Source organism: Oryzias latipes, chromosome 20 (genome assembly GCF_002234675.1).
Source record: "Oryzias latipes chromosome 20, ASM223467v1".
Taxonomy (NCBI): Eukaryota; Metazoa; Chordata; class Actinopteri; order Beloniformes; family Adrianichthyidae; genus Oryzias; species Oryzias latipes.
In genome coordinates, this window is record NC_019878.2 from 15,120,540 (window position 1) to 15,262,108 (window position 141,569).

The 141,569-nt window shown below is 40.1% G+C and overlaps 8 protein-coding genes and 1 non-coding gene across 11 annotated transcripts in view; 4 read left to right on the forward strand and 5 right to left on the reverse strand.

Annotated features, from left to right (window-relative positions):
- Positions 1-334: 334 nt before the first annotated feature.
- pola1 (DNA polymerase alpha 1, catalytic subunit) lies at positions 335-62,703 on the reverse strand. Its single transcript, XM_004081237.4, has 37 exons — positions 62,531-62,703; positions 62,170-62,297; positions 60,978-61,074; positions 60,827-60,901; positions 60,612-60,727; positions 60,377-60,439; positions 60,189-60,290; positions 59,989-60,121; positions 59,774-59,918; positions 59,137-59,309; positions 58,908-59,020; positions 57,956-58,069; positions 57,785-57,859; positions 57,558-57,696; positions 57,236-57,390; positions 56,974-57,058; positions 56,772-56,833; positions 56,416-56,505; positions 56,184-56,300; positions 55,936-56,111; positions 55,720-55,849; positions 55,155-55,274; positions 54,977-55,067; positions 54,773-54,897; positions 53,832-53,981; positions 53,602-53,724; positions 40,116-40,148; positions 38,886-38,978; positions 38,599-38,804; positions 38,387-38,519; positions 38,189-38,320; positions 37,426-37,600; positions 36,956-37,137; positions 25,750-25,881; positions 18,885-19,001; positions 9,548-9,644; positions 335-1,207 (listed from the first exon to the last, which is right to left on the reverse strand). Exons 1-37 carry the CDS (start codon positions 62,577-62,579, stop codon positions 1,071-1,073), a joined length of 4,383 nt encoding a protein of 1,460 aa, XP_004081285.1. The 5' UTR covers positions 62,580-62,703; the 3' UTR covers positions 335-1,070.
- Positions 62,704-64,108: 1,405 nt separating this feature from the next.
- Positions 64,109-74,451, forward strand: pcyt1b (phosphate cytidylyltransferase 1, choline, beta). The gene is made up of 8 exons (XM_004081238.4): positions 64,109-64,344; positions 66,413-66,512; positions 67,645-67,761; positions 67,866-68,017; positions 69,114-69,192; positions 69,269-69,411; positions 70,515-70,703; positions 73,140-74,451. The coding sequence occupies exons 1-8, from the start codon at positions 64,306-64,308 to the stop codon at positions 73,362-73,364; spliced, it is 1,044 nt and encodes a 347-aa protein (XP_004081286.1). The 5' UTR covers positions 64,109-64,305; the 3' UTR covers positions 73,365-74,451.
- Positions 74,452-74,601: 150 nt separating this feature from the next.
- Positions 74,602-84,924, reverse strand: pdk3 (pyruvate dehydrogenase kinase 3). 2 transcript variants are annotated; one of them, XM_004081012.3, is made up of 11 exons: positions 84,547-84,924; positions 82,127-82,268; positions 81,951-82,022; positions 80,697-80,881; positions 80,525-80,614; positions 79,467-79,544; positions 79,299-79,375; positions 78,871-78,972; positions 78,677-78,784; positions 78,454-78,567; positions 74,602-76,859 (listed from the first exon to the last, which is right to left on the reverse strand). In XM_004081012.3, exons 1-11 carry the CDS (start codon positions 84,647-84,649, stop codon positions 76,710-76,712), a joined length of 1,221 nt encoding a protein of 406 aa, XP_004081060.1. In that variant the 5' UTR covers positions 84,650-84,924; the 3' UTR covers positions 74,602-76,709. The 2 variants fall into 2 exon arrangements, with proteins under 2 accessions (XP_004081060.1, XP_011487160.1); XM_011488858.2 differs by lacking the exon at positions 78,677-78,784 and having other exon boundaries at positions 78,454-78,513.
- A 3,838-nt stretch (positions 84,925-88,762) lies between these two features.
- Positions 88,763-97,105, reverse strand: LOC101166261 (organic solute transporter subunit alpha). Its single transcript, XM_004081239.4, has 8 exons — positions 96,906-97,105; positions 94,860-95,011; positions 94,698-94,771; positions 94,358-94,516; positions 92,713-92,824; positions 90,535-90,681; positions 90,312-90,417; positions 88,763-90,156 (listed from the first exon to the last, which is right to left on the reverse strand). Exons 1-8 carry the CDS (start codon positions 96,979-96,981, stop codon positions 90,008-90,010), a joined length of 975 nt encoding a protein of 324 aa, XP_004081287.1. The 5' UTR covers positions 96,982-97,105; the 3' UTR covers positions 88,763-90,007.
- A 3,604-nt stretch (positions 97,106-100,709) lies between these two features.
- LOC101166509 (probable palmitoyltransferase ZDHHC20) lies at positions 100,710-108,393 on the reverse strand. 2 transcript variants are annotated; one of them, XM_011488860.3, is made up of 13 exons: positions 108,210-108,393; positions 106,862-106,888; positions 106,509-106,603; positions 106,289-106,409; positions 106,141-106,210; positions 106,014-106,046; positions 105,259-105,379; positions 104,951-104,986; positions 104,665-104,797; positions 104,450-104,576; positions 104,271-104,360; positions 103,458-103,639; positions 100,710-103,380 (listed from the first exon to the last, which is right to left on the reverse strand). In XM_011488860.3, the coding sequence occupies exons 1-12, from the start codon at positions 108,325-108,327 to the stop codon at positions 103,462-103,464; spliced, it is 1,149 nt and encodes a 382-aa protein (XP_011487162.1). In that variant the 5' UTR covers positions 108,328-108,393; the 3' UTR covers positions 100,710-103,380; positions 103,458-103,461. The 2 variants fall into 2 exon arrangements, with proteins under 2 accessions (XP_011487162.1, XP_011487163.1); XM_011488861.3 differs by lacking the exon at positions 104,951-104,986 and having other exon boundaries at positions 108,210-108,390.
- A 2,019-nt stretch (positions 108,394-110,412) lies between these two features.
- Positions 110,413-112,657, forward strand: LOC101166756 (arylamine N-acetyltransferase, pineal gland isozyme NAT-10-like). Its single transcript, XM_023949948.1, has 2 exons — positions 110,413-110,696; positions 111,686-112,657. The coding sequence occupies exons 1-2, from the start codon at positions 110,437-110,439 to the stop codon at positions 112,275-112,277; spliced, it is 852 nt and encodes a 283-aa protein (XP_023805716.1). The 5' UTR covers positions 110,413-110,436; the 3' UTR covers positions 112,278-112,657.
- A 9,478-nt stretch (positions 112,658-122,135) lies between these two features.
- On the reverse strand, positions 122,136-133,751 carry march6 (membrane associated ring-CH-type finger 6). The gene is made up of 25 exons (XM_004081242.4): positions 133,380-133,751; positions 132,058-132,157; positions 131,546-131,619; positions 131,234-131,377; positions 130,155-130,227; positions 129,906-130,074; positions 129,617-129,791; positions 129,368-129,429; positions 129,254-129,286; positions 129,118-129,169; positions 128,906-128,964; positions 128,736-128,816; positions 128,118-128,186; positions 127,237-127,311; positions 126,366-126,500; positions 126,007-126,227; positions 125,721-125,858; positions 124,967-125,183; positions 124,626-124,695; positions 124,302-124,483; positions 124,010-124,144; positions 123,826-123,915; positions 123,580-123,712; positions 122,691-122,826; positions 122,136-122,612 (listed from the first exon to the last, which is right to left on the reverse strand). The coding sequence occupies exons 1-25, from the start codon at positions 133,396-133,398 to the stop codon at positions 122,525-122,527; spliced, it is 2,730 nt and encodes a 909-aa protein (XP_004081290.1). The 5' UTR covers positions 133,399-133,751; the 3' UTR covers positions 122,136-122,524.
- Positions 133,752-134,650: 899 nt separating this feature from the next.
- trnat-agu lies at positions 134,651-134,724 on the forward strand. The gene has a single exon. It is a non-coding gene; the product is annotated as a tRNA-Thr (tRNA).
- Positions 134,725-137,563: 2,839 nt separating this feature from the next.
- The window catches only part of cmbl (carboxymethylenebutenolidase homolog), a 4,184-nt gene continuing 178 nt past the window's right edge, over positions 137,564-141,569 (forward strand). The window contains exons 1-6 of the mRNA XM_023950415.1: positions 137,564-137,691; positions 139,927-140,141; positions 140,214-140,321; positions 140,420-140,562; positions 141,268-141,359; positions 141,435-141,569. The exon at positions 141,435-141,569 is cut by the window's right edge and continues 178 nt beyond it. Of these exons, the coding sequence (XP_023806183.1) occupies positions 139,927-140,141; positions 140,214-140,321; positions 140,420-140,562; positions 141,268-141,359; positions 141,435-141,569 (693 nt within the window). The 5' untranslated portion in view covers positions 137,564-137,691. The remainder of the gene's footprint in view (positions 137,692-139,926; positions 140,142-140,213; positions 140,322-140,419; positions 140,563-141,267; positions 141,360-141,434) is intronic.

Here is a 141,569-nt window from a genome sequence, read left to right on the forward strand (position 1 = left end):
TTGAGAAAACCTTGCTACCTTCAATCGTGAGATTTCTTTTGCATACAGGAAGTAAATGTAGAAGAAGATTGAGATTGGATGGGTGGGACCTGGATGGGACCAACAACTACAAGTTTAAGTTCTGTCCTTTAAACTGTGAAGGATTTCAATATTTTTAGAGAGAAAGCGACACTACTGGCAAAGAAAGTGTTAAGGTTCAAACTTTTTTCTAACTTTTTTTTAAGTGAATCTAAAGGAGTTTGGATCAGGAGATTCCACACATTTTTTTACGTTTTCAAATAAATTCCTCTTGTTTGATTGCAGCTGGATTAAAGAAACGATACCTCCAAACATAGACATCAAATCTAAATCTTTATTCAAATTTCTGTAACAAAATTATTAGCATCAACATGAAAACACATGAAATACGATCATTTTTATGACAAAAGACACTTTAAAACACAGTTTGTCTGGAAGGATGAGGGGAAAAGAGAGACGGTTAAACAGAGGCAGTGGAGGGGAAGCGGATCAGCTGTTCGATACCGGGACAAAAGAGCAAAGCGGCAGCGCGTGTGGCCTTCCTCACCCCGCCACTCCCTGCGCCCTCCTCGCTCTTTCCCTTCCTCTGCTGATCTGACACACACTCGTCACACTCGCGCGCGGGATGAATGGTGGTAATCAGAACAAGTGTCCGACCGCTGCAGGCATCCAGCGGTCTCAGTGGCCGGGGTCACTATCATTGGCTAATTAGCTGCTTTTGGAGTACGCGGCCGCTCTGAGGACAAGTCATTTTTACACCCTCTCCCTCACACACACACATATATATATCTGGGCACAGCTAGCCTCTGCACATACAATAGACTGTCATTTAGGTATGATTGCCTCTCCCCTTACCATACAGAGTAAGGGTGATGGGGTCAAGCTATGAGTGTGTGTGCCGGCGTATGTGAGGAAACTGGACTCAGGGAGGGAGTGATGGGCATTTTTATAGCCAATAACAAGCCCAATGAGGACAAAGCCTCCAAGCAATTGAGCTGTTCATGTATATATAAACTAAAGACATATGCAGCAGACTGTGTGGGGACTAGTTTTTACTTGAGGGAGGAGAATGCTTGGAAAAGTTTGGCCAGGTTGACCTCTGAGTACCCGCTGGCCGCCAAGGCCTTTTCTGGCACCTCCTTCAGCTTCCGATACACCTCCTTCTGCATTTTCATCTGGTTCACCAGCACTGGAAAAAAAAATATATAAAAAAACACAAAGAAAATCAGAAAAACATCAAGATCTGGTACTTTGGTCTCATCTCCAACACCAGCATAGTGATGAAACCCTCACTGGAAGAGGAACAGTGCTCCCAGCTTTGTTTTAGCCCTAATAAACCACTGAAGTGCAACCATAACAGATCCAATGCTGTCAAGTCAGTAATGATATCACTCCGAGGGGCTGAGAGGACGATCACATAAACCTGAACTGATGGGTCGATGGTACGCTCACCCTTACAGAATCACAAGATCGATACAAAAGCCCAATGAGAGCATGAAGTCAATACTTTGTCCCCGTTATCTCTTCAGGGGAGCTGTAATAAGGCCGGGGAGAAGACTGGATGGCAACCGCAAGCAAATACCTTCAATATTCTCCCCAGCATCAAGTGTAGATTAAGCACCATGAAACCAAGTAAGAGTCCGCTTTCACACAGAAGAGCGCAGAAAGCTCCAGCAGCCAGGCCTGTTTCTGACCAACCCCTTCTATTACATAGAAGGTCATGTTTTCCAGCTAAAATCTTTCACACAATTGTACACTCCTGCTGCCTTTGAATGAATTTCTTTACATTCAGAGAGACAAATATGAGTTAAATGAGCTCTAAAGTGGTTAGAAATGTTCACTAAATTACTTGTTAGTGCACAAAGTGACTGCATGTGCTAAAAGATTTCTGTCCATGAGAACATTTTTCACTTTAGGAAGGAACTTTCTATCAGACTAAACAAAAACAAAAAAAAAGGAAAATATGTGCTCAGAAGAAAAAAAAAGACCTTAAAAAGCATGTTTGGTTTTGGGCACTTTTTTGAAAATAAAACACACACACGAACACTTTTCTTGTTGCATTTGCACTTGAAACAGACGGACAGACCACAGATTTTTCATCATTTTTCATCATTAACTGAAGACTTAAATCCCAAATGGGGATAGAGATTTGTTAGATGAGATCCAAGACAGGCTTAAGGTAAAATGATCCAACTGTATAGTACACCCCGGGTTTCTTTTTGTGCCACTCTAGAAATATTTTAAGACCCAAACTGATGACTTTCTGGAGTTTCAGTAAAAGTCACATTTATACATGTTCGGCGATAACCTTCAGTGGGATTGGAGTTAAATCTGCCCAAATTAACACGGTTTCTTCCTTTGAACTGGGTTCTGCAACCCTTAGTTTCTCTCTGACCAAACCCCAGTGAGAGCCACCAAGGTTAGAAGATCCACTTATGTGTTTGTGGTCATTAAGTTACTCATTTATAAAAATGTAGCTTTTTAAATATTTAGAATAATTGAATAATTACAAAGTCCCATTTTTCTATGTAAAAACAACTTATATTACTCTTGACAGCAGCACATAGAAGTACCTTTTCAAAATAAAATACACCCCGTGTCACATAAAATCCTCTTGCTGCAGCAAATTTACTGTAATTAAAGGTTGAATACGACAGTTTTCAATGAATATGACTGGTGCGCCTTCATCATTTTCTTAGAATTTTAAAAATATAGTAAAACAAAAATGATCAACTACTTTGAAAGTAAACTAAGCCTTTAACCATCAGTAATCTGACATGTAAACGGACTAAAAACAAATTAATCAAAACTACAGACGTGATTTATTTTATTTAGATGGTTAGATGTTTCCTCAACGCCAAAGAGCCACAATAAAAGAGCCAGATGAGGCTTGTTTTATTGGGGTTCTTTGGCGCCTCAGGTTGCAGACCCCTGAACTAGACTATACATGTGTTTACTCATGCGTTTACTTTTGGGCTGAAATCTCTTTTTTTTTTAATGGGAGTCAAAGAGAATCAGCTTCCTTCTGCAACTTGGTTTGGTGAAGGTCTACGTTGGGGTGGATCACATGGAAGCGCTCAGAGTCGTCCGTAAGCTGCTCTCTGTTGCTCATCCACCTGTCAGTAGCTGCTGGATAAATACCACCCCACTGGGTGCTCAAGGGAATAAAAGTTAAATACTCAAGTAGGCCACAGTAGTGTGACCACCACCCCTACCAACTACCCTAAAGGCAGTTATACACTTAAAAATGGGCAGTGAGACACATTCACAGGGCAAACAGACGAATGCGCTCACAAAGAATCACGCAGACGATGGAGTGGTTGACTTTCACGTCAGCAGCAGCTATTACCAGATAATCCTCATTTCTGCAGGGACAGGAACGGAGGGAGAAAGAGGGAGAGACTATTTATCCGGGGGAATAGAAAGAGGGAGATGATGAATGATCAAGCGAAAGCAATCATGTCATCATTTCTGAAAGGGAGAAGAAAATAATTCTCCCCTTCTTTGCTTCTCCTCTTCCCCTTCTTCACTCTCTCTTTTTTTTTCTTTTCCAGCTCAATCACCGTGTGGCGAAGAGATAAAAGAATGATTTAAGAGTCACAGAGATGAACAAAAAAAAAAAAAGAAAAAAAGACGGACAGACAGATCTTGCTGCAAGTCGGAGCGCAGTGGGGAGTGTAGTTCAAATAAATAGCCTCCCCCTAAAGAGCGAGTCAGAGAGCATCAGAGAGGGGAGGCCGGAGTGAAAGGGAGCGACTCCGCTGAAAGATGGACAATGACAAGTTGATAGAAGGCGGGCCGTGTGATTGGATCTTTGTCTGGAGTTTGCCGTCTTTCGTTCCGTCACACACACGGCCAGGTCTGACAAACACACACACTTTCACCGCCAGTGTATCAGAGGTTATCTGTTCACTAACTAAGTGTTGTCACACACTCGCACACACGCTGGTGGTGCTGGGCACGAGTAGATCAGGGCTCTGCACGCTCTAACTAGGTGTAAATACAATAACAAGCCTGTAATTAAGTGAGCATGATGAAGTTAATGGAGATCGGCCATTCCGTCGGCCGCCTCCATGAATATTCTATTAGGCTGGTGGCGATGGGCAGCTGGAATAGCAGTTAATTTAATCACTACTCGGAGCACGGGGAAACTTCTTTGTGTGAGTGTAATTGCACAGAATGAATAATTGATTTGACAATCGCACCCGCGGATTTTGCCACCCCGCTTTGTATCGCCGGAGAAAAGGAAGGGAGTGCGGAAGAAGGGAGAGAGGGAGAAGGAAAGGAGAAAAGCAGGAGAGGGAAGAGGAGTGGGAGGGCAGGAGAGGACAGAAATGCGCAGGGAGGAGAGGCGGCGGGGAAGCTGATGGCAAATGGATCATTAGGAAAGCGTGGCTCGAGGACAATTTGTATTTTATCAATGCTGAGAAATTACATTATTGCTCACACGCGCAATCATACTGCCCACACTCAAAACTGAGACCTGGAGGCGAGGCGAGGGGGAAGGAGGGGAGCACGGGAGACAAGAAGAGAAGGCGACATAAAATAATTTGAAAGTCATTGATATGGGATGTTCCCAGCTAAGAAAAGGACAGCATGTTTTCTTGGAAACTTTCTCACCGAGTGTGGCTCTGCGGCTGTGTGTGCAATCTATTAGAGATCTCCCGCCGAGGATGAAATAACCTCCATGTTTTACTCAGTCGTAGCAATCAGGCGCATAAACGCAATGTACATGTAGATAAGACGAGCGCACGCTCGCAAATGCGCATATACATAAACATACCAGAGCTCCCCCGAGTGCAAACATCTAAATTATAATCTGCATTGAGTCAGAGCTCCTATGTATCCTTACATATGCTGTGTGCAATTTTCCCTTAATGTCATTTATTATGTTTGCTCAGTGCCTCATCAAATACACACTCAGACCGTATAGACTGCAGAACGAAAAATATCCCCATGCAGAAGAAAGAAAGATGTGGCCGCCATGTGATTCGCTTCAATCGGGTTTGGCCGTGGCGCCAGCTCACCAATATTTTTTGTACAATGCAGCTGCATACAATATGAAGTTATGTTGATGCACAAACAGCTCTGGCACATCAGTATGCAGCCAGAGGGATGAGCCCCCATGCCCAGACAGAGCAGGGCTGCGCCGAATCGTGCGAATCCTCCCTGTAATCTGAGCCATGCGGCCCCCGGGTGTGTAATGCAGTAATACGGGATATTACTTCCCCCAGGACTGGGGAATAACACCCCTAAGCAGTGTTTTACAGCAGCATGACTACATGCATGCATGCTTCTTTTGGCGCTCGGTTAGATTCTTCATCGGAATTTGCTTTTACTTTGCATTCTCAGACCGGAGGATACAGATGTTTCTTTACATTTAACCGTACTTTGGGAGCATCGGTCAGATTGTTGCAACTACATGTAGATGCAGCATCATGCTAACATGTTAGCAACCACATACTAACAACATTTAACTCTCGTAAGAGTCTCAATTCTTGTAACAATCACAGAGCTGGAAGTTGTGAGTACTAAGAATGCCCACTTTTGTTCACTTCAACAACTCACTTTAAAACACATAGGCTATGTCCCAATTTTTTACCCTAACCACTAGATAGCGCATTCGCCATTCAGTAGTGCTGTCCGAATCTACTATTCCAAAATTGAGTGCCCTGAAAATTTTCCAGAAGCCTCTGCGAAAAACCAGCGTCCATCGGTGCTCACTAGATCGGCAAATATAGACCACAATGCATTGCGTCTGAAGAATTTTTGCCAAGAAAATGTATTTAAATGTATTTTTTAAAAAAATCATCAACATTTTTATCTTCAGAAGACAGTGGACTCATAAATAATCGTTGCAAAACGCTCATATGAATTAGATTTTAACTCGATGGCGTCATATTCGCAGGTAAATAAAAATAGCAGTGAGCATGGTGTCCGAATTACTTTTAAAATCCAGGGCACCAGATATTGCTGCACTAAATAGTTTTTTAGTAGTTAGGGGTTAGGGTGGGAATTTGGACACAACCGTACAGTAAGTCAGTAGTGTGCAGCAAAAAAATGGGCCCGAGGGAAACAAAACTAAATGTCAGTTCCACCATTGTTTTTTTTCTCGCCTCTGCACACCAGCAGGCTCACAGAACACAAAGCAAAGGTTTCTAATATTGTGTTGAACGTTTGTTGTCAATAGACTCGACTTGTTGCAGCTCTAAATTGATGCAACAATGTTTGCATGGACCACATGCAACTTTTAAAATCTGCATTACAGACCAACAGGCATGCAACCATCCAAGTACATAGTCCAATCAAAGCATGCGTTTTCTGATGCATGTTTTATGGTGGTGTCAGCATGCTGAAATACCTTATACATCTTATCTAACTCTATCTTATCAACAGCTTTTTTTAAAGGCTAATGTCTCACAGCAATATCAGATTATCTGGGTAAAGATCTGAATAGTTCTGTGAATGTAAACACAGCGGAGCACTAATAAATCACTTGCATTTTTCTATTTTAGGTCTCAGGTTTTTTATTTTTGGTTGCACTACAATTTCTCCACATTTGTAATGAGGAACATGTTTGTATGTATTGTTGAGTTACTGACCAAATGGTTGATTTGAAACAAGAAATGAGGGAATATATATACATGTGGAGAGGGAATGGAGATGCCACTCTTTGGGCTCATTTACAGGCAGTTCCACAGCTAAGCGGTCATTGCCACCTTGGCCAGATAAAGTCACTAAAATGAGAAAAATGGTGGGACACGCTCAGTATGGATGTTCTAGAGCAGAGAACTCTGCAGTCACCTTTTTTGTCACCAGGCCACGTCACAGGTTTAGAGCAATCCAGATCTTAACTTCTAAATAATTAGATTAATAAAACCTCCTGCCATCTTTCGGGTGGTGCAGTGTCCCTGCCCCAGGTGGAGGAGTTTAAATATCTGGGGATATTGTTCACGAGTGAGGGAAGACCGGAACGTGAGATTGACAGGCAGATCGGAGCGGCGTCCGTAGTTATGCGGTCGCTGTATCGGTCCGTTGTGGTGAAGAGAGCAAAGCAAAGCTCTCAATTTTCCGGTCGATCTTCGTTCCAATACTCACCTATGGTCACGAGCTCTGGGTCATGACCGAAAGAACGAGGTCCCGAATACAAGCGGCTGAAATGAACTTCCTCCGTAGGGTGGCTGGGCGCTCCCTTAGAGATAGAGGGAGAAACTCGGAGAGCTACGAGTAGAACCGCTTCTCCTCCACACAAGGAGCCAGTTGACAGTTGAGGTGGCTCGGGCATCTAGTCCGGATGCCTCCTGGACGCCTCCCTGGAGAGGTGTTCCGGGTATGTCCCACTGGGCGGAGGCCCCGGGGAAGACCCAGGACACGCTGGAGAGACTACGTCTCTCGGCTGGCCTCGGAACGCCTCGGGGTCCCCCCAGAGGAGCTGGAGGAAGTGGCTGGGGCGAGGGAAGTCTGGGCATCTCTGCTTAGACTGCTGCCCCCGCGACCAGGTCCCGGATAAGCGGAGGAAGATGGATGGATGGATAAAACGTCTTCGGATGAAAGACGGATGTAAACTGTTCAATTCTGCCAATTAGTTACTTATTTAGCCTGTTATTAATTAAAGTTAAGAACATTTGGCAGGCTGTACTGTATAGTGGTGTAGTGGTTAGCGCCCTCGCCTCATAGCGAGAAGGTCAACTCCCGGCTTGGATCTTTCTGTGTGGAGTTCGCGTGTTCTCCCTCTACACGCGTGGGTTTTCTCCAAGCTCTCCGGTTTCCTCCCACAGTCCCAAAACATGCTTCATTGGTTTTCTGGAGATTCTAAATTAGTCCTTGGTGTGAATGTGTGATTGTGTGGCCCTGTGTCAGACGGGCGACTTGTGTGCTCTGCCTTCGCCCAACAGTGATTGAGACAGGCTCCTGCAACCCTGTGACTCCAAAAGTGGGTTCTGAAGATGGATGCACAGAAAATTGAACCTTATCAAAACAATCAGGACTAAATTGGACAGTGATTAACCATAGTTTTTGGGGGGATGAATTGGATTAAAGCATTTGAAGTTAACCTTCCTTGTTTTGTTGGTGTTTCTGGAGCAAACTGAGGCAACCTCAGCTGGGATTTGGCCCTCTACAAACAAACAGATTACATTTAATCATCTTCAAAATCATGCTTTGAGAATTGCACTATAAATGTGCGGGCTAGAACCAAGAATCTTCTTTTCGTTCCATTTATTTTGCTGTTAAGCTGTTAAGTTGCCCTACAACAGTGTCGGTTCTGCAGGTACGGCAACACGCGTGCACACTCTCCTATAACTTTCTCAAAAGACACATATGTGGCTGTATTGTTCTGCGAGACACAAAACAAGGCTCGAAGAAAAAGAAAGCGCCCACGCACAAAACAACAGCGGTGCACAACGCAAACGATCAGAAAGAAAGGAGGAGAGTCAAGAATTGATTGGCGATGATTTCTTGCATCTGGGCTAAGACAGAAATAAAAGAAAGCAAAAATGGAGGCTATAATCATGTTAGTCCCTCCCCCCCTCCCCCTCCTCTAAAATGGCCCAATCCCTCTATTTCAACTTCCTCCATTTTCTGAGTGGTCATCTGTTGATTACATGTTATATTTAAGTCAGCTGTCTCACCCTTTCGCCGCCTGACTCGGCTTGGAGCTCACGCACTGGCAAAACTCAGGCATACATGCATAAATAACATCCATACATAAATATTTAATCAAATAAATAAATCACTCGGCCCAGCGGCCCTTTCTAATCAAGTGACATCAATCAGGGAGGACTGTGGGTAAAGAGGCCTTTGCGCCTGACGCCTACTGAGTGCACCCAGATCGCTTGAGTAGCGTCTATTTGAGTCCAAGGGGGGAAATATACGCTCCATGTCCCATTACAGGAGAAGGGCTATCCTTTCGTCAGCGCGCCCATTACTCCCCCTATCATTTCCCCAAATCTAAAACCTGTTTTCAATCAACACAACCAAACGAGTGCCTGTCCAGGAGAGGGGGAGCGAGGGAGAAAGAGAGAGGGAGCGCGTGAGGGAGAGCGCTAGAGATGGACAGTGAGGGTAGAGGGAGAGCGATGGAGGGCTCTCTCCTCCTTTCTTCCAGTGATTGGAGCGTTTTGCATTCTTTATGTGTGTGTGATTGAATCCGTCTCCTAAATTAGGGCTGTCGACTCGAGGAGGTGAATGTCCTTAACTCCCCTCCCCACAACCAATGCCCATGTACCAGCACTTGTGTGTATGTGTGTGTGAGTGTGAGTGTGTGTGTGTCACATCAGTGGTGAATATTTTAAGTGCAGCCTGGGTAAATGGTTTATGTTCAGGCGTTGATTGCTAATGCTGTGTTGCACGTATCTTTGTTAGAAAATTAAAACTTCACAATTCCTGATCGGCTCGGTTAAACTTGATTTCAGTTCAAAAAGCAACAGAGCTGAATATTTACTAAAGTCAGTGAAAACTGAGTTTGTTTCCTAACAGCTAACAAAAGAAAGTAGTGGCTTTAGTTTTGTGTAAGAAAATTTAGGCTTACGTCTCTCCTCCTGAGTCAGCACTTTGGAAAAGGCGTGCTCCCAGTCAAAGATGAATCTGTAGAAGCAGAGCTGGTTGTACAGGGCCTTCTCGGAGTACTGCAAATACACAACACAAACACGTTAGCAAAAACACTCACAGCAACCAGGATCATGACAAAAATTCCTGTGAAGAAGAAGAAAACTCAGTCCAAAGAAACATGTTGACTTTTCTAATAACAAATCCGATGTTTTCATGACCTTGAACCTCAAAAAAAAACAAGAACCAGTTTATTTGTTTTAAAACAATGAACCATAAATGGTGTAAATGCCATAGACTTATATGTCGCTTTCGATTGCCTCTGATGATTTGTGTAAAGTTCTTTAAAATAAATAAACCTGATCTCTCAACATCATCTGTCTTCCGTTATTAATACGATACACAGACGATGCTCCTATGTAGCGATGGGGCTAAAAACCTTTAGCAGTAGCTCCTCCCACACGTGTCTAGATTATGAACACGTTTCTGGGCAAGCATCGAGCAGCAAATCTGATGCACGTCAAAAGAGAGGTACCAGACACAAATTTGATGCGTGAATCATGTTCCGTGTAAACGATTACACTGGCGCCGACCTCAACCAACAGGAGAATGTCAGGTTTGGTGTCCTGCCCAAGGACATTTTGACACATGTAACCTCTGATCCTTCATCCGGAGGTCAACCGCTCTGCCTCTGCACCGTGGCTGAGCCGTAAATGGTAAACAGTAAAAACATGATGCACAAAGCAGATCAACTGTTGGTTAGCATCCCCAACAAGTATCAATGCTCGCTTCCTGTCTGGAAAGACACTGGACGCTTTTAACAAGTCCAGATGCCAGGACTTGACCTTAAAGCAACTTTACCAGGATGGATAAAAACCTTCATCAACAATGAAATAATTTTTGATAAATAATTAAATAATGAAATAATTTATCACAGAAACCTAAACATAGCAGTTTTAAGGGATTCCTTTACCTTATTGAATAACTTCATCACCCATGAGTGTCTCTGACTGAATCGCTGGTTACTTTCACTGAAACCTCAGTGTGTTTGTATACTAAGGCTTGGTGTTCAGAGAAAATAATATAAACTTCTATTTGCCTTTATAAAGGGAACAAGAATAATTTAAATGGTATTTTAAAACTTTTCTGCATATTTGATAGATTCAACATAGAAATGACTAAAAACTGAAATACTGACTTTAAATTAGAGCCAGAAAAATAGATGGTCTTTCTGAAGAATTATAGTTATCTAAAGCTGTCGCATAGCTGAATGTGTGACATTTTTTCTCCACATTTGACCCATCCACCTGGGGAAGCAGTGAGCTGGGGACACAACCGCACTCGGGTACTTGGGGGTTTAATCCTCCAATCCAACCCATTAATGCTTAGTGTCAAGCAGGGAGGCCATTTTTACAGTCTTTGGTATGACTCGACTGTGGACTTGAACTTACAACCTTACAGTTTGTCTCAGGACAGACACTCTACCACAAGGCCACTGAGTTGACTTTAAATCCAGCAGTTTTCAGCCTTTTACTGTGGAACAATTCCAATGCTGAAGTGTACCATCGTGTGCAGCTGCATCTATCAATAAATCAATATGTATTTATCCCAACAACAAAGTATGTTCGTCCATTTCCTGTTCCAAATATAGAGGATCAGAGATTATTTCTTTCTTTTACCAATAAAAATTGGAGCACGATGAGTCAAAATCTCCTTTCATGAATTGACTCATCTTGACTGAAGATTTTAAGAGTCATTAACAAGCATTTCTCCAGATTTCGATTTACAAATGATGATTGCTGGGACACAGTGAGGAGTGCCGGTTGTGTTTGTGTGTGCACATCACTTTGGAGAAACCAGTGAAACCCAAACGGACGAGGCAGCTTTATATTTGAGGTAATGTGTCGTTCGACCTTCAAATGTTTGAGTATTTACCTGCAGCAGGAAGTGCAAACATTTTACAACTTCAAAAGTCCCTAAATTGAAAAAGCTTTTGTTCATTATTCATTTTGTTCATATTCAAACCGTTTGTTGATATTCTTTTATGCCTTAGTCACAACTGTCCTTTTTGGGTGGATACAGGCTGTCGGCAAGTGAAAAATGGGCAAACTTGTACGGTGGTCTGCATGTCATTTTAAGATCGTAGACCACTCTGTGAGCCTGTAGGGCCAAAATGTTCATACACATTTTTCTTACGGTCATGCTCCGAGTAACAGGACGTATCCAACACTTCAACCAAACGTGAGGGTAAGTAAGGGTGAAGTAGGTGAGACACAGGCATTCAGATTTTCCATTTCGTCAACCCCCCAGAACCCTGCGCACTGTGCAGGGGGCTCATTAGTGCTGTTGTTGGGCGCTCGCTACGACTGTAAGAAATTAGGAAATCTGGCAATCAGCGCAGTTTGTGTGGGCAAACGCGATTCGTGCATCAAATTCACATCCGCCGCGTCTTCTCTGACACGTTAAATTCACCGCTGGTCACTTGTCCAAAAATGTACAAACTACACGCTCCAGACGGATGTGGGAGGAGCTAACCCCTAAGATTTTTGCCTTATTGCTACATGGAAGAATTGCCTGTATACCTCATGGAACACATGGATAATGTTGAGAGATCAGATTGATTTATTTTGAAGAGTTCTACAGAAGCATCGGTAAACGCAGAGGCTTTACCCCTGCTGCAGGATCGTGCTATGCCTCTGAATGACGATCACTTTCAGCGGTACTTTCATCCAGTTTGACAACCTGCTGTCCCGGCATTAGCCCAAGAAGGGGAAAAATAAAAACAAGAATAAAATTAGCCTCCCGATGGAAAAGAGAGAAATATTATGAAGCTGAGGAGTAGGAAGATCCGATTCTCTTCCATGTTGGTTTTGGACTCCACCTGCCAATCATCATCAACACATCCTGGGCCAAAGCTGAGTCTTTGTTTGGTTGAAACAGCCTAACTTTTGATTTTTAAACTCTCGATGCTCTACAATGCCCCAAAAGGTACCGTGTCTGTACATTGACTTAACATTGAAACCGGCTCCCAAACGTGGCCTGGGCGTGGCGGCACAAGCCTGAAGAGAACTGCGAGACAAACCTGTGCTCCCTTTAAGATAAGGCTGCTCCTGTCGACAACGAACACTCCATGGGTCCTGACAACCCAAAAACCTGCAGCACCCATACAGAGGCATGGAACTAAGGCCTTACATGTTCACCTTCTAGAACAAGAAAAGGCTTTTTTCTTCCACGTATAACATATGTCCTTATGGATCTTGTGAATGAACTATAATTGTTCTGTAAAATCTCTCGACATCGACGATCCTCTGTTTCATTCCCTGATTAATTAAGATTATTGCAGCCTGTTGAAACCAGAGCGTGACAGGGCAAAACACCACCAAAAACAGAATACCAGACCCAGCGCCGGCGTGCGAGGGCACACCTCCCCGATAACATCTCCTTTCCTCTGTGTGACAAAGAAAAGCAAGAAAACAAATTTGCTTGCTTTGTTAATCTCCGCTGCAATTAAGTGGAGCAACATGAGAGCCTGACAGCGAGGGAGAGGGCAAAGAGATAGAGCAGATGAGCGGTGGGAGGAAGAGAGAAAAAGACGAGGAAAGAGTAAGAGACAGTGAGGAGGAAGGAGAGAGAGGGGGGGGGGGGGGGGGGATCAGACCTGATATTCCCTCCCTCATAATAGTTTGTTGTGATAAGCCATTGTGAGAGAGGCATGCGAACAGCCGAGGCTGTCAATTTGATTAGCCATTATACTGCATGTTTAATTGCAGTTATTGGCTCGTCATTTCCCTGCTACACTGCAGAGGGCACGCTAAGCCGCGACCCCACACTGCCATCAGGTGTGCGCTGAGTGCTTTATTATTACCACCAGGAAGAATTCCCTGACAATTCCTGCGCATGAAGCGAGCCCGTGTGTGCCTATTATACCTGCCAATCGGCAAAGCTCGTAATTGTAATTTCAGTTTTTACTGCTGTGGCATAATCAAGTGGTGAGAGTATCTAATGCTGCTAAATGTAAACCACGGGATGTGTGTGTGTGTGTGTGTGAGAGAGGGAGTGTGTGCGCTCTTAATGGCTTTCTATGGCTGCCCCCATGGCACGCACAGCTGTTGACCGATGATGCACTGCCTAGTCAACAACCAAACCATGCACATCCCATAATGGAGCCTCGGTTACGGTTGCCAAGGTTGAGCGAGCTCAGTCGGTGCAAAAGAGCTTGCCAGTCCCCTGGAAAACTAAAAAAAACACGCTGAGCGCACACGCATTAACATCTAAACAATATACCTCTGATTGTGGGCGGGACTTTCGCGGCACGCCGACTGACTGACAGGTGTCAGAAAGGTGTGGCTGTATTGTAACAAGATTGTTATTGAATTTAGAGCCCCCCCCCCTCCCCTTACACATACACTCACACACCTTCCTCGTCATTCAGCTCGGCGCTTTGTTCCTCCACTGACACCATTTCAATTTGCTGCACAAATCTGCAGCATTTTCAGCCTGACTGCCTAAGGAGCAAACCAGCTGTGAAATTGCCTCTCTCCTGGGAGTGTCGGACCCCCCCGGCCCCCCCGCCCCGTACCCCTTGCTCCTTTGCCTCCCCTCATCCAAGACTTCAAACTATCCCCCCCCCCCCTCTGACACACATATACATATTCTGGCCTCTCGTACACAAGTGAAGCACGGAGACGAATGTATTCAGGAGAGTGAAGAATAGATGTATGGAATAATGGAGGAAGGCAATAAAAATATGAAAAGGAGGATAAATCATACAAATTGATCTGAATCACAGAGGCAGTAAAAAAAAAGCTCACACAATAAAAAAAACACTTAAGTCTTTTTCAGAGTCCTATAAAAAAAAAAAAAACACCTGTCGTCACCTTTCAGGCAAGAAAAAGAACAGACACGTGACAGCCCCCCACCCCCCCACCCCACCCCAGGGACTCCCGCGCCCCGAACTTTAGCATCGAGGCTGCAGATCGGGTGAACGCACAATATTTAGGACGAAAAACTAAGACTATCCTCTCAAACTAGACCTTATTCAGCCGAAAAAACGCGCTTTTTGCAAAAAAGCCTCCAGTCTGCGAGCACGAATGCAGCTGCACAGAAGAGTGGAGGGGGGATTTTAAACGGGGAGGGAGGCCCGCAAAAACAAACATACATTTTTTCCCCTCAGCTGCGAGGCCACCAGGCTCCGAAACTCTTGAGCTTTTTTGGTTGCGATGAGCGTTATTGCCGGTTGTGGTAGTCACGCCGATCAGCTTCACAAGACACCATAATGAGTCAATATATGTAAATCTTTACTAGGCAAACACGGCGGGAAACAAAGGCATTTAACTGGTGCTCTCGCCCGCAAGCCTCCAATGATTCAGCACCGGTAATTTCTCCCCATTGAAAGGCATAATTGCCTGCTATTTGAAGATATTCATGCTCAATTTTTGAAATTAATTTCAATTGGGGGGAAATGTAGAAATGTCAGCTCCAGTGAAAGGGATTTGATTTCAATTATCCTCGCTCAAAGGACTGTGATTTCCAAATACACTTAAGCAAAATTATGACAAGAATTTTTGTTCAGCAAAATTCAGTGTTTAAAGAGCGATTAGGCGATAATGGGGCAGCTTTGAGCCGGCAGTGAATGCAGCAGTCTCCCTCTGAAAGGCACTCAATTATCTCTGATTGCTCCCGCTATAATGTATCAAATAGAGATACCTGCTATTGCCGTAATTTGTGTGAAAATTAACATGCTGCAATTTCCACTAGAGGGAAAAAGGGAGCTCTAATGGGCGCCTGAGCGTACATCAATAAAACGAGGGGAGAAAAAGAGAGGGACGGAGAGGGAGGGAGAGGGGAGGAGAGAAGGAGCCAGCCAAGAGAAGACAGAATGAGAGCAGGAGCTAAAGAGGGAGGGAAAGTAAATGAAAAGAAAAGAAAGTGGGGGAATAAAAAGTGGAAAGGGAAGCAAAGTCAGGACACATTGGAGACAGGGGCGAGAGAAAAAAATAGCCCATTTGATTTAAGCACTGGGGAGGGAGGGGGGAGATGAAGAGCGAGGAAGAGAAAGAAATTTAATTTACTGAAAATATTACAAATTGCACCTGTGCATAACTCCCCCAAATTACCAACCAATCAAGGCAGAGTGCCTATTACTCTCCCATTACATGGAGATCAGATCACGCTCTGAATCTGTGTCCAGGGAGAGAGAAAAAGAGGCAGGGAGGGAGGGGAGGATGAGGCAGATGAGGGAGAGGGATGGAGGAAGAAGAGGAGACAGACTCCAGAGTCATGGAAAAAGCACAAGCAGAGAGACGGGAACGTGGGTTCACAAATGTGATGCTCAGAGCAGCTGCAGCCAGACTGAGGAGCTTCTGATGCAGAGACCAGTACAGGAGGAGGAGGAGGAGGAGGAGGGGGAGGAGGGGGGGGGGATATAAGGCCGGAGACAAACACAACAATCCAAAATCCTTTTTAAAAATGTTTTAAAAGAAAAATGTTTCAAACTGATCAACAAATTAAACACATTTTACAGTTGAATCCGGCCATTTTGCCTAAAAAATGAAGATGCTAAATTCAATAAATGAACCCTTTAATGGTACATTTTGGGATAATTTACCAGATTTCTACGTAAGCACTTTTTTCAGTCAAAACCATGGAAACACCAGGAAAAGTCTTTTTCTCTAAAGCACAAATAAAAAAAACAAAAAACTGTGGAGGAAGGTCGTTTAGTTAAAGCTCACTGGAAGAAAAAGGCTATTCCCCATCTCTGCATTTAAACAACTCAAACTCTGATTATAAATCAGTTTTCATTTTAAATTCTAAATATTTTAAACCTCTGCAGCTTCCGTAGACACAATGGGAAAGTATTTGCAGAAAACCAACAAAAGTGGATTTCTAAAGGTTTTTTTTCAAAGGAATAAGGAAGAAAATGTAGATTTTTCCAAAGTGTTACAAGATTAAAATAAAAAAACTCAGAGATGAAATGGAATAAGAGACCAGTATTTCCACAAAAGGTAAAGGCTTTTTACTTGTGCCACAAATGAACCAAAAAAATTCATGCTGAGAAATTTCTAAAACTTCATTTTTTATTAAAAAGTTAAGTCTTCTACTAGAAATGGAAAAAATGAGCAGCAAAGTAAACTTTCTAACTTCTAACTAAAAGTATAAGACCCTAGAAATAAAATAAAAGCACCGTCATAGTCTAAACAGAATAATTCCTTCGTTAGTCCTCGACTAGGAATTTTTTGCGGGATTTTTGTCATTTTGAGCAATTTATTTGAAATTTGTATTGCAAAAAATAATAATATTAAATTATAATACTCTAAGAAGGGGAGCCGGTTTAGCTCGTGCTGGCTTGCGGCGCCTTCCGTCCGTGAGACCAGGGTTCGACTCCGGGCTGCTCCCTGTTCCCTTCTCTACCTCTGTGCCGGTCCCAAGCCCGGTTTGAGAAGGTTGCGTCAGGAAGGGCATCCGGCGTAAAACATTGCCAAGTTTACCATGCGACTTGTTCGCTGTGGCGACCCCTGATGGGAGAAGCCGAAAGAGGAAGAAGATAATACTCTAAGACATTTTATTTTTGACTTGTAGAATAATAAAAGAAAAAGATTTATGTTTTTTTTATTGAGTTGGTTGAACTTTCAGTGTAACAAAGCTCCAATTTTGTTTTAATAAAGACTCATTTTACACACAGTTGGGTCATTTATTTCCATGTAAGAAAGCGGATCAAACGTGTTTAATTATACTTTATGGAAAACCAAAAACCAATATGAGAAAGAAAAAGGTACTACTTGAATTAACGTTTAATATTTTCAAGAGGAACCGCTCTTTTCAAATTAATAAACAGTATTTTCCGTGGTAAGCTAAAAAACACTGAAGGTCCTCAACTAATGAGCTGTAAGAAAGGCAAATTATTCTTAGATTTTGAAAAAAAAGTTTCAATTTTGGACCAAAAATCAACAAATGAAAAACTGCAGCCTGAGAGGTTCCCAAAGAAAGAGAAAAAGCAGAAATCCTTTTCTGCTTAACCTCTCAGAATCCATTCAGACACTTGTTTGATAAAAGCAGATGTTGACTGGAAGTAAATATTAAGAATTGATTTAATTCTACATGTTCTGCTAAACTTTCCACAGACTCCTGTAGTTCTGGTGTTTGCCATCGCTCTGTGTTTTTGTACCATTCTCACATTTTCATGTTTTTTTAAGTTAATTCATTTAACCAATATTGTTGGGAAAATACAACATACATTTGAGTCAGAGTTTTAATAAGGCTGGAAAGATGATGGAAAATAAAAAACCAATTCTTTCTGTGTCTTTTATTATTTTGTTCTCCATATGTTTAGTAGTTTATCGTGAGTTGGCTGAAGTCTCCATGTTGCACTAATCTGTATGTTAAAGAACGAGACAAAAGGATCAAACGATCCAAACGTAAATGTTCACTTTCTGATGGCTTTTTCAGATGAAAATTCCACCTTAAGACGCTGATTATTACAGTTTTTGTGAGCTACAGTAGGTAGAAACATGATAAGTTCTCAGTTAATACAGAAAGGTACAAAGAACACGTTATGAACATGTTAAGAAACTTTCTAAACTTTCTGTTTTTGACGAGTTTAGGAACTTTTTGTAAGCCTTGTAAATTCCTTTTTTTAAGGAGGCAGTGCACAGACTAAAAGCACACAGATTCGTTGTCGCCCCTTCAAGGAAGTACATCAAAAGTTTATAGAGTAAAATGTGTGGTAAAATAAAGATGGGGGGCAGGTTTTTTTGGATAGAAAAAGGGGGCATAGGCGAGTGCAGAAAACAAAATGTTGTCCTCAGCTTGCAGCTTAAAGTGCCACAGCCTCAGGCACAGCAATGCCCTCCTAAGTGGCTACAGTGACAGCAGAAATTGGCCTTCTGGTTTACAACCTGTCTCCACAGAGCTAGACGGAGCAAAGCAGCCGGAGAGGCGGGGTGTAAAGTGTGAGATTTAAAAAACTGCAAAGAGAAGCAACGCAGAGCAAAGAAGGAGTGGATAAAAAGTTGATTTAATGAACTTGACTTTAACAAACTGAAAAAAAAAGGGTTCCTCAGTGCTTTGGTTGACAAACCAAAAAAAAAAAAAGGAAGCTTTCGACTCTGAGCTTTCCAAAAACACCTGAAAGATTATTAGATTGGACATATGAGGCACATGTGACTCTGATGAGGGGAGACGGGCAGAATAAAAAAAGGATGACTGTAGCTCCATAGCACCATCAACTGGAAAAGACCCAAAGATGCTTAGGTTGACCTTTTTATTTTATTTTTTTATGATGCCTCAGTTAAAGCCTGTGCAGAGAGGTGGGCGTGGATTACCTCAGGCCTGAGTGTTGCTCTGGAGCAGGCGGGGCAGATGGGGCCGTGGCGGGAAAAGGCGATGGGCAAACGCCTGGTCCTGTTCTGGCAGGCTTGGTCCTCACACACCAACCAGCCCTGTACATCAGACACAGCATAAGGACTTACAAAAACAGTCAAACACTTTTTAAAAAAAAAAAATCCTGTACAAAATATATATATATATATATATATATATATATATATATATATATATATATATATATTTTAATTTATAAATTAATAATGTAATTTTTATCAAAACAAAGTAGAACAATGTTTAAATGTACTAAAGAAATATTTCCCACGTATGAATGTGTATGGCAGTTTATAAAGGAATTTTAATGACTTTAATTTGTGACTTTTTGGGGGGTCTGTAAAGTAAGTCCCTAAATAAGGAAGACAGAAACAGGTGGCATCACAAAAATAATTTTTACAGCAGCCTTACAACTCCCTTGTGATTACTTATTTAGAAAAACTTCTTCGTGCTGTCATTTATGTCGTCGATAAAGACGTTTTTTTAAAAGTCGGCCTAAGTGAGAAAACTTGAACGAGTGTTTGTGGTAATGAGGAAACTTGGGGAAAATGGTTTGCTTTTTATTATGTTGCTCCAATTTTTTTCCCCAATCTTAGGAGAAAAACCTCTCAGAGATGGAAAAAAAAAAGTTTGTCAAACATAAAAGCAGCGGTTTCCATCCTGTCCGTCTGCCTCTTCGGCTGCTGCGTGTCAAGGTGCTGCTCCGTCACACGGGCAGAGCAGCGGACAGCCAAAACCGCAGCAGTAAGGACCTCCCGGGGTGAGGCGCTGACCCTGGGCAGGTGCTGTGTTCGAACCCTCCCTATCTCCTCTTTCAGACGGACTCCCCCCTCTGCTTCTTATGCCCTGTCATTACTGATGGGGTGGGGGGGGGGTTTAAAGGGGAGGGGGTTAATGCCCAACTAATGACAGAGCATAAGACCCGCAGCCTTTAACGCCTTTGCTTCTCTGCTGCATCCATCTTTGCTTCCTTCCTTCCATTCACTCAAAATAAACCCCCTCTAAACCACTGCACCTGTCTTTCCACCACCACACACACACACACACACACACACACACACACACACATGCAGGCATGTGGCGTTTCTCCGATTGATTTTAGGTCTGCTTTTGTCTACTTTCTTGATCAGTTGTGAGTAGCAGGATCCAGAAATGAAATGTTGTCGTCTTCTCTGCCGTTTGTGCAGATGAAACTCGTCTTTTCTGCTGTGATCTGTTCCAAGCATCAGAATCAGCCAAAACAAAGAAAGCTGAAAACACAGAATTAGCACCAGAAGAAAGATGGGAGGAAAACTTTAGCAGGATGTTTGAGCTTGGAGCAGCTGTACAGCGACAACGACGGAGCAGAAGTCAACAAAACCAAAGTCCATTTTGGTCCATTTTTGGTTCCATAAATGGATCACAGTTTATGGAACATTTTCCACCAATCTGAGTTTTGGGTTTACTTAGTGCTGGGCTTAAAAATAAATAAATATATGAACAAACGTTGGTTTGTACTTTAAAGTAAATTGTTGCTTCTTTTAAAATACAATAAATAATTTCAGTTTTTTGTGTAACACTTCGTAATTGTATCAAAAAAGAAGTTTCAACCCTTCATTTTATTTTACGTGAGCGGAGCTTTATCAACATGTGAACTAATCAATCAAGTACACGTGTTTTGGAAGATGCACCCAAACCTCCTCTCATTTGTTTCCTCTGCCGTCGCTCCTCTAACAACAAATCTTCCTCTGCTTCGTACATCTTGTGCTCTTCCTCCTCATTCCAATCCATAAACTCTACTTCTGCACTAATTTTGTACTCTTGTTATGATGATTATCAATTATGATGTGCACAGCAGTGGGAGGGGCTTCTTGTAGAATATAAAATGTTCAGGCATGAAAGAAGAAAAAAATTGAATTATTGCCGAGAATAACCCAGAATAACCCCCCCCCCCTAAATTACCCTTATTTACATTGTAGGTTTAAAATCATCCAAAAGCGGTTTGGCCGCCGCAGGACTGGCTAAGAGGCCGTCCTAACTCGCACAAACACATGGAATCTGAGCCAATCTCTTTTAAATGAAAACCAAACAGACTCACATGTCCCAAATCAATTAAAACGGCCCAGGCTTCACAGCGTTTACCCACAAATCCCAGCTCGGGGGACAACTACCTTCACTGGCTTTTGCTTGTGTAAATCTGAGCATCATGGGACATTGCTCTATGATACAGGCACAGATGAGAACATGACACGGTTTTCATTTCGGGGGCGTACGGCATGTTTTTCAAAATCCTCAGCGCAGGATCTCAGGCATAAAGCTAATCTGTCGAAATATTCTGCAAATTAGAAATTCTTTTTAGGGGATACTTGAGGATATTTACAAAACCCGAGCTTTTATTTTGAAGGTTTGACCTCGGCCTTTCTCACATAGTATGACATGGTTTGAATCACTGTCATTGATTTAAATAAAATTCACATAAAACTTGATGTATTGTTCAACAAGTCATTTTTCTAAATTCCTTCCAAATCCAATTTTGCAGAGGTCACTAATTGGAGCAAGTTACATAAATATTGCTCTTATCTGAGCCAAGATGGACTAAAGAAATTAATCATGAATTATGACTAAAAACATACAAACAAGAAGGTTTTCTCACAGCAGAGACACGGAAAATTGTGATAAACAAAACTAAAAGAAGATTTAATGAATCCATACTAAATCTTGTGCATGAAGATCAATTCAAAAAAGAACATTTTGAACATTTAAACCCTGTTTTAATGGCTGATATTTGCATCTCTCCAAAGTGGAACGGCAAAAGCAATTGTAAATTAAAAAAAAAGGTCAAACTAAGTTATTATGATCACTGTTTACAGACTGGGGGTGTGCGATGCAACAAAAAGTACCCACAAATCCATTCTCTTCAACTTTGCTGACCCTTAAACCCATTGGCACAATAAAAAACATTAAAAACCAAGTTCAGATTAAATGCATTAGCCCCGTGAGGTACACAAAAGATTAAAAACAAGACGCACATCAGGAGTGATGCCGGGTGACGGGGGAAAAAAAAAGACATTTAATTGAGGCATTTTGCCGGAGTGACGGAGGGAGGAGGTGGGGGTGTACAATCGGACGTGGGAGAATAAAGGATCATAATTGCATAATTATAGCAGCGGATACCTGACACACTAAATGCAGACGTCAAAGGAGTTCTACATAATTTAACCAAACAGAGGCGAGACCAGGCCACGACTAGGCCCACCAAGAAACAGACCCTCCCTCTCCTTCTCTTTGTCTGCTCACTTTCTCCACCAGTTGCCTACAATTCTCTCCCTCTGATACATTGTTTGGTTTGTGATTTGGACAAATAAATAAGAAAATCATGGTGTTTTTTTCCTTCCTTCCATTTCAATCAAAAACCTCGTTTAAAAACTTCTAAAATTAAACTAAATGAATTCTAGACTTCAGAATATATTTCAAAAAAGTAAAGCCAGCAACACTGATGTCAATGGCAGTTCCTAGCGTCACTTCTATGACTATCTCCAGGAAATATTGTAGATAAACAGGCTGTTATGATGTGACGGGTGATGAGGAGAAACCTTCTCAAACTCAGGTTTAACAAGTTTAGCAAAAAAAAGATTATTTGATGGGCGATGGCGGCCCATTTGTGGACTTTCTTGACTTAATTCAACTGCAGAAGCCTTGTAGATTCTCAAAGTGTTCAGATCTTTATTTGGGAAATCCAGTTGAATGATTTGGATTATTCATGGGCATTCACACTGAAGAAATGTCCAAAATAATTGACTGCTTTAGTCTGAAACCTCTTAAGACCAGAGTTCTTGTTTGTTTTGCGTTTTATACATCGTAGTCACAGGGCCCCATCTTAGCAGAATTAACTACTGTGATAATATTACCCAAAATGTGACGTGTAAACATGTGGACAGCTCTCGTGGTCCGAGAGCGGTTCCTGTGTTCAGACCAGATATTAGTTATGGATAATTTAGGGGAAAAAATGTGGATCCCTTCAAGTGAACCAAATGTGTCCAGTCTGAACACTACCTCTTAATCTTCGATCGTGAGCAGATCTTTGTTTTCATTCTAGCACTGGCCTTTTTTTTTTTTTGAAGAAAGTTTGAATTTTGAGAATTTAAACAGGAGAGAAAAGTGTGAAAATGTTAACTTCTGTCTGAGAAAAGCCTATAAAGAGTGTAGTGGGGGGTTTTTCACTCCTAAAATCTATAACTGTAACAGATAAAGTTGACTAATATGTAGATTTCACCAATAGTGGGTTTATTTTGGAACATAATTCCGCGATAAATGAGGGAACACTGTAGATGCATTTGTTACATTTTCTTCGCTAAACCAAAATATTTAAATTTTTTAAAGCTTTCTTTATTCTTGCTACAAATTTGAAGCAGGTTGAAAAAGTTAAAACATGAACGCGTCCAAATGATAGATTTGTGCCAACGCTGGCCCATCGACTCCCATGTGGCTCCAGAGGAATCCACCATCAAACCTGCACACCCTCAACCGACAGGCCTGATTTTTTTTCCTGCTTTATCAGTCAACACTTCCAGCCGGGAGAAGAACGGACCAACAAATGGGTTTGCTTCACAAACAGACCGGCTCTCACACAGACACAAACGCATTGAAAAGAGCTCAAATGGCTCCACTTTGTACCTCCTCTGCTTAATCAAAGCTTCACCATTCAACAATTTGACCTTTTGTTCAAAATAGGATTATCACCTTCTCTGCTCTTCATTCACCCTCTCCCTCTCTCCCTCCCTCCCCTTTTCTTGTCTTGCCCCTCAGCCCGTTTCCAGGGGCGACCCGCCTGACGAGGGTAATTGCAATAATTTGTTAAATGCCATGGCAACGGTCGTTAGATGGAAAGGGTTAAAAAAAAAAGAAGGGGGAAAGCAAAGGTAGAATTTGGTGGTTCAGGAAACAAGAGTATTTCCAATTTTAGCAAAAATGAAAGTAGAAGGACGTGTGTGTGTGTGTGTGCGCGCACGTGTGTGTGTGTGTGTGATTTGAGGTTAAGCTGTGAACAAGTGTTTGCCATTTCTCAGGGTGCTGGTTTATTGATAATGGTGGGGATGAGAACGAGGAGGGGGGGAAGAAGGTAATTTCACTAATGATTAATGTCTCTGCGGTCTCAACTCAAGACGCCAGCACACAAACACACACACACACACACACTTACAATCACACACTGAGCTTTCAGTCTATCTGCCCAGACAAACAGCTCTATTTGAACTCTCCCTCGGTCTGAAAGGAATCTTTAATTACACAATATTACCCCTCTTCATTGCCCCGCTGTGTGTGCTGTATCCACTGCTGCTCAGCCCGCAGTGGTGTGTGTGTGTCTGTGTGCGAGTGTGTTGTTGCTGTGTGACGTGTAAGTATTCAGTGGTAGCAGCTGTTTCACACATCGCGACAAAGAGGCTGAGGGGGTCTCGCTCCCCTCACATTCAGCGCACTAATTGATTTCTGTTCAGCACTGTGGGATAGTTAGCACCACACACACACACACACACATTTGTACACCCACCACATTCCACTCGCTCAAGAACGAGATAATGGAAGTTAAGCGGAGATTTTATTGCACGTTCACATTAAAATATTTTAAAAATCTGCAGCCAAGATACAAAAAAAAAAAAAAAAAAAGCTCTTCTTTTCAAGGATGCTTAGACTTCTCTCCTAAACAACCGTTCTGCTTTTGATGTGAATCAAAAGAGATTATTAGACGACAATCACGGATGGTAGAACCGGCACTCTTTCTGGAGTTTTCCCCTTACGTGCACAGTGGGCCGTGTGGCTGAAAATGTCAGAGCACAGGCCTGCTGAGGTGTTCTTCATCTTTAATCCCTCCGACAGTCTCAAACACGTTAGCTGCAGACTAACTCTTCACGCAGAGTTTGGACCCTTCCACTTAGAATGGACTTTTTGTCACGTAAAACATAATTATGATTCATTTTATTTATGAGTTCATGAATTCTTTGTGCAACAGACAAACATTTTAGCTTTAAAACTCTCCCTCGTGTACCAAAGTGAGGCAAAGGTTTTGACAAGAAAGTCCCTCTGCCCCCTTAAAGCTCATCTAGGATTCAAGAAATTGAAAATTTTAGCTTTAGAAATTAAAAATAATGGTCTATTGTTACTCTTTTGCTAAGCTTTGAAGTGACCTGCTTTATTTTGAAGTAAATTGTTCTTTGCTGCTTGACTTTTGAAGTATATATCCTACTTTTTACTAAAAAATTAGAAAAACATGATGTATTTGCATTTATTAAACTTTCTTTTTAACGTGTGATTTTGAACATAATACACATTTTTCTGTTCATATTGCAGTTCTTTGGGCAAGATGGTCCCACACGACGGCTCAATAATTTGACTTAACATATAAGGAACCTAATGTCAGGGTTTTTCCATTATTTTTTCATGTCGGCTGTATGTTAGCTGTAATATTTTAACCTCCACAAAACTTAATACTGGCCCTGAGATTTTGACCATGTAGCAAATGTGGTAAATGTGAGGATGTGATAACAGGACTGAATGGCTGGCTGATTGTTAGCCAACAGCAAATAACTATACAACTTTAAAAAAAGTGTGATATCTTTTCACTTAACTAAGCTGCTCAGATTTTGGGTTTCCTGTAAAAATGTCCCACTGTGAGGGACGGTGTAAGCTTTACCAAACTAACTCAAAACATTTTCCATAGAAGAAACTATAAAGAGTATTTGTCCTCAAAAAGTTTCAGCTTCACACAACAAAAACAAAAAATATAAGATTTAATTTACAGCTAAAAGTTAGGCCTTAGCATGCAGAAGTACTCACTGAGTAGTATTTCTTAATGTGGCGCCGGATGTCCAGTAGGAGTTTGTTGCTGATGTGAACCGGGTGGTCGATGGGGCGACTCTGACAGGGAATATGACAGCACCGCATCAAACCGGGCTCCACCTTATTACCCTGGAAAAGAGAAAAGGAAATATGCAACACGGCCAAAAACAAGGGCGAGAGAGGTGCAACACCAAATGTAAAGAAAATGAGAGACAGCAGGAAAAGATGCAACATCTGGAACCATTTCACTTTTTATGGATAATACAAAGCAAGAATTTAAGAATTTCATCTAGAACCGGCTCCACAACCAACCTGAGACCCCAGAGATCCTTCTCCAAAACAGGATCTATACCGACTGAAGAAGCCAGATCAGCTTCACAAAGCTGAGGAACTTGGTATTTTTAAAGCATTACTATGATTAATTAAAATCTTTTTGTCTTGTACATTTTTTTCTTTTTTGTGTTGTTTTCTGTGTTTTGTGTTTTTTCACTTTAAATTTGTTTCAAAGGAAAAGAAGAAAATGTATAAAGTAAGAAGTTGAATTGTAATATTACCAAAAGTATTGGCTCACCCATCCAAATGCTGACTGTTTTAGTTTCAGATATGAATCTTACTACATATATAAAGGTGTAAAGGTTTTTTTCCACATCTCACAATGTGCAGCGGTGTAGACCACATGCGTTGTAACTTATTTTTGTGTCATTTTTTCATTTAGTTGTCTGATTTCTTATAAAGCCGGGTTATGTCTTGAACCAGGTCGATACTTTGCTTTAAAAATAAAGTTCAATGAATGAGGAGAGGATCTGGTTTGTGCGGTTTTCCCTTGAGAATGTGTCTACGAGTGGAAAAATAGTAAAATAACAAGCAGTGAATTACTTCTTCAAATAGGTCAAGACTAAAGTAATTTAATTCCAATTTCATCCATTAACTAAAGTAATCTAATACTTTTTTAAAGTAGTTTACACAACACTGCCCATGGAGTCAAATGGAAGCCCCATCATAATGATTTAACCTTAAAAAGGTTTTAAACCACTTTAAACACTTTAAAGCGCCAACATCAAACCTCCATGGATTCTCCTACATACTCAATGGTCATGTGATGCATGTTCAAGAACGCGTTAAATGGGCATTCTTGAACACACTTTACGGTGTTCACGCTGAACTGTCGCTACCCGATACTAGCACACGGACTCACAGTTGAAAGAAGCTTAGTGGGAAATGTCAAAGCGGTGCAAAATCTCGACCAAGGCTTTGTCTTTCACAGCTCTATTCCGATATATGAAAGACTTGGCGTCATAAAATTACAGCGGAGCACAAACCGCAGTTATTATTTCTCCTTCATGATCAATTTTTCCAAACGGCTGCCACTTCTGTCTTTTGAAAAAGACGCAATTTATACTTCACTGCCAAATCCAAGTTCAGCTGGTTTACCTTTGAATGGTTTCCTGTTTTGTACGTGAGGCCCAAAAATAGACTTAAAACCTGCGTAGCAACGCGTGAACACAAGAATTTTAAACACAGAAGCCCAAAAAGACTTTTTATTAGAAGTGGCTACTTGAATGTGTATTTCACAGCCAGAAGGTTTATCCGTGTATTTTGTTTAAATAAAATTTTCCAGTTTTGTCACATGCTGGTCCACATTGCACACGTCCCTCAGTGCAAAAGCAATGCACCCCCATGAGCCCCTGCCATTGCTCTCTTCTTGGGTCCTAATCTTGGCAAAACAGACTAATTTCTCTCCTTTCTTGTTAGCCAATACTCAAGCCGAGCTATTTTAATGCATACATCAAAGGGCTTTTATTTTTGGAAAAACAACAGCAGAGAGGGGTCAACACCTTTGTCATAATTGTCTACTGCTAATAAATATACAGTATGCATACGGAAAATCATGGCAGTCAATTTTTAACCCTGTAATCAGGAGAGCAGTCAAGTCCAATAACGGAGAAACTTGGCCATTAACTCTAAACCACCACAAAGAGCATGTCAGACGCGAAAGGTGTTAGAGCTGAAAGCACCCCGGGGCCCAGCGAAATTTAACATTAGTGTAGCCTAAAGAAAACAGGTCAGGGTGACCCCCTGAACTGTCCACTTGAAAGCAAGGCTTATGGCTAATGCAATGAAAAAGGCAGCCGCACTACATAACAATTACAATAAATGTGACGGCTTTAAACACTTGCCCCTTGCAACCTGAACTCCATTTACCTGTCGCGCTGACAGCAGCTAAAAAAGGTTTTTGCAGAGAAGTCAGCAACATGAAAGTATGCACGTGACACCCCCCCCCTCCCACCACCCAGACGCACGCGGTGGGGGGAATTGTTTGCTTGCATCATTCCCTTTTTGGAGAGAAAATCACCAGAGATTTTTCTTGACAGTTTGAGTCTTTCAGCTCATTCGGCTGCACACATTCACTCTGCCCATTTCGGTCCACTCTGTTTATTTTTCCTCCTCTGGTTTTCTTAGTCTGCAGTGGATGAAAGCATCTTCCAACTCCAGACACCCTTTAGCTCTTTACCTCACTTGTTTCAGCTCAGGCTTCATTTTGCTATGAAAACACCTCCCCACCAAACAGGCGAAATTAGATTAAAGTTCCACTTTCCATTTTTTCACAACAAAATACATTAAAAAAAAGAAAAGAAAAATCTAACGGCTTGGTCACATGCACCCGTTTAGGGGTTGAGCCGTATGGGTGCTGGAGGTTGTCCGGGGCCGTAAAGGGTTATCATGGAGGGGAGCAGCCATGTCTTAAAGGGCGCACAGGTGTGTCTTGCAGTCACATCGAGGGACGTCATTAAAATAGAACGTACAGCTGCTGTAGAAAAAATGTGCATGAACATTTTCGCTCTGCAGGCTCACCGAGTGGTCTACGATGTTGATATTTTGTGTGGGCCTCTTACAGGTTTGCCCATTTTTCACCCGCGGGCAGCCAGTGTCCACACATAAGGGCAGTTGTGACGAAGCCCCAAGTATTTTCTATATTTTGAGAATAGAAGAAAGCAGAATTGTCTTAAAAACAAATTTTTGGGGGGCGCTAGCGAGCAGGCAATGGAGTAGGTCGCATGTTTAGCGTGCTCTGCATAAATTAGCAAAAAAAGCCATAATACTCTAAAAAGTGCCAAGAAAACTCGTGCGGCTTAGCAACCTATCTTCTTTCCTCATCGCCTGGATTTTATTCTACAAGCTGAAATGGCAAGTAGTCTCCGCAAATATAAATATACGGGCAAAGCTGCTGCCTCTGCTAGCAAAGCGTGCTCAGACTCAGCTAGCTCCACACCTAGCACACCACCTGAAGAGCTAGGAGCACCAATGGAGCCGTGTGAACTGTCTGAGACGGGACTTCTAGATCTGAAGAGCGACATACTGGCCTCGATCAAATCAGAAATCACCCAGCTCTTCCAGACGGAGCTCGCAAAGGTGATAGCGAAGGAGTTCGGGGAGGTGAAAATGGAGATGCAAGCGGTCCGAACAGAGTTGGCCAACAACACCGCCACAGTGCGGTCAGAGTTGAAAGCAATTCAATCTACTGTGTCAGAGATGGAGCGAGGACTTTCAGGGTGTTCAGATGACATAACAACTTTACAAAAATCTGTCCAGCAGCTGGAAAAACACATGTCGATCCTCCAAGGAAAGTGTGTGGATATGGAAGGACGCATGCGGAGATCAAACATTCGCATATTGAATGTACCCGAGGAAGTTCCGACCACACCCGATTCAATCTCCAAACTACTCAAAGAGGTGTTGAAAATCAATAAAGAAGTGCTGATTGACAGATGCCACCGCGCTCTACAGACGAGACAAGCAGATGGGAAAGCCAGAGCGATCATCGCCAAGATGCACTACGATCAGGATTACACTGAGATCTTCCGCCGTGCCCGAGCTGCAGGTCCTCTCCTCTACAAAGGTGCCACCATCCTCATTTTTCCCGATTATCCACCGAGTGTAGCCAGCGCCAGGGCGGCCTTCAATGAGGTAAAAAAGCTTCTGCGTGGACGGGAGAACGTGCGTTATGGGCTGCTTCACCCGGCACAGCTGCGGATTACACACAATGGAATTGAAAAACGATTTAAGGATGCAGCACAAGCCATGACGTATGTGAAGGGAAATATTCTTTGAGGAGTGATTATTTTTTTACTATTTTCTCTTCTTTTTTTTCCTCAATTTTTTCCTCATCTACGTTATTCCTGTGGGGTTTTTTGTCACACCGGGAGACTGACGGAAATGCTCATCTGTCACACACAAATCATACCTCCACTCTATATGACTACTAAAAGGATGGTAATCTGAATAAATAGGTAAACTATGATCGGAATGAACCATACCTTTTCCTCCCTTTTTTTTATTATTAAACTTTTTTTAATTCAATATATATGTATATATATATATTTTTTTTTTTGTGTGTGACCTCTTCACCTGCACCATTTTTGGACATTTAATCTGAATGTCAGATGTTAAAAGGCTTTTTGGTATTTCTACTCTTAAATATTTTTGCAGAGCAAACTGGACGCTAGAGTTCTAACAAGCACATAATGTGTGGATTTTGTTGTAAGAGGGTTGTTTATGATCACCATGTTCTTGTTGGTGATGGGTGGGGTGGGTTACCTGTTGCACCTAAAGTTAGTTTATTTTCATCTGTTGCATCTATTTCTGTTAAAGTGATGAGATCTCATGTCTTACAGGTTGTATTTACTTGCCCAGATTAATACCTTAAAAATACTGTTTTTCATAGCCAATGGCTAGTCAGTTATTCAATAATCAGTATGGCTGTTGCCCAGTTAATTTTGTTAGCTGGAATGTCAAATCACTAAATCATCCATTAAAACGTAGGAAGGTGCTCTCACATTTGGAGCAGCTGAATACTGACATTGCCTTCCTCCAAGAAACTCATCTAAACACCTTTGATCACTCCAAACTTAGAGGGGGATGGGTGGGACATATTTTTCATTCTACCTTTCATTCTAAATCCAGAGGTACAGCCATTCTCATTAAAAAAATCAATTTCTTTTAACATGACAAAAGTAGAAGCTGACCCGTCTGGAAGATATATAATAGTAGTGGGAAGATTGAATAATACTCCTGTTATACTGGCAAACATATATGCTCCTAATTGGGACAATGGTGTTTTTTTTACTGAAATTTTTTCCCGAATACCAAACATAGATTCGCACCATCTCATCCTCGGAGGTGATATAAATTGTGTACTAACTCCTTCCCTTGACCGTAGTTCGCCTAAATCCACACAACCATCACAGGCATCACAAGTGATCAACCAGCTTCTTAAAACATATGGAATGTTTGATGTCTGGAGATTCCGGAATCCCAATAGCAGAAGTTACTCTTTCTACTCACCAGTACACAAAACTTTCTCACGAATTGATTATTTTTTCCTTGATAGCAACCTACTTTCTCTAGTCAATAAGTGTGAATATCAAGCAATAGTTATATCTGACCATGCACCATTGTTAATGACATTGAAAATGCCAAGTCCAGGTAATAAATATCGACCATGGCGATTTAATACTCTACTGCTTTCAGATAGAGAGTTTGTTAAATTTATTTCAAAGGAAATAAAGGAATATATCACACGTAATAGCACCCCTGGAATGTCCTCTAGCTTAATTTGGGAATCATTAAAAGCATACCTTAGAGGCCAAATTATATCTTATAGTGCTAGAACGAAAAGACTTCTAACTGAAAAGATTAAGAGGATTGAAAATGATATTCTCCAATTAGATGATATGCTAGCTAACTCCCCTTCATCTGACCTGTTCAAAAAGCGCCTAGCTCTTCAGACCGAATATAATCTGTCGACTACACGGCAGATTGAAAATCTTTTAAATAAATGTCGATATAAATCATATGAACATGGGGAAAAGATAGGTAAAACACTCGCCCATCAGCTTCGTCATCAGCAAGTGGCTCAGGCTATTATAGCCATCAACACTGAACAGAATGTGAAGTTAACTGACCCTTTAGAGATTAATCAAAGGTTTCATACATATTATACACAGTTATACACCTCAGAATCTAAAAAGGATCAAGTACTTTTTGACAAGTTTTTTAGCAAGCTTAATCTGCCTAGAGTAGATGAGGAAGTATCTCAAAATCTGGAGAGACCTTTTAAAACAGAAGATATTCAGAAGGCCATAAATTCTATGCAAAGTGGGAAATCACCAGGACCAGATGGCTTCCCAAGTGAATTTTTCAAAACCTTTGCAAAAGATTTGTCCCCTATATTACTCTCAGTCTATGATGACTCCTCCCTCTCAGGTTCTCTCCCAGAGACTATGAGACAGGCTGTTATCTCTTTGATACATAAAAAAGGTAAAAGTCACTTAGAGTGCAGTTCTTACCGGCCTATCTCGTTATTAAATGTAGATAGTAAAATCTTTGCTAAGATACTAGCACATCGCTTGGAAACTGTTTTGCCCTCTATCGTATCTGATGATCAAACAGGGTTTATCAAAGATCGTCATTCTTTTCATAATGTTCGAAGACTCTTAAATATTCTTCATCATCCCTCTCCACCAGATACATCTGAAATAGTTCTCTCGCTTGATGCTGAGAAAGCGTTCGACCGTGTGGAGTGGGACTACCTTTTTTATACACTTAAAAAATTTGGCTTTGGCCCAAGGTTTATCTCATGGATACGTATTCTCTACTCTTCCCCAGTCGCAGCAATTCGTACCAATAATAATCTTTCACCTTTTTTTAAGCTGGGACGTGGAACAAGGCAAGGATGTCCCTTATCACCTTTATTATTCGCTTTGGTCATTGAACCTCTAGCAATTACTCTTCGAGGTGATGATTCTATTAAAGGTATTCAGAGAGGGGATTCTGAACACAAAGTATCTCTGTACGCGGATGACACATTACTATATATATCTGATCCCCTATACAGCCTTCCTCATTTATTCACACTTTTGCGTGAGTTTGGAAAAATATCAGGTTATAAAATAAATATGCACAAAAGTGAACTGATGCCCATAAATCCTGTTGCACTAAAAGATGTGTCAAATTCCATACCATTTAAATTAAGCCAGCATAAATTCAAGTATCTAGGGATTTGGATCACAAGCAATTATAAACATATGTACAAAACAAACTTTATTCCATTGTTAGATAGTGTAAAACAAGATCTGCAACGCTGGCAATCCTTACCAATTTATTTAGGAGGCAGAATTAATGTTGTTAAAATGAACATCCTACCTAAGTTTCTATATCTTTTTCAGTCTATACCTTTATTTTTAACAAAAACATTCTTTTCTAACCTAGACAAACTGATTTCATCATTTATATGGAATGGGAAGACTGCCCGCATTCGCAAAAATATTTTACAATACCACAAAGATTATGGGGGAATGTCACTTCCCAATTTCCAATACTATTACTGGGCAGCAAATATCCGTACATTACTTTATTGGCTAGAGACATCAAGTCATAAGGATCTTAAATGGTTAAATTTTGAACGAATGTCATGTCAATCTGCCTCTTTACACTCTCTACTTTGTTCAACAATACCACTGTCACAATCCCTCGACAAAATTTCACAGAACCCAGTAGTTAAACATGCACTTAAAATCTGGGCACAATTTAGGAGAAGCCTGCACCTTAAAAATATGTCAATCTATGCCCCAGTTGTGAAAAATATTATGTTTCTCCCTTCCATAACTGATAACTCTTTTACATATTGGTCCACAAATGGTCTGAGAACCCTGAAGGATCTGTTCATCGAAGGTCAATTTGTTTCATTTCAGAGACTAAAAAGTGAATTTAAAATTCCTGATGTTCACTTCTTCAGATACCTTCAACTTCGAAGTTTTCTATCTACCACATTCACCCATTTCCCTTCGCGACCACCAGACTCACTTCTTGAAAACATCTTGACCTTTAATCCACAGTCAAAAGGACTCATCAGCAAAATATACACTGCAATCAACTCATCAAACACAGATCCACTGACTCATACCAAAAGAAAGTGGGAAGAAGATTTGGCTACGGACCTATCAGAGGATGTATGGCAGACTGCTCTTCAGAATATTTATTCATCCTCTATATGCTTAAGACAAAGGGTTATACAATTCAAGGTGGTTCACAGACTGCATTGGTCCAAAGTAAAGTTAGCTAAAATCAAACCAGACCTTAATGCTAATTGTGATCGTTGTGATAGGGTACCAGGTACACTTTCGCATATGTTTTGGTTTTGTCCGACACTAAGGGCCTTCTGGCACAACATCTTTCAACTTCTCTCTGACGCATTGGGGACACACATGGCTCCTGAGGCCTCAATTGCAATTTTTGGTGTATCAGAGTTCTCTCTGCGGCTTCCAAGTAAATCCAAAAGTGTGATCGCTTTCACTACACTTCTGGCCAGGAGGCTAATCCTCCTACACTGGAAAAACAAACAACCCCCTACTTTTAGGAAATATCTTGTGGATCTTATGTGCCATCTTACCGTAGAAAAAATCAGATATTCAATGAAGGGTTGTACTGCAGGGTTTTTTAATGTCTGGCAGCCAGTTCTGAGCAAGATCAAAGATATTGATCCATCGCTTCTTTCTGAGGGGTAACACTGTTACTCCATTCAGCAAAATCTTTTTTTATTGTATTTAATTATTTTTCTTTAGGGTGCAACAGGGGGGGTTTGTTTGTTTGTTTGGGGTATTAAGGGAAAAAAAAAAAAAAAGTTTGAATGTCTTTTACACTGTATATGTTGCTGAATACTCAAATAAAAAGAAACTTGAAGGAAAAACAAATTTTTGAAACGGTTTACAGTGTCTAACAAACCGGATTTAATCCTTGTGCTGCTTTGACAATCTGCATCTTTCACAGCAATTAGTTGTAACTGCCCGTTCGGGATACTTACCCCTCCCCTCCCCAAACTTGTGAGTTGACTCCACCAAACAACTCGACTCCCCTGCCTGTCCTCCGTCATCTATCAGCGCCTCCTCCTACGATCTGCAGCTCCGTGTCAATGGCAGAGTCAAGGCCCATCTGTCCTCCCCTTCGCTCTGAGCTGTTAGACCATGTTGGCCACCTTAATTAACTTACCGTCTTATCAGTTTCCGCGTGTGAGCGCTGCATACCAGCTTCAAGAACAGAGCGTTTCTTTTTTTCTAAACACTTTTTTTTTCTGCGCTCCAACTCTTCACATTACAAAAAAAAAAAAAACACATCATCCTTTATGATGTGTAATACTCCTAATTTTATTTAATGCACCCCTCTACCGCTTGTGGAGGACAGAGGTTTGTCAGTTTTATTAGTGTCTACCAGACGAGAAAAAGCTGCATGCCCTGCTCCTCATTAGAGGCTGATAATACTCCAGTACACGACCTTGGCCTGAAAAATGGAAGGAGCGAGGTGATTGTGTGTGTGTGTGTGTGGGTGTGTGTGTGTGGAGCGGCCGGGTTAAGGAAAGGCTTTTCAAGCTGTGGTGTCCAAACTATGCCAATGAAAACAGAGTCCACTTTGGAACCAGGCAGCTGTCTAAAAATACAGACAGAGACACAATATGGAGGATGAGAGAAGCATGGATCCCTCACTGGAAGTTTTACTGCAATGCCCATGGAAACTATATTCGCCCATTCTCACACTCTCTGCTGACTGAACTGCAAATAAAAACGCAACCGATTAAAAAAAAAAAAAAATCATCCCAACTTTTTTCTGTATCCCTCAATTTGAGGGAGAGGAACGCGGTTTTATTGCCATCGAGCCCAACAGATTAGATATCGCCTGTCAAAGGGATGAGGTCACTGGAAACCATGGCGTTCGCTTCGAAAACTGCAGAAACTCTTTGATGCAGACAGGTGGCAAAGTAAACCGCAATGCTCGACCTTTGACCTCTTCCGAGGAAGGATCCAGTGACTGTGGGATGCTGTGAGAAAACACTTGTTTAAAGTTGCTGTTTGGTTCAGACCAAAGTTGGATTTCTTAGACTTTTATTTTGAAAGGTGGGGAAATGAATCCAAATGTTGGTGCGACCCAAACTGGCAAACTCTGGTTTTGACTGAAATGCGGGTCGACATTACTAAGTATTACTAAATAAACATTACTAAATAAACTAAGGGCAGGAAAGGAAGTGATGCTTGATTTGGAAACTACAATTAAGGAAAAAGAGAAAAGAAACAGAAACCTAGAAAACTTTTAGAGAAAAATCTAATAAGGCACAGAGAAAGAACAAATGCTTAGCTTTACTTTCTGAAGCGACACAAAATACTAGCTTGGATCCTGTTTAGGATTCTCTTTTTACTGATTCATTAATGGGAAATACTGATTCAAATGAGCAGCTTTTGAACCTACAAAAACCTGCTCTGTGGTTTGGTCAAAAGTGTAGAGTGAAAGCAAACCAAACTGCCAAACTTCATTGTGAGCGCGCTCAAAGAGGGTGTGTGAAAAAGGTTCAAAAAGTTCCGTTTATCTTTTCAAACAGAGAAATATTTGCAGCAAAGCAGTAGAAACTGCAGTCCCCCATCATACTGTCAGATTCCTCACTACATCAAGCTACGCTACAGGTGCGCTCACACCGCCCTCGACAACCTTTGTTCAAGCAGCCACTTTCAATGGAAAGTCTATGTAAAGGTGTGTTAACATGCATTTCAGGCGCCTGCATTTAAAATGCTCACATTCACATGTAGCTAAACAAGTTTCAACGACAGTTTCCGGCTCTACTTACAAAACGTGCAGCCATCGGACACGTGTGACAAGTTAAACCAGGTCACACTTTGACCAATCAGGGACTCTGATTCGGTAGTGACGTGTGGATGACGTCCCTTCTAATTCACACAACTGTTTGAGAAGCGATCATGGAGGAAAAATTCATATTTGGGGTTTGTGCACGGCCGGAAATATATGACACCAAGTCTTTCATATCTCAAAAGAAAGAAAGAAAAAACCTGGAGCAAGATTCATGAGATTTCAGCGCTTCAACATTTCGCTCCAAGCATCTTCCAAACGTAGGTGGCAGACAAGTAAACAAAGAAAAAAAAAGAACAATCCCCTCCCTGCTTGTGCAGTGTGAACACAATGGATAAAGGGTGTGTTAAAAAGCTGCGTTTAGCGCTTTCTTGCACACGTGTCACAAGCCTGGTGTGTATGTAGCTTAACAGGGCTAAAAAGTGTTAAGAAAACTTCCAAAGATATAAACAAGTCAAGTTGAAGTAGGAATATTGGACCCATGACGCTCCACATGTGGGCGTGTCTGTGTACTTACAGCTCCCTCGAAGACGTTGTCATAGATGTTGTCGGTGCCACATGAAGGGCAGGTGAAGGTAAACCTCTCACAGTCTCTGTAGCGCTCCTCGTCTGTCAGCTGGACGGGAGCTCCCAGCATGCCGTCCGCCTCCTCCTCCCTCTGATGCTGCTGGTGGGATCGGAAATGACTCGGGTCCAGACCTGCAGCAGACGCTGGAAATTTACTGCTGATCGTTTCACGAGAGTTGGACTAACTCACTCCCAGTTGACTTCAGAAGAATAAAATAATTCGTCTTTCTTTCCATGATAGCTTACAGGTATTTAAGATGACTTTCCATGATTTCACTCTAACCTGGAGGAAAGTTAATAAAGCTTTAAAAATGTTATATTTTATCAAATCAATAAAGAAATCTGATAATGATACACAGAGTAGCCAAAAAGACTCCTGTAACGAAGTGTGCAAACTAAAGGACTGATAGGCGATCTTACCCAGCCACGTTGCTATGAGCACGCCGTCGATGCCCTCAATGGGCTCACAGATGCGGGACACCACCGGGTGGATCTGCTGGGCCAGGTAGTACTGCGTGTCCACACTGAGACCCTCTTGTTTCTGCAGCTGCTCCAGAGCATAAGCCCTCTGACTGGCTGCTAGCGTGGAACCATCCTACAGAGGAAAAACCAGTTGGGTTTTAGCTGCAGGGAGTGAGCAACAGGGATGCATTTCCTTAAAAAAATGCGTAAGGGAAAGGGTTTCAAAAAAATGAAGAGACAAAAATATTAGATAATATTTCAGAATTAATGGCAGTGAGCTAAAATAAAGTAAGCTAACCAACTTCCAAAACTGTAACATTTTAAATTATGTCCAATTTTCCTTGAAAATAACCTAAAAACACTCTTAAGAAGCAATCTGTAAAGGGTTATAGTGGAAAATCCTGAAAAAGGGTCAAAATGTTCATAAAACATAAACCTGTGAGAGTCTGAGTTTTATTTTTTTATATGAGTACCAGTACATATTAAATAGTTTAATGTTCTTGTTTTTTGAGTGCAAAGCTGACTTTTAAAAACAAATCAAAAGATTTTACATTCATTTGAAATGAAAACATTTGTATAAACCATTCAATATTTGAAACAGTGTAAACGTTACAAATTTAAAACGAAAAATATAAAATAAAAACGAAAAAAGACTTTCTGCCAAAAAACACACAGAGGTAAAAAGTTGAGAGAATTTCTCTATAAAGTTTAGTGTGCAAACCTTGCAGATGAGGTAAGAGATCGTATCTCCGGCTTTGACTCTTCGTCCGCCCTGAGAGTTGATCCATAGAGCAACGTGGACATGAGGAAGGCTTTTCTTGTCTGGGTAGTCTTGAGGATCCTTTGTCAAGGCCTGAAGAAAAGCAGCGATGAGCAGGAGAGCACCAACAACTCTCCAACAGTACAGCAGCAAACTCACCTTGTGTATTTCATACAGGTTCAGGGGTATGTCTCCATTGGCGACCCGCTCTCCCACTTCCACCAGGTGCTTCTGGATGTTCTCCACAATAATGTCACGACTCTGGTCGGACAAGATCTGACCAATCACATAACTAGATCATGGAAAAAAAAGGACAATTATGAATCCTGGCATTAATGATCATTTGTGTGGACTACAATCTTCTAACGTACTTGCCACATTCCTTGGCCAGGTCGCACCAATCTCTGCGGACAATGTCCAAGCCTTTGAGTTCTTGCTTCACGCTGTACCGTCCATCGCCATGGTGCTCCACCACCAGTGCTGCATATTTCTTCTTCTTGAGCAGCAGAAGTGACTTAAACACCCCGTCGATGTCGATCTCCAAGAGTTTGTACAGCTTGTTCACTTCTGCCTTCACCTGGAAACAAAAGAGCAGAGTGGTTTGTTGAAAAACCCAAAGAAACCAGAGCTTTTCCTGCTGCAGCGTGTCAACACAAACCTTATTTCCAAGTTTGAAAACTTCTTCTAGCGACTTGCTGTTGGTGTTGATCATGATGGAGTCAGTATCTCCATAAATGACTTCCAGGTTCATCTGAGTCATAGCACAAAAAAAATAAAGTTAAACTACATCAGATCGTAGATTTATAATGGGTAGTTAAAAATCTTTTACATAATTCTGCTTTGACTCTCTTTGTCTTTTTTGTGGCCCTCTTAATAACTCTAAGAAGTTTGCTGCATAAAGAAAACAAAGCAAGTGAGCGCTTGGGCGTTTTAAGGAGATGAATGACTCGTTTTATAAAATCAATGGAATTTTTTACAGATATTTCCCTAAAATTGTCAAAACTTTATTGCAAACATTGTACATTTGTTTATTAAATCATCTTTTTCCCTAAATAAAGGCATACAGTTCTTAAAAAAGCTAAATGAAATGACATTGATGTCAGCAGATAACAAAAGGTTGGGGTTCTTTTGGATAAAATATCAGAATTCTCCTCAACTGAAGGTAAACATTTATAATTGATCGGAATTTAACTATCTCAAAATGTTTGAAAGAACACGTCCTAACACTGAATGCTTGAGGATTTATTGCCAAACATGCTGTTCACTAACAAGGGGATAAATCACAAAAAATTGTCTGAACCATGACTTGACCTAAAATGTTTTGGTGGAAATGACATCAACAGACAAAAAGGGCAACTTGTTGACACCATGAAAAACGGCTTTTAAGCTGCAGCTGATTTGTTGTAGATTTGATTTAACCAAATGTATGTGTTTTTCTTTTAGCAAATATTTCATGTCTTTATAGAGTACAAAAAAATAATTAGTTTATGGGCTCTTGTTCTGAAGTCATTTTATTTTGAAAGTGCTCCATAGGGTTTCATAGGTGGGACTCCTGGAAACCACTTTGAGCTACAAACTTTGTATTAAAAAGAAGTGCCACAAAAATAAAGATGTAGGAGAGAAAGTATCCCTGCTTACTTTTAGAAAAGGCTTTGGCTTAAAGATTTAAAATCACTGTTGCATGAAGTTTCTCAAATAATCTGCAGTTTCTCCAAAAGGTCAAAAATGGTTTGGATCTGAATTCATTTCTTCATCCAAGTTGCAGAGATTGGACAGAAAGGTTTCATCTTTTTTTTCTTCTTTCTTTTAGGAAAACAGTCCCTTAACCAGCGATGTTAAGGGACATGTCTTTGTTCAATCTGTGCAAAGGACTCTGGTAAGAACTCACCTTCTGAACCATGTCTTTGGTGTGCATCAGGATCTGAAGAAAAGAGACCGTTGTCAATGATGTGAGCAACTAAAAGCTCGGAAGAATGAAGAACAACCACAAGTCGAATAAACAAAGAAATCACATTTAGTCCGGATCAAGTCCTGAACCTTGTGTTTCGTCTGTCCCGACTACAGCTTGTAAACAAAACCATGTGACTAAAGATCTCTTCCCTGATCAGGAATTACGAGGGTGGGGCAAAGCAACTAGAGGCAGAAATTATGGAAGTTCTGCGCTTTTAGTTCATTCAAACTTTATATTTCGCTCACAGGTTTTGAAGGACTGTGTGAAGGTCAGGCTCAACCCTTTGTACTCGCTTTTTTGGTCCGGTGGACAGCTATGAAGGTACCGTACGCTACCAAGTGCTTATGACATTTAGATTGTCGAGAAAACACCGAGAAGCAATGTGTATCACGTAAAAAATTGTTTTGATATGTCTGAATTCATCCGACCACAAATCAATGAGTTATGTCTCATCGTTGCAGTGGTATGGCGTTGTTTTTAAGAGAATTCATAAGGAACTAAAAGGTAGCTTTTAGGATGACATGTATGAAGAGTTTTCAGTGGTATTAAAATAAACGTTTTAACAAGTAAACAGCTGGACTCTTTTTTTAGTTTGTTTGTTTGTTTGACAACACGAAAATCGTAGCTTCATATTTATCCGTGGCTTGTTTGTTGCTACATTCCTCCTCTTTTTACTTTGGCTACCGTGGTCGCTTCGGATGAGTTGCTCCGCTCCGGGAACAGATTGTATTCAGACTGAGGAATCAAAGCTCAGTCTGATTGGAAACGAAGCGAGACCACCTCCACAGATGGGTCCGAGAGCGTTTCCTGGTCCTGAACCAGGGTTCGCTTGGGTGTATTCAGACTGAGAATTTGTTCTGGATTACCAGGGGAAACAACCTCTGGTTCACTTTAAGTGAACCGAACGTGTCCAGTCTGAATCCAGCCTTAGATACAAACAGTTTGTAAACATACAGCTTCAGCTGTATGTTATTAAGTGAGTGTGCATGTGTGAGGGAGCAGGTGACTTGCTTTTAAGTGGAGGATTATTAGCTAAGAGGGCAATTATGAGAGCGTGCTGTGACCGTCGTCTTTTCAACCCACACACACTCTGGGCCAGGCAACACACCCTTTAATGAGTCGTAATGGCCTTTATCACCAGCTGAGAGAGAGAGAGAGAGAGAGAGAGAGAGGGGAGGTCATTGAATGCAGTTTGTCCGCTCAGCGAGAGAAATTCAGGGGGCAGCAGAGGGATCCTAACAGGTGAGGGTCCGGAGAAAAGGGAGGGGGGAGGGGGGCTCTGGCTAACTAATCTAGGGGGGGTCAGGGAGACTGAATGTGGTGTGACCTGTCACCAGCAATCTGCTCCTCAATCAAGCACGGCTGCATATATACACACCCCGACTTGCACTGCGCCTTGTCTGCGGACAAGGACGTGGCTATTTCAGAGTGTGAGGAAGAGGCGGGGCTTCCACTCCCAGCTGCATACCACTGTGTGTGTGTGTGTGTGTTGGGGGGGGGGGGGGGGGGGGGGGTCCTAGGCCGTACATGGAACAGCTTCTTGCATTTGAGGCTGCTGTCAAGGTCACGCTGTGTATGACTCCCAAATCTTGGCCCGACACACTTGGGTGGTTGGTGGAGAATCGTGCTGCTTGGCTTTGATGCAGAAGAAATGTTTGAGGGGGGAGAAAGTCAAAAACGCTGACGGAATATAACAATCTGTTCAGTGATGGAACAGTTAAAAAATAAAACAAGGTCATGTTGGGTTTTTCATTTAATGTACAAGGAGAACCTAAAGGAAAGCTTTGTAAAAACTGGTTAAGAGGGGCTAAAAGCATCATACATGGATCGACAGACCTGAGGAAATACAACCTTACAGAGACATAATCACACATTTTGCCAATTCAAAAGGAAGGGGGTGGTAAACTTATAATAATTTAAAATAAAAAAAAACACAACTTCATCCCAATCTGATCCAAACCATTCCCACTCTATGATGTTTGGGGATATCTTATCTGATTCCTAGAAACCTTTACATCGGCAGGTAAAATCTTTGTTGGAACCAGCCTTTTCTGCTTCTCATTGGGTAACTTGCTCTGAGGTGGAACTCCAACAATCGCTTCAATGCACAGAAACACAGAAAATGGTAGAGGCGAGGGGTTTTTAATGCATCAGAACCACTAAACTATGAATTACTCTGAATCAGATTTTTGGGTAAAACTACTCCAACCCTGCAACCGTTTGCCCAGTTAAATCGTTCATTTATTTACTTCATAAAAATGATTAGGGAACACGCAATTTGAACTACTTCATCGTGACAATCTGTGAGAAAAAAGGGGGAGCAGCCAAAGAAAATTAAAGAAGGAAAAGCTAAAAACAAAGCACAACTGATTACCATGTGGACTTTTGCCAACGCTATAATGAAGACGGACTCATCACATGCAAACTCGGTTGTTCAGCAGACCTTTTGGCAGTCAGGGTTAAAAGCTTTAGTAAGCAGCTCTGTGCCAATTTCAGCTACATTCTTTGTGAAGTAAAACAAACACACCCCCATAGTTATGTTTCTGTCTGGAAAAAAACAAAGTGCATCCACTGCCGCCTGATGTAAATATAGCAACCCTTGTAATAAAAAAAATATATATGTATATTGTCTGCATATTTAGAAATTCAAAAAGTATCTGTAGCACTTTGAGACAACAACAAACACATACATTTTAAAATTGGTAAATACTAATGCAATAATGACCAATCACCTTCCACATCAAACTTTCCTACCTATTAGGCCAGCCATAACCAACCATGTATCACCTAAAACCAATAACACAATAGTACCGGAAAAGATTCAAACAAAAACAATAGCTTTATTTTCTTTAAAATGTCCATATTTTAACCTTCAAAACAAAGAAATGGCAGCAACTACACTAAATACCAGAATAGATAACAGAATCGTTTGGTTTAATATGCTGTTAAATAATTTATTATAATTTCTAAATCTACATAAATGAATCCAGCGAACCAGGAGGAAAAGTATGGAGATCCAACAGCAAATAACCAATAAAAAGAAGGGTAGGTGCAAGAAATGAAGGGATGAAGGACCGGCAAATGGAGAAAGCAAAACAAGGCGACAGGGGGAGGCAACGCGAGGTGAGAATGCGTTGATGTAATTGATGAGTGGACATCTTTAGAAAGGTTTTCCATATGCTGTCAGTTCCAGCTGGACGAACAGCTTTAAAGAATGAAATGTGTGAAAGACAAGTCGTTTGACCATGACACAGGAATGGCCATGTGTGTGTGGGCTCATGTTTAAACACATACCGACATACGCTCACTATACCGACCAATGCAAACATATTTTCTCTGGGGGGGTTACAAAAGTGTCCGTGTGTAAGTCTTCTCCCTGATGATTGCACAAGTCACCACCGAGCATTCCACTCATACTGGTCCAAACAACTGAAAAAGCATCACAGACACTCGGATCTCCTGACACCAGAACCCTTTGGTTTTCTTGTTATTGTGTTATTAAATACATTATTGTAAGAATTATTTTTATCAATGTGTCCTACAAAACTCCCTTTCACCCAACCTATTATTCATTTAATCTATAACTATTAGTTTAGATCTGTACGTATTAGAATCTCTCTGCTTTATTTTACTGGTTTCCTTCTCCTGTCAGTTTTGGCGTTTCTGAATATTAGAACAGACAGTAGATGAGCGGTTCCATGAAAAGCGCCAACATCAACGTGAGAAATGAAAAATGAGTGAAAAAAGTGAGAAATGTGAGCAGAGGAGAGAACCTCTTGTTTTGAAAATTGGATTCCTCATTTCATTTCATTTCATCTTTTATTTTGAAGTGACTTAACACATTAAGACTAAGATCAAAGTTTTTAGTCAGGAAATCTGAATTTTTCCACACATGTTTAGCCCAAATCATTACTTTTATTTCTTTAAATCTTTTCCAAATGATAAAGAAAAAGAAAAACAAGCAAAATGGCCTTCATGTTTATGTGAGCAGACTGCCTCTATTGATGTTCTTTGATTTACAAGTTTTTGGATAAGACCATTTCTACTATTTCATTCATTCATTACTTCATTTTAACTTACAGCTGACACGTCCTCAGTTGTGCAATCGGTTTAAAATTATAAATGATTCAATTAAAAAATGGTTTTAAATAGGTACAGACTGACAGATCAACAAGTCAATGAGAAATAAATTGACGAGAGCTGCTGTATAAAAAGAGAAATAAAGCAGATTAAGTTGGAAAAGTGAAACCAATTTAAGGGTTTGATGCTTTAACAAAACCCCTTTTAACGCAACACCCTCCAGTTTCCTAAAAGTCATTTGACTATTTCACTGTAAGCACTGAACTTTCCTGCAGGCTGCCTTCACAGCTTGAGCTTCAAATTGGATTTTTCACTTGTGAAAACTGTCTCATGTCTTTGCATGTCCTCCCGTGCGCCTGTACATAAGCTCTATCCATTAGCGCCCATTTATTCTAGCCTGTCATATTCAGTCAGGCGGCTCAGTGGTGTCACTTTTCCCACCAATTGCTTAGGCTTTTGTCAGCATTAAACCCAACTGTTTGACCAAATCTACACCCAATTGTTCAATGTGTTTTGCCCAACTACCATGGTTTAAACAGAGATGTTAACTGACTATTTTAATAGCTGTGCCCTAGATTTAATGGAAAATCTAGAAACATGATAATCTGGCATGATTACTCTCAGGACGTCCTCTCTGTCCCTTACACTCCTGGCAAAGAACCCCTTAAAACAGTTTCTGACAATTGTTTTGTAAGACATTGAACTGAAAAGCATTTTTGCGATGACAGTCAGCTGTCTGAAACAGTACCTGTGGAGAAACATAGCGCTATCTGAGGTGGGAGGGGCCAGTGGTCCCACACTCCAAGTGCTAAGATAAAGATATTAACAATCCCAAATTAAAACAAGTAAAATTATCTGTTCAGTAGGAATTCAAAATATTCTTGGATTCTAATGACCGACTTACCAAACCCCTGCCATAGTTTTGTTATTATGTCTACTGTTTTCAAGGATTTGGCAGTAAATTTATTTCTTAAAACCAGGAGAGATTGCAATTCTATTCATTTGGAAATAATGTCACAAAGTCACTCATTCTCCGTTTATTTGCTTTTTAAAATTGCGGAGCTTCAAAGCTTGAAGTAATAAATAAAACTCAAATTTGACATCTTGATGTTGTATTGAGTTTTACCATTTTTATATTTGCTCAATTCATTTTAAATGGCACATTTGTTTTCACTTTATCTAGATTTGGTAAAGAAGACAAACAGTGATAAATATTCAAATATCGCCCAAAAAAAAGCAACAAATCTGTTAACTATTACGTAGACAAGCTTTCTTTTATTTTTTAAAGCATATGCTTGGCGCCTTTGGCCAGAGTTTTACGATACGGTAGTCTCAATTAGATTTTTAGCCACGGTTCTTGGACACGAGCTGCATGGTGGGGCAGTGGTCAGCGCTCTTGCCTCACAGCTAGAAGGCCCTGGTTTGAATCCCAGCTGGGACCGCTCTGTGTGGAGTTTGCATGTTCTCCCTGTGCACTGGTTTTTTCCAGGAACTCCAGGTTCCTCCCGCAGTCCAAAAACATGCTTTATAAACGGTCACGACCATTTAAGGCAGCGGTATCAAACTCATTTTCACTGAGGGCCTCATCAGCATCAGATTTAACTTATACATGTAACTAAATGTAATGAAAAATAAAAGTAACTACTCCTTAATGTTAAATAACTCATTTATTTATTTATTTATTATAACTTTTTACTCAAATTTGATTCTGTCAGGTTAGGTTATATGGACAGTGTTTAAGTCCTACTGTATAGTTGCCCAATCCAATATTTCAAGTCCAATCCCCCCCAAGATATATACTATATTTGTTTTAAGATAAAAAACTTTTATGCTCTCGCGGGCCACCTAAAATGACATGGCGGGCCATGTGGTTTAAGGTCATACAGGTGCCATTTCTAAAGAAGGCAAATGTTTTTGGCTGTTATTTATTGAGTCACTAAAACTCTCAAAAAGATTGACAAACGCTTTTCTAACAGCTATGGAAGAGATGGTAGTATTGTGAGGATCCTGGTACCTGGGAGAAGGTTTTTTTTAGCTGGAGATCGTTCCTTCCTTAATCTGACAAGCAGGCAAACCACTCACACTGATGTATGACACAAGTCCAGCCAGCAATTCATTCATAAAATCCCTTTTTTATACACTTTTTGCTAGGACTTTTCCCATAAAATTGCTTTGTGAGGCTTGAAGAGCAGCTAAGCTAAATATACATTGCATAGTGTTCTCTGTCCAACTGGGTTTAAACCATTTACAAATTATCCTCTCATTAACAACTCTGTCAATGATTCCTACATGGACACCAGATGTCAGATCAATCTGTTATTAATTGTAATCCCTGCCATTAGCTTGGTCTCACATGGCCTCATTAGTAGGTGTTACTAGTGTTCCCGTTTAGATCCTGAACCCGTTCTGTACCGCCGTCAAGCGAATGCGGCTAAAATAGCAGCGCCACTCCCATGTGACTATTTGTTAAGTCCCGTCCTTTCAGGAGTAAAGCCAGCTATTTAGGAGAACTACACAACCAGGCTTCCTGACGCACACAAACGCACACCTTAGAGTAAACAAGTTTATATTCCTACTTCTAATTCAGGGAAACATAAAAATTACTCCTATTATCAGTACTCGTGGGTTTGATTCTAGGAAATGGTTTATCATTTCTCTGGCACAACAGACGACATGGAAATAGGGTCGCCGGGAGGGCAACAATGTTTTCTTAGACTTCATTACACCTAATGCACATACATGATTTTCACCGAAACCAAACTGTGACCCCTCTGCAGCTCGGCGTTTATCCCACATGCAAGCGTCAATCCTTCTTCCTCCTTCTCTTTGGATGCCAACTCCTCTGTCGGGCTGTTTTTAAACACAAGGACAGAGACTCAATTACATTAGAATGGCTTTCAGGAGTCATCCTTCATCCTGAGTCGCACACATACACCTGCTAATGGTCGTCAGATTTGCTGGCGTTGGGAACAAAGGTCAAACCGATCTGCAGTCCGCAACAATCAGCAGCTCCCCCCCTCCGCCTGTGTTCTTAGCATCGCTTGTTTAAGGGGACATAAACACACTGGCACAGAGCTTTGAAGAGCTGAGCTAAAAGTCACTGCTAAAGCACAAAACAAGAAGTAAATTAGGCAAAGTCAAGGGAACGGATTCCTGACCTTAACCCTGAACAACAGCAAGTTTTTAGAGCAATTAATCTTAGTTAACTGTCAGAGAAAACGATCCGGTGGTCACATAAATCTATCAGCCAGCAGCCGGCGGACAATAGACGTCTGCCGGTTGAATCAAACGCATTAATCAGCCCATCAAAAAACACATTTCACGCATGTGCTCCTTCATCCAACTGTTCGGTGGCGACTGTACAAAAGGACCCAAAATAACCGAGGGGCTGAGCGGGACATCAATCTGTGGCGAACGCTCGGCTGTGAAATCCTAAACCCTCACCTTCCTCTTAATACCCATCATCCCCCTCTTAATACCCACACATACCAGGACAGAGTAGGGCCACAACAAATGGTCCCCCCGACAAAGGGCAGAGTTCGGCCCGCGGCACCCGTAGGGGAGAGCGTGCACGTTGCTAGTGCCAGCGGACCAGAACTGGGAACCAGGATGGGCAATGAATAAGGGGCCTTCCATCCTCTAAAGTTAGCAAATCGAATCAGAGCTGCAGCCAAAAGTCTGTCAAGAAACCACTGTACCCCCCCCACCCCCAAACTCAAAATCTGACCTGCACTGTCCCATGAGACTTAGTCCTCTATTTAAACCGAGAGTGACAGAAAGATGAGAGCAAGGCCGATCAATAAATACAGAGAACACATGCACATTCACAGCAGACACCCCCCATCCCAACAGATGAAGGGGGTGGGGGGCGGATTTACACTGCGGACAGAGCGGTGATCAGTATACATGTTACAATTACAAAAATAAAAAGCCTCCTAAATTATGAGATGAAAGTAGAGTGCAAATGTGATGATTAAAATGGGGGCAGGGGTGCAAATGGCAATAGCCACAAATACACTGGAAACGCAGCTATAAATGCCAGCTGGCCTTTCTGGCCCTCTGCCGATGGAAACTACTGAGAACTACTTAGCTTCTAATAACTTTAGAGCTTGATGCACAACTTCTCTGTTGTGTTACTGCTAACGCTGACCAGCGAGCGAGCTCACCGTCAGAGAAGGGGACGCCGTTTTTAGGGTTTAACTTTATCCGTTTTCTTGACGAGGTGAAAAATGACACGTTTTACTGAGTTTTTGCCGTCTTCTTGTTGCGTTCCAATAAAAGCTTCCCGGACTCGTCTTCCTCCCTGAAAACGACCTGCAGTATAAATAGAGTCGTGTCCTTCATCGCAGATGCAAAGAAAACAAACCGCAAAGATTACCGGAAGGTGGTGGCTGATTATTTAGCCAACGACGGCTTCCAATGTGACCGATGACCTTTCGCATGCATGCGTCTGCAACATAATCAAGTTTGCTGAGCCCTCGACACACACACACCAATTTGGTGATATCACTCCACGTCTCGGGAAACAATAAACGTTAATGCAGTCAGGTGAAAGCCAATGGAGCGACGTCAGCAAAACGCTGACAGTCTTCACCAGTGAAAACCTTTTGAGGGTTTTTTTTAATGTTTGGCTGAGAAATATTGGGCTAGGGTTCATAAAGATTCATTGCAATAAACACAAAGATCCTTAAAGGATCATCTGCCACATTTTGAGTTTAAATATTACTTTGTTTGGGCTAATGAAAAAACAAAAACCACAGCAGAACCATCATGTGGCGTTTGTCCACTAGACGACCATTAACAATAGTACGACTTCCTAAGGAATCTGGTTGCTCACAGAGTGCTGTGTCCAAAAAGGTCAAGCTCAAAGTAATTTTTTGAAAATGTTTATACATTTTATTTTAGTGATCGATATCAGGTCGCACAGAAAGCAAACATAACATATAGGGCTGCAAGATATGAGGAAAACTCGCGAAATTGGTGATCAATATTACGATGACGATGTAACTTGCGATAAATGAACAAATGGAAAAAAAAAACAGAAACACTTCCATTTCACTGCAAAATTTTACTTTAAATAAGAGTCAAAATGCCTTAAATTATTCTCCAAATGACCCTCGTCTAATTAGGAGGGCAACATCTAACATAAAAGCTCCATCCGATTGGTCAAATACGTACAGGGATTTATTAAATAGTTCAAGTTGCCATAAGATTTTTTAGCACATTTAAGGTTTACCATTTATTGCAATTTTTGCCAACTTCTGCGATATGATTATTGCGAAACTTGAAATCGCGATAACGATAAATTTGCGATTAATTGTGCAGGCCAAATAACATACAATATTTTTAGATTTATTCATCATCTGATTCTGAAAGGAGTTTTATTTTGAAAAATTACCGGACATCTGTCTGTAGCTCACTACATACGTTATCATTGTAGCTCATTTCAAACCCCCCAGGATGGCAAAGTAAACAAAAGCCTCTTTGAGCTCAACTGAAGAAGAGTCTGCAGCCTCAAAGTAAAAGGAAGATGCATTTGATAGACAATTAAAAGAATTTTGCTTGAAATAAGTTATTTTTCTACATAAAGACGATTTTTCTTCCCTTTACCTGAAAATATGGATTCATTACAAGAGGTTTTTTCCAACCTGCTCTGCATGATATGCCAGCTCTCTAATGTAACAGGGATGCTAAGAAAAGTTCCACTTGGCTAGATTTTATTTTAAAAATACCAATTATGATGTTTGTTTGTTTATCTTGTTGTATTTATTCACTGCATTTGAAAGGTTGGTCCTTGAAAAGAGACATTAAACGAATCTGGGATGCAAATTAAGTTTGAAATCTAAGCTAAAAGAGCCATTTCAGAAAAGACTGTCAACACAGAAAAGGTTGGACAGCAAAAGCCTCTGCGCACGTCTGACACTCTGGCCTTGCAGAACGTGTTGCAGCAATGCGTCGTGACATGAAGGCGATCCGTCTGTGGCACAGCAGAGGTGTCCCGGAGGCTCGGGTTGCTCTGATTGCAGCCTTCAGCTCTTCTGCTTTGTTGGGTCTGGTGTCTTTTCCTTTTCACAATCCCCACAGAGTGTTTCCGTCAGCCCAGTTTGGTTGGCCAATCACGAACACATAATGCAGGAGTTTGCAGTTTCGGTGGTGAAATCACCACAGCAGAAGGAAGCGTGGAGAGATGCAGAACTTACTGGAAACAATCGACCAACAACAACAGCAGCAGCAGAAGGCCTCCAGCAGCTTCAAATCTGGATTTCAAAATGCTAAATGTATGTAGATCTAAAAAGAGGACAGTTCTTTCTTATCTTTAACTGCTGGATTCAAGGGTGACGTGACCCCAGGATTGTGTCTCTACAAACTCCAGCTGAAGAAACCAGCTTCAAGCATCTCGACTAAGCCGTCTTTTGAAAACTTTAACATCAAAAGCAGTTTTCATTTCTGCAGGTTGGCAGGAGGAAACACTTGATGCATCGCCATGACGATTTCGGATGATTTTTTTCCTCCTAAATCTCAAACCTTAAGATATAACTGAATATAAAAGGAGGACTCAAGAAAGATCCAAGCATTTGTTTTGTAAAAAATGTGGTAAACAATAAACAGATGAGTTTATTTTCCTTGTGTGACAATAATGCGGTGAATAATCGCATAATTGAACCTCAAGTGTTTGAGAAACCTGGACATTACTTTGTGTGGGTAAATGCAGTCAAAACAAGCTCATCCGTAACCTTTTGATGAGAAACGTCTCTTTTTCAGATAATTACAGAGCATCTTCCTTCAGAGCGCTTATTGAATTACAGCGAACAGGGGTTTAAAAGTAAATAATCGTGAGAGGACAAAAAAAAAGGGTGCAAGTTTGGAGGCTAAGAAACTCAAACCAGTGAGTCAAATCCTCAACTTTCACAAAGCCACGATTGATGGAGAACGACCGGAGGCAGGAAAACAACATTATAACATAACACGCAGTCTGTTACGGCTCTGCCCCCTATTAGGAACCACAATGAATGTGTAAGAGGAGACTAATGAAGGACTCCCCTGAGGCAAACCCTGATGTCTCTGCTGAGGACCTGTACTGTTAGAGCTCATTAAATCAACATGAGTACTATCACTGGCATGGAGGGTGTGTGCATGTGTGTCTGTGTATGTGTGTGTGGTGTTCCGTTACAACACCAGCTTTAGCTCTTTATGTCATGCAGTACACATGCTGCTTTGCGGCGCTTTATTAGAGTGCACGCCCTGACACAATCAGACTTTACATGGAGAGAGTCTGTGTGTCATGCAAACACGGCAAACTACAGACAAGAGGGGCTGCAAGATGAGGAAGACTGAAACAGAAATCTGAATCTGATGGCATTAACTAGCAGGAGTTCATGTATTCCAAACAGAGAGGGGCTAAAGGTTAGAGGGGGACACTGAAAGCTGTCAAAAACAAACCAAATATCTAATATCAGGAAGGAGAAACATCTGGATTATGATGCAACACTGCCCTCTAGTGGACGGTTGGAGGATTTTCAATAAATGTAATCAAAAACTTCCAAAACTTTCAAAGATACGCCAGCGTCTGTTCTGGCAGATGTTGCAGAATCTGTGCTTGGTTACTGATTATGCTTTTACATGAATGTAATTGTAACTCAGCAGTCTTTGAAGACTCTCATTATGTCATCTCCAGTGATCATTGGAGATGACATACAGCTCCAGATTGAAGTGTACAGGAAGTCTACTCACACAGATTGTTTCTCTTTCGGCTTTTCCCATCAGGGGTCGCCACAGCGAACGAGTCGCATGGTAAACTTGGCAATGTTTTACGCCGGATGCCCTTCCTGACGCAACCCTCTCAAAGCAACCGGGCTTGGGACCGGCACAGAAGTAGAGAAGGGAACAGGGAGCAGCCCGGAGTCGAACCCAGGTTTCACGGACGGAAGGCGCCGCAAACCAGCACGAGCTAAACCGGCTCGCACGAGCTAAACCGGCTCTCTACTCACACAGATTAGTACCTGTTATTTGATTCAAACCACCCTTTACAGCACAAACTAGGCGTTATCAGGACTTTACACACAGAGCCCAGGAGGTGCCCACAAGCTCTGATGGATAGAAGGAAGAAGAGCAACATATCCGTCAAGCCCTCCGAACCTGTGGACATCCCAAGTGGGCGTTCACCAAATCCCAACATACAAGAAAACAAGACAGGAAGGAACAAGAGCCATAAGGGAACAGTATTTCCATTCCTTATATCTCAGGCCTGTCTGAGAAACTAAAAAGGATTTTCAGACAACATAACATCCCAGTTTATCTCAAACCAGTTAATACTCTGAGATAAAAACTGGTTCACCCTAAGGACAAAATTCCCAGCTACAAACAGAGTAATGTTGTGTACTCTATGCACTGCAAAGACAACTGCAATGAACATTATATAGGAGAAACCAAACAACCTCTACACAAACGGCTTTACCAACATCGCAGAGCCAACCCAAGTGGACCTGAGTCTGCAGTACATCTCCACCTGAAGGCCACAAGCCACTCGCTCGAGGACAGTGATGTCCGAATTCTAGCCAGAGAGAAAGGATGATTTGAGCGAGGAGTGAAAGAAGCCATCTTTGTCAAGAAGGAGAAACCTTCAGTTAATAAGAATGGTGGTCTCAGGTTTATTCTCCATCCATCTACGGCAGTGTTCTGAAACCCAAACAAACCGAACCAGTTTCACCTGGGTCAACATCTGAAAGAGATGACCAGGTTGGGGAGGGTAGCCACCGTCTCCCTAACCCCCGCTGAGGACAAAGGACCCCTAACGACCCGAAACTCTGTAGTCTAAGTAGGTCTGACTCCTCCCCCATGAGCACATATGTACCAGCTATTTCCGAATTGACAAAACCTTTGGGATTAGAGGTGAAACGTCTTCAACTTTAAAAACCAAGTCCAGATGACAACCTTTAAACCTACTACTATGACTAAACTCACCAGTAGCAGAATATTGGCCTTTTCTTTGACACCAAACACACGAACGAGTTCTCAAACATCAAATGTGGTTTACTCACTAAGGCTATGATGCTAAAGGTGGAATAAGTTTTCCTCTACTTCAAATCTTGAACTACTGTCTTAGGTTTCAAACACTGACTGTATGAGGACGTCAACCAAAGGAAGTCAATTCTGTTGCCATTTTCTTCACAATACAGATGCTGGCATGTTGGAGCCAGACAACATCGGTGATTGGTCAGAGTTGGTACGAGTGTTGTTTTTAGAGCGGCCACCCTCACCAATCAGGAGAGAGCTGGTTGGAAGGCCACACCCCTATCACTTCAAAACCTGCACTGTCTGTTGCTCAAAGGTTCCAGCGGCTCACCTCTCTGCCTTTGTGCGTCACCAGAGCAGCCAGCGGCTTTGCATAGAAGCGGCTAAAGCTGAATCCCAGGCAGCCGTACATGCTGTTGGCCGTCAACTTCAGGGCCTTCTGACGGATGTCATACTGCGGCACAGAAACACCACGAGAGGAGCTTCACATCACACAGACGCATTTGAAGCGTAAAAATCAAAAAGAACCAAAAAGGGGGGTCTGACACAAAGATCTGTTACCTGCATGTACAGATCCGGGTTGATGTCCTGCTGCTTCATCAGCTGTTTGACCTGTTTACGCCGTTCAACCAGTTTCCTGATTTCTTTAGGGAGAATTCCCATTTCCAGGCCGGGATCTGGAATCTCTGGAATTTCTTCTGATTCATCTTCCTGTTACCATAGAAATATAAAAAAAAGAAGAAAAGAAAGATATTTAAAAAAATCTGAATTTTTTCTTTCTTTTTTGTTTTAGAAGTATGGGCTCAATTTACAATCAGCTTTAAGTGAATAAAAAACCAGGATCTGCATTTATAAATTAGACACTTTACATTCTAATGTAATCATAATGGTCTTTTAAAGTGTGGTACACCTGGAGTGGGGGTGTAATGAATTATTTTACCAAAGACTCAATTTATATTAAAATCTGTGGTTGACGATACGATTCATAGTCGACATTGGTTCATGTTGAACGATCTGATTCACCGACCTAAAATACGATCCAGAACATCTTTAGCCAAAAGATAATCAAGCGTAAATCAAATATGTGTACAAACAGACAGATGTCCATCATGTCCTGGACCAAATGGGCTCAAGGCCCCGCCCCCACGAAAATGTATGCTTAACATGGAAAACCAGGTCTGAATTAAAACCGACAGAAATTGAAAAGGGGAAATAAATGGAAAAGGGGAAAATATAAAACAGAAGCTGTTCCAAACAAACTTTTTTAGTTTCAGGTTTACAAAATTTTTAAATTTATGTTTTCAGTTTTTCTTCAAATTTAAAATATATATTTTCTTATTTACATTTTTTTCTTTCGTCAAATGTTCAATACTTAAATGTGTACTTCTGACTATAAAACCGTTTTTTTTTCTAAATTACAGTCTGGTTTTTCATTCGTTGGAAGCTGATCCTGATTGGACCTCATTCTGAATAGCGCTCATTTTATAGCGATGAAGACCAACCTCCCTCTTCCTGCGGGAGTTCTGAGCCTCCCTCTGCACGGTGGTGAAGCAGATGTTAAACTCCTGGATGATGGAGGGATACAAGCTGTTGAAGTCTAGAAGGAGCACAAACTGATCGTAGAAACCTGGAAGAGGAGAGGGATGATAGTCAGAGCACATGGCCTAACTTTGGAGAAAACATACAGCGTTCAGACATGGACTCACCCACTTTGGGGTCCAGAACCAGACCTCCAGAATATGCTGCCTTCTTCTTCCTTTTCCCTTTTCCTGCATCCACATCCTCCTCTCCATCACCCTAAAGAGAAGGAAAAAAAACAAAATAGTGTGTCAAATAAGTCACAGTAAAAAGGAAGTTAACTCTAGTCTTTTTAAATGTTCCCACCATCTCCAGCTGTGCTTTTTTAAAGGACGGTTTGTCGGGGACAATGTAGTTCTTGTCGTGGAATGCATGAAGCAGCAGGTATTCGTTCCTCTCTGAACGGCCACCCATCAGCGTGCGAGACTGCAGAGAACAGGAAGAAACCATGAGCTCTCTGGAGACCCACTCTGATTATGTTTTGACCGGTTTTTAAAGCAGCGGTCTTTTCATTATGAATAAGACTTTGGTTTCTTTTTAGCCCAAATCAAAAAAACCTGAGTCGTTTCTAGAACATAGTTTCTGCAGAGCGACAAGTTCATTAGAAATTTGCTTCTGAGTTGAGGGTAGGACCATTCCTCTCCTTGTTACCGATAGCTCAAAGCAGGGAGCTTCTGGCCCCTTCAGTGTATTTTCTGTCACAAAAAAAACTGTTTTGGGGGGCCTGCCCCTGATTCCAAAGGATTTATATAAAGACATACTCAGAAACTCTATTTTACTTTTTTAATGCCTGTCCTCCATCATGAGAAAAACGCATCAAAAACAAGTTAAAAAACAGGGCTATAAGCAAAAAGGGAATTCTCTGAGTTACCAGGACATTTCCGGCGATGTTGGTGATCTGCAGGGCGAGAGGAAGCACATTGAGCTCGCACATAATCTGGAGGATCAGCTTGGCGTCGGTCCACGTCAACTCCAGCAGGTACAGCAGGTGAGGAGAGTCGCTGTCACACAGGATTACCAGGTACGCTTGTTATTTCTGTGGAGTGAGTCTGTGGGATTTACTTCAAATGCGTCAAATCAGGCTCACCTGTACAGATTCTTGACCTCCTCCTGGGGGACGGTGACTCTCTCCACCTTCAGCACCTGAGCGGCCAGCTCAGTCAGGTGGTAACTTTTGCAGCGAATCAGCTCTTTGGCGGAGATCTCCACATCACACACCAGACGGCCGCAGGTTGCATTCTTCTCCGCGAAGAGACCTCGACCCTGCAAAACAGAAAGTTCAAACCTGATTTCACTCCAAAACAGGAGGATCGTTCTATGAATCTCATCTCTTACCCCTAATTTGGGCATGTTGGCTCTTCTGAGACGCCCTATTTTAGACCAGTGGGGAACTTTGCACACATTGATCCTCTGCAGGAGAACTTCCAGATCAAAACCAAAGATGTCGTGACCCTAAACACACACAAACAAAAGCAATACAACTAAAGAAAAGTGACATAAGATGTGAAAAGAGGAGCTTCCATCATCAGAGAGGAGCTTTGTCACAGCGGATTAACGAGTTGCTCACCACCAGCACATCGGGGTCGATCTTGTGCATTTTGGCCAAAAAGAAGCCGAGTAGAGTCCGCTCCGTGGAAGCGATCTCCACCTTCCCGTTCTGTCAGAGAGGACAAGTGACGGAACTTCTCACATGTATGAAACGTCATGTCAGACTCACCGAAAACAATCAAAAACATTTACACTTCTTCCATTCAGACGTCCAAAAAATAACAAAAACATGTGTGAATTGTATCATTTCTATGTGTAATTTGAAGTAAATCCTCTTTTGGTTACGGAAAAAAAACCTGTTATTGAATGTGGAATTTCAAAATAAAATGCTTTCAAAGAGAATCTTTTATTTCAAGCACACTATCCATGACCCACCTTCTTCCTTAGAGCCTCTTTGAAGTCGTACGGGAAAATGCAGTCTGCTGGTTTACTGATCACTGTGGGCAGAAAAACAACACAACCGGTTTCCCACAAATTCTGACCAAATTGACACTAAAGGAGAGTTTTTTGGGGGGGTTTTCAGATTCCCTGCACACCCTGAAATTTAGAGTGAGAAAATCAAGTACTGGTGACTCACCACAGAAATAGTTCTGATACGGAGTCTGAGGAGGAGCTTTGTCCATGTGGAAGCCGTAGTGAAGGAGGGCAGCGAGGGACACAATCTGCAGAAAAAAAACCTTCAGCTGCGTTTCGGTTCCCCTACGGCTTTGCCACACACAAAAAAAAAAATAAAAAACCTCCAACTTATTTTAGCAAACAACTGATCCTAATGGAACGCTATTAAAGACAAAAAAGGCTATTCGAATCCCAGTTGAAGGGATTTTCGCTGGAACTCTGACCTCGTTGTGGTGCGTCTTTGGGTTCTGCACAGTCTTGAGGCTGATGGACATGACCGTGAGCGGCGGAGGTGGCAGGTCTTTGACTAAAGAAATGGTGTCGCCCCTCAGAGCCAGGACCTCCACCTTACACCAGCTGACCGGCTGGTGCATCATCTCTACCGCAGACAGGGTGGACATGTCAGAACTCCAAACGCCCAGCACTCACGTGAACATCTTTAGCTACTTGAACCGCGCATGACAAAAGAACTAATATCTAGAGGGAGGTTATGCTTTTGAAAATTCCACCATCAACTCCAGAGATTTCCGTAAATGTCTTTCTTACGTGGTGTCTTGATATCCAACCAGCAGGGGCCTTTAATTTTCCTGCTGAGGAGAAAGTGCTCCAGACTGGAGGTGTTCGTTCCAAAAATGTGGGAGAAGGTCGCCCCCTTCAGGTCGGGCGGCAGAGCTGGAAACTCGGCCTTCAATAGACAAAACACACAAAAAAACGTCAAACCAGACTGTTCCGGCTTTGAGCGACGGCGTCGAAGGAGGCAGGCGTTTGCTCACAGAGTATTGGATCTGCAGGTATTCGCACTGATTGGGAACATCAGGAATTTCAAAAGCGTAGTTCTTCTCCACTTTCTGCAGGGAAACAATTTAAAGAAATGTATAATCCAAATCCAACAGGACAAAAACTCCTTAATGCAATAGAGATGACAGAGAGGGACAAACACCGACCTTTGATTTGAACTTCATGACCTTAAATTTCTCAGAGAGCTCGCTGAATTCTTGGTAAACGTCCATCATTCCTACAGGCTCGCCAGACACTTCGCCGGTTTTGGGGTTGGTTTTCTGTTGAGTACATTCAATAAGAGTGGAGAATTTTGAAACATGTTTGAGTTTACCAACATTTAAGCGGATTTTCAATTTAAAAGCCAAACAAAAAACAACGGAAATACCTGGAACTGAACAAAAACTTAACATTTTTTATTACGTTTTAAGCTACTTTTCTGGACAGAATGAAAGATTAGATTTGATTATTTTAGACTGTATATCCCTGCACCGAATATGTGGGGGGAAACAATGACTTCCTGATTGAAGCTCACGTACAAACAAAATCAGCTGGGGCTGAGTTAGTTCTCCAAATCCACTTCAATTCGACACATCACCAACAGCGAAAAACACCGTCAGGTTTTGGTCTCTATGAATCAGTTGAGCTTTTGAGAGGTACAACTTATTACCTTTGTTTTTTTTTATTTATTTATAACAAAATCAACTCAAAAAAGGGGGCGTGGCTTTTTTGGCTAACGCACTTTTAAACATTGTGCTCTGTAAATTCCTTTGGCTACTTAGTCCCACATATTTGTCCAGTTTTGGAAACAAATTGAAAAAGCTGTATTTGGACCAGTACTTCATCAGACAGAGTGATAGTACTCATGGCATATAAACATGTGCTTTACATTAAAGGGAACTTACGGGATGGACTATTGTACTGTGGAGCCATTTCTCTAAAGATTGAATGATCCTTTTATTTTGAAAGCTGTTTTAACAGACTTCTGTCTTGCAGTTTTTCCAGATTGTTTGTCACCGGTGAACGTGATCATGTCAGTGTCCAATAAAATGTACTAAAAAGGTTCTACAACGTTTTCTTTCGTTGACCATGCATGAGTGCAAACACAGTGGCACTCACGTATTCACGAGGTAGAAGGTAAATTGTCCGCTCGATGTTCTTGACGGTGACGCAGCAGCTCACGTGAGACTTTGCCGACTGAATCCACACTTTCCCAAACAGGTAGACCACACCTGAGCCACGGCCAGAGATAAATATTAGGACAGGCACCATAAACCTCCGCCAGATCTCAGACTTTGAAAAGAAGGAGGTCTTCTTCTGATTCATAGCAGGTTCCACCACGACTTACCCGGTTGGTTGTAAGGGTCTTCAAAGGCGTCCAGCCAATAAAAGCGAAAGGCCGGCTCTCCGTCCTCACCCTCCACCAACGGCAGCTGGCTGGAGTCCACATGCACTTCTGCGGGGACGTCACTCGCTCCAGTCTCCTCCTCTTGACCCCAATGACCCCCAACTCTGGAGGGACTGCAACAAGAAGAAAAACTGTGAAGCTATTCATCGAAATCAAATACTGGATTAACAGCAAAGGAAGCACTACGTGCTTGTTTTCCATGAAGTACAAATCAAATCACCTCGTAATCATAATGGCTACTCTAAATTTGGCGTAGCTGAAATCTGGATCAAAAGTGTACGGCTGGACAGCTCCAATATTGCTAACTATTTTTGTTTTACTGCTAATGTTAGGTTGGAGGTGTGAGGGGCTGTAAGGTAGCGGGAGAGCGTGTAAACAGACCAACAACCACAACTCCGAGGGGAGTTTGTAATGAACTACTGCTGCTCTGCAGAAACTATGTCCTAGAAAACGACACAATTTTTTTAACATTTTTGCTAAAAAACAACATGATCATAATCAAAAGACCACCGGGAACGGTTTAGGAATACTACTAAAAAAATGTTATGAGGAAATCAAGAAACCTGGATTAACTTACAGGGGGGCTGGACTCAGGGGCTCCTTCTTTGGCTCAACTTTAGGCACTGAGGGTGCTGCTTCAGCTTCTGTCTCCTCTTTGATCTCAGGCTCCGTCTCCATCGGTTCATCAAAATCCACCTCGTCTAATGCCAGTGAGTCGTTCTCTGAGAAGAACATTGATGATACAGTCACGCTTAAAAACAACAAATGCCAAAGAGCTGGAGTCTTCCTCACCTTCTTCTTCTTCTTTTGGTTTTTCCACCTTTTCACTGCTTTTTTCCAGAGGGGGAGACGGGCAGGCCGGCGGTCTGAGCTCTGCAGGTGGAGGACGGACGGTTTTAGCCTTTAACCCCGTCATCGGAGACTCCTAAAACGACATGAGTGAGGTTAAGCGGTCAGCTTCAGACATGCAGAGTCAAGAGGTGTGGAGGTACCTTAGGCATCTGATGTCTGATGGAGAAGGGGTTCATGGGTGAACCCAAAGACTTCTTCTTCTTCAGCGTGATCACTGGGGGAGGAGCCAGAACCGCTGGTTTCTGGAGTATAAGACAACACATCGGATGAGACGGAGACAGGCAAAGATTGAATTAAACAGGCTTTTTTATGAATTTAAATTACTGACCTCAGAGTGCAGGTCCTGCAGAATATCTCCTAACAGGTCGTCTTTGGATAAATCAATATCTTTCTGCAGGATGCAAAAAATGACAAAACTGTGTGTAAACAAAACTGTAAATCCAGTTGATGTTTTTTTTTTAGAAACTATAAAAGGCCAAAGTGGATTCTATAATGAGGCAGAATAAAGATATTTATACAAAAAAACTGAAATTATTATCATTCCAAGAGAATAACCTACACACCTCAGCAGGCTTTTTCACATTACTGTTCATGAAAAGGCTCTTTATGGTGTTGGGTTTGGTTACTGCAGCTTTCTTCACAGTTTTCTTGGACTCCGCTCCCTTTGCGCCCCCTTTTCCTGCAAACAAAAAAAACAAACAAACTCAAATGTGTTTCCACAGATCTGACATTTGAGCTCCTACCCTCAAAACTGCAACTCCCTCCGACTGTTTTTTACCCCGTTTTTCCACCACGTCGTCGTCCAAATCGTCATCGAAAATTTCTCGTCCGTCCTCCACATATCCCGTACCATCTAACAGAAAAAAAAGACCATCTGGGTTTTTTGTTTTGTTTTAAATTTTTCACGACGAAGAATAACTGAGTTTTACCATCGTCGATAATCCAGTCGTCTTCCTGCCTTTCTTGTACCAACTTGGAGTACTGCTCCTCATCCACCTCCTCGTACACATGACTAAACTCCTCCACCTGGAAAAACATCAACGGGTGTCAAACAAGTATCAAAGTAGAATGGCACAAATTTGTCAAAACTCACATTGGATGTGTTCAGACTACCACAATAACAGACTACATGGTGTGGGGCTATCCAGTGCCCTGGATTTTAACACAATTCAGAAATTGTGCTCTCTGCTTGTTTTTGCCAAGGTAAAAATCTAGTAAATATGAACATTTCACAAAGCTTATTGGTGAATCCACTGAGTCCTAATGACGAAAGCTTACATGGTTTATAAAAAGATACATTAAAATTGTGTTTTTAAATGACAAACAGTTCAAAAACAATGAATTGCGGTCCATATTCTCCAATCGAGTGAGCATCAATGCACGCTAGTTTCTCACAAAGACTTCTGGAAAATTTCCAGGACATTGGATTTAGGAATTGTAGATTGGGACAGCCCAACAACAATCTTTGATCATTTTTTATGAGAAATAAGCCGCCGTGGGTTCCTAAAAACGTCCATGACACGAACCTCTCTTTTTCAGACAGATCCATTAAAGTGACGGTAAATAATGGCATCTTTGGTGTCATGGAGAAAAATCAAGCTTTTTTGAGATCTTCGCTGATTTGAAGTGGAATTTTAATTTTAAATAATATCAAAATGAATATTACTAAAGTAATTATTTTGATAGAAAAAGTCTTAGTGATTAACACCCAATTACTTATTTTGTAGAAGACTCAGAGTCTCATAATCAGCTGATAAGTATTTTCCCACCTATTATTACAGACATTACTTGATTTTGATCTTTTTAAAACACATACATACATATAAATAAATAATAAATATATGGAAACGCTATTGCTGCTCACACTTAAGTGAAAGTGTTTAATGTTTTGATAGCAGAACAAAACTATATGTGCATATAAGTGATGTGTTAGACTATTTTCTAAAGTTTTTCTTTAAATGATAATAAAAATAAAGGGAAGGGCTGTCTTTTAATTTTCCTGCTTCAGGTTTTCTAGATTGACTTTATTTTGTATTTTACTTGGTTTTTCAAAATAAAATACACGAAAACAACACTTCAGTGACAAAGAACCAGACAAAGGAAGAATCTGTCCCGCTTGACCTTGTATTTGATCTTCTCTCCCATCTTGGCTTTCTTTAGTTGCTCCAAAGCGGACTTCCTGCCGACCTTCTCCCTCTTCTCTCGCCTGGAGCGAGATTTGGCCAGGCTGCAGCCATCGCCGCCATCATCTGAGCACACAGACAGACAGACCAACCAAGCTGACATCTCTTCTATTCTTGAATGTTATAATCATTATAAACACACAATGCATAATAAAGACACATATGTTAATTGGATATTTGAATTTAGGGCAAAAAGCTGGCTAGAAAGCGTAAACGTGAGCTAGCTACTAAACTGTGTTAGCCGCGTGCTTCGCCTTCTTCGTTAATTCTAGCTAGTCACAGACTCCCCGCAAACTCACCACTTCCCGCAGCGTCCACGTCTTTCTCTGGGTTTGAAACTGGAGACATAACTTCTAGTTTAAGTCTTTATTGGCTGCCCACTTCAAGCCGTGCAAAGAGGGGACGATGGCAGGTCAACAACAACAATACAGTCGCGCCAAATGATCTTCCCGGGGAAAGTCATATGCAGGAAGTGACGTCATACCCAACGACATCCTGGCTTTTGATGCGCGCAGCTATCTGTCCACTGGGTGGCAGTGTTGCTCAATGTGCAATTAGCTCTTGGGTTTGGTTTTCAGGAAAACAACTGTGCTTTTTGTGATGTAAACATAACAGATCATTTGTTTTATAAATGTATACATGTAAAAGTTTTTCCCACACAGGCAGATTTTGGTGAAATAAAGAAGCGATTGTTTGGATTTTTACTCAGATCTGTTTGATAGAGTTGAGCTTTATGTTCCAGAACTGAGATGAAATTCAGTTTGATTTCTATCAGAATGAAACTGCAAAGCTTTGTGCTTCAGTGGATCAATCAGACATTAAACTCACTCTGATTCCAACTTCATAAAACCTATAGCAAACAGAACGTGGTTTTCATGAATCGATTTAACTTTTTTTTTGTGCTCTGAATGTGAGATTGCTGCAGAATTCTATACAAAGCCAAAGTGTGGTAGCCTACTATACTAGATGCAAGACACATGTTTATGAATAAGCCAAAGAAAGGAGACTGGAACCAGATTAAAAGCAAAGGTTATAGGTTATTATGGTCCTCCTGATTAAAAAAAAATCACATCATATTTTTCAGGTTTGGGTTTCATAGTTAAAACTAAGGGTGCCAAAAGGAAAAATAAAATAAAAATCCTCTAACTTGCATTACTGTAAAATTCTTAATGTTGTAAACATCAACTAGTAAACTACTTCCAGTTCCTCTTTTGTCACTAAAAATCTCTGAAATTCCTTCCAAGAAAATTAAATATTTATGTAATTATATTATTAATAAATAACAATATCTTTCATATATGAAATAAAATGTAAAATATGCAATTCTAAATTTGTGTGCATAATTTATTTTAAACTCTTATTCAAAAAAGGACTCTGTTTTATGACAGCAGAAGAATGCAGTAATCTTTACATGATGAAGCCCACGCTCTGCTAAAAAATATATGTTTAAAAAGATCTTAAAGGTCAAATTAATCATGTTTTTTTTTCACGATTGTTTTTTTACTTCTTCTTTCAAATTAGTTACCAATACGTTTTTTTAAAGCCAAGACTCTCGCTTCTCCCTGATTGGTTCGTTTTTTGGAGCTCTGTCATCTTCGTTGCCATGGAGAAAGCTCTTCACAGCCTCACCCCTTCCAATGCTCTTCCGATGGGCTGCCATCACACAAAGATCGTCTATTTGGATCGTGGTGTACTTGTGCCTCGTAATTGAGGCTATTTCTCCTAAATATTCAATTTATAGTAACAATTTTTGTTTAAAATTTTAGATAGAAACATATAGAACAAAAATAAACAACACATGATGTTTTTTTAAATCAGATATTAAGCCGCGTCTAATCAATTCAAATAAGAAAAGGATGTTGTGGTATCATAAAAAAAGATGGAGTGAGGCTCATCACATTAGCCCTCTTTTTTGCATTGAGTCGTCACGGGGAGGAGTCAGAGGGTGAGTAAAGGACACAGAGTGGGCGGGGCCAACAGAGGAGACAGAGTGAGGAGGAGAGAGGCATCGTCTCACTGATGCTGAGTCACATAGCAGATAGATCTCTGCTACATCCCATGAATCTGAGGAATAATGGAGGAGCTTGAACACACCTGCCCTCATCCCCGAACGGTAGGGCATCTGTGACTGGCTCTGTTTTTGTCTGTAGGTTTGTGTGTGTGTGTGGGGGGGTGGGGGGTAAGTGTGACAAAGACTGGGGAGGAGACTGGGCATCTTGTGTTACCCCCTTGTTATGAAACAGATGCTGTGCAGCCTCCTGCTGCTGGCATTCACAGACTGCTGAATGGACAATGTTTTTGTCTGCTGTCTTAGTAAAAACAGCTTTACTAAAAGGACAAACGCCCAGTTTTTCAGAGACTGGGACAAAGACGATATTAGTGCTTCTAATTTTCCCTCTTTGGTATAATTCCTCATTTAAGTTCATCTCCATTTTGTCTGTGCTTCATTTCAAACTGGCCACTCTTGTAAGAAACTCCACATTTTCCTGCCTTTGCTACCCTCTGTTTGTCTTTCTGGATTTAATCCTTCTCATGCCAGATGTTCTTTGTTTGTGCCAGAGTCAGCTTTACAGAGCGTGCTCCCATCCTGATCTCCAAGTTTAGCCTATAGTATTTGCTATTTGCTAAATTGCTGGATTCTAACTGTTCCAGATGATTCAGAGAAGAGGCGAATCCTTCCTTAATCCATCAGTGTAACAGAAAAGCAACAGAAATGTGTTGTATGGTCCACCTGGACTGTGGTATATCCCACATAATTTTTATTTTTAAGGACAATGGGGCTGGGTTCTCATGAGTTAACACATTTTTGTTGTCCTCCTGGTTAAAAGATCAAATCAAAATTACACCAAAGAGAAGACAGCATGACAGGAGTCGTTCATCTTTCCCAATGATTATTACATTTGTTGCTTTTGCAAATTATTTTAAATATTTTCTACTTAAATAAATCCAGTTTTATAAATATTTCCTCAAATTTGAAATTTGAACTTTGCTTTAAGGACATTACACCCTTTTTGTGCATCTCCTTGAAACATTTGTGCAATCTTGCTGCAAGGCTCGGGCAGAAGGTGAAACCAGTTTTCATGTACGCCGATGACAATGTGTGCTTCAACTGTCTCACCTTTATTTAATCGACACAAGCACATTTTATGGTGAAATTTAGTGTTCAGACTGATAGCAAAGCATTTTTTCACACCTATTTTTTAAGCCTCATGAGTGCATCTTTCACAGATCTTAGTGAAACTTCCTTACAAAAGATCTCACAGGTTTTTTTTTCCCTCAAAACCTTCATGATTACTGACATAAAAACACCGTACTCTCTGTTGAACAGTTAAAAAAATGCGGAAAGATGCAAATCTGTAAAAATAAAACAAATCAATTTCAGAAAAAGTATGCTAGTTAGTAAAAAAATAAAAATTGTAGTTCTAGTTCTGGCTCCATGAAACTCCAGTCCACCCACAGGTGCATAGACCCCCCTAATGCTGCGTACAGGAGTACAAATGGGATGTTAATAGGAGGGCCTTTGAATACTTGGAAGGGATGTTGAATCCCTTCTCCTGCAGGTTGTTCCCGGAAGATGCATTGACGTCAGGTGCTCGTTCACGGATAATAAATCTGTTTCCGTGTTTGCATCCTCCTCTCACACACCCACGGCTTCCTGCTCCTGTGCTGGTTCTCTTTCTGTGGTGTGACTGAATCTCAGAGAATATTCCCAGCAGTCAACAGATGGCAGACACTGGCAGTTTTTCAGGCACAATCGCACTGCAACACTTTGCCCTTGATGCAGTTTGATCAGAAGGATGACTTTTTTTATTGGTCTTATCTTACATTTCATTGGTTTTAATGTATTTGAGCCGACCCCGCAAGTTGAATACATCTTCTTGTGATTTCTGACACCTTTACTAAATTATACAGTTGGGGTTGATGAATGTCACCTCTCTCCCGTTGATCGATGAGCCTGAGCGTCCATCTTGCTGTGTTTTCTAAAAGCAGAGTGAGCATCAGCTGTGGTCAATAGCTTAATGGAGTTTGATGCAACTGCGAGGGCAGAGACAGGAAGGCTGCATGAGAACATATGAAGTAGAACATTTGAGCTTCAGTGAAGAGGGTGCTTATGTATTTTGCATGCTGTTAGCGTGTCCTCCCTCACAGATCCTATTTATGACCCACTTGCTCTGTCTCAGACTCTCATCGAGCCTGCCATTTTTGCCAGGGAGACCAGCTGCGACTGTCGAGCACCTCACGAAAAGCTCACCATTGAGCAGGCCCGCAGAGGCACCCCAGGTACACACCTTCAGCTTTCACACAGCCTCTCCTGCTCTTTGATTTTGAATTCCAGCTCTCATTTCGCTGAGGTTTAATTTTTAAACAATTGTTTTTTTTACCTCCAAACCGTTTTGCAAATACAAAATATTGTTCATATGAAAATCTACTATATCTTAGCATTATAGTGATTCATCTTAGAGGTATAAATACACACAGCTCTTCAAACCTGTACCCAAAAGATGCCATTTGTGGTGTCTATGTGACACCTGGCGGCTCATACACAGAAACTCTTTCTGTGATGACAAGCAAAAAATGCAGAAATATACATATATAGGAAAAAGGTAAAGAGGCCCTGAAAAAAGTTAATAATGTTCCCAAACCTCCTAAACATTCAACTGCCCTATGTAACGCTTGTGCTATCATAGGCACTTTACTATTGGGAGTTGGGTCATCTAGACCCACTAGACAGAGCGCTGAACCTTTTTTCTTCAATGATTTGTGAACCTTACTGGTGTCCATGGATTACATGAAATCTTTCCACCTTTATCCACCTTTGTCATGGTAGGGAGAACACATCAATGCAAGGGTGAGGTCATCTAAGATAGCACAAGGGTTAAACAAACAAAAAACAAATAGTTACTCAAAACGAAATGCAACAAGATACACAGGTAATCAAGAAAAAACATGGGTATAGGTGGAACCACCAAGTTCAGCAAGTTATCCAGGTCTGGAGCAATTTCATGCTTGTGTTTGAGTGGAAATAGAATCACCACCTTCAGTGACTTGCGTTCCAGCAACCACTTCCAGGGAAAAGTCAATGTAAATGCACGTTTTGGGCTTCCGTGTGTGAAACTCTCACGTTCTCGCATAGCTACACACATTTTTTAGACCGTTTTTAATCAGTTACCGGTATGTCAACAGAGACGTATACTACAACAAGTAGTAATTTACCCTTTAGAGAGACTTATTTAGGTTATTTCTATTTTCTATTTCTATATTTCTATTCTATTGGCTTGACTCTGTTTTTTGCCTTTGCACTTTTTTTATTGGGGTAATAATAAATTCTGCACTTATTGTCTGTCTCAGGAAGCCACCCAAGCTTAAATGAAGACCACCTGAATGAAGCATCACATTGTTGTTTGCCTTCTAGTTGACCGGCCTGTCAGAGTCTATGCAGATGGCATCTTTGACCTGTTCCACTCTGGACATGCTCGCGCTCTCATGCAGGCCAAGAACCTTTTCCCCAACACCTACCTGCTAGTCGGAGGCAAGACAGACCAAACGGTCTTAAGACTGCACAGCGAGTTATCTACTTGACCGTGTTTTTTGTTTGTTTACTGTGGAGTTCTGTTTCCTCTGCTCTGTCAATAGTTTGCAGCGATGAGCTGACTCACAAATACAAAGGCTTCACGGTCATGACGGAGCAGGAACGGTATGAAGCGCTGAGACATTGCCGCTATGTTGATGAAGTTTTGAGAGACGCGCCATGGACTCTTACACCAAAGTTTCTGGATAAGCACAAGGTGTGTGTACCTGTTTGAAGAGGAAAACACATCATCCGAGCGTGAAACTATGCGTTAAACATACAGGGACGTGTTTAAAATATGTCACCAATCCAAGAAATTGGATTTCATACTTATAGATGCTTTAAACGACCTGCTTTTTCTTGGTTTGACACAAGGTGGAGTTATTGTTCCTAAAAAAAAAAGGCTGCTTTGCCATGAAACAACACATCAATATAAGTCCAACCTTTAAAAAAAAAACTCAGGCCAAAAACACCTAAAAGAAATCATCAGACAGAAAAGGTCTAGGAGGTGTTTCTGCCTGATTTGCGGTAAAATAACTCCAGTAATGACAGAGCATGACAAACACAACTCAGATGGAAACTCAAGTCGAATAAGAAAGTTCAGAAAGTGAGACAGTAACCTTTACGTAGTGAGAGGTCCTCTAACCTTTTGACGATTTTCTGTTTGTGGGCCTGAGTCAGAACATAAAGCATTTAAACACCTGTGGTGTGACAAAAAGAGGAAAGGAGGTCAGAAGCATGATGTCATTCATGACCCCTTCTGGGGTCATGAAAGCCAACCTGGCTACTGTTGGGCAAAGGTGGGGTACACCCTCAACAGGTTGCCAATCTGTTGCGAGACCAGATTCACTCCCCACACACATACATAGCCACATCCAATATAGAGACACCTATGAACCCATGTTTTTGGATTGTGGGAGGTAGCCGGAATGCTAGAAGAAAACACATGTACGTACAGGGAGAACATGCATACATAAAGGTCCTAGCTGGGATTTAAACCAGGGCTTAAGAGAGGTAACCACTACCATGCAGCCTGAAACACGATTCCATTGATAGTAGATTACATATCTACTCATCTGTTTAACTCTGAAAGAGCAAATTTAAGGCTCCTGTCAGTGTAAATGTGTGAAACAAAACCAATAGACATGTGGATACATGACAAACTCTGAGTTTGTCCCACTTTCAACCTATAATCTGCATTTTACAACCATTGAAACAATTATATTATGTTATGAAGCTGTTTATAACAGCTCCACTACTTTTACCAGCTTAGCATTTTCCATAATACAATACATTGTGTTTTATTTTCACAGATTGACTTTGTGGCTCATGATGACATCCCATATTCCTCAGCAGGAAGTGAGGATGTCTATAAACACATCAAAGAGGCAGGTCCGTGCACGCCGCCTGAAGAAGATGAGATGACACATTTTACTGAGGGTTATTGAGTGTGTGTTCTTCCTATCAGGGATGTTTGTGCCCACACAAAGAACGGAGGGAATCTCAACTTCTGACATAATCACTCGAATTGTTCGAGACTATGATGTCTACGCCCGCCGCAATCTTCAGCGTGGTTACACAGCTAAGGAGCTTAATGTCAGCTACATCAACGTAAGGCTGAATTAGCTTGGTTTACATCAGAAGATTAAAATAGTCATGATCAGAGATTTGGAAAACCTGAATGCTGACAGTCTGTCAACCTTTTTGGACCAAAATGTTGACAGACTGTTCACTGTGACAATTTGAGACATTTAAACTTAATTAAAATGTTAAATTTCATGACTTCATTCAATTTACCCTTTGATTTGACTAAAATTGTTACAAAAAAAATTATTTCTTGTTTCAAAATGGATTCTGTTGAGTTATTTAAGGTAGTATAAGATTCAAAGTGAACGAAGGTAAAACTTTCATTCAATTTTAGGAAAGTACATTGTAGCATGAAGTGGTACTCCTTTTAATAGGTAAAGATCTGTGAAAATTGAAGTTTAAATTAACCAAGTAAGAACAACTGACAGAATAGTCCACAACTAACAAATAACTAACATATAAGAAGATTAATTTGAATTAAAGCAGAGTAAGGTTCAGATTTAAATGTTCACTTATATAAAGACAGAGAAATGAATGAGTTTCCATCAAGTAAAAACTGTAAATCCTCCAACGTTTTTTTTGCTGTGTCAAATTTTACTGATTAAACACTTTTAGTTGGTTAGACGTGCACAAATCTGACTGCACATCGCAAACATAGTGTCATCAAAGGTCTGATGTTTGCCAAGCAGAAGGAATCTCAAATTTAAATGATCCAAAGAATGAAAACTTTTCTCCCAGTTTGAGTTCAAACAACACATTTGCCAAACTGTGTCGTGTTTGTAAAGCAGATAGACAAGAGTGTAATAGAAAGAGCAGTGGGCCCATGATGGAGCCTTGGGGTACTCCTTTAGTAAAAAAAAAAAAAAGAAATTGGAAAAAATGTTGCCAACCCAGAAAATTCTGTGTGTAATTCTAAAAACCACAGCAGACAGAATTAGAATCAAGAACATTCTTAATACAAACAAAAAGTTGTGTCAGAACTGCAAGCCAAAATTCTATTTATGAAACAAGAGAACTGTAAAGAACTGCTACTGTTTTTGTGGAATTATACCTCAGGAGTGTGCTCTGATTTACAAAAACTGTCTGCCTGGACTTACCTGTTTTTTTGTACTTTTGAAAATCCTTAGGAGAAGAAGTACCGGCTACAGAACCAAGTAGACCGCATGAAAGAAAAAGTTCGCACAGTTGAGGAAAAGAGCAAACATTTTGTTTGCCGCGTGGAGGAGAAAAGTCACGACCTGATTCAGAAATGGGAGGAGAAATCTAGAGAATTCATTGGCAACTTCCTAGAACTTTTTGGACCTGATGGGACATGGGTAAGTAAGGCACATTGGAAAACTGGATTTTTAAATTGAAAATCTGGATTTCAAAAAAGTATTTGTATTTTTGGAGTACAAGTCGCTCCGGAGTATAAGTCACAGCAGCAAAAAAATAAAAAAATAATCATATATAAACAATTTTGGGAGAATTTTATTTAACAAAATACTGGAATAAGAAGGATGAATTTACATCAGAAGCCAAAGAGATAAATTGTAGTGTCCCACAAGTATCAATTCTGGGCCCGATGCTATTCAAAAGTTACATCAATGATATATTCAGTGTTTCAAAACTTTTAAAACTCAAATTATTTGCTGATGACACAAATATATTTTATTCTACGGACAATCATAAGGAACTTATTAATGTGGTGAACACAGAGTTAAACAAAAATAAAATCATGGATGGATTACAACAAATTATCTTTGAACCTAGCTAAAACCAAAGTGATGTTTTGGTAACTACAACACCAATTCCGAGCTCTCAATTAAAATAAATAATGTCTCAATTGAAAGTGTTACTGAAATCAAACTCTTGGGAATTGTTATTGATAACAAAGTAAGTTGGAAGCAACACATCAGACACATGCAAACTAAAGTTTCAAAAAGTATTTCAACCATAAATAAATCTACACATATATTAGAATGTGACAGTAGATATGTACTGCTCCTAAATGTTGTTTTTTTTCACAAACTGTACAGAAATTTGGGGGAATAGTTACAACGGTTCACTACATCCTATTTTTTTACTTCAAAAACTAGCCATACATACATACATAAAACCAGCTATCTTAATCATACAAACAATTTATTTGATCAATCCAGACTTTTAAAACTATGACCCTGTTAATTTTTACACCGCACAACATCTATACAGAGCCAGTGGGAAATCGTTACCATGCAATATCGAAAAACAGTTTTTAAAAATGAAACTGAGGGGATGAAGGAACTTCAAGATCAAATTGATAAGAACCGCGAAGAAAAGTTGGTGTGTGGCACTAAACTTTGTAACAGGCTGAGTAATGAAAAATGTTCAAATATCCAAATATTCAAGAAAAGGTATAAAGAAACTCTGCTTTCACGATATGAAGATAAGAAGAGTTAATGATTAACAGGTGTTTGAAAAGGTCCAAATACATGTGTGAACTTTATTGTAGTAAAATATTTAAAGTTCTTTTAATTACAACCAATTAGTATTACACTGTGTAATGTGCAATAATGATTACTGAAATGTTTTAATTACAATCTACTAAACTATCGATTTTCTTTACTTGATCTGCAATGTGTAGCAATAATCACTGGATAAATGTGATGCTGTGTTCTAATGATAATCAGTGATAATTACATATTGGTTACCTAAAGGGTGAATCATTGATGTTTACTGAAAAGATGTAAGGATTCTTTCTGAGAATAATCCATAAGCACTCGATTTTGTTACTTGATAACTTGATCTGCAATGTGTAGCAATGAAATCTGGATTTAATGAAATTGTATTCTAATTATAATTAATGAGTATTACATATCTGTTCCATGTGGGATTCATGCTACTGTTTACTGAAATCATAAATGAATGTTTTGTGAAGATAATCCATCATCAGTAATCACTTGATTTTGTAACTTGAAAAGAATCTATCTGATGAGAACCGGATCACAAAAACTATGTAAAGCTATAAAATGAAGGGGGGTGGGATGGAATTATATGAACTCACTTCTTCCCACTCCTTTTCAAGTAATAAATCAAGCTCTTCATGACTTTAGTTAATGATTACTATATTTAATCAATCAAATATGACTTAAGTGTGCGTTTGTTTTTTTCTCTATGCATTTCATAATTTCTGTAATGAGTTTGATAAATCTGTATAATTTCTTTATTGTATTGACTACAATTAATGGTTGAAATAAATAAACAAATTAAATCAAATTAAACAATAATAAACTGAATATATGCGCGCTTTACTGTAACACATTGACGCTTATTTAGCTTCATGAAACATAGGAGGAATAAAGTAAATGTATATTAGCCCAACATGTGAACAATTATTAAAATAACCATAACATAAAGAACATAGTAACAAGTCAACTAAACTCTTTCTACCAATTCAAATCACTAAATTCATTGTGTTCTTTAAACCTCTGTGTCACTATGGAATAATTCTGCTAAACCCGACGTAGGACTGAGCGCTGCTTCTTCTTCTGCGTTGCTGTCGCAAATACTGATACACACACCCACAGTACCCTCTAGTAGTTGTTGGAATTTCTTCAAGAAAAAACAAACAAAAAACTCACACATAAGTCACACCCCTGCCCAAACCATGGGAAAAAAATAAAATAAAATAAAAACACGACTTGTACTCTGAAAAATCGGGTAGATGCTTTTTAAACATGTAGTCCAAAGGCTGGATGTTTAACTGGAACTTTGCTGCTGTTTTTGCACAGAAACAAGTGCTTCAGGAACGCAGCGGCCGTATGCTGTCCTACGCTCTGTCCCCTAGAGAGTCGCCCTGCAACAGTCCTCCCCGTGAACTGTCCCCCCTGCGATCTCCCTCACCTCCGTCCCCCCCGGCTCGCTGGCACAACGCACGGCCTTCGCCCCCCACCTCCCCTAAAGGAGCATCCGCCTCCATGAGCAGCATGAGTGAAGGCGATGAGGATGAGAACTAGACTGGCTTCCCAAATGCATCCTGACACACATTTTCACTCCCAGCACACTGCCTGGAAATTCCTCACAAAAAAAACAAAAAAACAACTACACACGGAGACTTGCTGGAAACTGTAATAATAAAAGAGCTTCAGTCTTTCTGAACAGGTGACCAACGATAGAGGAAATGTTGTTTTTGAGCTGCAGGGTACAAAGCCATCAATGTCTCTGATGTCTGGACAACCAAGCAGAGGAAGAGGAGATTGGGAGGAAGAGGAAATTTGACCTATGAACCCAGAATCTCATAGACGACTATAAATCCCTTGCAATATATTTAAGGGGGGTTTGCCTTGGACTGTCCAGCACTGACCGAGACTCTCAAAAGTCCTGCTTAGTACATCACTGCATTTTTTTTTGTCTTTTTGTGTCAATTCATTTCAAGATGTTGTTTATTTATTAAATACTACATGTGGAATAGATAGAAAGTTACAGAAAAGCGTTGTCTGCATTTTTTTAATAAGAAAGAAAAATCACCTACGCTTTTTAATAAGATTGTTACTCCATTATTTAACTCAAACCTGTGTAAAAACGTTTAGAATAATTTTCTTTGTATAAACATACCAAAACCAAAAGGGAAAATTAAAAGTTCACTATGTCTTCTTAGAAATCCCAATGTGGAAAAAAATTGCATGCAGAGCTTTGAGCATATTGTAAAACTTACATTACTAAATTTTTCAAGTAACAAGAAAAAAATACTATAATATAATAAAACTGTGCTCTACATGCTTTTTTTCAGACCTGGAAGTGGCGGTAAAAACCAAAACCAAATTCTTTTGTGTTCTTGAATGTAAAAAATAAAACTGGACAGTAAAAGTTATCTTTATCCGAGGTCAAATAGTAAATATCGTCAGCTGCAGCAACCAATAAAACCTGCTGCTTTTCATCTGTCAAACTGACGCAGATGACTTCTTACCCTGACGTCTACTGTTAACGAAAACACGACAAGTCTGCCTACTTGAATTTAAAAAAAAATACCTAAGATAGTCAGAGAAATGTTTGTCCTGTTTCCTTTTTTAAATAAAACATGCAAATTGTTTTTGCTCAACTTTAGACCTCTCTTTTACTTTTACATCATAGATTCTGCACTGAATGTACAGTAGATGTCCTTCCTGTATGTACTACATGAAAGTTGTCGCTAAAAGACATTTTTTTATTGTTAATAAATAGTCTAAAATGTGGATAAAAAGCAAGACAGACGGCTCACACTGACTTTTCTTTATTATCAAGTGGGACAATGATACAGTAAATGGATCTCATGCTCCATTATAGGATGGACCTGCCCCCCCCCCCCTCCTTTTTTTTGGGTGGGTTTCGCATATTATGCATGGCTGCCTCTTCTATTAGAAGGTTCATGCAGACACATAATTTAAGCACAATGTACAGCAGGATGGAAAACACAGTGGGTCACACCACACTGTTCACACAGCATCACACGTGACATTTTCCGTGCACTATTCTCCAAAACGCTCCAAAGGCCGTCTTTGACAGTGAAGCTTATCATCTGAGTTGGAAAATGATTCTGCTTTTCATTTTTAATAAGGTGGGATTTTTATAGTCTCACAGTTACAACTGCTACTCTATAGTCAAACATTTCTATTATAGAAGCAATGTCACTCGATGAGACTGGCAGGTTTCTAAGGCATTGGCAGGGATAAACTCTGACACAGAGGCTTGAAATGAGCCTACACACAGTCGAACAGGGAATTCTTCTGCTGTTTTGCATCAGACGAAGCTGAAGGAGATGAGAAAATAAAATAAAGTCAGTCGAAACTTACCATCGTGGGCTTTTAATATACCAAGTTTTGGAATATCCCCCCCAAAAGGTTGGGATTTTACTAAAATGATTTTCAATTATAATCTGAAGAGAAAAAGTAATGAAAAGATACTGATAATGACCCATCAGAGTCATAGTCAGACACTGGAAATATTATTTTGGCTACACATGGTTCTCTTCTGGTCATAATTTTCAGATTTAGCTCTACGTAAACCATTCTTGTTGAACATATAAAGTAAAAGAAATTCTACAAAGGTAATCTTCAACACTTCAAAAACTATTAGGTATTCTAGCTGCATTTTCTTTTGATAGAATCTTTACCTGTAAAAAAAAAATACAAGTGCATTTTGAAAAATGCTAACTCTGTCCAATTTCATCCACAAAAACTGAGAAGAGTTAGTCACAAGGCTGACTAAATCAACCCAAAGATGCAAGTTAAGCATGAGGATGTGGTTTTTCTCACCATGACAAGCAGGCAACACCATAAATGACATAAAGTGTCCAAAGATGGACAGATAAGATCAATTTCTTTCAAAAAACAATCGGCAAACAGTGCTGGAATGACAGAACCTGACAGAAGCTCCCCTCTTCCTTCAAAGGTGGTTCAGTTAGAACGCAGGGATGAACCATTACCTGCAGGTGGTTAATTTTAGTGGGAAAACCTGAAGATGAAAACGCTAAAAATATAGTTTATTTTTCATGTCTTCCCTTTTAAACCCTTAAGGGCCATCAACACATAAAAAACACATCAAATATACATTAAGTTTCTAGAAGTAATTCCTTCTTTAAAAAAAATAAAATAAAAATCCCTGACTTCTAGTTCGTCAAAAATAATAAAGTGATGCATGGTTTCCTTTGTCTTTTATTTTGAAAGGTGCCATCCCCCCTCCCCCCAACTATAAACATTTTATTTTTCCCCCTGAAAAAGTGAAACCCAAATAAGACTTCTCCATGCTAACTGCACTCAATGGAAACCGTTTCCCCAAAGGGGAAAATAATGAAACCTCCTTTTGTTCACGTTCGTACTGAACCTCACCCCGCCTGACACTTTCCTGCAGATGGAGAGGAGGAAACAGAACACTGGCTCTTACCGATGGAGAGGAAAACACTCAGCAGTGTGTGGCTTATTCAGCCACAGCAACGCCAGCAACGACCGACTCAGCAAAGCTGAGGCCAGTCAAACTGCACAAGCTGGGGGGGAGTGATGGAGTGAATGTTGCAGGAGGACAGCATCTAAACGTGTCCTAATCCCCTAAAATAACCGGCCACACGTTAATGGAGTTACACGTAGGGGGATCTACAATCAAAAGAAGGCTCATGCTTACATTTGAGCCATAAACACAAAAAACTATACGGATTCAGGATGTTGCCATTGAGTGTAGGTTAAGGTCGAGGTCACCCCCCTCCACACTAACAGACCCCTTAACAGTGGAATGTAAAAGGAAGTAGGATCCTTAACCATGTACCACCCCATGGGCAACACGTCAGCGTTCAGGCTCCACCGAGGGCTACAGCAGCAGGCCAGGCAGACCGATTATCTGTTGGCTTTGTATATAGACTTGCTGGCGTCACGTGGTTCTTTGCTGGGGTTGCTCCAGTCATCCGCCTCAGGGCTGGTCTTGTAATGCCTCCATGCTGATTTGTTGAAGACTGGCAAGCGCTCGAAGGATTCACTAGACAGAGCCTACAATAAAAAATAGATATAGAAACATTGACAGACTGGTTTCAAAAAGACGATTAAAACAACTCCGAAGAAAATAAACACAGAAAATTATAATAAAAATGTGTTTTAATTGACATCATAAGCTTTGCAGCTGCTTCAAGTAACTTGTATTACAATGGATGAACTGCTAAAACTAAGACGCTTATCTTCCCTCTTAGTTCTCTAGTATGGGGTTTTCCATCTGGATTCTCTAATTTGTTTTCTTCTCAGTGACGAGGGATTTATTTGACAAATTCAACATTTCTGTGTCTTCTAAGACTGAATTACAGAAAAGGTGGTGAGAGTGTGCAAGAGCAGACAGCCGAGCTAGCAGGAGGCCTAAAGCCTTTAAGAGAAACGTCTTCCTGGTGTGAGAGAAACAAAGAATCTTGATCCATTGTTGTAATTTGCTTGATCTGGACTCAGTCCATTTCTCATGCTGTCAGTGACTAAACCTAAGCTTTCGTGCCTAGGGCACGTCAAAACTCTTATCCAGTACTATGAATCTATTGAAAAACTTAAAAAAATATTAAGAGTTAACTACCTAACTGGCAGTAAGCATCCATCTGCACTCAATAGCTATCATTTCTTTTGATTGATGACATTCTAAAGTGGTTGTATGTGCTCCTGGACATGCCACGAAAACATGCTAGTGCCATATTTATATTAGCCATCAGCATTACAGAAATGTTTTGTGACCGTTTAGCAAAGACAGTGAAGTACAGTTTCTGTCTAACATCCAGAAAGGATTTAGGAGCCTCACAGGGAATTTGAGCCAAGTTCTCTACTGACCTGGAAAGGGGGGGGGGGGGGGGGGGGGGGGGGGGGGGCACTTTTTATCTGTTCATAACTTACTGTTTGCCCAGAATCATCCACCATTTTTTTTTGAATAGCTCATATTTTTCCTTTACAAACCTTTTTAACGTTTTACTTTTTTTGCTTGCTATCAAAATGCTAAAATGGAAGTTCGGTAATGATTAACTTGGTATTCTTTCATACCAAACAATTTTTGAATGCACGGTATTTAATCTATGATAAATATTGAATTTGTCAAAAGTACAGTGATTGCATAAAATAGTCACGACGAGGAAAGATCTAGATTAGATAGATCCTACAGGGTCACTGTGAATTTTACTGTAAAATAATTTTTTTAAAGTTTGTTATTTTGAGGAAGACCATCAGCTAAAATCCTTTTTTAGGACTTTTTTTTTTTAAAGACTCTAATTGAATCAGAAATGTTGGATAGCTAGCCTCTCTTGAGTACCAATTGTTTTAAAGCATTTGTTTTTAAGATTTAAAGTTTACACTCAGTCTTTCCCTCTCCAAACATGTAGTCTGTGGTAGTCATTTTTCCTGACCACATTCACAACTTGTCATTTTGTGTTTGGCTAAAAAAGACATTTTCTTATGTTTTTAAAGCTTGATTTAGAATAAAGGATGGTATTAAAGTAAAGATGCTGCTTTATTCTAATGTTTTCTATTATTATTATTCTACTTATTAAAACTCAGAAGAGGCTGAGTCTCACTTTCCAAGCTGAAACAGGTCAGGACTTTGCATGCGGCTGACTCGTGTTACCTTCAGATAGATGACAGCATCGGTGCCAACTCCCTCCATGGAGTAGAGCTTCAGATCACCCTGAAAGTACCGAGCATAGAGTCTAGAGATCGGTAAGCCATAGCCAAAACCAGCCTGTGACACAAAGGAAGACACAAAAGCCCTGTGTCATTCGGTTCTTAAAAGAACGTTGCCGCTAAAGTGGCTTTTGTCTGAAGGCTAATTTGAGTTAGCCAGTGTGTACCAGTGGTACAGCTCCCGGCTCGAGGCTTGGTGTCGGGGCAGTGGAGTACATGTAGTTAAACAGACGATCGATCTTCCTCAGAGGTACTCCTCCTCCTTTATCGCTGATCTTAAGGAACACGATGAAAAAACTTAGCTAAAGTCAATCTTCCTTAATTTAACCTCAAACGTGTCAAATACATCGTGTCCATTTACCTTTACAGAGAGATCCTCTTTACCCAAAGTGACTCTGGTTTTCACAGGGGGTAATCCCTCTGCACTGTTCTCATGGAGTTCCACCGTCGCCCTCATTGAATTCTGCAGAACAACCCCAGATTTCATTCATCACCAAGGACCACCAAGGACCCTTGAAGTTCCACTTCGATCATCTTTTGAGCTCTCTAAAAGCGTTTCCAGCGGTCCTTTAATCATGATTCTCCCATTTTTAGCCAAAATTGAAAAAAAGAATCTATCTAATTTTCTCAGTTTCTGCAGAGCTGCGGTAGTTCATTAGGACCGCAAGCTTTTTCAAAGAGCTTAAATTTCTTTATATATGTCCTCCATCATGAGAAAAATACCACCAGAACATGTTAAAAACAACATTCTCATTCAAACAATCTGCTTTCAGTGGATCAACTGCTCACCTTGAAGAGCTCAAACAGCATGTGGAACAGGTGAGAGGGGACATACACCACCTGGATGGGCTTATTAGGAGCCTTCACTGGAGAATAAACATTTGAGTTTAAACTTTTCCACTGAGAGGCAGATTAGTGGGGGAAAATGTCTGGATTCCTGCACATAACCACACTTACTGTTAAACTCCTCGATCTTGAGCTCTGGAGCTGCGAAGTAGTACTTCTCACACAGCATCTTGGCAGTGTCATAGGCATCTGGTGGAAAAGGGAAAGCATTACCAATAACACAGAAAGGTGAATAGGTTCAGTGCTTATGTTTGGGTTTCTGACACTGTTTACTAAAGCATCTTCTGCTCCTTAAGAGGTCATTCACAGTGCAGCTTCAGATCCCCGCCGCCTTTAGGCTTCTGATGTCCGACTAAGGAAACAATTCATCTCCAATTTCCCAGAAATGCACGGAACAGAGACATTTGCATAGAAGCTTGGATGGGAAAACAAACAGTCCAGAACACAGAAGCAGTTTGACAGTGGGAGGAAAACACGTTCATTTGTTCTGCCTGATCCCTGATCCTTCAGACCAGTATTTTATGGAAGGAGCTTTTAACTCTAAACTCAAAGACACATATTTTCTTTGAAGTTAAAAATTTACGAGCATAAATGTCTGATGAATTTACTAAGGAAAACTTTTAAGCGGTTTGAAAAAGTATTCCAATAAAATTGGTTAAAACCTTTACAAAATGTGAAACTCGGTAGGGGAGAGTTTTATTGCGGCACATGCGTGGCAAAAGGTCTTATTATAGCATTCTGGAAAAGTTCCTTAAAAACTGGAGGAGTATTTGTTCAAAACTTCCACTTTATCACTTAAATGAATTATTTTCTTAGTTAGAAAATGTCGATTTTTGGAGTTTTTGATATTCTCGGTGGGTAATCGGCTCCACGTTGAGCTTCAGCGTTTGCTCCAGCACATCTGGAAAGCATTTAAGAGGCCCACAGAGTCAGTGAAGTAGCTCTTTAGCTTCAGTTTTTCCAGTTAACATTCATAAAGACGGCTCTAGTAAGACAATAAACGTAACAAAACAACAAAAAAACATAATTGGGACCTTATGTGAGTCAATGCTTATACAGCATAAGCATGCAGGAACATAAACACTGCTGAAATAAAGAAATCAAAGCATTTTTTTTTCTACACCTAAATAAAAAAGAAGTTGCAGTTGCAGAGTTGGAATTAAACTCACCCTTCACAACTTCGGCGACATTGCAGGTTGGATCGATGCTGCCAATGTGCTTCGGATGGGCTGGGTTGGTGTCGTTACCAAACAGGAGTGCTGGGTAAGAACAGAACACAGACGCCAAAGTTCAGAGGCGGTGATCCCAATGGAGAACCGCGGCGGCATTTGTCAGACTCACTGTGCTGGTTGATCAGCATGCGAAAAGAAATGCGGTTGGTGTAAAAGCGGTCGAGAAAATACTGGATGTTGCTGCTGACAAAGGGGTCGAAGCCAAACTTCTCCTTGTACTCTATGACTCCCTGAGCCATGGTGGGAACCACATCGTTGTGCCGGTTCCGGATCTCGATTAGGACCTCAAGGAAGCTAATAAAGAAAAAAAGATATACAATTTTTTAAATAAATCAATTAACATAAAAAAAACATTAAAAATGACCAAATTATCATTTGCCTCAAATGGAGTATTAAGGCCACTATGTGAAAAAATAAATAAATATACAAGAACAAATTCTATATTCAAATAATATAGAATAAAATTGTAAATTTATCATTTCAAATTTTGTTAATTTGTTGTTTTTTTGAAAATACAGTTGTAATTTGATGTAAATAAAGTTGTATATTTACAAAAAACAAAAGTATAGAGGATTCAGCGAGTTTTTCCAGCTTCTCTGAGTGGTCTGCAACATGAATTTAAACAGGTAATGTTTAAATGTCAGATGAAACATTATAAAAGCTAAATGCAGAAATTTATGTTCCAAAAGGCACAATTTTTTCCTTGTAAAATTATGACTTTTTAGAATGTACATTTACAATTACTTATCTTGTGACATTTTTACCTATTTTAAAACTTTAGTATTGACTTTTTTTCCCCTCCTTTTCCCCCAAAAATGTACTACTTATAAATTTACTTTTTTCTTATATTTGTACGAATTCCTTGTCTTATAATTGCTTCTTTTTTAATTAAAAATGTACAACTTTATTTTCATAAAATTTAGACTCTTTTCTCATATTTGTATGACTTAATTCTTAATTTTCTCAGAATTTTATGACTTTTTTCTCATATGTTTGTTGTTTTTTCTTCTTTTATGCTGGGTCTAATACTCTGTCGTACGTACATATGTTGCATCTTTTCAATTTTTTTCCGATCCAAAGTCTTTCTGTTATTTTACTACTCTTTTTTTTTTTTAAACACCAAGTCATGCTGATTAGAAAGTTCTAACATGAGTAAGTCTGCCTCAAAGCCAGCAACCTCGACAGCCTGGAGTGTTAGCAGAGCAGACACGCTCCGTCAAATTCCTGTCTGTGTTTGTTGGCTGTGCATGACAGACTTTTGTTGAGGTAATAACACAGAGTGTTACGTGTGAGGTTTGTCTTAACAAGCCTGAGCTTGCTACTCCTGCATCTCAATTGTTTTTAACCACAAGATTTCACTCACTCATTCAGAGTGTGAGGATCCTCTGGCTTCCTGTTCTCATAGTCCAGCAGCTCCACAAAACTCTGCATGTACCTAACAAAGAAAACACAGACTAAAGGTCAACTCCCAACAAAGCCATTAGAACACCTTATCTTAGGGCAGCCAAACAAGCAAAGCAAAAAAAAGAAACTCCTTACCATTTCTGGACCAACCTGACGGAGGGCTGACTCAGCAGTTTATCAGGCAGCAGGTTAACCTCTCTCATGGTGTTGGCCAACCGCACCGGCAGCTCCTTCCGCAGAAACACGTAGGAGGTTTTTTCACATGCATTATCCCTTCCTAACCAAGAAAAAAAGTTTTATTGGGATTTTAGAGATTTTCTTTTTTACCTCAAAACTGATTATTTTGGCAATAACATTTTTGAAAAGTTGAAACTTCTCTTCTAAAAAAAAAAAAAAAGACGATTCTCCTAACAACAATAGTAAACATCCTTACAGTTTAGTTCCAGTTTAGTCTTAGAATCTTCCTTCATCATCAGTTTCATCATCATTTTCCTACCCGGAAGTCAGACGACTCAATCTTTGCGACACTCCAAGTGGGCGGCGCCTATTTCATGATGTCAACCTAGAGTCGGCCTCGACAGCGTGTTTGCCATCCGAACTTTTGCAAAAGATAGATGTGCATATTGTACATATAAAGCGAGAGTGTTTAGCCAATCACCGCTAGCCCCGAGGAGTGTGTGTTAGCCTGGGGGCGGTGCTGGCAGCACAGACTCTTCCTGGAAGGGGCTGCTCCTAACTTTGTGATGTCACAATGTGAGAACCCCCCCTCATTTTTGTGGATTGGGTTGATTGGATAGGGGCTCAGAGAGCAGGTTTTTAGAGGAATACTCAGAGATGCGAGAACGGATAAAAATACCTCTCTGGGGCTGTTCATAGCGAGGAATTAACATTATAATGACTTAAAAGCTCAATAAGTAGATTTTTCCTATTATCGGCCCTGTAAAGAGACACAAACTTTAAACGGTGCTAAACGAATTGAGTACATTATTGTTTGGTATTTGTTACTAATGCCTATTTTTATACCTCTATCATGTCGACTCAGTTGGGAGGATTGTCATGGAACTGATAACTCCAATCAGATAAGAAAGTGACTCACAAGTCAGAGATGTCTGCTTTTAAGATCTCCTGGTGAAAGAGAAACCATGTCAGAGTTGAAAGAGAGATAACTGCTCAGACGTTTTACAGCCCAGCCATCGACTGCTAAACATGCGTTCTTGAAGGCACTAGCGCTTGTCCGCCACCTACGTTAAAGTGGAGCAAATCTCGCAAATCTTGCTCCAGGCTTTTTCTTTCACGGCTCTATTCCAGTGTACAAAAGACTTGGTGTCATAATTCTGTCTGAGCACAAACCACAATTATTGATTTCGCCTCCAAACGGTGAACACTTCCGTTAATTTAAGAGGACATCAAGCATATGTTACTACCTAATCCAAGTCCCTGATTGGTCAAAGTTCAACCCGCTTTAACTTTCAACGTGGGCTCAATGGCATTATATATTTAAAGCCAAAAAACGGTTGTGGAAACTTGTGTAGCTATGCGAGAACAGGAGAGTTTTGAACGCTATAGCCCGAAACCTGGAAATTACCTAGACTTTCCATTGGAAGTGGTCACTTGAGCCCGCGTTGCCAAGGGCGGCGTGAACGTAGCTTACCGCTTCAAAGCAGGATCAGAAGTGTTTAACAATGAAACACTTTGGATATCCTTTTATTGAGGCATATGATTGGTCGGTTTATACCTTGAATAACTTGAACTACAGAAAGAAATATCACGAATAGTAGGATTAGTGGGAACACATAAAAAAGGGTAAAAATATAATAACTGAGTAATAGCTGTTTATTTCTCAACAGAAATCTTTGGGATTTTGGCTTTTTGGAGCCAGCAGGTACTTCCTGTTTGAAACGCAGGGGGAACGGGTCACTCAGTCTAGTTCTCAAATACATTCAATAAACCCAGCAGATTTTTTTGATACTTTTTTTTATGAAAAAGTGAAAGTAAAGAGTGAAAACACTGAAGCTGTGACATCTCAACGTTTAAAACGTCTTCTGTGTCATCATGAACAAGTGTAATCCCCCACTCCACAAGTGTTCTTCCTGTTGCTCACATCCCATCTCCAGCTGTGAGGACAAATGACATAATCACGGATTAAGAAATCCCTGAATGCAGCACAGAAACTCAGTTAACTGCTGTCATCTTAGGGGTTATAACACAACCGACCCTCCAGTTTTCATGTGTCCTAAATAACCATCAAGCTAATCTAAGGAGTGTAAGGAGTCAGATCTTGGCACAAAAAGGAAGGTGTCAGGATGAGTGAGCGGTGTTGTCACCTGGGAGTGCTCAGGTGTGCCTGCACATGTTCCATTAATAAACAGGTGATAAGGATACAGACATGACATGACCTCCCATGGAAGTGGGAATTCAACCTGATCTACACAGAAAATTATATTTCACACCTTTACTATTGATAATAAAACACAATTCACTGCAAAATTCATCAGCAAACAGTGGAATGAGGTCATAAGGCCATTCATAACAGGACATGTTGGGTTTCTACTCACCGAAATCCAAAAACTGCTTGATGGAGAGCGGCGATGGGGAATAGCGGGAGTAGTACTCGATTTTCGGGTGGGCATTTTTGAGCAGAGACAGAAAGAGCCTCATTTTGAAAGTTTAACGATGATGTTGTCTGGCTGTGACGTCAGAGGCTGGCTCAGGACAAATGAGAGCATTTCACCGCCGGTGACAGCGGCAGTCCTCTTCTCTCTCTGTCCGCATTTCCGTCCTCCGACCCGGGTTCGGAAAGGCGCGATGCGGTGAGGTCCATACGGTTACGAGACCCGACACGAACGCTTCCAATTCAGCTTCCTGGATCTACATTTGTGGATGTTCAGATCAGCTCCTTGACGTTAACGCAAACGACGGGACGAATGAACACTTCCTTTGTGGCTTTTCAAAATAAAACTGTTGAAAATAATGTCCGAGGACCTGTTTATTTGATCATTTAAATACTTGTACATTTAAAAAAATACCATTATCTATCTATCTATCTATCTATCTATCTATCTATCTATCTATCTATCTATCTATCTATCTATCTATCTATCTATCTATCTATCTATCTATACATATGTACACAGTACATACCAAAGGTTTGGACATACTTTCTCATTCAAAGAGTTATCTTTATTTTCATGACCATGAAAATTGTAGATTCACACTGAAGGCATCAAAACTGAATTAACACATGAAGAATCATACATAACAAAAAAGTGTGAAACAACTGAAAATATGTCATATTCTAGGTTCTTCAAAGTAGCCACCTTTTGCTTTGATCACTGCTTTGCACACTCTTGGCTTTCTCCTGATGAGCTTCTAGAGGTGGTCACCTGAAATGTTTTTCACTTCACAGGTGTGCCCTGTCAGGTTTAATAAGTGGGATTTCTTGCCTTATAAATGGGGTTGGGACCATCAGTTGTGTTTTGCAGAAGTCGGGTGGATACACAGCTGATAGTCCTACTGAATGGACTGTTAGAATTTGTACTACAGCAAGAAACAAGCAGCTAAGTACAGAAAAACGAGTGGCCATCATTACTTTAAGAAATGAAGGTCAGTCAGTCTGAAAATATAGGAAAACTTTGAAAGTGTCCCCAAGTGCAATCACAAAAACCATCAAGTGCTACAAAGAAACTGTCTCACATGTGGACCGCCCCAGGAAATGTAGACCAAGAGTCACCTCTGCTGCTGAGGATAAGTTCATCCGAGTCACCAGCCTCAGAAATGGCAGGTTAACAGCAGCTTAGATCAGAGAGCAGGTCAATGGCACACAGAGTTCTAGCAGCAGACACATCTCTGCAACAACTGTGAAAAGGAGACTGTGTGAATCAGGCCTTCATGGTAGAATTTCTGCTTGGAAACCACTGCTAAAGAAAGGCAACAAGCAGAAAAGACTTGTTTGTGCTAAAGAACACAAGGAATGGACATTAAACAAGTGGAAATCTGTGCTTTGGTCTGATGAGTCCAAATTGGAGATTTTTAGTTCCACCCATTGTGTCTTTGTGCGACTCAGAAAAGGTGAATGCATGGACTCTACATGCCTGGTTCCCACCGTGAAGCATGGAGGAGGAGGTGTGATGGTGTGGGGGTGCTTTGCTGTTGACACTGTTGGGGATTTATTCCAAATTGAAGTCATACTGAACCAGCATGGCTACCACAACATCTTGCAGCGACTAGCTATTCCATCCGGTTTGTGTTTAGTTGGACCATAATTTATTTTTCAGCAGGACAACGACCCCAAACACACCTCCAGGCTGTGTAAGGGCTATCTGACCAAGAAGGTGAGTGATGGGGTGCTGCGCCAGATGACCTGGCCGTCACAGTCACCGGACCTGAACCCAGTTTGGGTTTGGGGTGAGGTGGACCACATCTCTGTGAACTCCTTCAAGACTGTTGGAAGACCATTTTAGGTGACTACCTCTTGAAGCTCATGAAGAGAATGCCAAGAGTGTGCAAAGCAGTAATCAAAGCAAAAGGTGGCTACCGTAAAGAACCTACAATATGACATATTTTCAGTCGTTATGTACATGATTCTTCATGTGTTGATTCAGTTTTGATGCCTTCAGTGTGAATCTGCAATTTTCATGGTCATGAAAATAAAGAAAACTCTTTGAATAAGGTGTGTCTAAACATTTGGTGTGTACTGTGTATATATATATTCCAATATGCAACCCCAACTAAATTGTGAAAACATCGAAATAAAAATGTTTTAAAATAGCCTTAGCCCTTTATAAAATCTTTAATCCCTAACCCAACCCGAAAATATTTTAAACGTTTACAAAAAGAAAAAAATGGCTTGTAAAAGTGTGAGAAAAAGTTTTAACGTAATGGTCAGCATTATATTTTACATTACTGTACTTCTAAACAACTGTTTAGTATCTCTAGGAAGACCTTATAGAGTTTGTTTGCTTTTTCCTTTAATTTTGAAGGTTCACTTGACGAGCATCCGGTCTGTTGAAGGCGCTTCAGGCAGCACGTACTTAAAGGAGAAACGTCGTCTCAACCGCAAAGGCGGGGGCTTATTCCACCACTATTTTGATTGGCTTAGAGCTGGGAAGTGGCTGAAAGCAGCACTCCAATTGGTCGGAGGCGCGTCAGTCACCATCATTTACGTTTCCTTGTTTGTTTATTGCGGTCTGCGTAGATGATGCGATTAAACTTTACTTTAAACCTTTAAAACGGTTCCTAAAGTGTTGTCAGGAACGATGCGTTGTGTCGAGTGCTGACCTTTAAAGGAGCGCTGTTGGTAAAAATGCATAAACGTTTCAATTGTACTTCATTCTCGTTCTTGTCTCTACTGCCATCTGGTGGTGATTTACTGATTGGCCGGTGGGGTATTAGCAGATTGCCTTTAGGTTTTCACTGTGAAAAGAAACCTTATCTACCTGCACAAAAAGTGACATAATTTTAGATCTGATTTCTAACGACAAAAACCAAGAGTTAAAAGTATTTTCCTAACTTTAACTATAAACTAAAGTAATTGTCCTTTTTCAAATTATTAGTCTGATTTTGTTTTTAATAAAAGAAAAAAACAGATGTAGCAACTATGCTTTTTTTTAATTGCATCACTAACAAATCTGCTGCAATAGATTAAAATAAATTCAAATTCGGTGGAAGAGTTTTGGGATTTTGCTCTGATCACAAATATCAAGCAACGTTTTTTTTATTCAGTATCAAATAAGAATGTGAAACCAAGTTGTACATTTAAATTTCACGTTGTTCCTTGAATAATACTTAAACACAAACATAGTAAATGGGCCACAGTAAAAAATTCAAAAAAGGCAAACTGGTAAAGATCTTAACTCAAAAAAACAATGTTTTTCTTTTTTTCATAAAAGAAATAATTTCAACTGAATGTCAATATGTTTCAAAAATATAAAATGAAGCAAAAGGCAGGAACTCGGGGGTGTACTGCTCTGCAGAAATTAAGATACGGTCTTAGAAATTCAGATGAGCATGAGATCCTTTGCTCAAAAACCTGTGAAGGCCATGTCACAAGGTCACTACGTACATTTTGCTCTTTTTCCCACACATGAATTTTGGTCTTTCATGAAACATGCGTGATATATGTAAATCGTGGGTTTCTTGCTTTCATCATTTGTTGATGTGATGTCCGTCGAGGGTTTCGGCCGACTGATCTTTACGTGAATTTAGTTTTGAGCTGTTCAAAATTTTGGGTCGGTTGAGAATTACGCAGCGCACGCGTATTTATTGAAGTTTACACGCATTATTACGTAAATTTTACGCAACTGTGTGGGATTTTTGGAAGATCACATTAAAAATACATTGTTGATGTACCAATCACTATGAATTGCATGTAAACAGCGGAATAATCCTGCACGGTTCATGTTCTACGTTGATTTTCGGGTTCTTTGCGTGGTTTATTCGTACTTCATCTGTGGTTTTAACGTGGTTCATTGGTGATACATCGGCGAAAATTTTACACAAAGACCACAACTTTTCTCACTTTTTCCACATTTACTCACGTGTGACCAATTCTCATCCCAGCAAAATTTACATTGAGACTGTGTGACATGGAGTTTTAGGAAATTGAGTAAAACAGTAATTGAAGCAGTAAAAAAAGTTTTTTATTGCTATTTGCTCAAAGTAAAACTATATTAATTTTAAACGCAAATTCTTTTGTGTGACTAACATTTTACTCTAAGGCTTCTCCTCCCAATTTAGGTTTTGTTTGTGGACAAATAACCAGACCAGACCATTAAAAAAAGTTATTTCACGTTTTAAGACAGCTCAAGCACGGTATAGCTTTTTTAAAAAAACAACTCAATGTGGATCTAAAAGTGTCAGAAATGCACAAAGAATGCAAAGTGAGGTACAACAAATCCCACAGGATCAATCCAAATGACATCTGAACGGGAGCTACTGCATCAGTCAGTCCAGATACGGAAATTCTTATATGTAAATTGAGAACACCCTCACACAAAAAGGCAAATCCACAAGCATGTGTTCACTGGGAACAGAAAAATTCAGGAAGTAAAAAAACACAGAGAGAACGAGGTATTATGGGAAACAGGTGTATGAAGTTAAACACAGCAAAAAGCAACAAAACTCAAACCAGGTATAGTCAAAACACACATGATGACTTAAAGGCGCCAAATGGAACAAGGTATTTGGAAAAACAAAACAAGAGATGTCAAAAACTTAAAGGTGCAAAATTCCTTAATGTTTCAAAAGCTGCATAACAGGAAAGTGAAAGTTCATTTTGACATTTCCTTTCATTTTGCTCCTCTTGGCTGTTCTTTCGAAGTGCAGAGAAGATATGATTTACATTTGAAAGACTAAAACTATTACATGCTTTGAAACACATAAACTTAATAAGAGCCATGGCCATAAATCCTGTTGAGCTTCAGTCATCTAGTGGTGATATAAATCAGTTCATTATGTCTGTTTGTAATCAGCGGGGGGGTTTCAGCCTTCCTTCCTGCTGCCTTCAGCCGGCTATAAATGAATGAATATGAACGTACAGTTTGTTGTTTGGAAAAAAAATGTCCTGACTGATCCTGTCTTTCTTTCTTTCTTTCTTTCTTTCTTTCTTTCTTTCTTTCTTTCTTTCTTTCTTTCTTTCTTTCTTTCTTTCTTTCTTTCTTTCTTTCTTTTTCTAACTGATGTGCAGATGTGAGGGAAAAATCTGGACTTTCTTTCATAAAGAAGAAAAAATGATCAACACTGTTAGGTTAAGATGAGCTGAAAAACACTGTAAGCAGCTGAAACTAAAAAAAAAAAAAAAGTGAGGAAAGCATGCAGGGAAACAGATCTGAGCGTATCAGCTGATGCTGCTGTGTGTGCTTTTTTTAAGTATTGTTACATTTTTGGTTTAGGACATAAGTTGACCTGAGTTTTCTTTCAATCTGTAACTTTGGACGCAGCTTTGTACATGTATATAAATTCAAGCAAACATTAGAAGTAAAGTCAGAGACTTTTCCTGTTTTGTAAGGCGTTCAGTCCTCACGCAGAGTCCGGTATCACCACCATCTTTGTGTTTTCGTTGTCGTCTAGATCTTCGACGGGCAAAGGGTCATACTGCCTTCGGTACAGCATCCGCGTAACCAGAGTGATGATGAACATCTCCAGGATAAGGAGCTGCTGGCTGAGCACTGCGGAGACAGACAGCAGGAAGTGAGATGGAGATGGAAGAAGACGAAAGGAGCAATCTTCACAGCTGGACACATTTCTCCATCCAAATGGAAGGACGTCGCTGATTCCCACAGATAAGCAGAGACGACGGATTGTACTGTTATTGAGGACTCACTGTATCCCCTGGCTACGGAGGAAAATGGCGGCGAGCAGGCGATGACTCCATTTATCGCCAAGATGTTGATGATAGCTGACTGCAGCTGTGTCAGGATCAGGACCAGCTAAAACACAAACACACACTATTAAAAATGGGCAAATGTTGTAATTTAAGAGTAAAATGTTGTTTTTTTAATCTATTTTTGCAGAGCTGGTTGAGTGTTGCAAGTCAGAATTTGTACCTGGTACATGGCGTATTTGGGGATTATCTTAACTGTCTGCAGAGTGGTCCTTAGGTGCATGAATATGATGGCCACAGGCCACAAAGCAATGACTGTCAAGATGCCCACAAAGGGGTTAATCCACATAACAGCTCCTGTGATGCTCAACTGAAAAATATTGGGATTAGAGAACAGAAAAACACTGCTGAGAAGCAATTAAAGGGATAAAAAAAAACTCAAGAACTACTCATGTTTAGCTGTAACTCTAAAATAGATCCTTCTTTTGGGATTCAAGCAGATAAAATGGGAGAAGAGGCATGGGTAAAGATTGAAGATGGGAGGAGTTTAAAAAAGAAACAAAAGAAGTGAACTGGGATATAGTTGGATACAGCGAGATGGGATTGAATGAGATCTTAAGGAGATGAGACACAACAAAATGAAAATAGACATGTCAACATTGGAGGATATGAGATGAGATGTGTTTAGATTAAAGAAGATGAGTGAAATTATGTCAATATTCTTTTGTCACACAAGTGATTGTACCTTTGTTTGTGGAATAAATGGTCCAAACATGGGCCCTCTGACAGCTGGAAACATATTTGTACCTTTTTTATCCTTAAATGGTACATATGAGTAACCCACAGGTGTAACTATGACTCACTGAGGGTACAAATTCACCATTTGTACCCTAAGTGTTCACAAACGGACCCCAACCGTACCCTTTTTTCTGACAGTGTGCCTTTCTAAATCTCAGCCCTCATCTAGCCCTATACTCTCTCCCGAAAGCAGAGATGGTCCCCATTACACGCTTTAAAAGTCGAGGAGATTGCTCCCTTAAAGGTGTGGCTCCCAAACTGAGAAACAATTTCCCACTTTCCTTACGCTCACTCAAATTTGATTGATTATTTTGATTATCTATTGATTATTTTGTCTTGTTTTACATGTTCCAACTTACTTGTTTAAAATAAATCTAATCTGAATCTAAGAAATCCTTGACACTTTAAAAAAGAAACTAAAAACCCTTCCAATGAGTTTTTCACTCTCAATAAATAGGCCAATGTCTGTCTGAATAGTATTTCTGTATCTTATGTTGTAATTATTCTGAAGCACTTTGTTATTCCTGTGTGAAAGGTGTCGTATAAATAAACTTTACTTACTTACATGTTCAGATTTTAAAAAATGAGATTAGATATGTCGAAATTGGAGAACATGAGACGTGTTCAGGTCAAAGAAGTGAAAAGGAAATATGTCAAGATTCCAAAATATGTGTTAAGATTAATCAGGTTTAGATTTAAAAAATGATATTAGGTTTTTAGAAATTGGAGATTACGCAATGCTAGGATAAAAAAAAAGATTAGAAGAGAGTTCTCAAGATTAAATAATATCAGGTAAGATTAGACATGTTTAGATCGATGAAGATAAGATACGACATGTCAAAATTGGAGAATATGAGATGAAATGTTCGGGTCAAAGAAGATGAGAGAAGACATGTCAACATTGAATAATATGAGATGACACGTGTTAGGTTAGAAAAAGATTAAATGACATTTAAGAAAACGGGGGGGGGGGAATTGAGGAGACATGTTTGAAATTCAAACAAGATTGGATGACAGGAAATGTAGGAAGAATATGTGAAGAGGAGGGATGAGAGGGGACAAGATGAAATATGAGAAGATGAAGTGACATTCAGGTGAGATTTAAGGCAGGCAATGCCTCAAATCTTCCTGTAGCAAGAAAATCACCGACGTAAAGCAACAGAAAAGTATGGAAAAGAGCAAAAATAATTCTCATACATATCATTATCAAAAAGGAAAAACTTGAATTAGAATTAACAGCTGCGTGCAAACTTTGGGGCCTCCTTTGATAAAATTGCTGCAGATTATTCCAAATCTGCTGGAAAAAATATCAATCTTCTCATTTTTCTGTCTAAAGAAGAAAAAAACAACCTGTAAAATGTTGCTTCAAACAATTATAAAAACGCATTAAAGCAGGAGAAACAATCCTAAGGAAAGGGTGCTGTGCACGATGACAGCTGCTCTTTGCTTATTCTAGATAACCACAGTTAGATGCAAACAATAGCAGGTATATTGATGCAAGAATAAATGGCTTTTATGATTCATGTATTAGTAAAATGTTGACTTAATTAACAGTTTTCACAAACAAATATTGAAACACATTTTTTTTCTGTCTACAACTCACATCCGTCAGGACAAAGTTCCCGTTAGTGTGGAGGACAATAGAGAGAATGGTGAAGACAACCTTCAGGAGGGCAAACTGGAAGGAGCCAAGTTTAAGGAGGAAGAGTGTCCGTCTGGAAGTGAACCAGAAAAAAAAGAAAAGAAAAACAATTCACCTCCATTTTGATTTGGAAAAAACTGTTTCAAAATGCATTCAGCAATGAGCACAGCTCCATTGTTGCATTTCCTGTTGTGCTGAATCTGGAGGTAGATTCCAGGATGTTGTTGAAAAGCTCAGAAGGACCCAGAGGAGAACTTTATGGGCTTCCAGACATGTCAAGATCTGAATGTAACTGAAGTTGGAGCACAGCTGTCAACACAGCTTTCTTCAGAAGAGCTTTCCTTTAAACCAGATTATGAAACAAGGAGCAAGTCTGAGCTCGATGGTCTTTAGTAATACTTTGCAAAATGATTCTTCTGAGCCGTTTCTCCAAGTAAACAGCTTAAGCATCTCCTCAGTGTAAAACCAGCATGCAGAGCAGGGATCTGTCTATAATGATGACAAATATTGACAGTACAATCAGCTAAAATGAGAGACGACTGAATCGTTCCTTCATGTCGCACCGCCCCGGTGAAGTTGAATGACCAGAGGTTTAATTTGTGTTGGGAGTAAAGAGCAATGCCTCCTGCTGAAATCCAATACTCTCTCTTCTAGTTTCAACAAGGAAAAAAAGAAAAAGTACAAAAAGTTCATATTTGATTCAGTTTGATCTAAAAAGGTTTTGTGAAGCATCTGAGCTACTAAAAATGACAATACAAATGGCAGCATAAATGGTTTATAACAGTCTTAAAATGAGCTGCCATTCCTATTGATAACACTTTTCTGTACTTGTTTAATTTGAAAATTCTATGCAGTCAAATTTTTCCTGAGATTTCTTTCTTAGTTACACTCTTTTGCATTAGTTTTGATATTTTTAAGTAATTTTATGCAAATATTTTCAGCCAAAAACCAAATTTCTTCTTCTTTTTGGTTAAAGATTGGTTCTCATTTCAGACATTTTTTTGTAATGATTTCAGTTATTCATGAGGAAAAAAAATGTGTGGATTTCTCTATCTTAATGAAAAATAAAAACCATTACAAAGTGGCTAAAATCATAATCAATAAAATGTTATTGGACTTAATAAAATATGATTTTTTTATTTTTATGGATTATACTATTGCTTTTATTTTGAAAGAATTTTTTTGTGATATTTATTAAGAATTTTGTTGTTGATTTTGAACTGAATCCTATAAAAAAAAGAAAAAAAGAAACAGGCCTGAACAAAAACGAAAAACACTTTGACTGTAAGGATATGTTCAATTAGGACGTCTCCTCTGATTAGCATCCCTTGTGTCTTCATTCAGACTAGCTGACACTTGTAAGAATTCACTTAAATGCAGTGATGGAGTCAAAAGTTTGTGCAATAAAAGTAATAAGTTAGGGATTCGATCCTTTTTATTTAAGCTTGTATCCATCCTTTGGTTATTAAACTGAAGTTTTGTTCATGTGTTTCCTTGGAAATAGTTCAGGATTGCAGTTTTAGCTTTCAAATTGAAAAAAGAAAAAAAAAAAAGAAATACATGCTGGTTGTGATTATTGCAGAGGGTGTGTCTGTGGGGAATTTACGGTGTGATGGCCACATGTGGGAGGCAGGGGCAGCAGCAGCAGCAAGGCCCGGTGCTAATCCTTAGCGTGTGTTTTCCCATCCGCCGCAGGAAGGCCTGATCGCCTCCGATCTCCTCCAGCATCATGATCAGGAACTTAAACACCACGATGGCGAAATAACTGCAGAGGCAGAGAGAGCAGGAAATCCCCAAAAGCTGAGCATTAACTCGAAGAAAGTAAACCTATCCATGTTACGCAACCACCCAGCTGTTTTCCATCAAACTCTCTTAAAGATTTGTGATGGTCTGATCCAAGGCGTGTTATAATTAGAGAGCAAAATGACAGGAAAGGAGACACCCACCAAGCTGAAGTCATATCGGTATACATGGTGGATCTGGGAATCCACATCCCCAGACACGACATGGTGCAGATGATCTGAAAACACAAAAAAAAAAGAGAGAGAGGGCACATTTCATAACCCCAAATCCTCTGTCGCCTGGAACTTTATTGGTTCCATCCTCACCGGTGCTGCTCCAGTCACCCAAATGATCACACTCTTCTTATTGGGAGGCACTTTTTTATAGATGTATATACATTCTTCTATGAAGACCAGCATGGAAACCGCGGTCATGAAAGTGAGGATGGCATACAGGATGGTGCCAAAAACGTCCAGCCCTGAAATCAAAGAAGGAGCAATTTAAGCTTCAGAGTGGAATCCAGATGTGGTTAACCAGGAAGTGAAAGTAGAAAAATGCCTTTGTTCTGTTCATCTGTTGCTATTTTTTTTTATATATTATTGTTTCAAGCAGGATAAATAGCAATCAGAAAACACAAGAATTGCACGAAAAATCAGAAAATATGCATTCTTTCCAATGCACTGTATTAAATATATATATATATAGATATATAAATAATCTTCAGTCACTGAATTATGCTAAATGTAACTTAAAGAAATCACAAGGAGAAAACAAGCGAACACGGATCTGTTTTATAGAACAAAGAGTTGGAACCTCATAGAAATCTCCAGAGGTTTCCTGAATGCACAGGGCGTGTAGCGTTTCCACACGAAGCTTCAGATTTGCTGCATACTGTAATTCCAGACCCCACTGTGACAGTCTCCCCTCACTATCAAATGTTTCTGACATTTGTCTCCCTCTTCCCTTAAATGTATTTCAGGTTTGGAATTTCCAGAGCTGAAAGTGAAAGTTTTCACCTAAAGACCTGCATGAAGACAGGTGATTGACGGGAAGGAAAATGTGTCCCAACATCGAACAAAGAATGGAAGGAAAAGCAGTAAATGGCTTTAACATGTTGCCCGCGTTCGACCTGCATCATTTACTCCATGGTCTCGCAGGACATTAATGGTTCATCAGAAAGAAACAACTTACAACAAACAGATGTTTTGTTTTTTGTTGCTGTTTTCCTTTGAAATTCGGGAGGTTTGTTCTTGTTTCATTACTTGAAAAGGTCAGTTGCTTCATATTCCTATTAAATGATTCACAGTTTACTTAAATATAAAAAAAATAAATGTTAGGGAATATTAACAAATACAATTTATTAAATAAAAGAAATCAACTCAATATGCATGAAGACATAAATACCCATTTACGATTAAATCATTCAGATGTTTGTTGATTTAAAAGTAGGGTTTTTAAGTTAAAAAAAAAATAAAGAAAACTTTTCTTAAAAAACTTTATATAAATATGCATAATGTTTTTTTTTTTTAGAGAATATAAAGTGATCCCTTTGCAAAAAGTTATTTGTCCAAATGAACTACAAGTATACTTAGTAGATACAAAAAGTGAGGCAGTATACTTGAAGTTTACTCATATACACTATGTATTATAAAATTAAAATGTCCTGCTTTAGTCTGAAGAAGTGTTCAGTTTACTTCCTTACATGGACATGGGTTATGGTGCACTTGCAGTACTCATACTAAGTATACTTAATAAAATAAACTTCAAGTGTTTTTGTAAAGAGATGCCACCAGCATGTCTCTGCTCCAGCACACCTGCATTAGTTCATCCCTTCAGGGGCCAATCTTGAGTCATTTCCATCAGGCTTGTTGGAGCAAAGAAATGAAAGAAATAAAGAAAAAAAAATCAAATGAGCCTTAAAAAAAACACATTCTCCTTGCTTTAGGATTTTTGAAAGTATTTGGATACGAAAGAAAATGCTGTGGTTCCGTCTGTTGATTTCAAGTCTCCCGCATGCTGCACAAATGCCAAAACTTAAATTGTTTGCAATAAAACTATTTTATTTGTTTTGTTATGTCAATAAATCGGGTGGTAATGAAATTTATTATAGGGCGATTAAAATATAATCCATCAATTGCTATATCAATCATTTTTTGTTTGTTTGTTTTAAGAATCTGTATGGGATCGTTTTTTTCTTCTTCAGAAAAACGTTACATAAACTCAGAGAAAAGTACTGCTCAAAACAAACGCTCCTTAAAGCGCCCATGAGTTAAACCAACCGAAACAAAATTCCAGAAGTAAAAACCTGCTGGTGCGTAAAAGCGCCTCTTGGTCGCTCCTGGCGCGAGACCCCCCACCAGAGCCAGACTCACCCAGGATGATGTCGACGGCCAGAGGAGGTTGGCCGGTGCAGTTCGGGTCAATGCCTCGAAGGGATCCGTTATCCATGCTGGATGTGGGTTTTTAGAAGCGACAGACTCGCAGGGTTCCGTGCGTAAAAGTCAGGAGCGACGTCTCCTCTCCAAACACTCCTCAAAAAAGGCATCTCCCTCGTTGGCACCCCGAAAGACTTGGAAGAGGCTGGACCCGCCTCCTCGCGCACTGATGTCAGGGAGCGTGGGGAAATTAGAGGGCAAGGGGAAGGATGGTTGTCCCGTGTGTCTTTTTAGAAACAAAACTATTAGGAAAGAAACTCCGTTACCTTTGAACTATAACAGCTGTCAGAAAGACATTTTGGAGGAATTTAGCTGCTTTAGCATTTAGTTTGATGCTCTCTGTTGTCTCCTGTTGTGGTTAATGATCACACTCCACACATGGTTCATCGAACAGGGGGGTCACTTTATTTTAAAGTTATGCCTAAAGGGCATCTTTACTTCAGCTTCCTGTTTGGCTTAGTTTACTCAACTAAAGACAAACAGTAGTTTTTTTTTTTTTGCTCTATTTTTACACAAAAGTATCCAGTCAGATTTGCTTTGTTTCTCAGGAGAAGCAACACTCCCATTTCACATGCCGCACTTTGGCTTCCGTGGCAACAGTTCAGAGGGGCATTATCACGTGAGGCATTTTTTCTTCTCTTTTGAGGTCTTTTGAATTCATTTTAGGAGCATTCAAGGCCCTGATTTATTCTTCTTGATGCAACAGGTACCATCAAATAGTTGGATCTCTTTAGGTTGTTTCTTGTTTGTTCATACAAAATGTGACTGATGGAGACTGGAAGAAACAAGCTCTTAGATTGCATCTCTTTTTCCTTGAGCTGCAGGCACAGGCCTGTCGAGGTGATGAATGAAGACGTCAAGGCCTTCTAAACAGAACAACATTGCGTCCTTCACCACACAGAGAAAGGATTACACACACACATGGCCACACTTTTTCCTCCAAAGAAATACTAGAACTCCTCCAATCTTGTTGCAAAACAGTGCATGACCCATCTGTGAATAAACAGCTTGGCTCTTGTTGGACACCTGATTTGTAATTTTTCTGAACCAACTTCCCGGACTGACACACATTCAGAAAAATATTTTTTTTTTCTTTTTTTTCTTTTTTTTTGAGGGGGGGGGGGGGGGTTGGGCAGAATAAATGTTTTTGTTTTTAAATCAAGTTTGAGCAAGTCACTCGGGAAATCAAGTAAAAACAACATTTCAGATTCACAGAAGTTCAGTTGTAAAGATCAGAAAATAGAATTTGATGTGAAATGATACTTTAAAAAAAAAAGATCACATGACGAGCCCCACTGGATGCACATATGGAGTCTTTTGTCACTGTTTAGTATCACAGTTTAATAAATAACCCTTCCAAGTGCTTAGAAAAACTGCCTGTGGAGTTTAGCCTCTTTTTTAGCAAAAATGCATAAATTAGTAAAATCAAACACAAAAAAATGCATAGTTTGTTACTTTGCAGAGCCTAAACAATGTTCTAGTGTACAAAAAAACACGAAAGAGTTTTAGCAATTGCTGGCGTTTAAACAAAATGAACCCATTCCCAACAGAACACTTTGCTCTGCATGTTCCCAAAAATTCTAAAGCAGCAAAGTTATATTTTTTTGCTTCCTTGTAGTTTGAAAAATTAGACAAATTAGTAACTATTTCAGGTACCAACTTGTTTCTTTTTCTTGTTTCAGTCTCCCCCCTTTTTAGTGTTTGCTTGTCCGTCTTTCCTCACACACAAAAAAAATGTTATGTTATGTTTGGTTCTGCTGAAAAAATTATTCTTGTTAAATACCTAAATACGTAATTTTGACTTTGGTTTCCAGGAAGCATCTGGTCCACTGCCCTGCCAGGTTCCGCAAGAGGAGCCGGGGAGAGGAACGTCTGGCCATCTCTGCTTAGACTGCAGCCACTGTGACCTATTAGTCCCCAATGAGTGGAAGAAGATGGATGGACTTTGTTTTGATGTTTTTCTCACAAATTTCTTTTTTTAAACCCCTTCAGATGACTTTACAATGATTTTTTGCAGCATTACAATGATTTTATTTATACACAATCCTTTGGATATCCTATAGAAAACCTATGGAGAGAGCTGAAGCTCACTATTGCTAAGAAACAGCCACAAAATCCTGCCGATTTAAAAGTCAAAGAAAAAAGAAAAAATCTGAGTCATGTTTTCTTCTTTGTCTATTGTTTATTGTTAAGTGCATAATGTGTGTCATGTTTATTTATGGAATGTTGTAACATCATTATGTTAAATGGTTTATAGATTGAGGATTTTTTTGAACTTTTTATTTTAAGTTTAATTGTACAAAGTAAATTTCTAGATTTTCTTTTTGATTTTGAAGTTCTATTCTATTCTTCTTGCATTTAGATGACAGACTTTTAGTTGCTTTTTAGGTGGGAAAACCTTCAAAATCACCATGGACGAGTTCCCTTTTCCTCCATTGCACATGGTGCACAGATGCTTTGTAGGTCTAACCCTGGATTATTTGGATAAGAGGATTTTCTGATTTTCCTTTTCTTTACAAAACCTGCAAAAAAAAAAAGTCAAGAATTTAACTGGATGTCATGTTAAATCCATAGTTGATAAACTATATTTTGTTGTCGCTGCCATCTGTTCATCGTGAGTGTACGGATCCTGTTAAAAGCTGATTAACTTGTTAGTTTATTCTTACTTTTTTCAATGTTTCTTTAAAAAAAAAAAACTCATTCCAGGCTCCTTTTTGCTTTGTAAAATCGAGCCAGGCTACAGTGGGAGACGATTACAGTCTGAAAAGTCAAGGGCCTGTGTGTCACACAGATAGCACAGGTCAATGAACAACTGAACTCCTGAATGTAAGTTCACAGCGATTGTTGACAGAGGAGGAAAGAAAGTGATGTTTACTGTTCATGATGGCTGACAGGACAAGGATTCACACAGACGTCCATTCAGTGCATCATGACACTGTCACTGCAGGAATTGATCCAATCCAGCAGCAGACACAGCCTCTCACTGAACCATTCCACAGCTCTTTGACAATAGAACCAGCAGAATCTGCTGATTTGCACTACAGAGTATTAGGGCCACTAAAAAAACAATTATAATACGAGATTTAAAGTTGAACTTTTTCGAGAAAAAGCTCAGACATTCATGGCTTTAAATCTTATAAATTTATGACTGTTTTCTTGTCAATTTATGAGATTAGGACCACAGAGAAAAAAAAAACAAAAAGTAAAATTACGAGATTAAATTCGGGATCGTCAGACGATTAGGAAATTGCTTGGAGAAGTAAAACTGAACTGAGAAGAGACAGCTGTCAAATGTGTTCAGAAACACCAAAGAGCTCAAATAAAATAAAATAAAATAAAAATAGCAGTTGAGCAGGAAAAAGGGAGAAATACAAAAATGATGATTATGAACACGTACTCTGGTTTACTGACTAAAAATATTCATGATGTAAATTAAATAACCTGGAAACGATAAAATCCAGATTTGACTTTAATTGGAAAAGCATTTTGTAATTTCTAACATTATGTGTTTTCACCAATCATACTGAAAATAAAGGGGAGGAAGTCGTAAAACCTAAAGAATAGCTTCAAAACTTACCAATAGTGTTTAGAAGGGAGAAAAAAGTTGCACTTTGGGGTTTGTGTCAGCAGGTGGAGCTGTTAAATTAGACACTTTATTTGCAGTTGCCATAGCATTCAATTTCCCTGGCTCCTGGTAAGCATGCTGGGAAATGTAGGCTTGCAAAGAGGATATCAAACTAATTAAACAGGTAGTTAAAAAAACATTTATTGTTATTTTTACATTAACTGTGTACAGACATGTACTTCATTCACAAAATATCAACATTGAAATTAATAAAACAAGAAAAATATATGCAGAGTTTCATACATTAATCAATATATACAAAATAAAGGTTGTAAAATAAGACACTTAACCAAATTTAGCAACAAGCAGGTCAGCCTAAAGAAAAAAAGTTACGTTAGACTGAGATTTGAATCCTTCTGCTTTCACAGGAGTTTTTATGGCTTGTTAGGTTTATGCAGACCAGAGGAAAGCTAACAGAAGACATGACACCACTCCTCGTGTTCAGGAGGCAGAGGGACAAACGGTCCCCGAGGTGGCAGACGTTTGGACATCACTTAAGTAATCTGCTTTAGAGCAAGTCCTGGACAGAACCGTGAAAAAGGCCTTTCATCACTCCTTCATTTTTGATTCATCTGAGCTTAATCCATTAGGTTTTTAGGCTTCCAATATGTTGAATTCAAATAATAAATTATGTTTACGAGACGACAAGCTAGGCCAAAAGGTGCATTAAGAAACCGGTTCTTTGCCGGATATAGATGAGCAAAAATACAAAAACTCTGAGAATTCTTAAATATAAAAAGTATCTGCAGTAAAGACTTTGAAACACAATCCAGACACACACAAAAAAAAACAACCGCTGACAATGATTAAAAAAGAAATACTGAGATTTTAGTATCAAAAATGGAGGTACGACTTCAGGCTTTTTCACAGTCCTGCGAAAACACGCACACTTCCTCACTTTTATACAGAATGGTTTCCCTCAAGACGACAGTCTTACAAAAGCACGGTCACTGAAGCATTACAAAAGACACACGTGTGCCCCAGAGAACCGCTGTCCAACCACTGGTCCAGTTTTTTGTTTTGTTTTTTTGCCACAAGCCAAAGTCCTTTAGGTGGTACAAAAACACTACCTTTCAAAGGTGAAGAAGACTCGTCTGAGTCTAAACTTGGATCATGTCTTTAATAGGAATTTAAAATGCTACTCTGAGATTCAAGCACAGTGTAATAATACAGTAACAAAATGTTAAGGTTTTGAAAAGCCAATTAAAAACGCTTGAGGACAAGTGAAAAGTATAAAGAACATTTTCAAAACACCGTTTTTAACCCCCCAGTTCTAATGCATGTAAAGACCCGACTGTGCTTTCACACATTTGGGTTTTCTGACTTAACTGCTGTTACACAATAGAAAACAGCTGTAAACAATTACGAGTCTGGTGAGATCTGATGCCTTTTGACCCAAACCGCCTTTCCTTCTTTGGAAAATGAGAAAGGTTGGTTTCATTCCTGAAGAAAAGTCTATCTGTGATCAAAAGAAAAATCAGTTTGGCCGACACGGATTCACTTTCTAGACTTCTGACATCGATACGAGACAGTTCACCACGAGCTAAGGCTCTTTCCACAAGTCACTAACGGACCAAGCTCCAGTTATACAGACAGAGAATGGAGAGGCCACTCCTTTGCAGAGGTTTAGAACTCACAATCAATTCAAATATGGAAAATTACAGCAATGATTACATGGAAACCAATACCATATGGATGTAAATAAATAAAAAAAGAGCTTACAGTTTGTCTCTGCCTACTGGTCAGCACTGGTACTACATGGACATCATAACCGCAGCAAGATCTCTCTGGTTGTGTAAATTATTGCACTGCAGCAACGGCTGAATACAATTTGGTTACGATGACACTGACCGATGAGGTTTCTTTTTTTAAATAAAGCTAGGAGGCTGTACAAACTTCAGGTCCAGATGTCTGACCTCCTAAATTTTCAAGCCCTTTTTTTTGGCAGAGTGTTGGTATCTTGGTAAAAATGTCTTGGCAACAAAAGTAAAAAAAAACAAAAAAATATCCAGGTAAAACAGGTTTTTAAAGTTAAACAGTACTTTCTTAGCAACATGAGTAAAGAAAACAAATGATTATTAAAGTATTTGAGGCTGTGATATGATAAGGAATATTCAGCAAAGTCAGCCTTACCATTGAGGTTTTTGGAAAACAGAACATTTTAAAAAGCAGCACTTTCTTTTTTGATGGACACTGAAAAACAACAAAGTGCAAATGTGCCATCTTGTGCTCTGATATCCAGACCCCCCCCCCCCCCCCCCCCATTTCATGATGCACAATCAGGCCATAAGTTAGAAGTAAGACACACTGAACGGCCTCGTGGCTAAAGTGATTTATGTTCTGCCTCCAACACAGCGCCTTGCCCCCCCCCCCCCTGGAACACACGTATGTATTGCAGCTTTTTGTCTGTGAAATAAGTCCTGTAGAGCCCAAAGGTGGTTGTGTGGGGGGGGGGGGGTTGGCACAAAAGGTAGAGAACCTCGAGGACTTAAAAGATACCCCCTCTACCCCTCATCGCTTCGTGCAAGAAACAGCATATATTGAACAAGTGGGGGTGTTTTTTGTCTTGCGTCACATTTCCTTATGGGGTTTAGTATGAGGTGTGCTTGTAGGGTTAAGAAAATGTAATGAAAATGAGTAAGTTGCCATGAGCCAGTGGACTTCAGGTCCATATTTCCTGTGAGTGGGTCTGTGGGGATGCAGGTGCACTACTAAAGCGTTGCCATGGAGATGAACTTCACTGCTGGGTTGCTTAAGGCATCGTATTAAATGAGTGAGGAGTGGCTCCTGTTGCAGAGAGAAACAGAAGGAATTGAGCGTGCGTTTCCACAGCGGTGCATTCAAGGGTTTGTTTAGGAGTTTACCCGCTTAGGATTCGCTGTCCATGGAGATTGTACAGGTTTCTGCGGTGAGGCCGAACGGCGTGTGATCGCCTGATTCCAGAGCGCCGTCAGCCAGGGAGTCCTCCATGTTGTGGCCTCGCTGCTCGTCACCCAGCAGGTGGTTCTGAGAGTCGCTGAACGGACCGGCGGGGACATCAGCCGTGCTGCAGAACACACAACAGCCCAGCTTCAGGGGGAGGAGGGGGGCACACTACACTCACACATTAGTAGGGACTTTTTTGTTCAGGTTAAATATTCTAGATTAAAATCATTTCAAACTAACACACAATTCTGATCCTAAATTTAGATATTTAAGAAAAAAAAACTTCTTTATCTAACCCACGTCCAGAACAGAAAACTACATAAACAAGATCAGCCTAACAACCGGAATGAATAAAAAGATCCTCAACAGCTAGACATCAATCTGTTTGGGAACAAAAAGAAAATGATCATTAGGGTCTGGAAAAGATTATAACATTTCTCAAGGTGGGTTTGTGAAGCTGGAGAAAACATGGCTCAGTGGTGAGCCCCCACCCCCCCACCAGGATTGGCTGGCCAAAGTTCTCCCAAAAAGCAGTGGATAACTCCACAGAAGAGCCCACATCAACATCCACAGAACTGCAGGCTCCACTCGGAGTCAAAAAAAAAAACGGATGAGCCATTTCATCTAAAAACTCCATTTGGTGAGTTTCTTACTTTTGGTTAAAGCGCTCGAAACCCTAATAGATTTAGGCGTTTAAAACAAAACTTGGGAACGACAGCAAACACTTGTTCACATCTCTGTGAAGAAGTCACCTTTTGTTGGGCTCTTGGTGCAGCGTCACAGCAGCCTGCTCTGCATCGGCGTTGACCAGCCTGGTGGGGAACGTCAGACCATCTCCCTGACTGCAGGGAAGAAGCAAAAAACAAGATATCAGCTTATCCCACCATAAGTCTGACCGGAAAGGTCTGCTCTGCTTCTGTCATGTCGTCACCTGGTAAAGACGGGTAGCAGCCAGTACTTCTTTTGGTCTCCAAAGACCTGAGCGATGTTCTTCCGGAAACCCAGAGAGAAGCCATTTTTATCAGAGCCTGATCTAAAAACTGGAGCTCTGAACGCCTCTGTGATGCCACAAAAAGGAAAATGATTCCCTTTTAACAAAGCAGCGCGATTCACATCGTCCTTAAATGAGGGAAGAGGGGCGTTTACCTATGGTGGATCTGTTCTTCCCTACAAGCCACAGGTGGTAGCTGAAGAGGGACAAAATGCTGATGCAGAACATGGCCGCCACAAAAAAAAGAAACAAGACATGGAATTTGGCGTGAGTGCCGTCCAGCTCATTCTGGAGAGGAGACAAGGGGGGGGAGAAGAGGTGTCAACAGCAAATTCGTTTTACAGCAACGAGAGGAGAAGAGGAGCAGCGAGAGGAGGGAACCGGGTCACTGCATGCACACCGGGATGCTGTAAAAAGGCCTTGGATGGAGGGTGGGGTTACCTTTGGACAGTTCTCTGCCGATTTCCTCCGGCAAAGCTTTAGTGCAAACAGAAACGAGACTGGTTAGCCACACCAGGAGAAAAAACAGGCGTTAAGGCGAGGGGAGGAGTTCGGAAATAGGAAACCAACAAGAAAAAGTGTGGAGGAAGCAAAGCATCAAGAATGAAGACAGCAGAGGTGGAGACAGTGGGGTCAGGAGGTGAAAGGTTAGAGAGGTAAGGAAAAGCACAGGAGACGACAGCCGACGTACAGCACACCTGCATCCACTAACGCACCAACAGGGAGGCTGAGCGCCAGCGTTCACTCACCGTCCAGAACTTAATGAAATACTGCAGAACCGTGGCTGCGATGAACAGACAGTACGCCAGCGAGTAAGCCAGGAACAGGATGAAGAACTTGTAGTTGGAGAAACCAACACAGTTGTTCACCCTGAAGACAGGAAAAAAAATGCCCCTTTTTAAAAAGGCTTTAATAGGAAATCTAATGCTTTGGGGATTTAAAAGCTTCAAATCTATAAAGGAGTACAATGGTGCCAAAAAGTAAACACATTTTAAGAAAGCAGATGTTTTTGTGAAGAAAAACTGATAATTCTAAAAAGAATTCCCAATTAATGTAACAGATTTTGGCTAACTAATAACCTTGGCATTCTAAAGAAATAGCAGACATATATAGAATTATACAGTTGCCCCTCCCTATAACCCGGTTCGCTTTCTTTCTCTTCATTTTTTCCAAGTGTAGTTTTTTTTACTTTGAACTGCTTGCTAGCATCCTAATTGGCTGCAGACCCTTGTCAATCATTTTCCTCCGTGCCGCATCTCCTGTACTGAATACATTCAGCTGGTGGACTGAATATAAGAACTGGACTGAGTGACCACTCCAGTGTCTGTTTACAGTCAGGGGTTCGGCTTACCAAATTTACATAAATCTTCAATTGCTTTCAGATTTTTCGTTTATCTTACTTCCCAGATTGGTTTTTCTTTTGCGGGTTAATTTTAGAACGCGTCTGCCGGGATGCACGAGGGATGACTGTATAGAATGATCAAAAACAATAAATCTCCCATACCAGGGGCAGTGGTGGTCCATCTTCAGCACACACCTGCCATTTACAGGGAAGAAGAGGAATGTCAGCGTGGACAGAAAACGTTTGATGAGATGAAAGAGCCGAGAGCGCCTGCAGGGCTGCGACTTACGTGTCGCACGCAGAGCAGTGGTGGCAGCGATCCGGTTTGATGACTTGACAGCGGTCACAGTATCGGATCCCTGCATCAACACAGCGCTTTGTCATGACGGAGAGGAAGGCAACACGTTAGCCTGAATGTGGTCGCCGTGCCGACGTACCTCCGGTGCCGGTGCGCGTGTACAGAGGCAGGCTAGTCGCCACTCTCCACAGAATCTCCTGCTGAGACTCCGGCCTTGCCTCCTTCTCGTAGCACTCCTTTTCCGCCTTCGGAAGGCAAAACTGGAGCGGAAATGACAATAGATGTTGTTTTTTTACGACAACACTGAAACTAGATCAGCCAATCAAAATGTGGGTTTTTAGCAGACTGGGGTTTGGTACCTCCTTGGAGGGGTTGGCAGGTTTGGTGAAGATGGTTTTCCAGTAGGACCACACAAACATGATGAAGGAGAGGTGGAAGAAAATCAGGTAGAAAACTAGAGGAGAGAAAAGCAAGAGTAAGGAAGAGAACAGAGCGTTTGAGCTGCACGGAGGGAACGCATATGTGCAAAATGAAGGAGGCTAATGGTGATTGAGGAGAAAGGCTTCAGCAGAGCAGTCCTCTGCACAGGAAACCGTTTGTGTGGCAGAGTCTGCAGAGTTCCCAAGAAGCAGCCCCAGAGGTCGTCTCAGTAAATTTCCACCAACAACGTATTTTAAAGAAATATTTGGAAGGTTTTCTCCTGAGTACTTACTCTGTTCTGCTCTACTGGGGATTGTGACTGCAAAAAAGAAAAAAAGAGGATCAAATTTTATTAAAGGGATTTTACAGAAACATGCAAAATGTATATATTATATTACGTTTATTGAAAACTTAGTAGAAAACACAGTTTTGGCTACGTTTTTGGAAGTTTACGGTATAAGATAAAGAAAAGACAGGGGCTGTGAATAATAATCATCTTTAGAAAAAAATAGAAAAGCAAATATGAAATGCTGAAATTCCCTGAATAAAAACTACAGCCTAAAAGAAAATCCTTTTTTAAAGGAAAAAACACACCAAAAAACCAGAGTACAAAAAAGAAAGATGTGTTTTCAGGGAAAATCAATAAAATACAATTATTTACATTTTATTAAAAGCCCAAAGGTTTAAGGTGAAATTGTAAAGTTCAAATATTTATCATTTAAAAAAAAAAAAGAAAAACACAACAACATTTTTTTTTTTTTCTAATAAAGAGAATGAAAATTTCTGGTAATAGCAGTAAAGTACTGAACAAATACTCTACATTTTTTTAAGGAAAAAAAGAACACAAACACAAAAGTACAAACACTTTACATTTAAAGAAAAAAGCCCAAGAAAAAAATGTAATAAAAAGTATAGTAAAGTAGTAAAATATTAAAGTAAAACGATGCACTATTGTTTTAAGGTAAAGAAGAAGAAAAAAAAGCACACTAACAACAGAGGATGATTTTTTTTTGTAAAACACTAATACACAAACACTACCACTAATACTTTCCATTTTCCACATGAAAAGCCAAAGTACACGTAAAGGTCCATGTAAAAACTACAATTACTTTTCATTAAAGAAAGAAAAAAATAGTATTACATTTAGAAAAAAGAAAATATGGGATCCTTTTTATTAAAAACAGTGAAGTCTTTTTTTCTATTTTAAAGGGACAGAACTAAACGCAAACCCACAAACCCAGTAACTAATGGTGAGTCAAGCTATCCCAGTCTAATTAGAAGCGAAGCAGCCTGTCTGCCTGCGGTCAGTCCGTCACATTCCGTTTAGCTGGCGCTTTTCTTTCTCACTTCTGACTTCATTCAGCCCCAAAACACAAAGACAGAACAGAAGCGGCAGGAAAAGCAGCGAGAGCTCAACTTTTCCTCCTCTAACAAAAACCACATTCCCCAGGGAAGCGAGATAAGACGACACGAATGTATTTGTCTGTATGTAGACGTGGACTGCTTATTTTTTTAATGATACTGCGCTCATCTCATTCACTTCCTGATGGCAACAGCGGCGGCTGTTGGGCGGTCCAGTCAAAACACCGGCGTTCGGACGCTTTCACGGCGGCAACAGCAGAAGCTAGCACGCTACTTACATATACAAAGCTCCACCACGTACGCGTAATAGGACCAGCAGACGACAAGGGCGATAAAAACCACGGGAATCCATGATAAACCCCGTTGACAGCATCTCAGTACGTGCGTGGGCGCCATCTTTCTCCCTCTGCTGGAGGAACAGGGCGTGGCTACACGTGACGTCTGCTGAGTGGCGTTATTACGATGTAAAACATCTGTCACCCAGGGGCGTCTCCAAGAACTGTTTACACGCGGGGCCACGTGGGGGCCTTTCAAAAAAAAAAAAAAACACTACTGGGTCACCAAATTATGAACTGCTGTCCTGTTTAGTCCAGCTTTAGCTGTGTGACATAAAATAATCAGAATTTCAACACTTTTACTTAAATCTGAGAAATAACATCACAAATAAAAAGTTTTAAATTACTTTCAACAACAGTAAATATATTTAAGCTGTTTCAACAAAACTGACTGACCACCCCTCCTACACACACAAGCAAGACAAACCAAACAACCCAAAAAATTAGTAATTTTAAAGAGTTTAAACAAAAGTACACTGATTATTAAGTTTTCAAACTATAAGCTACATTTTGTTTAAGTTTCAGCTTTAAATGTAACCTGATACTTGGATAAAAGCTTTGTTTCAAATTAGAAAAAATAGGTTCATAACTATTCTAAACTATGTACAGTAATCCCCCGCCCATTTGCGGTTTAATATTTGCGCCCCGCCCATTCGCGGGTGGCCGAAGATGACTTGACGTCACAAGCGTGAGACGCAGAACAGCGCTCATTCCGCGAACTTTGGAAAACGATTTACTCTGTACTTTACTTTAAAGTATTGTTTACGTGCTTAAGATGACATCCCAACGCCATGCATCATCTCCAGCTTCTGGAAATGAACCCAAACGGCAGAAAAAGGTTCCGACTCTGCAGAGGCTCTGGCTCTGGGAGTTTTAAAACGGCGTCAATTATTCGCGGATTTTCGTTATTCGCGGGGGGGTGAGGAACGTAACCCCCGTGAATACGGGGGGATTACTGTACTTCATAGTTAATATTTTAAAGTTAATAAGATTATTGCACTGCTCAAAAAAACATTTTTGACTTAGAATGTGCTGTATGTTAATTCCAAATATACAATTCTACATTTGTACAACTTGTTTTTCAAATTAAATAAAAATAAACTATAAAAGTAACTAGTTTTCTCCAGGTTACTTCTTATTACAATTAAAACTTAGGTTATCATGCTAATTTAACTGGATGTAAAGAATAACTGCAACTTCTACATTTTTCACAAACTTCAAATGAATCATCCAACAAAAACATTGTTAAAAGAATAATTTTTTTTAATGAATGTTGCACACAACAGATGCAATTCAGATGCATTTGGAAACAAGCATGCTTTATACATGGATGAACATCTGACAATAGTAAGTTTCAGAAAATCAATATTCTTTATATAACATCACATAGCATTTTGCAGAGGATGGACGACAATAAAGATTTTAAGAGCAAAACTACATTTTTGTGTAGTTCTTTATTTAAATTGAGATAAATCAGGAGCAGATGAAAAAAAAAAAATAGAAAGCCTTCTTTAAGCTAGCAGGAGAGTGTAAACATCGGTATAATGGGATATCTGTAGAGGCTTACTTCCTGCCAAAAGTCCCTCCCACAACTAAGAGGCAGATTTCTGAGGAACTCTGCAGAAACTTTTTACTAGAAAACAATAGTTTGTTTGTTTGTTTTTTTTGCCTAAAAATAGCACAATCATTTTAAAAACACCACTAGGAACCCTTTACAATAGATCAAAAGGTGATTGGAATGGGATTGAACTCTTCCCCTACAGTTTAACTTTATTTTTAACTTCAAAGATATAGTTTTAGCAATTATTATTAAGACATGACCAATTTTAGATTTAAAAATAACAGATTTCGTCTAAATGCTTTCCTCACAACAATGTTTTGCAGACCATTCAGTACATGAAGACTGCTGTAAACGTGTTAAACTTAAAATAAATAAATAAATAAAGAAATAAAATAAAGATCTCTGGTGTCTGCTGGAATATTGACATAAAGCAAACATGTATATTTTATTTATTTTTTAAAGATTTTTTGCTTGACGCTGTGGGCATTTTGAACTTTGAACTTAAAAACAGGAAGTGAAAAAGAAAAAGTCGACTGAAACTGAAAGATTTCGAAAGTACAAAAGGCAAGAACATACCGGTAAATACTTAAACAAGTTCTTAAGAGGAGCATGATGGAGGTGGCGAAGTACTTGTCTCGCATTGGGTTCACTGGTTCTGCGGTTCAGCCCAGTTTGGAGCTGCTGCGGTCCGTTCATATCTGCCATCTGCTGTCGGTACCGTTCGAGGACCTGACGGTCCACAGCGGCGGAGAGGTCCGCCTCGACCTCCAGCTCATCTACGACAAGATCGTGAACAAACGTCGTGGAGGATTTTGCTACGAGAACAACGCTCTGTTCTTCTGGCTGCTGACTCACCTGGGCTTCCACGTCACCTGTCTGAAAACAACGTGGAGTAATAAACCAAAGAGCCAAATAATTTCAAGAAATATGACACCAGGAATCATCACTTTCTCCATCGTCTAACGTCACCTGAATAACAGCAGAGTTCTGAGCTGCAGACAACTTGACCTCAACTTTCACCGCAGCTGATATCAGCTGAAGAAGGATATGGACCTGAATCTAATGTCTGCAGACATAACATCGAAGAGAACTATTAACTGTTTAAACCAAGAAAATCGGCTGTTATCAGTAAAAGAAGAAATACCAACCTTGGATAATCGACAGTTATGGACCCTTTTTATTTTTCCCCAACAGCATTACTTTATTATAAAAAAATAAAAATAAAAATATATAAAAAGAGTAAAACAAATGATTAATCACTTTTGAAAATTGTTAAATTGATTGACTTTTGATGATATTACTTCACTAGCTCCTAAAATTGATAAATTGATTCAAAAATCTTTCCTAATGTAGCATAACTTTGCACATGTTTTTAACTTTTGATACTTGATGAAATTTTGTTATGACAACTCCTGAAACAGTGTTGTGTCTATTTTACTGGTATAGTATTATTTTTTAAAGCATATGAATGATTTTTAAAAGTAACATAATTTGTATATATTTCAGATGCTGCATTTGCCATGTTAATTTCTAAAATAGTTATTTTTGACGTAGTACTTAAGTAATTCATCTTTGACATGTGCCTTATTGATACCTTATGATTCTTAATTCTGTCTGATAAAACCTAGGAACCAGATATTGATAAATCATGTAATAAAATGGTTATAGTATAACGGGGTGGAATTATATAAGTTCGCTTCCTTCCACTCCCTTTCAAGCAATATTTATTAATTATGTCTAATTATCCTAAGTTTGATTAGTTACTGTATGAATGTATAACTGATGTTTATATTGCTTTTGTGTATAACTGCTATTTGATTGCTTGAAATAAACCATTTCAAATCAAAAAATCAAATCAAACCATGATGTCCGCGCAGGTGAGGAATAACATCACGGAGATGTACGGACCCCCGTTCGACCACCTGATTCTCCTGGTGACCGTGGAGGGGCGTCGGTGGCTGTGCGACGTGGGGTTCGGACCTTCAGGATTCAGTGATCCGCTGTCCTTGGACACTGAGGGTCTTCAAGAAGAGGGCCACCGAGTTTATCGCATCAGGACGAGTCAGGAGATGCACTTCTTAGAGTGGCAGGAGGAGAACCGAGGAAAAGATGGAGACTGGACAGAAATCTACAAGTTCACGCTCAGTTCTCGGTGTCTGGAGGACTTCACGGAGATGTGTCAGTACCACCAGAGCTCTCCCAGCTCCATCTTCTTCTGCAAGTCCTTCTGCACACTTTTAAGGCCCTCTGGGAGGCTGACTTACATCGGCCATAGGCTGATAACCGTCACGTTCCCGTCAGAGGCCACAGGTGGAAAGCTGGAAAGCACAACCATAGAGCTTAAGGATGAGGAGATCCCTGCAGTCTTAGCAGAAAAGTTTGGAATTGTCCTTTCCTCTCCACTCATCCCAAAGGATGATCCCATCACTCCACCAGCTGTTAGGTACTGATGCCATTATCATCCCACTAACTCATTAAAACAAAAACTTTTTCAAATCATAGTTTTGATTGTAGCATGGTTGTGCCCCCTCTGGACATGCCTGGTTTCGGAAGATAAGCAGGGCCTGGTTGGTCCTTTGATGGGAGACCTGAGAATACTGCAAATACATGGAGGCACTCTTCAGGGTTTCCACGTGCATGTCCCAAGTCTGGCTCAGGAAAATTGACTGTACAGTATCTGAGAACTGGACCGAGTGAGTGTGACATCTCTGATAAAAAATGGCTCACTTGCCTCCAGCAAAATGAAGTCAATTCAGTTACCTTTTTTTGTGTGAAGTAGATGCCGCTACATTGGAGCCACACATCATAAGTAAAGTTGAAGTTAAACTAATTTGTTCTCTGTGTAGCCCCATCACTCAGCAATACTTTAACAAAATGGTAACCTACGGAGTCGTGATGGGGGGATTGGGTTCGTTGAGCTATGGTAGCTCCCAATCGGGTTACCTATTTAAATCTAAAGAGTTACAACGTCACAGAACTCACAGTAGACAAGTACGTCTTCCTAAAAAGTATGACACCAGACAACCATTTAAACTGAACACAGTTTCAGGTTTAATAAAATAAAGAGTTGACCCTCAAAACAAACAAAAATATTGGTCAATATATCTGGTTTTTATACTCTTCCTCTTAAACGGGGAAAAAAAAATATGAACCTTGAGTAAATGTAAATTTCACAACTTAAATGAACATTCATAAACTGGTTTTAAAAGTTCGTTTCAAAAGTTTGTTTCAAACACAGATATTGCAATACTTCACCACGTCATGAAAAATAACAAACTGGGCCCATACTCACTCACTCATTCACACAGTCAGTTATTACCCCCGGGGGAAAAAACCTCGTTGCAGGCCTGAAAAAAAAATCACCGACTTCCTTAGCCTTCCGTGCAAAGCCTTCCTGCGTTCTCCGTGCAGCTTTAGCCGTTGCTCCGCCCTTCCACAGCACCTGTCGTCCGTCGCGGGGAAAATCCAACGTCCTCAGCGCTGCAGCTCCGCTCCGTGGACTCCGGTTCACGCTCAAGTGAGAAACTCCAAAACGGGAAACTTTCCGTCACCTTTTCTGTCACGGGAAACCACTCTCAAGTTTTCCTCCTGACTTTGGCCTGCAGAAAGTTTATTTTTTTTCCCGTCTTCTTCTCCACCTCCCCGCGTGCTTCCACGTCCAGACCTTTTTTCTTTTCTTTTTTCTTCGATCCTCTCCTCAGCCAATCAGCTTAGTCCAATCAAAACCAAAGAACACTCCACAGAACACTCCGCATTTCTTCAAAATAAGATATAGTCCTGTGAACTGACGCTGATGAGGTTACATAATCCAAAACAAATCAATAAACAACAATAACATTGTTATTTACAGTAAACCCATAATCAACATCATTCAATAAACAACAATAACCTTGTTATTTACACTTAACCCATTTCCTTCTGGTTAAATCTGTGTCATCTTCTAGCCTTATTCAAACATATTCCTTTTAGTAACTTTGTAATATCAATATTAATAATAATATTGATCATTTATGGGATTAATTTGTTTAATCCTCCTCTTTTTTCTTCTCGGGGCTACACTCACCCCCTTCTAAAATGTTTGATGTCCCCATCAAACAGTTAGGTCCAGCAAACCTAAACACAGTTTAGAGTGTAAGCTGACAGATGTTAACACAGTAGGAACACAATGCCATCGGATGGCACCACGAGGTGTTACAAGGATGAGTTCTTGAGTCTCTATAAGTTCCACTGCCAACCAGCACTCCACAACTTAAAATCGTCACAGGCTGGTTGGAAGGTTGACCTAGTACATCGTAACTAAGTCTAACAACTGGTTTTTTGAGCCTCTTGGAGCGTTCTACAGTCACCTCCTCTCTTCCCACTGGAAGGTCGCTACTCCCCTGGTCTTCCCCATCTAACCCAAGGTCAGGGCCTAGACAAACATCAGAAATGTCCGGAGTGGCTGGGAATAACTCAGCTTCATCCAAATTCTCCTTGGATGAGGTCGTAGGCATCTCTTGGCTGGCAGGAGTGCGGTCTTTTGATAACAACTCCGGTTGTCTAAAGAACTCTCCTAACGTTACTGGATGGGTTAATGTGGTGGTTACCTCCTCAACCTCAGAATCTGAGGAAGATAGTGCATCATCATTGACTGGCTGTACTGGTTTCTGAGACAACTTCAGCCTACCTCTTGTGACTGGTCTTTGCACAGAGTCTGTTTCATCCTCAACAGGCAGCCGGACTAGGCTACCACTAGGTAGCAAATGGTTGCGGTGTACCGTTTTTTCCACCCCCAGTCCCCTCTCTGGTTTCACTCTGTAGACTGGCAAGTGTGGTAACCTCTCAAGAACAATGTATGGCATTGTCTTCCATTTCTCCTTTAGTTTGTGTTTACCTGTGAGACCAAAGTTTCTAAGCAACACCCGGTCTCCTTTCTCCAAGGTCTGCTCTTTAACATGCTTGTCATGGGCTTGCTTGTTTCTCTGCTGTTTTTTGTCTGCTGCTTCTGTAGCTAGATTGTAGGCCTGCTGCAGATCTGTTCTCAGTTTGGTAACATACTGAGTGTAAGTTAAACCCTGCCCCCTTTCCTCAGGCACCCCAAAACAGATATCGACTGGCAGTCGAGCTTCCCTCCCAAACATCAAACGGTATGGAGAGTACCCCGTGGTTTCATTTTGGGTGCAATTGTAGGCATGCACCAACTGACTGACATGTCGACTCCACTGGCGCCTATGCTTCAACTCCAGGGTACCCAACATTGACAACAGTGTACGATTAAATCTCTCAGGTTGAGGGTCACCTTGAGGATGGTATGGTGATGTTCTGGACTTACGAATCCCCAGCATTTTAAGCAGATCTTTAATCAGCTTGCTTTCGAAATCCCGTCCCTGGTCGGAATGGATTCGTGCAGGAAGTCCATAATGGACAAAGTACCGGTCCCAGAGAATCTTAGCTACCGTGGATGCCCGCTGGTCTTTGGCTGGGAATGCTTGCGCATACCGCGTGAAATGATCTGTCACCACCAAGATATTAGCATATCCCTGCGAATCAGGCTCAAGGGACAGAAAATCAATACACACCAAATCCAATGGCCCCTTGCTAGTAATCTGTTTCAACGGTGCTGCTCTCTGTGGTAGAGCTTTGCGTGTGATACACCTCCCACATGTCTTTACATATTGTTCCACCTCTGCTCCCATCTTCGGCCAGTAAAACCTATTTCGGATAAGCTCAACTGTTTTGTCTACCCCCAGATGGCCTGACTCATCATGTATGGACTTAAGCACTCTGGCAACATGCTCTTTGGGTAAGACTAGCTGATGTACTTCTGTGCCGAGTGGTTTCTCCACTTTTCTGTACAGCAATCCATCAACCAACACCAACTTACTAGCCTCCCGTTGCAACAACAATGCTCCTGAGTTCGTGCATTTTTCTGTGAGAAAAGCTTGTCCATCACAGAGTGACTTTTTCACGGGCGCAATCATTGGGTCTTCATCTTGAGCCTTCATCAGGTCTGCTCTGCTTAGCTGAACCAAAGAACCCAGGTCTAGCCTGGTAGGAAAAACATAGCATTCTGGGATGGCTTGAGGGGAAACCCCTAATGACTCTGCATAGCTGGTACCCTCTCCCATGGTCCTCTCATATTTAATCTGTTTACAGAGAGCTCTAACATTGTCGGGTGACATGGTTTGCCACTCATTCTCAGTCTCCACAACAGGATTGCGAGACAGCGAGTCAGCATCAATGTTACTGGACCCTGGTCGGTACTGAAGAGTGAAATTGTATGTGGAAAGAGCGGCGAGCCACCGGTGACCCGTCGCATTTAGTTTTGCTGTGGTAAGAACATAGGTGAGCGGATTGTTGTCAGTCCTCACCACAAACTGTGCCCCGTACAAGTAATCGTGGAATTTATCCACCACCGCCCATTTCAAAGCCAGAAATTCGAGCTGGTGCACCGGGTAATTCCGTTCAGCCGAACTGAGCTTCCGACTAGCAAAAGCCACTGGTCTCAACCCTTCAGGGTGCTCCTGGTTTAATACAGCCCCCAAACCATGAAAACTGGCATCCACGTGCAGGACATACGGCTTGGAGGGATCAGCAAATGCCAAGACCGGCGCATTGGTTAAGCACTGCAGAATCTGCTGAAAAGCCTCTGTACAAGATTCATCCCACCTTTCCCCAAAAGGTTCATTAACCTTATGATAAAACTTCACCGGTGTTTTCCCAGATTTGTTTTTTTTCTGGGTTGGCGGGTAACCTTTACACAACTCTGTCAGTGGCCGGACAACGATGGAGTAGCCTTTAATGAAGCGACGGTAATACCCACAGAATCCTAAAAAGGACTGCAATGAAGGGAGATCAGTGGGCTGCTTCCATTTAGCCACAGCTTCCACCTTGGCTGGATCTGTGGAAATGCCCTTTTCAGAGACAACATGTCCCACATAGGTGACTTGGGGACGACAAAATTGACATTTGTCTAGAGACAGCTTAAGGCCAGTCTCTTCCAGACGGTCAATAACTTTGAGAAGCCTTTGTTCATGTTCCTCCAGGGTTTTGCCAAATACAATCAAATCATCCAGATACACAATGACTTCCAGCATGTGCATATCTCCTACTGCTTTTTCCATTAGTCGCTGGAACGTTGAAGGAGCTCCAGTGATCCCTTGGGGCATTCTTTCAAATTGATAAAACCCAAGGGGACATATGAAAGCAGTCTTTTCTTTATCATTTTCTGCCATGGGTATTTGGTAATAACCGTTTCGCAAATCAAGCACAGAAAACCACTTGCTTCCGGATAGACAATCCAATGCGTCATCAATCCGTGGCACCGTATACTGATCGGGTATTGTCCTACGATTCAGCGTTCGGTAGTCCACACACATGCGCAGCTGCCCACTTTTCTTCCGCGCCAAAACAATCGGTGACGCATATGGACTTCTGGATTCCTTTATTATACCTGCCGCCAAAAGCCCTTGCAGGTGGCGGCGCATGTCCTCTAGATCAGCAGGCGCTATGCGACGAGACCGTTCTCTAAATGGGGTTTCATCTTTCAGTCTTATACAATGTTCCACACCTGTAGCTAAACCCACATCCCACTCATCAGTTGAAAAAACATTTGACCGTTCAGACAGCTTCTGTCTTAGCCTTTCTTTCCATTCATTTGGGATCGGTGAGTCACCAAAGTTAAACAAGGCTGGGTTAATCTGGCGGGACGTACTGCTTTTTTCACCCAGGACCTCAGTCACTGTGTCAGCTACACACAGCCGTGCCAGCACGGTGCCTTTTGGAATAGCAGTGTCTTTTAGGGACTCATTGCGTAATAAAACAAGAAATTTGTCTTTATCCAGCTTCTTAGAGAATAATACAGTTGGCTGCACCAACACCCCTGGAGGGAGGGCTGGGGAAGACGCCCGTTCAGTTATTAAAATGGTGTCTCCCACCGCGTACCTCTCTGTGACCTTACAGACAGCTAGATGGTCTTTACCTGCTGGAATGACCAGCGGACCTGGTCCCACCCACCTTACTTCAGCCATAGGGTTGTCACTCACCTCGGCTGGAAGCAGATTTAATGTGTCTTGGGCTTTCAACTTTGGCCCTGTCACACAAATGCTTGTTGTGTTAACATTATGTGAGCTCTCATTTTCACAGTTTGCGGGTGGTGGCCATACTCTGGTTACATTGGTGCCTATCAACATTGGTAGTGTATCTGAGCACCGTGGGTCAGGGCACACTAGGGCCAGCACCTGAATAGGCGTGCCCCTCCCTTTTGTCTTTTCAAAAAACTCCAACTCAACTTGGATGTAGCCCTTAAACGGATAACTACTCTCCGACTCGCTTAGCCCCCAAATGGCTAATCCAGACACTGGATGTAGGGGTACATGTGACAGGTGCTTAGCATACCAACTGTCAAACACCACAGTTACCTGTGAACCACTATCTAGAAGGGCAACGCAAGGAGTGCCATTAACCTTCACCAGATTGTGGACCTACTAGTCCTTCTGGCAAACTATTACTATGCACGCTCGCAGCATTTCTTTTAACATGTGCATTGGTGGTACTCCCCTCAGCAGTAGTTTTGGGGCCCCTTTGGTTTGCCTTGCCCTTACGTTGAGCACTGATCAGTTTTTGTATTACCAGGGGATAATTTTCTGGAGCAGAACACTTGCTGGAAAAATGCCCATCTTCCCCACAACGATAACAAAAAAAATCTCTGGACTCTCGCTGTGATGTGGATCTAGGTCGCGAAGGCCCAAAGGAAGTCTCTTGGCTTGGTGGGGTTGCTTCAGCTACTGTAGGCTTGACAGATAACACAGAAACCTGCTTTCGTAATCTAACCACTTCTTTCTTGAGGGCCTGGAGGCCTTTGTCTCCTCCTGATGGCTCAATAGTCATCTCTGACACATCAGTGGACGGGAAACATGGCATGGCTGACCTTACAGTGAGCTCATTCACTTGCCTCTTAAGGTTTTCAACCTCGGCATTAAGGTCTTCAACTCCCTTATCTGCTGTTACCGCAGCACTTCTGACATGCACTGATTTGGTGGGGTTCAGTCTACGCCGAGAAGCTTCATGCTCCTCCTCAATGCGTATCTCATTTAACAACTGCACAAAAGTAGGTGGATTGCTTCGTCGCTCTCTTAACCTTAGAGTTAAAATCATCATGTCGGCCCTAGTGGCACCTTTAATGAGCTGGTCAAGACGTGTCCTGTCTTTGACAGCTGGTTGCAGGCCCCCTTTCTGGACCACTTTATTGAGAACCCTCTCCATCCTTCGAAGAAATTCTGAAAGCTTTTCGCCAGACTGCTGTCCCAACATCCTGAATGAAAAGTAGAGTTCTTCCCCAGTTTCTGGTGTGCCGAAAGTGTTTTCCACCACATCAAGATAGTCTTGTGACGTAGCATCAGGGTTATTGAACCTGACCGCTTGCAGGATCTCCAATGCCGGACCCTTTACACTTTCCATTATTCTAATTTTCTTTTCTTTGTCTGGCCGATCATACTCTTCTATCATCAGCCTAGCCTGTTCCAGCCAGTTCTCCAAATGTTCCTCTCCAAGTGGTGTTGGAACCACCCCTGAGAATGTGCGCAACCTCCTAAAAGTACCCGCATCACTGCCTGGCCTCGATGCCAGCTGCAACACATCCCCTACCGCTCTAATGATAGCTTCCGGACTGGATGCTTGAAGGGGGGAGGAGAGATTAAGGTCGGGTGGTTGACTCTGTGACTCATCACTGTCTACCTGGTCGGTACGGTTACTCTCAACCTCAGAATGCCCGAAAATCCTCCAAGGGGACTCACTACCATCGGCCAACACATCCAAGGGGATAGCTTTAGTGTTTACTGGTTCTCTACACTCACATAAAACCGTTAAACGTTGGCTCTTAGGATCAAACATCCTGCCTCTGACTTTCACACGTCCAAGAGCTTTAATGCTCTGCAAGGTTTCTTCAATAACACCAACATCGGTGTCCTCTGGGACGTCTTTGACTAAAATGGCATGTATAGGGTCAATACCCTCACCTTTACACCAATGTAATAACTGAGACATTTTATTTGCTTTTAATGATCACTAAGGTAAATGATACCTCTGATGTTTACACACAATGCTTAATTTGAATTTGAATAATACCCAAACTTGAGTTAAAATAAAACAACCCCAATGTTGAGAAAGTAGACTTGAAGCTATTTCTTTGTGTTGACTTTCTCTGGCCTACTGGTTGTCTGGGTCAGGCAAACTATAACAACTCAAAATTTATCCCAGCGGTGCCTCCATTTATGTAGCCCCATCACTCAGCAATACTTTAACAAAATGGTAACCTACGGAGTCGTGATGGGGGGATTGGGTTCGTTGAGCTATGGTAGCTCCCAATCGGGTTACCTATTTAAATCTAAAGAGTTACAACGTCACAGAACTCACAGTAGACAAGTACGTCTTCCTAAAAAGTATGACACCAGACAACCATTTAAACTGAACACAGTTTCAGGTTTAATAAAATAAAGAGTTGACCCTCAAAACAAACAAAAATATTGGTCAATATATCTGGTTTTTATACTCTTCCTCTTAAACGGGGAAAAAAAAATATGAACCTTGAGTAAATGTAAATTTCACAACTTAAATGAACATTCATAAACTGGTTTTAAAAGTTCGTTTCAAAAGTTTGTTTCAAACACAGATATTGCAATACTTCACCACGTCATGAAAAATAACAAACTGGGCCCATACTCACTCACTCATTCACACAGTCAGTTATTACCCCCGGGGGAAAAAACCTCGTTGCAGGCCTGAAAAAAAAATCACCGACTTCCTTAGCCTTCCGTGCAAAGCCTTCCTGCGTTCTCCGTGCAGCTTTAGCCGTTGCTCCGCCCTTCCACAGCACCTGTCGTCCGTCGCGGGGAAAATCCAACGTCCTCAGCGCTGCAGCTCCGCTCCGTGGACTCCGGTTCACGCTCAAGTGAGAAACTCCAAAACGGGAAACTTTCCGTCACCTTTTCTGTCACGGGAAACCACTCTCAAGTTTTCCTCCTGACTTTGGCCTGCAGAAAGTTTATTTTTTTTCCCGTCTTCTTCTCCACCTCCCCGCGTGCTTCCACGTCCAGACCTTTTTTCTTTTCTTTTTTCTTCGATCCTCTCCTCAGCCAATCAGCTTAGTCCAATCAAAACCAAAGAACACTCCACAGAACACTCCGCATTTCTTCAAAATAAGATATAGTCCTGTGAACTGACGCTGATGAGGTTACATAATCCAAAACAAATCAATAAACAACAATAACATTGTTATTTACAGTAAACCCATAATCAACATCATTCAATAAACAACAATAACCTTGTTATTTACACTTAACCCATTTCCTTCTGGTTAAATCTGTGTCATCTTCTAGCCTTATTCAAACATATTCCTTTTAGTAACTTTGTAATATCAATATTAATAATAATATTGATCATTTATGGGATTAATTTGTTTAATCCTCCTCTTTTTTCTTCTCGGGGCTACATCTGCATTTGACCCAAACTTTGGAGGACCAGTGAGTAGCAAACACAGCTGTGCTCAGGAACAGCGTGACTCCCCAATCCAACCCTTAAATGTTTATTGTCAAGGAGGGAGGCATCGGGTCCCATTTGTTATAGTCTTTGGTATAACTCAAGCAAGGAATTGAACTCACAACCTTCCAGTCTCAGGGCAGACGCTTCAACACGGCCAGAGTTGGTGCAGTGATTGGTCCAAGTCCGTCTGTTTCTTTGGCAACCACTCTTGCCAATCAGGAGTGAATTTGTTGGACGTCCAACAAATTCACTCCTGATTGGCAAGACTCCACACCCTTATCACTTACATAAGCTCAGGAGAATCTGTCAATCAACTGTTTCAAACATTTGATAAGGGGGCCAGGAGGCAGGCACCACCTACTTTAATTGGGGCATCTGATTGGCCAGTTTATAACATGAATAACTTGCATTACAGTAAAAAAAAAAAAAAGGTATCAGAGCAAATATGGTTACTCTGACAAACAGAACAACTGAGGAATTACTGTGAATTGCTCAATAGAAGTCAATGGGATTTTGGGTTCTAGGATCCAGCGGGCACTTCCTGTTTGGAAGTCAAGGGAAGAGGGGTTACTCAATCCAATTCTCATTCAGAGTCAAGAGGTACGAAGGGCATACGCTGGATGCTTAGCTGTAGCCACCCCTGAAGGGAGAAGCCGAAAGTAAATACATTATTTTTTAATTGAAATAGTTAATCTGAATGAATGTCCAAATTACAGATTGTCTAATCCAAATGTACACATTTTATGGACGATATTGGATCTCCATATAAACAATGCACATGGATGACAAACTGAAACCATCATTGTGATTTAATAAATTATACATCCATTTTTAAAATGTACAATGGTCATTGCATTTATCCACGTGTGTTTGATTTTAAGCCAGTTTGTGTTCAAAGTATTTACACATGTACAATTATCAGGCAGCATGAATAACAGAAAAAATACTGGGCTTCAAATGAAACAGTTCAACCTTCCTGCTCACACTCCTTGAAATATTTACTCTGGTCCATGATCAGGACCATAACACTCACGATCCTTGCAGATTTGTATAGAAAGACACAGATCGTCGGACGTGATCCATGGGAGAATCAGAAGGGATTACCGTCTGACTGACGTCAAAATCAAAAGACAGGAAAGACACAACAGGAAAAAAAAGTGGAAACGCAGGACACAGAAGTTTATTCTGGAACAGGGTTGGAGGGTGGGGCCGATGGTGCTCTGCCAGATTTCCGTTCGTAGTTGACAAGCCGTTGACCAACCAGATACCTGTAGTGACAGAAAAATGACACATTTCAAACACATTTCCCCTTTCCACCACAGAGAGTAAAGCTTAAAGATGCATACTTGTCATTCTTGATGTGTTCATAAAGACGCTTAAACTGTCTAATCTGGAAGGAGAGGATGCCGACGAGCGACACCACCATCAACAAGAATGGATAGATTCTTCTCTGCATGAGGATCTCCATCTCAGGGGCAACTCCTGCAAGAAACAAACCTACAGTGTCTGTGTATTCTGGAGCACTCTTTTCTTTTTCTATATAAAAATACACATAAAACAAAACAAACAGTAAAGAAATTTGAGATTGTTGAACTGTTTCTTTGTTGCAACAATGTTTCTTAAGTCTAACTGTTTGGAATGCTGCCACCATTGTGAGGAACAACTATTTGGGCGACGAGCTCATGTGTTGCCTATTAAGGAGTTTGCCAAAGCCAAAGGGTTTGTTCTGCTTTTAACTTTTGTGTGAACGACTGAAGTTTAAAGAAATAAAACCCACAAGTGTTCAGTGTGAACACAAATGCTGACAGGGCTTTTTTACCCTCTCCACCCCCAAACTCTGGAGGTTTTTAAGGCTGCAAAGTATTGTGGGATTGATTTATAAGATTTGTGAAAGGATGCTTTGTTAAAAAAGATAACAAATGAAGCAGCAGCCCTCTTTTCCTTAATTATTTACTGCATTTTTGCTCAAAGGAGGCACTTAAATCAATTTCTTGCAGCAAAGATCCTTTTTAGTTTACTTAAAAAAATAAGATAATTTGCAAAGACGTTTTGACACAAATCTGTAGAACACAACCTCTGGAGTCCACCACACTCCCCGTTAAAGGAAACCTCAGTTTGGAAATGGTATCAGCGCTCGCTTCAAACAATGCTGTGACCGTATTTTGCAGAACACCAGCGTGAATAAAAAAAAAAAAACGTACACTATGAAGAAACTGCATGCATTCGGGCACTGACCTACAGCAGGAACCACCCCAGCAGCAATCACATACGGCACACACAGGGACAACAGAAGCACTGAGATGACGGGAGCTGCCAGTTTTCGGATGATGAAGTGGAGATCAATGTTGCGAATTCCATTTGCATAAACCTGAAAAATGGGTCACAAATTCTATTTTGGGAAATCTGCGACTTTCAGGAATCTTAAAGGAAAACAGAACGGAAAACAAAAGCAGGGAGTCAGCCCCCATTATGCCGAGATACCTGCTCGATAACAGTCTTCAGCCACCACTGAGGACCCATGAGAGTGATGGCAGCTATGATTTTAGCATGAAGCACTCCAAGAGCCCAGTCCTGCCGATCATAGCATACATTTATTTGAGACACTTTTCAAGGCCTTGGTGGGTGACAGGTGGCGGAACAAAAGCACAGATGCTTGTGATCCTACCTGCCAGGGATAAAACAAGGGGGTTTGGTCCAGAGGTACTCTGAGAGGAGCCACAATCACCAGCTCAAACAGCAGGCCAAGTAACAGGGGAATGACTCCAGCAACCAGGAGAGCCACAACAACGGTCTTCAGGATCTGGATGTACAGTGGACATAAAGATTTAAATATTCAGATTCCCTGGTTTCACATTTTCAGCAGGAAATCTCTGATCATCAACCAACACATTTATTGTAGATGACCGTGTTCAAATGCTATGAAAACAGTTTGCTGCTGTTTGCTAACTGATACCAACCATCATTGTCCACTCTTGGACTTTGCGCATAATCACTGTGCGTCCCTGTGGCATCCAGGCAAGCAGAACAGTGGCCCCACGGATAGAAAGCCAGCACACATACAGACCACATGCTGCCGTGTACAGCTCGTGGATTTTAGAATTTCCCATCCAGAAGGACATGAGCCAACGACCTGTAAAGACTGAAAGAAACCAAAAAAAATTACAACAATAAAAGCGTGAAGAACATGAAAAATGGCAAGCATCTCTGTGAAAACACACATGAGCTGCTAAAATTATTGAGCACAGGATAGACAATTCTAAGCAAGATTAGCTCCAGCTCACCTGGGAGGGTTAAACACACCAGACTGGCCACGAGTAGAGTGATGCACATGAATGCAATCAGCAGCACAATCTGAGGAAAACACAAAACTGTTTTCATAAAAGCACTAACTACAAAGGAGACCTTTATACAAGTCAAATCAGGACTGCTAACAATATTCTAGTTTGGAAATGTGGAACATTGGATACAAATGTTTCCTATGTTTAAAGTAGGACTGAGGGCCACATTTCCTACTTTGGGTAGACACACCTAATACAGGTAGACATGCAGACTAAATCTGGCCCTTGAGTTCCCCACCCCTGGTATAGAGACTCAACAGCAGCAGTGTTTGGTGTAGCCTCACCCTGAAAGGGAAGCGGACTGGTCGGTGGTATGGCTGGAAGCCCACTGGCCCCCCCTGTTGGAGGATGGCCTGATGGGCTGCATGCAGCCCCTCACCAACCGCAGGGGGAGGGTTGTTATTGTTATTTGGCTGACCATGGGGAGGGTTGTTGTTGTTGTTCACAGGCTGGTTGGTTTCATTGTCCTCCTGCTCGCCAAGAAGGTAGGAATGAAGGTCACTGCAGACAAGGAGGAGCGAACCGTCATTTACAGAAAACATTAAGATTGGAAAATAATCTCAGGAAGTCAGTGGGATGTTGTTAAATGAAGGCCCAATGGGATAATCTTTTCAGCTATTTTAAACCCGTCCCCAGTGGTCATTTAATTATGATTATGCAGGTTTTAGCCCAAAAAAATACATTTCTATAACATGGTTTCTGCAGTAGTTCATTAGAAATTTGCCTCCGAGTTGTGGGCAGGATCAAACAAACCTGCCCCCCTTGCAGAGAGCTGAGAGTTCTCTGTGTACACACTCTCTACTACACACTATTCTGGTAGCTTACAGTTCCCTTACATCCCCAACCTAACACTACCAGTGCAACGAAAAGGGCGGGCAATATTGAAGCAATCCGGCCGAACAGTTCAGAAATGCAATTTACACGAAATTTTCTTCATATGTCCTTCATCATTAGACAAATCCCCCCTCCAAAAGCCCCCCAAAACACCATTTTCATCAGAGTGGGTCTTTAAGGATAGAGTTTTTTGTTTGAACTTACAGCAAATAACCAGCACTGACTGTCCAGGCTCTGACGAGGCCTTTGAGCCACTGGCGAGTGTGTCCTTGCTCCAGGAGTGCAGGAAGTACGACCTGTAGTAAAAGCAGCTCCAAAGACAGCTCACTGACAGGCGCATCACTAAACAGAAAAAAGGATAAACAGTCAGGCTCATCTATTATTATTCTTTTTTTTTTTTTTACAAATAATACCTAATCAAATCATCAATTTCCTTTCAGTAAAACCTCTAACTAGGAAACGAGCACAGATTGAACTATAGCTTTGTTACCTGTAGAGCATTACGTTGTATGGGAGGAAGTTGGGAAGCATCACTTTTATCAGCTTAATGGGAAGCCACAGCATCAGCAGCACGATGGAGCCAAAAACAACCACGGAGAGGATGAACCTCCGCAGGTGTCTGTAGATGGGCAAATGAATCATCTCCTGCACCGGGTTAAAATCCGGGTCGTTGAGATTTCTCAGAAACCACAGCACTCCAGGTCGCAGCACCTGATGGTAACAGGAGAGGCGGATTTAGAGAAATGCAACAATTGGGATTCTCTTTAAAAACAGACGGAAACATAAGACAGGAAGCTGTGCTCGCCTAAAATCGAGGGTTTTTTCTCTTTTTTCAGAATGTTGTTGTACCTCTCTTAGAAGGAGGATGAAAGACGCAAAGTAGAAGACGTAAACCATCCCCACGAGCCAGTGCAGGAACATGGTGGTGCCGGGCGCTGATTTGAAACTCATTTCTCGGTCTTTCAGGGTGGCGTCAAACATTTCCTAAGGGAGAAAGAAGCAAGTTCAACAGAAATGACATCAATTTATTTTGAAGAGTGACTAACATCAAAAATAGAAAAAGAGTAAGCTTAAATTTAACTTATTGACAAAACACAACCTAGTATTTCTAACTGTGTAGCACACTGAAGGATGGAGTAGCTGTTTAGGTTTTCTGGGGAATGCTCCAGAAGCCAAATAAGGAATGTCTTTTTAAAGGGGCTTTTCATATCGCTGTGTATTTGATGCCTAAAACCTGTGTTTTCAATGCAAACAAAATAAAAAAGGAGCTGATATTTCCATTTAACGGTTGGCATATAACTGTCAAACAAAATGAAAAAAAATGTGTTCTTGCTTGTGCAGCACTTAGACTGTCAGGTAGCTCTGAAATGTCCAGAGGTTTGGATCAGATTTGAGACAGTCTGCTCCTTCAATTGTGATAGCACCAGTTACCTACAGACAGGACTGAACCAGAGACAAGGGCACAAAAATGCCATAACACATCCATGCTTTGGACAATCATGGGGGGAAGGTTTCAGAGCCTGTTCAGACGATTATCACAGAGCTCGCTTTAGCATTTCAGTTCCTGCTGTGAAAATTATTGAACAAATCCACGCTGAAATGTGACACAGACGACCAGAGAGTTGAATGCATTCAACACAGTGCATTGAGTCTGTACTGACAGCAACGTGAAGTTGAAGATGGTAAATGTACTGAAATAAATGTAACTGTGAAGCTTTACCAAAGAGCAGATGTCCAGCCACCAGCCGCAGATCAGAGGAAAAACACCAATCTCCACAACAACCAGCAAAGACACCTGAAATAGAAACAACGACTTTCATAAAAACGTTTCAGTTGGAGGAGAGTTAAAAAAAAAAAGAGAATTACATCTTAAAACTATGCAATCTGAAAATCTATGTTAAATATATATGAGAATGCTAACCCATCTTTATTTCAGAGTCCATTTAACTCATTTAACAATTATCAGGCCGCTACTGCACTGGGTTTTGTTTCCTCATTTAGCATTTTCTTTTTTGACTTCCTGGCACTTTAGTTTAGTAAACTAGCATTTCATTTAGTTTTTCAGAATAATACTACACTCTCAAACTCTCTTTAGAAGTGGTTTTCAACTTTGCTATTGTGGTTAATATTTATTCTGTCAGTGGGATTCAACGATTCAAATCTAATCTCCTATCTAACTGAAGTTAGCAGCTAGAGTAAAACAAAAACTCTATAATACCTGGTAGAGTTGGGAGTTAATGAAGCTTTTTTTAACCATCAGCCCTGAATTCTTCAGTCTAATACTTTCTTCTGCCAGTTTGAGATTACTTAATCTAACAGATGTGTAAATTATGCCAGACTATAATCAGAATCAGAATTTCCTTTGTCACTGTACGCACAACAAAAATATGATGCTTTCCATGTGTTTAAATGGATTGAAAAGGCAGGATTAGAAATAAAAATACATTTTAGCTATAAGAAACTTCCAAAATATCTGAAGTCTAAAATATCTACAGCTTACTTGGAGAAATCACAGGCATTTTTCAAAGAGATTAAGTATTCCATTTAGTGTTTAAAGTAGCATTTTGTATTTAAATATTTGCTGTAGTCTCCAAATGTTACCTTTACAACAATGTAACAGACTCCAAGGAGACGGCGGGAACGCTGGAACCTAACCAGAGCAGCCAGTCCCTGAAACGGCTGTTAAGGACCAGATCTACACATAAGCTAGAACAGAGGCTATGGTAGGAGAACAAGTGGGAGAACTAAAAGGGTATTAGTGCAATAAGTTTGATTTAATGTCTAACTTTATAAACTCCAAAGGGAATTTTTTACTTACCCACAATTAGCACAAATAGTAACTGTAAACATGTGTTTCACTAAGACAGTGATTCCTTTTTACTCGACTGAGTAAAACATTTGAAATCATGAGGATGACTCAAATGACTGACACTACAGACTGTTCTCATGGAATATTACAAGTAAGAACATACAGATGGCGTGTTTCTAGAATTTGTTCAATTTTTTTGCTAACAGAATACTGACTACAAGTTACCTTTCAAAATAAAAGCGTAAAACTAAACTATAGCTGTTAAATTAGATTTTTTCTTTTTTTTTTTTACTGAAATCATGTCTTTATTTTTCTATAAATTAACAATTCAAGTGACCAAAAAAAGAAGTCACTTAAAACAAAAAACAAAAAGGTTCATTCTCTGGGTGGGCATCAACCCAAAAGGATACATGACACAGGATGAGCGTTATTGCCAGCAAAATGTATCCTACGATGGTGGTGATTAATCCTTCAAAGTGGGATGCTTGAACCTAAAACAAATTTAAAAGGTTTAAAAGGTTGCCAAAAGGATACAACCTATCCTCCATGAGGCTGTTGAAGTGCTTTAATGATCTCTTACGTATTCTTCAAAGCCGAGGCCAACAACAGAGAAATGCCCGATGTGGTAAGGACAAAATGCTAAAATGAAAAATAAAAAACGTTTCTTTACAAATGCAGGGTTCAAACTACGATAAACAGTTTAAAACACATGTTAAAGTAGAATTAGAAAGAAAGACAAGAATCCAAAATACTGGAAACACTCGTGATTCATCTTTGGTTAAGTCAACTCACCAAAAACCAAGATGAAGAGTGTGTTGAGAGACACAACCCAGAAGACGTGCTCCTACAGAATAAAGACAGGACTCCAGGGTTTGAACTACAACTGTACTTGATGAAACATCAAACATTTAAAAGCACTGAAACTTACCAGAAACACCAGTGAGCCATCCAGTCCAAGCATCTGAGAATGCAAATGAAATGTTCCATTTTATTGTTTGTTGCCTAAACACGTGTCAACTTGAATGACATGACTATAGGTTACCCTTTCCCAGGTGAGCTCCTCTGCGGCTCTGTCCCACTCCAAGGCATTCCAGTTCATGTCATCTGCAGCAGATGAATAACAGAAGCACACGGAAAAAAATGAAGCAATTGCACTGCTCTGTTTGTTAAACATTTTAAGAAGCTTTTTAATGGAGGCACTTTTTTTCAATAAAGCAGGATAACTGTCATTGCAGCATTTTGACAGGTTGTCTAGTTTACAATGTTAGAAGGTTAAGCTGAATGAATCCACCTTGAGCTCCATTGTTAGGATCTGCATCTTCAGCAGCCGCTCCTTCCTCCTCCAAGTCAGGGTCCTCTCCCTGATCTGGGGGGGCGTCAGGAGGCTCAGGTTCAGCTTCGTTTTGGGCTGGGGGCTCAGCGGGGGCTGGTTGGGCTGCAGGGGGATCCTCTGCAGCTCCCTGTGGCTGTGATAGAAGGCACACGCGCAGGCGGCTCATTTTACAACTGTATCTGCCACAACTTTTTTATTACAGTTGCAGAGTTCTAACAAAAAGATGTTGGATAGGGATCAGTCAAACCTCGTTAGCTTGTCTGGCTTGATTAGGAGGTGGTGGCTGGTGCTGTTCTAACCACTGAGGGGCGCCACCGTGGACGATCTGCTCTCTGAGCCACACTAGACTGATGAATGCACACAGCGTGCAGGTGACAACAAAGCAGCCCTGTAGACAGTCTGCAAGGAGGTTTTCTCTGCAGGAACGCACCAAGAACGACGTCAAACGTGCACAAAAACCCGACAAGAGCTGCACAACGTTTGTGTTAGCACTCACGTAGAAAGCATATCCAAAGGCAGTGTCAGGAGAGAGCTCACAGAGCCGGTAAACAGACACTTATAGATGCGACCTGTAAGACAAAGAATCTCTTAGCACATTAAAACCAACAAACGTTCCAATCATTTAAGAAAAGTGATCCAGAAGCACAAATCTTACCATGTGTGTTTATTGTGCTTTATTAATAAACATAATTATGTGTATGAGGACGTTCCAAATGTTTCTCAAAATCAAAAATATTTTATATCGTTTTGGTTGTTCAATGTAATTGACAAATATCATGTCAGGAAAAGACAGTAGAGCTGGAAAATATTAATTATCAATTTTAAATAAAAGATGTTATTTATAAAAGACTTCTATCTTAAGTCAGATAATGTTAAGGAAATGTGTTACCAACCCACAGCTTTTTCACTCTCACACAATTTATACAAGCAAATACAGGTTTTACTGTGGAGCAACAAAAAAATACAAAAACTGTCAGCTGGCACGCCAAGAGTAAAATAATCATAAAGCTGGAGAAAAATGTAAAAACTGATCAGTGCTGTCAGTGAGCTGCAGCCTCTCTTCATTCGCCTGCCTGGATCAAATAAATGACTTTAGATGGGTTTCTATGGAAACCGCAGGCGTCATTGGACCTGCATGCGTGGCTCTGCAGGGGGGAGTGATTTTTCACTCATACAGGCTTTAGCTTTCTGCACTGGTTTAACTGACAAGTGCTGAAATAAACTGCAGCGACTGAGGAAAAAACAGGGGGAGAAGTCTTCCAACAGACTCTGGTTGCACAATATCAACCGAAACTTGTCTAACATGAGTTAATGAATACAAAAAAATAACACACATTGTGGTATAGATAATCACATTTCTATTGTATTTTTTCTATATATATTTTTTAAATGTCCATTTCTTCATTTTTAGTAAATAAAACAAGAACTTGCTTGATCTCATTTTGATTTATATAGTAATAATTGTTTTGTTTCATACCTTATTTATAATTAAAACCAGTTAATTTTGTTGAAAGGGACATCTGCAATGCAACTCGACATTTAGGGGAGACAATTTTAGGACTATTTTGTACTCACATGCAGTGAGAGGAACCACCCCGAGCCAAGCGAAGGCAACCAGCGTGTAATGGAACCAGTAGCGAATGGCTGTGCCCACACTGGTCAGCAAGCCAGCACAAATATCCTGAATGGGCAGACGGGAGGGCATATCTGGAGAGTAGACTGAGGAGAACAGATGAAGAAGATCAGAGGAAGATCAGTTCATTTGAACAATATCAGCTTATTTGTACAAAACGTAGGAATCAACAAGATGAATCTTTCATCTTACTCTCCACTGAAAAATAAGAAAAGGAGCTAAAACACCACTTCATAAGAATAGAAAAGACTTACTTGGCGTAAAAGCAAATCTGTGCTTGCATAATTCGCAGTATTCTTTCCTGCTGTGCTTCAGCCATTGGACCAAACTGTTAAAAAAAAAACAATTGAAAAGGTATAAACTAAAAAACAGATTTGGAAAAAATGCTACTTGTATGTTTTACATGGAGTTTTCATGCTAGCAGCAAACTTCTCATAAGAGCCATTCTGTTGGGGAAGTAAGTCGAGTAAGTCTAAGTTAGAACCACATAGATGAGTACGATCATATCTACTGTATAGTCATAAAGCCTGTTATTTCATGTCACTCTAAATTTGTAAAATTAAGTTTTAATTCCAGAGAGTTCTGCACTGTCGTGCCGCAGATTCAAAATACCATCTGGTATTGTGTGGCGTAAAAGCCACTCTCTTCACCTAAAAAAATAGAATTGCCCCTCGGAGATAAATAAAGTTGTTTGAAATGAATTGAACAAAAAAGGTCATAAATATAACAAAACAAAGAATGACATTAAACACAGCAGCACACTTACCACTCCTGGTGGATAAATTTGATACTGCCAGTGCAGACACAGGGGTGGTACAGGGGTTTGTCCGGGGTCCCCTCAGAACGGCACACACGACAGATATCCGCTAATTTCACAAAAAAACTACGTGTGAGCAAGCACTGCAGATGCAAGGAAGGATTCTCAATTCACAGTCTTAATAGGAAGACAATCAAAAGAAAAAGAAAACAATTATATTGACAGGAAAAGAGTAAGAAAACCACTAAGGGACAGATTACATTTTGTTGTTAACCGTAAATCACTTTTTGAGAAGTTTCTATAGATTCATCTTTGTAAAAGTCATTCAAAACAATTTTCAGTTAACGTGCATGATTACTGTTTACCTAAAACGTAGCAGTCTGACCTTCTAACATTAATATATACTGGACATCTGCCATTTTTTGATGTAATGACTTATAAGCTAACAATGTGGATTCATACATATATATTGGCTGCCTTGCAAGGTTAAACTTAGTTTTAAAAAAGGTGAAACCTATGCATGGAAGCTCAAAGCGGTAACCCATCTATCCTGAAAGGTATTACATCTATCAGTATCTCTGACACTCAACAGATCTCTGAGTTCTCCCAACTAAACATAAGACCACTAATAACCATCCACTTCATAAACAAACGAACAAACAGGTGGATTTGAGTGTAATTGTGTTGTTAACTGTGTCTACTAGGGCTTATTTTTTTTTGCTTCAAAGGTACCCAAAAATCTAAATCTGGATTGAGTTGATTCATCTGAATTAAGGAAAATCTGAATATTGCAGCAAGTAATGAATTGTTCTTAAATAGTTGAGATTCACTGTTCAGGAAGATCTTATTTTGTAATACATTTTCAAATTAGGTAAATGTAAAATATGTATTTTTTAGATGTAACCTTTATTTCACGTGTCTTATAAAGTTATTCATTTTTAATGTGTAAAATAAAGACATTAAAAGTTAACATTTAGGCTACAGTCACTAACTGAACGAAACTATATATCACTCTTAACTTAAAGTTTCTTAAAATGACTCATCTCAAGGATACATAAGGTGACATCCCAGACAACATGTGGGTCGTTTCTGCACTTAACCATATACTGTTTTTCCAGTCAATGCACAAAATTAAAGTTAGGTCAGTCGTTTATGAGACACAGCTAGACAACCTTAACGCCTAACAGACGACTCCCTTTCGTACATGATGTTACTCCACTGGTTGTCACTTCAGCGAAAACATGCATAGCAGGCCAACAGGCTGGATTCAGAGATGTCCTGGCGAAGCTAATTCTCTTTCAATTTTATTAAGAAAGCAAGCCGGGGCCTACCTTCTTCAGCAGTATCCATGTTATCCGATAAACACCGACGAAGAAACCTTTGTCAGTAAACCCATCCACGACAGACACGACCCTTGCTAGCTATGTTATGCTAGCTAGAGAACTATGGGTCGGATGCATTAACAATCATGAAATGGTTTCCCCAGAGATTTCCAAAGCTCCGTCTCCGTCGTGTTCTTGGTGCCCGGGTTGTATCGGCATATGAACACGTCGTATGTACTTTATGATAGTTGTTGTTTATTTAAAACTGCACACTAAAGAGCTGAGCTGTTAACATTTTCCGTTTCGCCAAAAGGAAAGACTGACGACAAATAGCTAGCTGCTTGTTACATTGCCACACGCATGCGCAAACAAGGCTGCCAGACCTTGTCATAACTGCTGTACTTGACAGCTTTTATCACAGAGAAATTTCTACAACACGAGTCACGTGGTTTTGAGAAAAGAACCATCATTCTAGAAAAACAACTTTAAATGCTCATTTAGGACTGCCGTTGTTATTATTTAATATATTAATGTAAAAATGCCTGATTTCTTTGAAGGTCTTTGCCCCCAAATCTGACTTTTCTTTACCTATGTTGGCCAGATGTTTTAGTTTAATAATATTGACAAAAATATAAATTAAAATAATCCAAATTAAACGGTTTGTCTTCTAAATAAAATAGTTATAAAAAATAGTTAAGAATAAGCAGGCATGTGCTGAATGAAATCAATACGAAAAGAGATGAAGGGAGAGAAAGTAAAGTTTTGACTTTTTCCAATGAGTTCTGACTTTATTCTCACATATCAGACTTTATTCTAAGAGTTCTGAATTTACTCAATTCTCTGAGAGTTCCAGCTTTCATCTCAGAATTCTGCGTCCAAGAAACAGCCGTGAAGCCTGTACACTTCTCGCGTTTATGGTATGAGTTTCTTAACTAACACAAAAGTAGCATAATTTTGATTAACAGTTTTGTTTTTATCACACGACTTATATTTATTTGTATCATCGTAACATTATTTAAATAACTTTAGTTTAAATGAATACAAAAATAATAAACGGTGTTGCTTTTAGGGGTGACACTTAAGAAACAAAAAACTTTTTAACAACTCATCCAAGTGGCTTTGTGCCCCTGAGAGGTGCCGGTTTGAAGCCCGACGAGATGAAAAATTCTCCCTCGCAGCCCTTCCAGTCCAAATGTAGGACATTTTCACCACCAACCGTGCCATGTACAAAAGGGTAGACATTTTCATAATGACAAATGGAGCCCCTTGCAGTACCCAGCGGCGCCGTGGCTTAGTTGGTTAAAGCGCCTGTCTAGTAAACAGGAGATCCTGGGTTCGAATCCCAGCGGTGCCTTTTGTAGTGTAGAAAACAATCCGGTAGAGTACTGTGACGCAATAACTGCGCTTATTTAAATATTTGGAAGCAAAACTGTTTTTATTTTATTTTTAAAAAATATCTGATTTCTCGTTTCTGTGACAAGTTATAAGAAACTTTGTTGAACAATAAAAAAATTACATGTTTAAATTAAAAATCAGATTTTTAATCATTTAATTAAAACACTGTTCTTTTTTTTGCACAACCGAAAAAAGCAGATGGACTGAAGTTTTAACCAGATTCTTTATTCACCAAACTTATTTTAAACGATTTTTTGCAAAGAAATATAACAACAAAGGCTAAAACAAACAAACAAACAAACAAAAAACCTTAGAAGACATTAGGAATACATGTAAATTCAGGATTTTAATGAAAATTAAGACACTGGAATGCTAAATTATTAAAAAAGATTTGCACTTTCAATTAAACTTATTCATCAGTTAGTCAAATGATGTCAGTCACGGCAGTTACGGTTCAAATATCATAGATAAAAGTCATAGTAAACAATAGTATAGTAGCCTGTTAAACAAGAGAAAGACAAATGACTGCTCTAATGTTTGGTTTGTTTTATTTGCTGATGATACTAACTTTTTCTCTTCTGGGGATAATCTGAAAACCTTAGCTAAAAGTATTGAAATGGAAATGATAAAACTCAAAATGTGGTTTGACTACAATAAACTGTCTTTGAATGTAACAAAAACAAAGTTTATGGTGTTTGCTAATAAAGAGAAAATAGAAGTGATTTTGTCCATTGACAACAGAAACATAGAACAGGTGTCTGAATTTAAATTTTTAGGGATTATGTTGGATGACAAATTAACATGGAAATCTCATATATTTTATGTAAAAAATAAAGTAGCCAAGAGCCTTTTTGTTATGAACAAATCCAAATATATTTTACCATGTGAGATTATGCATATGTTATATTGCTCTTGGGTTTTACCTTATTTTACATATTGTATTGAAGTGTGGGGAAATACATATGAAACTAATTTAAGGCCCTTAATTCTATTACAGGAGAGAGCTATTCAACTTATTCATAAAGCAAATTTTAGAGATCACACAAATGAACTTTTCATTAAGTTAGGTTTATTAAAACTTAAAAATGTAATTGAATTGCAGACCTTATTAGTTATGTTTAGAGCCAGAAACAGAGATTTACCTGAAGACTTACAAAAGCTTTTTATTTTTACCACAGGAGATGAAAATCATAGGAGAAAATTTGATTTCAAACAACAGATTGCTCGAACAACACTAAAGCAAAAGTGTTTGTCTATAGCAGGGGTAAAAATGTGGAATTCCCAGGAGAATTAGTTAAAAAGTTGTCAAAATATTATTCAATTTAAACGGATGTATAAAGTTAAACAAATTAGTTTGTACAAACTTGACTGTTGAATGGAATTTTTGGATGGCATGTACTAAATGAATGGAATGTATTTACTGTTTTTTTTAACTGTATGTGGTGAAATCTGAGCACAGGTGATGGTGTGAGAAATGTAAATATGATGCAATGTTTAAAAGGGAGCAGACAATTTATAAGAATTGTATTCTTCAATTCTGCTCCCTTGCAATCATGAAAATGTTTAATAGGTAAAACAAACATGTAAACATTTGGGCATAAATTATTTTCATGAAAGGAACAAATAAATACATGAATGAATGAATGAATGTAGTGTTTATGTAACCATTGTACTATCCTAGGCACTTTAACATTGGGAGTTGGGTCATCTAGACCCACTAGACGGTGCTCTGAACCTTTTTTCTTCAGTGATTTGTGAACCTCACTGGTGTCCATGGATTACATGAAACCTTTCCACCTTTATCCACCTTTGTCATGGTAGGAAGAACACGTCAATGTAAGGGTGGGGTCATCTAAGATAGCACAAGGGGTAAGATTCAACCTGGTTCTTGAAGAAATCTTTAAAAAAGCAAACAAACAAACAAACAAAGTATGTAAGCATTTTAAGTATTTTAATTAAAAATATTGTTATTCTTGATTTAGGAATACATCAAATTCCCTGAAAAAGGTAATGACACAATGACACAGCGTTTTGTAAAATGCTGTGTCATTGTGGTTTTGCAAGACTTAAAATCTGTGTGACAGACAGACAGACAGGCTCTGTGCTGCATTTGCATCATCAATCCATAAATCCCAGCGATCACATGTAACCTTTAAGACACTAGAAGTTTGAGATTATAATTGTTCAGATGTCATAAATACATTTGTGTTTGACTGATAAAAGCATTAATACTAGTCATGAACCAACGGACACAGTAGTGGCTGCGATTTAAACAAAAACAAAAAAAGTAAATCATTCTTCATACATGCAAGTCATGTCAAGAAATGAAATGACTTGTAATCATCAACAACTTTCAGATGTAACTTAGTTGTGAGAGTAAAATCCCTTTATCTAGTATTTACTGATTTTTTTTTATTATTTTCAAAGTTTTGTTCTCTTTCACTGGATATTGAGATATGATCTTTTTCGGATGACTGCTATAAAACACGAAAAAATAGACTTTAGTGAAGTTATTTTACAACATTTATTCAAACTAAACTTTTTTTAATGCAGATTTATCTTGATCACTTTCGTTTCAAAATAAAAGCAACCTGCGAGATTCGAAATTGTTTCGACAGGCAAAGGGATTTTTACGTTTTTACCTGACAAACAAAAATACGAGGGTTAAAATTGTATAAGACCCTTCTGAATTTTGCTTTATTTAGGCCACTAACAACCATGGAGGCCACTAACAACGATGGAGTGAAATCACTTTTATTTTGAAAGTTTGGTGGGAATTTGAGTTGTTCTCGGACATGTCACGTGAAATGACTTTTTTTTGAATGAGTTATATAACTCGTGAGTCCGGCAGATTTTACAGGAGTGAGACTTCGAGGCTCTGAAGTTTTTCTCATTCCAGCTTTCGAGAAGATCCAGAAATCGTACGGTATGTCTGTTGAATGCAAAGTTGTCTTTTCCATTTTAGTAGCAGACCAAACAGAAGCTCAAACTGTTTATATATTTTTTTGCAAAAAAAAAGCCTTATCGTTATTATTACGCAAGACATGAATGGAGTTTCAATCTAATGTATGATTTTAGTAGTTTCCGTGAAAGGTTAGGCGATTGTGCATTTATTTGACAGAGATCTATTGCATTTAACGAGAACAATAACAGAATAATCTAATTTTTACATTTCACAAAAAGTTAATATATTTTTGAGATGTTCAAAAACAGAGTAATATATATATATATATATATATATATATATATATATATATATATATATATATATATATATATATATATATATATATATATATTTATGTATATGTATGTATATTTTTAATTTTAAATTGTTTTTTATTCATTAACAGTTGTTTGTTTTTGATGTGAACTTCATTAGTTATTTCTGTATTTTAAAAAAGAAATTTGTAATGTTTTTTTTACAGTTTTGCAGCTGTATTTATTTAATATTTATTTCTTTATTTAATAAGAATCTCATTTTTGATAATAATTTTTCATAATTTTAGTAATATTTTTAATTATTTAATATAAATGTCATTTGTGATGTCCTTTATTGATGTTATATTATATAGATTATTTCTGAATGTCCTATCTATCTATCTATCTATCTATCTATCTATCTATCTATCTATCTATCTATCTATCTATCTATCTATCTATCTATCTATCTATCTATCTATCTATCTATCTATCTATCTATCTATCTATCTATCTATCTATCTATCTATCTATCTATCTATCTATCTATCTATCTATCTAAAATAATAATAATATATAAAACACGACTGCTTTAAAACACGATAAAAGACACTTTAGTGAATTTATTTTACAACATTTATTCCAACAAAACTTTTTTTTTCCAGATTTATTTGATATTATTTTGTCTTAACCCTTGTGCTATATTAAGTGACCCCACCCTTACATTGATGTGTTCTCCCTACATTGACAAAGGTGGATAAAGGTGGAAAGGTTTCATGTAATCCATGGACACCAGAGAGGTTCACAAATCACTGAAGAAAAAAGGTTCAGAGCACTGTCTAGTGGGTCTAGATGACCCAACTCCCAATGTTCTCAGTTGCTTTAGTACAATTCTCAGATCAGAATGAAATTCCCAAAACTGTTTGTTCAATCTTTACATCATGATGTCACTTGTGCACATCATATAAGCAGTTTCTCACTTCTTTGAACAAGTTGCAATTGCTTTGGTACATCCATGCAAATGATTATGTACAATTCTCTGCTCTTTGCTACATTATCAATTGTTTATGTCATGTTGATCAAAATGTATTATCTAGTTCACTGTGCAATAGTCTTACTCCTCAAAACACCTAGTCATTAGTTCATCGTATAAGTCATTAACTGCAAAATGGTTGATCAAGTTGTCATAATGTGACAAACATATTTTGCTGCATTGCAAGAGAGGATATTCGCTGTGATGTGGATGAGAATTTGTGGCCTAACATACAGGAACGACAAGAGGTGTAGGAAGACCACACCAATTCCTACTGCACTGCCTGTACTGTTGTACAGAATATTGTCATATCTTTTTTCCCCTTTGTGTTACTGTTTGCAGTGGGGGTTTTCTATGTTGGTATGACATGGTCTGTCAACAAATTACAATATGAACAATAAAAGTGTAAATGTGAATCTTGTCCAGCCTCTTGCAATCAAACAAAAAAGGTGTAACTTACATTTTACAATAATTGTCATCAAAACTTTAGCCATAGTTTACATCAGAACCTCCCTCTAAAGTACACAGTTATATTGACAACATGACTAAGTAATTTGACTTGTTCGTAGACAATGACACAAGGACTTGACATTCTGATGGCACTGACATGTTCAATGACATAAAGACTTCGTTTTCTGAGATGAACTAAAGATTTTGAGCAAGTTACAGGCTTTTGCAAGAAATCCATAGTGTTTTGCTGTTTGTACAAATTGTTTTGAGAAATGCAGACACGTATTTGCAAACTTCAATTCTGATCTGAGAATTGTACTAAAGCGACTGAGAAAAACTGTAAATTGCCTAGGAAAGCACAAGGGTTACTGCCTATAATCATACAGCAACTATATGCAAGAAGATCAGTTTTCCTTGAGAGTTGTCTGAAAATGCCTCATTTTCTACATGATTCGTCTGTTCTTGTGTTTTTTTTAGATGGCAAACGAAAGCAATCCGTGCCCCTGCGATTTAGGCGATAAGATTGAGTATGGAGGACTCGGCCAGGAGGTCCAGATGGAGCACATCAAAGCATATGTAGTGAAGCCCACCTCTCCCAAGGACAAGGCTGTCATCGTCATTCATGACATCTTCGGTTGGCAGCTTCCAAACACTAGATACATGGCGGAGATGCTCGCTGCCGACGGATACATGTGCGTACAGTCTGATATTTGGGGGAGATCAGATATGTTTATGGAGTTCAATCTCTGTTGTTCTCTGAGCAGAGCTGTGTGCCCGGACTTCTTTGTTGGAAAGGAACCGTGGAGCCCAGCTGGTGACTGGTCCAAGTTTCAGGAGTGGCTTCAGGACAAAAAACCAACCACCATAAACAAGTGTGTCACTTCGGGTCACCTGCTCAAAAGTTTGTCTTGTAATTCTGGGTTCATCTCTGAACCAGACCCACATTGGAACAAGCTTATCTTCTCCTCAGGGAGGTGGACGCTGTTCTGAATTACTTGAAGGAGCAGTGTGGGGCCAAACGCATCGGGACAGTAGGCTTTTGCTGGGGTGGGGTCGCCACACATTACATAGCTTTGCAGTATCCAGAGGTGAAAGCCGGAGTTTCTGTTTACGGTACGCCATCCAGACACACAGATTTCTGAGTGAAGCCTTTAAATGACATTGGAATTCAAATAATCGCATTAATCCTGATAAATTATTGAAGAGACATAAGCGTGTTTTTTTATTAAATTAATCTCAGTTTTTATCTATAACGCATATCTATTAAGTAAGGGATAAATCCCGACGAGGTGTCAGTTTTCATTATTTTTTTCTGAATTTCTGATAATGGACACCTCGAAGGGGATTCTACTGCTTTTTATGGTCACTTTCAAAAGAAATAAATATGTAATCAATTATTAATCATTTAATCGTATCGTTTTAGGTTTATTTTTTCCCTAAAAGCAGACTATTTGATACGCAGTGCGACATGTTGTCATGGTAAAGGCTTCAGCGCCTCACACTGCTTTTTTGATTTGTTCAATTAGAGCACTCTGGACCTGCTGTATTGTTTTTTCTTTCTTTTTGTTTTAGATTGACAAATACCCCCTGGTGGTATAAAAGGGAAGGTTGGAAGAAGTCTGTTATAAAAAACGTCATAAAACCGCTTTTTAAATTGTTCTACTGCACCACGATGTCACAAAATTAAATAAAAAGATCTCAAAATGAGTCTTTTCACAGCAATTATTAGGTCAAATTAAAAAAATAGATTAATTTCAGGTCATAAATTAATTATTCGAATGACGGCACTAATTTGAATGTTTTGTTTTTTCTGCGTAGGAATAGTTCGAGAAAGAGAGGACAGGTACGCCCTCAAGAGCCCCACTCTGTTCATTTTTGCAGAGGTGGATCAGGTTATCCCTCTTGACCAGGTGTGTGTGCTTTGAGTGACACTTAGGCCTAACTTCTCCATTTCATTTTATAATTATTCTACTTGCTCTGTGAAGGTGAATGCCCTAGAGGCGAAGCTGAAGGAAAAATGTACCGTAGAGCACCAGGTGAAAATATTTCCTGGTCAAACTCACGGCTTCGTCCACCGGAAGAGAGAAGACATCAACCCGGCAGACAAACCGTACATCCAG

Excerpts from the sequence above, each read along its gene's own strand:
- LOC101166509 (XM_011488860.3), bottom strand. The coding sequence starts at position 108,327 with ATGGCGCCCACGCACGTACTGAGATGCTGTCAACGGGGTTTATCATGG. Across the intron at positions 106,889-108,209 it reads CGTGGTGGAGCTTTGTATAT|TCACAATCCCCAGTAGAGCA; the intron begins GTAAGTAGCGTG and ends TCTTTTTTGCAG. Across the intron at positions 105,380-106,013 it reads ATGGACCACCACTGCCCCTG|GGTGAACAACTGTGTTGGTT; the intron begins GTATGGGAGATT and ends TCCTGTCTTCAG.
- march6 (XM_004081242.4), bottom strand. Across the intron at positions 129,287-129,367 it reads AGGAGCTCACCTGGGAAAGG|ATGCTTGGACTGGATGGCTC; the intron begins GTAACCTATAGT and ends TTGCATTCTCAG. Across the intron at positions 128,965-129,117 it reads ACTCTTCATCTTGGTTTTTG|CATTTTGTCCTTACCACATC; the intron begins GTGAGTTGACTT and ends TTTTCATTTTAG.
- pcyt1b (XM_004081238.4), top strand. The coding sequence starts at position 64,306 with ATGGAGGAGCTTGAACACACCTGCCCTCATCCCCGAACG. Across the intron at positions 68,018-69,113 it reads AGTTTCTGGATAAGCACAAG|ATTGACTTTGTGGCTCATGA; the intron begins GTGTGTGTACCT and ends TTATTTTCACAG. Across the intron at positions 69,193-69,268 it reads TAAACACATCAAAGAGGCAG|GGATGTTTGTGCCCACACAA; the intron begins GTCCGTGCACGC and ends TCTTCCTATCAG.
- pola1 (XM_004081237.4), bottom strand. The coding sequence starts at position 62,579 with ATGTCTCCAGTTTCAAACCCAGAGAAAGACGTGGACGCTGCGGGAAGT. Across the intron at positions 56,834-56,973 it reads GTATCAGAACTATTTCTGTG|TGATCAGTAAACCAGCAGAC; the intron begins GTGAGTCACCAG and ends TTCTGCCCACAG. Across the intron at positions 56,112-56,183 it reads CCAACATGCCCAAATTAGGG|GGTCGAGGTCTCTTCGCGGA; the intron begins GTAAGAGATGAG and ends TCTGTTTTGCAG.
- pdk3 (XM_004081012.3), bottom strand. The coding sequence starts at position 84,649 with ATGAGGCTCTTTCTGTCTCTGCTCAAAAATGCCCACCCGAAAATCGAG. Across the intron at positions 79,376-79,466 it reads CAAGATCGAGGAGTTTAACA|TGAAGGCTCCTAATAAGCCC; the intron begins GTAAGTGTGGTT and ends TTTATTCTCCAG. Across the intron at positions 76,860-78,453 it reads ATGCTGTCATCTATCTGAAG|GCTCTGTCTAGTGAATCCTT; the intron begins GTAACACGAGTC and ends TTTTTATTGTAG.
- LOC101166261 (XM_004081239.4), bottom strand. The coding sequence starts at position 96,981 with ATGGATAACGGATCCCTTCGAGGCATTGACCCGAACTGCACCGGCCAA. Across the intron at positions 95,012-96,905 it reads GGCCGTCGACATCATCCTGG|GGCTGGACGTTTTTGGCACC; the intron begins GTGAGTCTGGCT and ends CTTTGATTTCAG. Across the intron at positions 90,418-90,534 it reads CCAAATACGCCATGTACCAG|CTGGTCCTGATCCTGACACA; the intron begins GTACAAATTCTG and ends TTTGTGTTTTAG.
- LOC101166756 (XM_023949948.1), top strand. The coding sequence starts at position 110,437 with ATGATGGAGGTGGCGAAGTACTTGTCTCGCATTGGGTTCACTGGTTCT. Across the intron at positions 110,697-111,685 it reads ACTCACCTGGGCTTCCACGT|AACCATGATGTCCGCGCAGG; the intron begins CACCTGTCTGAA and ends AAAATCAAATCA.